The sequence below is a fragment of the Mustela nigripes genome, chromosome 1 (assembly GCF_022355385.1).
Source record: "Mustela nigripes isolate SB6536 chromosome 1, MUSNIG.SB6536, whole genome shotgun sequence".
Lineage (NCBI taxonomy): Eukaryota > Metazoa > Chordata > Mammalia > Carnivora > Mustelidae > Mustela > Mustela nigripes.
The window spans coordinates 36178444-36322127 of record NC_081557.1 but is presented as its reverse complement, the minus strand read 5'-3'; the positions used below and the strand labels follow the sequence as shown (position 1 = coordinate 36322127).

General features: G+C 46.2%; 1 protein-coding gene, 1 non-coding gene and 1 pseudogene across 2 annotated transcripts; 2 read left to right on the top strand and 1 right to left on the bottom strand.

The window, feature by feature from the left end:
- Positions 1–25888: 25888 nt before the first annotated feature.
- LOC132010860 (CGG triplet repeat-binding protein 1-like) lies at positions 25889–26389 on the bottom strand (annotated as a pseudogene).
- A 16937-nt stretch (positions 26390–43326) lies between these two features.
- Positions 43327–131319, top strand: INSC (INSC spindle orientation adaptor protein). Its single transcript, XM_059388811.1, has 12 exons — positions 43327–43410; positions 65827–66172; positions 67172–67224; positions 68357–68480; positions 82134–82247; positions 88360–88485; positions 107105–107276; positions 111218–111396; positions 118883–118949; positions 123002–123157; positions 124652–124728; positions 130757–131319. The coding sequence occupies exons 1-12, from the start codon at positions 43355–43357 to the stop codon at positions 130883–130885; spliced, it is 1599 nt and encodes a 532-aa protein (XP_059244794.1). The 5' UTR covers positions 43327–43354; the 3' UTR covers positions 130886–131319.
- On the top strand, positions 57782–57888 carry LOC132009239 (U6 spliceosomal RNA). The gene has a single exon (XR_009401834.1). It is a non-coding gene; the product is annotated as a U6 spliceosomal RNA (small nuclear RNA).
- Positions 131320–143684: the final 12365 nt, after the last annotated feature.

Here is a 143684-nt window from a genome sequence, read left to right as displayed (position 1 = left end):
CTTGTGTACATAATGTATATTGTATATTTTTACTTTTAGAGAGATTTCTATTATTGTAAAAAATGCTGTAATAGGGGCACCTAGGTAGCTCAGTGGGTTAAAGCCTCTGCCTTCGGCTCAGGTCGTGGTCCCGGGGTTCTGGGATCGAGCCCCACATCGGGCTCTCTGCTCAGCAAGAAGCCTGCTTCCTCCTCTCTCTGCCTGCCTCTCTGCCTACTTGTAATCTGTCTCTCAAATAAATAAAAATCTTTTTAAAAATGCTGTAATAATCAGCTTTAGAGCTAAATTTTGTAAAATATGGCTATTTCCTTAGAGGGAGTGTACATGGACACAACCTGGGATCATCTTAATCCAATTTTAATCTAATTGATATAATTATTTTTTATCTTTTCTGAAGTGAGATTGTAGAGTCAAAGAGTAAATGCATATCTAACTTTGCTAGATACAGGCACTGTACCATATTGCATTCCACCAGCCATGTGTGAGCATCCTTGTGTTTCCCAGTCTCGCCTCCTGGATATGTTGTCAAATTTCTGGATGACTTAACACAGGGAGAGATGGAGTGACATAAAACACAGACACAGAAGTTAAAATATAGGAGGAACAAACAGGAAGAGATAAGGATACACTTCTAACAATCGGAGCTAACAATAGCATAGGCTTCTCTGGAAGTGGTAGGCTCCCTGTCACTGGAGGTATTCAAGGAGAGGCCAGATGACCATTCAATAGAATTTGGTGCAGAAGATGTCTGCTACTTGGCATCAGGACTGAGGACCTTCAATGCCTGGAGAAAAACACACAGCTGTATTCATTGATTGCCTCATTTTAGATCCCTGAATCCATGAGCCTGAGCCTTAATTGGTTTTATTTTGTTTTGTTTTGTTTTGTTTTACTGCCAGGAAATCATATGTCTTTAGTCCATTCACTCTCCCATATACTTCTAGATCATTATTTCACACCTTCTCCTCAAAAATCCCAATACCTCCTCCAGCACCTGACCTTGCTTCCTACTTCATTGAGAAAACAACATCAATCAGAAGAAACCCTTCAAAGACTCCACCAAAAGTGCTATACACTGGTATCTGATTCCTGGTCCGCTTCTCCCACTAGTTGCTGTAGATGAACTTTAACTGCTCCTAGCTAAAGCCATTTCTTCCATTTGTGCAATAGATCCCATTCTCTTCCCATGACTCAAGGGCATTCCTCCAGTTACTCTCCATCTCGCTCTCATTCTTTCCTATACCCCTCCCTCCCACCCTTGCTTACTTTGCTCCAGTTCCCTAGTCTTTTGCTCTTGCTTAAACATTAGATTCATACTTGTCTTAGAGTCTTTGCTTGGACTGTTTCCTTTTCTTGGAAAGCTCTTCTCCCAGATAACCAGCTGAGTAGTAACACATAAACCCCTTACTTCTATATACATTGATTGGATTTAAAAAAGAGTCTAACTGCAGGTTCTTCACAAAAAATATCAAAATGTAGGAATATAAAATGGGCAAAGGAAAGAATGCAATTTGCCATAAAAAGAGTAATCAAAATAATGGTAATCTAGCTTTATTAATTTTGAATAAATTTGACTTTAAATCAAAAACATCACAGAGATAATGAGGCCCTTATAATAATAAAACCCAACATTTTCTGACAGGTTGTAAGAATTCTAAACGTATATGCTCCTAATAACATAACCTCAGAATGTATAAAGTAGAAATCCACAATTATGGTGAGACATTTTGATACACCTCTCTTATTAATTAACTCTTAGTATGGGAGCGCTTTATTTATGTTTCTTTCCCCACTCTTATACTGTGAAACATCCCAAGGTCAGAGACTGCCTTGATCACTTGCATCCCAAGTGATGTGCATAGTGCCAGGTGCAGGGCTAGTCTTCATTCATTGTTTGCTGGACTAAATATCTAGCAATAGTGAGATGATTATGTTCTGAAATGGCACATTCTTTCTTTTGGAATGTTCTTTGTCTTAGAAGGGTCTTAGTCTTCTGGACTAAAACCTGTCCTCTCCCCTCTTTCCAGCTTTTCTAATGGGACTTGGGCATGGATGGGTTCTGGAGAATTTCCCTCCAGGAAGAATGGGTGTGTCTGAGGTCAGACTTTTTATTTCTTAAATTAAATTCATTTTTTAAATAATGTAACAGACACATACTTCCCATTTTACTTTAAATCCTAATAAAGCTTATCATTTGAGGGGCACCTGGCTGGCTCAGTGGGTTAAAGCCTCTGCCTTTGGCTTGGGTCATGGTCCCAGGGTCCTGGGATTGAGCCCCGCATTAGGCTCTCTGCTCAGCGGGGAGCCTGCTTCCTCCCCTCTCTCTCTCTGCCTGCCTCTCTGCCTACTTGTGATCTCTGTCTGTCAAATAAATAAATAAAATATTTAAAAAATAATAAAAAATTTAAAAAAGTTTATCATTTGAAATATGTATTTGGGGGGGGGAGTATGGAGTTGCATATTTAAAATATTTTCTTGTAGAAATAGACAGAATGACCTGGGTTTATAACCAAACCCAAGTTCATCTCCCTAATGCACAAAAAGATAATCACTGAGGCACCAAGGACTCAGCAAAGAAAGGGTTTATTTGATTGGCAGCCAAATGAGGAGATGGGAGTGCAAACCTAAAATTTGCTTCTCCCTGGGAGAGTCAGGGAAATTTAAAGGCAAATGAAAAGGTCTATGTAAAAAGTTGCAGCTGAGCTTGCTAGTCTAAAACTGTGAACAGTTAGTCCCATTAACCCTTTGGTTGCTGGTTTCAGTCTCCACTGTCCTTTGATCATTCCTCATTCTTGAGGGAATTGGGACAATGACCATTCTAGTTACTTCTTGTTGAGATGGGGCGAAGAATGGAGTCAGAGGAATGGAAAACGTCTGTATGACTTTAGAAATATTCTTAGCTCCAGGATGAAACCCAGCATTCTGCATGACCAAGATTTTTGTACTTTGGTCATTAGTTTTTCTACTATTTTTTATCTAGGGCCTTAGTGGAGGATTTGTTGTAACCAAATAAGGTGTGTTTGAGGCCAGACCTTTTAAACCAAAGGTGGGCATTAATTGCAGGAAATTTAAAGTAGATCTATTGGGGGATTTTTTTCCCCTACAAAGTCCTAGGCAGGGTATGGTTTCTATCAGAAGGGTTCTTTCTAGCTAATTATCCATTCATTCTCAATAATGTATCTGGAGGTTGGCATTAAGGCTTTCCAATTATTCAAATTGTCCAAGTTTTCATTTACTGGTGAAATTTTTCTGGAAGGTCTTGTGGCAGCTGTTGCTTGTGCTTGATCCATAGCTAAAGTTCTTGCCTCTGTCTTTGGCAAGCTCTTAGCCAAAAGCTGTAAATCTGGGTCTATCAAGACCATTATGGCAATTTAGTGGCTTCTTGGACAGTTTAGTGCTTCTATAGAGAGATTTAAATGAGAGGGAAGATGTGGAGATTGAGAGCATTTGTAGATCATGGTTATTTTCTGGGTCTGGTTGTTTTCCATTTACATTGTACACCATCCCCAACAGCTTCCCCAACTTTTCTTGCCCTGTATTCTGAGGAGCTGGTCCTCAGATCATACCACCAGGCCTCTCTGGTTGGATTCTGTCAATGGAGGCAGTGGCTGGGGATTAGAAAAACGAGAAGAGGGAGGTTAGGGAATTCCTTCCTTGCTTGTTGCTATGGTTTTGAGATGATCTCTTTCATGGATGCATAGCCCCTTCCATGGTTCCACTGGAACACCTGTGAGCTATTTCCCCTCTGTTTCTCTAGGCTTAGAGGTGATAACAGCTTCCCCACTTGTCAGTACCTGGGTGCCTCACAGCAGGTGTTCTACTCTTAACCCTGACATAAATAGCCTTTCATTAAATTGTCTTCCATATCCCAACTGAGTAGATTTCTTTTCCTGCTGGGACCTGCCTGGGCTATGAAAATAAATAGAATATACATTCTGCCGAATGATAACTTTTTTCCTTAGTTCATGACCTCAGAGTCCTTGTCAGATATACCTGAGAGGACTCTTAGACCAGATATCAAATGGTATAGAGTTGGCAACCTAGTGAAAGGAAGACATTGAGTTATGGTCACAGCGAGAAAAGATAAACCTAGGAACCTTATCTCCTGTGCTGTGCTCTTCCCACCAACTGCTGGATCTTCTCTTGATGCCATATTCACCAAAGAGACATGGGGAGAATGTATAAATTAGTACTTTTTGACTTGTAAGCAAAAGAAAAAAAACTCAAGCCAGCTTAGGAAAATTTTTTTTAAAAGTGTCATCTCATGGAACTTCCAGGACGGGGAAGCTTTTGGGTCCCATAAACCATGGATGCAAATGCTCTTCTCAGGGAAAATTTTTGGAAACCCAAGTGTTCTTCCTTTTAGGGGCTGGGTGTCTATCTGGATCCCTTTATATTTTCAGCATCTGGTTCCTGGGTGATCTCTGCCACTTCTCTGCTCTGTTACATGGGGTTCCACCATGCTTGAACCATTCCACAGAAGTTTCTGGTACTTCTAATATGTGACAGGCACTGCACTAGAAGATAAGGCCTCTGTTCTTGTGGAGCAGAAGGTGAGAGAGGCAATAATCAAGCAAGTAAATAAACAAGAAAATTTCAGAGAGTGATAAGTGATATTAACAGGAGAATGGCAGGGGAAGGTTCTTTTTTTTTTGGGTGGTCAGGGAAGACCTATGACATGATCTGAGACCCTAATGGAGAGAAGAATCATGTAGAGTTTTATGAGCCAGAGTAAAGGGTCTAGAACTTTTATTCTAAGTGCAAAAATAAGAAGCCGTTGAAGACTTAGGTTGGAGGAGAATGTGATCTCATTTATATTGTTAGAGGATGACTCTGACTGCTTTGTGATTAATGGAGTCTAGGAGGTTATGGATTCAATATGGAATTAGAACAGATAGGATGGACTGACTAGCTGGATGTTAGGAGAGGGCAATGATGAGTTAAGAGGAACTAAAAAATGACTTTTATTTTGTTTTTTATTTTATTTATTTGTTTTTGATTAGCTGGGTAGAGGTGGTGCCTTTAATGACTTGCCTTAATTCCAAGTCACAACCATTTCCAGAGCCTTCCACTCTCTGGGAGGGGAAAGTTCTTTCCACCTTGACCACCTCTATTGACAGACCCTATTCCATCTGAGAATCTGGGCCGTGTTCTTCCAGGGCTGGGGACAAAGTTCTTCAGAACAGCTTGGGCCACACAATGCCCTACTTGGGACATCTCCCAACCATAGTGAGGCAGGGTCCCAGCCATTTCCCCTTCTGCCTTTAGACGGTAAGCTCCTTCCAATCCCCATTTAGGACACCTCTCAGCTCTTAACTCCAAACTCAGATCTAGAGTTACTGAGTTCTGGCTTGTGTAATTGCTCTCCCTAGCTTCATTTCAAATGTCTCTTTTTTAACTCTAACCTGGCCATGATTGTCATTCCTAATTTGCTTCTTCCCCTGCTTCCTAGGCGAGCTGGCTGTTCCTTCCTCGACTCTTCAGGGCTCTGTCCCTATTTTGGCCTCGCACTATAGAAAAGGTCCCTCCCACCTCTCCTTTCCATCCCATCTGAGCTAGCTCTTGCTATCGGTCTCAGCAGCAGGTGTCCTTCTTCCTGCCCTGGGTGAACCTTTGCACTGTATTCTTGTGTTGTACCTTGTGAAGTCTGTAGGGTCTAGAGTCTGTCAGACCTGGGTTTGAGTCTTTGATCCTCCACTCCCTGGCTATGTGATCTTGGGAAAGCTACTTCATCTTTCTTAGTCCATGTTTCCTTACCTCTACAGTGGGGATAGTTATAATGATATCATTAGATCATGATGAGACATAAACTAGGTAAACCATGATACACAGAAAGAAGTCAATTCCTGTCCAAACAGTAGTAACTCTTTTTATTATTATTTTGTCCCTCTTCCAAAGACCTAACTTTTTGTTTTTTTTTTTTTTTTTGCATGTAGCCCAATGTGGGGCTTGAACTCACCACCCTGAGATCAAGACTTGAGCTAAGTCGTACATTCAAAAGACTGAGCCATCCAGATGCTCCAAGACCTCACTTTTTAAATTACCCTCAAATCTCATCTTCTTCCTGAACCTGGGAGCAGAGAAGCAGAGAAAATAGTGGACTCACACTGAAGAGGCTGAAGCAGCTTCTAAGGCCAGGCTCTTGGCAGGCCTCTTTCTAGAAGGATTCCTGAAGCTGTCCCCAGGCCAGCCAGAGAAAGCTTCTGAGAATTCAGAGGGTCAGGCAATGTCCACTGAGTCACTCCCTCAACCAGACACCAAGACAGTGACGGGAAATTCTCTACTGTATCTCTGATGAGCTTGTCCTGCTCTTTTTGGAAATATGTTGACCCCTTAGACTTTGAAAAGAGGGTCGCTGTCTTAGCTCAAGAAGCATGGCTACAGCTCTGATACCCCACACTCCCAGGAGCATGGGGTTAAGGAGGCTGGCCAGGAGGGAGTGTGAGTGGTCACATAGCTGGCTCTGGTCTTGGCACCAGGATGACCTTTCCTCTGGAGCCAAACAGCCTTTGATTCATTGTCAGGGAGACAGAAACTACAGCCCCTCCTTTAGAATGGCAGTCTTTGAAATTTAGGGGGGCATCAGTTTCACCTGGAAGGTTTGTAAAGCCATAGCTTTTTGGACCCTAGCCTCAGAGTTTCTCATTCAGAAATTCTGAGGGAAGACCTGAGAATTTGCATTTCCTATACAAGCCCAGGGTCACTGATGCTGTTGGTTGGGATCATCTTGCAAAAACCACTGCCCTGGGGAATTGCTTATTTTCATGTTCACTCATTCCTTTGCAGCTTGGACATAGGGGCAAGACAAAGGGGTGGGGATCCTGGATTCTTACTTCTATTAACTTGCTCTGTGGCTGTATTTCTGGAGGTTTTGGTTAGGAATAATGGCAAATAGCTTTTTACTTTAAGGCGGGGAATTTGTGGGGAGGATCTCTAAATTTAATGAAGAGATGAACAATTCAGGCTTGGGAAAGGCAGGGCAGCCCTGCAGCCCTCCATGCCTGGAATTCATGGATCTGCTCTCCAGGGCACTCCAGTTGAATGATCTGGCCATGAAGAACCTCTAGTCCAGCCTATTCAAATTCCAGATGCTGATAAGAGCATATGATTGATCCACAAAGGGACCCTTCCTGCATTGTCTCTCTTAACCAACAAACCACCACAGGTGTGTGGTGAAAAGGCCACAGGAAAAGGTCTAGAAAACAGGCAGGACTGCCCCAAGCTCCCACTGCTCTGAACTGAGAAGCCATGACCCCACAAGGGACCTACCACAGTGACGGTGACTGAGATTCTTCCCTTCTTTGAGTCTCAGTTTCTCTATCTGTAAAATGATGGGTTTGGGTTAGAACCTCATTCCTGGATCAGTGTTTCTTTCTCAAAATGGGTCTGCATCACAATTCCTTGGGATCCTTGAAAATAGAGACCCACATGCTTCATGGTGTACTAGTAAATGGTCCACAACAGAATTTCCAAAACAAAGCAAAACAGTGTGTAACAAAACAGAACACCCCAATTTGTAATGTTTGCCCAGTTTCTGTGATGTAAACAAACATCCCACCATGGCCAGTTTCAAGCTAGCAAGGTGAAAGTCACTGAGCAGGGAGTTGGGAAGAGAGGTGCCCTTGTGGCCCCAACTCATCACTGGCTAACAAAATCAGGATCTCTGAAGGAACCCTGGGCATCTGCATTTCCCCCCACCCAGGTGATTCTGGTGACTAATACAATTTCAGCACCCCTGCGCTTAGAGATCTCTGAGGATCTTTCTGGCCCTAACACTGCCTCATTCTGATTATATCACAAATTCTCACACTGGCTCTGGAAGTTGGGGCAAGTTTTCCCTTTTGAGAACATCGCAGAAGACATCCTGGAAAGATTGGTGGGCCTAGTGTGTCCCGGTCTGGGACTCTGGGGCCAGATTGAGCTCTTCCTATTCTCCCAGAGTGCCCTGTCATGCAATCACACCCAGAGGCAGGGCACTGCCTCGGCGTGCATGCCTCAGGGATGGAGACAGGGGTTACAGGACATGAGGGAACAGCCGTGGTTCCTGGGACCCTTTCCCAGCTCTCATCTCTCTGGGTGCCCTGGCCTTCCTGCTGTCAGCATGACCTTGTGATCTGATATCTCCAGCCACCTTGGTTGGCAGTGATTTCTGTGCAAGTCCCTCAACCTGATAACCTTCTCTGAGCAGTTGGAGTACAGAGTGGAGGATACTGTCTCTCACTTGGGAAGTGCCAAGGCAGAGGGGCCATCATGGAGCCCACAGGAGACACAGTAGTATTGTAGTAATGGATAGCAGGGCTTGCACAGAGGCTGGGAAGATGGAGCTCGGGGAGGGGGGAGTGGAAACGACCCCTGGGATGTCAATTATTTTTTTAGGGACCTTGCAGAAGGATCCATTTTCACCTAACTTCAGTTAGGTTGCACATTTACTTTTGAGCTGGAGCGACCTCTGACTTTCTCTTATTCTATAAAGCAGGAGTTCTCATAGCCTGACGCCCAAATGGGGAGCATCTGAGAACCTTTTAGAAAGGCAAATTTGCACACTCAGAATGTCTCCACCTCTTGAGCCCTTGCCTGACAATGTGATGGCCGGTTCCTTTGTGGAGGTTTAGCATTTGTCTCCCCTAAAACCCTTTTCCAATCCAGATGCTCCATGGGGCTGCCCTGCTGAGCTGTCCTCAGACCACAGAGGGGATGGGCTTGTGACAGCACACCGGGGATTCTGGACGGCGATGGGGAGGCAGTGAGAAACCACAAGAGCCAATGGATATAAGCCTATGACAGACCTTCCTGGGTGGTCTCTGGTGGAGCTGCTTGGGAGGAGGCCCAGGGCCAGGGCAGCCTCTGTTTTGGGGGTGTCTAGCTTAGCGTGGAAGCTTCAAACAGTAGACAAGTTCTTGGATGCTAAACTCTTCTGTCCTTCTGCAGGCCTGTTCTCTTAACTCCCTGGGCTCTGGACTTGGCTACTTGTCCTACATCATGGCCCTGCCTTGTCTTCTGCTCCATTCCCCCTCCCACCAAAGTCTTGCCATGTCTGTACTGTGGCTCCAGTTCCCTTGGGCAACATGTGCTCTTTTCTGCCTGACACTCTGGTGCTGTACCTGGTCTCTGGGGCTCGTCCATCCTCCTCTGGCCCTGGCAGCCAGAAGCCCTCCTAGGCTAGATCCTCCACAGTGCCCAGAGTCTCTAAGATGCTCCCGACGATCTCTTCAGGAAAGGACACATGGGTCTTCTTCCACTGACCTTGGAGTGGGTGCTGGGCAAACCAGATTCAGCACCAGGTTGGGGGGCTGACTGCTGACCTGGCTGGGTAAACTATAAACCTGAAATCTTCCCTCCATTTAGCTCTGAACTTGTCCTTCCTAAAGCAATTTGTGAAGCTGGTGGAGCTGGAAAGGAAGAAGAGCGTAGAGTTAGGCTACAGGGGACTTTTGCCTAAGGCAGCGCTGGACAATTCCTCAGGCTTCTTTTGGTAGAAGAAACTATGGTTGTGCCTCTATGTGTGTGTGCACGTGTGTGCATGCACGCATCTCCTTACCTGTGTGTCTCCATGCTCCTCTGTGCGGGTTCCTGTGCATATCTCTGTAAAGTCTCCTTGCAGCTTGCAAGCTGTGAGGCCACAGGCAGGTGACTTAAACCATTTGACCTCCATTTTACCTGTCTGTATAATGGGATAAGAGTAACTTCCGTGAAAAATGACCGCAGTGGCAAAATGAAATACACATAAGCCCCTTCCATAGTTCTTAGCACCCACTTGTCAGACTATTGCAACTAGATGCCTTATGCAAATGACTTAGCCTCCCTGTGCCTCAGTTTCCTCATGTGTACATTGCTGATAATAACAGAACCCAGTGTTGTTGTGGGGATCAGAGAAGTTGCTATCTGCAAAGTCTTTAGCACCATGCCCTAACTATTAGTGATTAGGGTGCCTATTATCTTTCTGTATACGGTTGTATCTGGGTGAGAATTTCTGAATTTGTGAATGTCTCTGGGTAAGTCCTCTGCTCATGTGTGTATACACATATGTGCTTATGATGTATCTATGTTTATATGGTCAGGCAGGCTGCATGTCTCTGGGTGGAGCTTGCTGTTGGCCCAAACCTGGACGCCATAAGCCAGCCAGGCCGGCGCTAGGGATGGAATTTCCATTAAGAATTAAACAGGACAGCACTGGGAAGCCAGGCAGACAGAGGGGAGGGGGTCGAGGGGGATGATGTTCCAGCTCTGCGCTCCCTTGGACAGCCTCAATTCTGAACTGCCTTGGAGAAGGTCTCTGCCACCTTTGCCTTGAGTTGCAGGCCTTGCTGGAGCCATGGCCCAGAAGGAGGGGCAAGGAGAGAGGAGTTGCCCACAGGGGCCTCCGTAGGGAGATTTGGAGTTGTTGCAGCCAGGACCGGAGCCATGAGACGTCCTCCTGGGAATGGAGAGGCGGCCAGCGAGGGTAGAGGCAGCTGGGGCCTATGGGGCCGACAGGAGGCCAGGAGGCTGAACTGTGCCGTATGTATCTGGGAAAGTGTGTGTGTTTGTGTGTGTGTGTGTCAGTGTGTGTGTGTGTGTGTCAGGGAATGCAGGGTGGGAGACATTCATACAAGTGCACTAAAGGAACCTCTAGCAAACCACGTCTGTTCCTCTCTTGCTTTGAAACCCAGGCACAAAATTTGGTCCTGGAAATAAAAGATTTCTGAGGCTTTTGCCAGTAGTTATCCTCTTTATGATCTAACCTCATCCCATTACTTGCATACTAAAAAATATCTTGGCTTTCCAGGTAGTTTTACATTCCTGATCTCATCTCATACTTTTAACACCCTCTGAGCTAGGAGAATTATTATGATTCCCATTGTAAATACAGGAAAATAGAGTCATAGAGAGGTTAAGTGACTTGTCTAAGGACACACATCTAGAAAGCAGTAGATGCAGGATGCAAAGTCAGATCTCTTTGAGGAGCAAGTCCAGACTACTTTTATAATACAACCCATTTACCAGAAACGGACTCAGAGAAGATTCTGCAAACCATGCCCATTGGAGGAAGGCTGTGGCCTCAGAGTCAATGCCCAGCTGGGTGGCTGGGGCCCCAGTTCTGTTCCCAGGCCCTGAGACAGACATGACTGAGATAGGAACTGAAGCCTTCAGGGGACTGGGAGTGGAATCAGGCTCTCCTGGAGAGATGGATGCTGCCGGTGAAGCTGGCTCGTCAGAATGACTCCAGCACCCAGAGCTGGGGTTCCCAGAGAGCTGATGCAGTTGAGTTAATGACAGGGTAAGGGTGTCCAGGGTAAGGGTGCATTTGTCCTAGTTAGCCCAAGGCTGGAAAAGGGAACAAGGGTACTTGCATCAAGGAAGAGGAGGCTGAGTTGGGACCTGAGAGCAGTCCTTCTGGCGTGGAGATGGAGCTGGCCTTCTTCCCTCTGAATGCCTAGTGTGAGCCTATTGATACAGTTTACACATGTGGGATTTAGGTTAGATGCCAAGGAGAACTTCCTGCCAACTAGAGGGTGTGAGCTTAGGAACGGGGTCCCCAGGGAGGCTAGGGGCTGACTTACCTTGGTGATCTCCCAGAGTGGGTAGAGGCCCTTCAGACCCCACTGGATTCCGGGCAGGGTGGAGGGACTTGGACGGAATGACCTTGCAGCTTCCTTCGAATTCAGGAATGCAACATTCCTGAGCTTTTGGGTAGGAATCAGCCTTCTTTTCTAGACTTAGCCATCTGACACAAAGACATCCAGAGGGGAAGACTGATGTGCTCCAAGTTAGAAGGACGCTCAACAAACAGGTCTGTGGGTTTTGGCAGGTCGGTGGTCTGGAGGTCGGTGATCTTTTATGGGTGACTTAGCTTCCAAAGGGAAGCACCTGTGGTCAATAAACCCAGGCGCATTCCAGGCTTTTGGGGACTGCTCAAAGTTTGGCGGCTCTGTCCACAGAGCCTGTGAACCGCACCCAAACCCCTCCTTGTTTTGTTTCAGCTCCAAGGGAAGCGCTCGCCTCTCCTTCCCTTCCCCTCTCCAGATGTTGGCCTACGGGGCACGGGGCACACGTGGGCACCCCTGCCTCATGGGCTCCCGGGTGCTTCCCAGCCCCGACTCCTGCCGGTCCCGGGGTGAGCCGGGCTCTAATTCAGCCTGACCGCGTCCCCATTCCAGCGCTCCCCGCAGACCAGAGAGCGACAGTCTCCACCGCGGGGGCACCAAAATAGCTTCGAGGCCGAGGCCGGGTGGAGACTCCGGCGGCGGTGGCTGACACGGGACCGGGACCGAGGCTTGGCAGGGGGCGCGCTGTCGTGGAAGGTCCTGCGGCCGCCGGGGAGTGGGCGGGCTGGGGCTAAGCGGGGCGGGGGCGCAGGGCGGCGGGCGGCCCCTGGGCTGGCCCGGCCTCTGGAGCCCCAGCTGCGTCCTGCCACCGCCGGCCGCCGCACGCACCCGGCTCCCCGCTCCCCGCCCGCTCCCTCGAGGTGAGTAACCCCCCTGGGCCAGCTGATTGGGGCCCTACCAGGTGGGCCAGCCTAGTAGGGGGTGCAGCATGCTTGCGACTCTTTGGACAGTAGGTGTAGGAGTGGCAGTGGGCAGTGGGAGGGAGTGCCTGGGTGGATGTGTTAAGCCTGTGGAACTTTCTAGCATGCGTCCCAGGGTAGGAGTATGAGTTCTGAGAGAGTATGTACCTGTGTGTGTGTGGGGGGGGGGGGGGGGGGGGGGGGCGGAGAGGAAAGTATCCACAGGTGGCATGGGTGTCCTTTTCCTGTACTTACATTCGTGTGGGGTAGGAAGCCTGCAGGTGGGCTGAGAGAGGGCACCCGTGGGGACGGTTGACTCTGTGTGTGAGTGAGCCCATGAAGACAGAATAAGGATAAAGAGTGTTATCTGAACTCCGACTTTCTAGGGTGACCAAACTTGTCCCCAGCTGGGGTGCCTTCTCTGTGGGTCACTTTGGCGGCTTTGGTTTCTCAGGGCTGTGAGCAGGGAGCGAGCTCAGTGTCTTCCCCTGACACTGGAGTAGATGGGGCTCTGAGGGACCCCAGCGGGCTGGCCAGGGTGAGGAGACAACTTGGGGTACCCACTGTCACGACAGAAGGAGCAGGAGGACAGAGAGAGTGGATGGGCAGACCACATAGTTGTGCATACTCACAAACACTGAGAGGGCACTCACACCCACACACTCACAGCTGCCCATGTATATACATTCCTACACACACACACTAGCCTTGCACGCGCTTCCAGTCAGGACATCCCATTGCAGATACTCACGCACTTCCAATACATACACTTGTGGACAGTGACATGTATGCAACACATGTAGAATGTGCATATGCATAGATATGCCCCCCTGGCTTAATGTACTCTCAGCCTCCAGATCCCCTTTTTGGGTCCCCTTTAACCTACCCGTAGGACCATGGACAATGAGTCCAAGAAGCTGGCCACAGTAGGGATGATCTTAAGTTAGGGACTTTGGCTGCAGGTTCTTCAGGGAAGATGGTAACACAGTGTCTTTGGGGTTTCCCATTTGGTCTAGAACTGAGGCTGCCCACATAGCCTGGGGCTTAAGGGTCTGGCCTTAGAAACAGCTTTTACCCTCTTATAAATGAAAAGGCCAGGCTTGCAGGCTGAGGCAGAGCACGGCACCTGTAATTTGTACTGGGCTCTAGTTTGCACTCTGGATTCTCCCTGCTGTAGAAAAACCATGAGTCTTCTATGGGCTGGGGCCACGCAGTCATTTGACAGAGAGGGACAGTGAGTTGAGCTGGGCTGATTCTTTGTCTTTGGTCTTATTCGGTCCTGTGTTGAGTCTCTCATCTCCGCTAGGCTGGAAGGGCTGCCTTTGGCTTTGCTCCTCCCCCTTCCCCCAGTGGTTATCCCTTCCCTGGACAGAATCTTTTTCTCCCTGATCTCCTTCCTCTGGGGACCACTGGGGACACACTAAACTGTGCTTGGAGGGGTAGGTGACCCAAAATCAGGTTGTTGTTGTTGTTGTTATTGTTATTATGGCTTCTAGACCTTTTCCATTCAGGTCATTCTCCTCTGGACAGGCTTCAGTGGGGTGCCCAGACTTATGTGCTCCTTCAACTGGGAAGTTAGAAAGATGACATTGATTTACCCTTACTTAGGGTTTATGGTTTAGTCCAAGGAGTGCCTGAGCTCTCACCCCACCAAGTCTCCTTGTATGCGGGGAGAGATGATCTTCAGCCATTTGTTGAATGGGGTGCAGGGATCTATTCTCCCCTGCCCTGGTCCTCAGCCTGAACCCTGGGGATGGTTCAATGAGGCAGGCTGAGGTCAGCCTGGCAGCCTTCTTGCACAGTGAAGAAGTCTGCCTACTTTCTCCGGCCTTACCCTTTGTAGGGCCCCAGCCACCTTAGGACTCAAGACAAGACTGGAAAACTGGAGGACTCATAGGGACTCAGTCCTGATCTATCCCCCCCCCCCCAATCAAATACATATACCTGCCAGTCAGAACTTCAGAACAACAATGTGAAGCATCAGGGCAACCCCACTAAGTTCACATAGTTCCAGTTTAAAAAGGAGAAATCAGACAACAAAGTAATGGTAATAATCACATGTGTCATAATGGTAATAGAAACATACGGACTGAATCTTTAAATCTGCTTTATTTAAAAAAATCTGCTTTATTTCATTTACTTTTCACAACAACTTTCTTAGGTTAATAGTCCCATTTTTTTTTTCCTGATAAGGAAACTGAGGCAGAGAGCACTCAAGGGATTTCTATAGGTCTCCGTGACTTGAGCGCATGACCGAACCTGTGGGTTTCTCTTCCTACTCTAGCTGCCAGGAGGCTCTTAGTCTGTCATATTGCTCCAGCCTAGTAATTGTGTTCATTGGAAATCTGGCTTGACTTCTAATTTCTGCTTTAACAACTACATAGTACACACATCTTTAAATGTAAACTCCCACATCCTTTGTAGAAAGAGATCAGAATAAATAAATGAACAACTAGCAATTAAGCCTTTTATTTGCCTGTGAGGATGGGAAGTGTGCTGCCTGGATTTGTGGGGGGACAGCTCCAATTTCAAATATTTCGCATGGTTTCCAAGCCATGTTTCAATTTTGGCTTCTGTATCTTTGGCCTTGGATTCATGACTGTGTCTTGGGGCTATTCTTTCTAGTTGCTCTGAGTGATAATGCCTATCTCTGTACTGGCTCAGACAATGGGGATTGTTGAGAATGAATTGGGCCATTGATAAATGCCCCTTGCTCTGAGGACTTCAGCTGCCAGTGCTTCCCTGTCTCAAAAGAGTGAGTGTCTGGATGCCCAAAGGAGTTTGACCCCTGCCCTAAGCCTGGCCCTGACCCCATGGCCACCCCTTCTTCATATGACCCTGTCTAGGCCCAGGGCTCTGCTGGGAGGTCTGTGTCTTTTGGACTTGAGCTCTGCCTCCCCCACTGTGGACGACATGGTCTCCGATCATGATGGCTCTTCTATAACCAGAGCTCAGGTTGAGGAGTCTGGGCTCTGAAATGTGGAGGCTTTTCTGCCCCCTTTCCTGGACCTGTGCAGGCATAGATAAATGCTCACTTTTTTCTCCTTCCCAATGAAGGGGTTTCAAGTCTATCAGGTGGTGAGGGCATCATTTGTCACCTCTTACCCATAAGAGATGTTGGTCACTAGGGGCCTCTGTATGCAGGGCAGGGCTCGGGCTGCTTTGAAAGTTGATGAGACTTCTACTAACTAACTGACTCCAAGACTGACTACTTTTCCCTGCCCTATTAATGTCTGACAGGGGGACCACTTGTGGGGGGGCGTGTTTAGTACTAAAGAATGATTAGAAGGACTCTAATGGCAGGCTTTCAGATACTGTATTGGGATTCTGCTTCTCTGTGTATTAAGTCACCACCCTGCCCCACCCCCCACATGCTGGTGGCTGTTGTTAACCACATTTAAGACTGAGCCTCCCCAAAACGTTTGGTTTCAAAGTGGGAAAGAGGAGTCATTGGCCTGAGGCATTGGGAAATAAATACCTGGTGCTGGGAGATATGCTGTGGGGGCAGGGGCGGGCAGGGGGCAGGGTGAGGCGAGTGGTTTCCTCCTTCACTGGTAAATGTCATCTCAAAAAGGTAAGACCGATTTGATTGTGTCTCTGGTAAGGATTTGGGGTGTTCTCAGGACTTTTAGCTCAACCAAATGAGAACAGGCTTAAAATCCAGCAAGAGCATGTGGCCGGCCCAGCAGTCAGAGTGGCTGGGGGAGGACTTACGCAGGGTTGCTCCCATTTGTTTACTACCTGCTAAAGGCCAGCCCCTTGCGGGTTCTTTGCATCTTTTGTTTCATGAAACCTCTGGAACCACCTTGTGAGAGAGGCGCTCCTGTTTTAAAGATAGGACAACGGAAGCCCAGCGAGGTTAAGTAAGAGCTGGCCACAAGTCCATTCCAGGTCTGTCTGCCATCAGGGTCTGTAGGGAATGTCTGCTAACCACTCCCCCAGTTCTAAAGCTCTGAAAACAGGAAAATCCACCCCTTAGGACAACTGGGGAAGGGCTAAGGGCTTGACGTCTCTGACTCCGGGACTTGAACATGAGCATCTTCAGCCTTACCAGTCACAAATGGAGACTGCCATGCTGTGGGAAGCAGGGGTGGGGTGGGGACGTCTCTTGGATTTGGCAGGGATCACCCCCACTCTCTTGGGGTGGGCAGTGCTGGGCCTCTGTGTTTCCACTTCTCCCCTGGATCAGTCTCTGCCCAAGGAATGGAGGCTCCCCCAGGACTCTGTGATCCAGCCAGCTCAGTCTCCCTCCCCCAGTTCCAGGGTCCCCTTAATGCCAAGCTCTGGGGGAGTCTAGGATCCGCCGAGGACGTCTCTGGGCAGACCAGACCCTTTTCGGCATGATGCAGTGTCTGTAGACATCAGCAGTTTGGCTGGGTAATTATGTGTAGTGTTCACTTTCTGCTGGAGAAATGGAGGTTTTGTCTTACAACCCAAATATCCTGGGTTTGGAAACCATGTAAAATACAGCCTGTGGTCTGGGAGTGTGGGCTGCACTATGAGCCTGTGTGTGGTGCTGGTTTAAAGGACATGGTTGAGAGACAGAATGATGGACTCAGGCTGTCTCCCTGCCTCTGATGGAGGGTCAGAGGAGGGATGTACATTCCAGCCATGTGCAGAGAAAAACAGACAGATCTGACCTGGAGTCTCAGTTTCCCTGTCTGTAAAATGGGGTTCCTTATAATGTTAGGGTGTTGCTAGCACTAGAAAGTTTACTGAAGTATAGTATCTTTCATAGAATAGGGGAACCATGAATGGCATATCTTTCCTCTGTATCCCCCTCCCTTTCTGGGGGAAGAACACCAGACTGATTGGCAACAGCCCTGGACTCCTGCTCTAACTCAGACTCTGTGTTATCTTACTTTCTCGGGGCCTCACTTTCCATGTGTGTAAAATAAGGCAAGAACAAATTTCTCTCATACTGTGGTTTTTGAGAATAATGAAGTCAGGGGGATCTCTCAGAAGATACAGAACTCTCAGTTACTATTATTCATTTATTCATACCACACAGATTAATTGAGACCCTGGGGTGTGCCAGGATCTGTGCAAGGCACAGGGAAATGTGAGCAGGGCATATTCTGGTCTTCCAGCTGCAGTCAGATCACGTGGCTTGTGAACAGTAAGCAACAGGCCTATCTGTGGGACATGATTCCAGCGGCTACAGGACTCCTTGCCATATCAGAAGAGGACCTACCTATCTTCTCTTACTAGGGCAAATCAGAGAGGCCTTCCCAGAGGTGAAAACTCTTGGTCTGGATCTTGAGAGATAATAGGAGGTTTCTAGCCCTGGAACTAGCCATTTCTCCAAGAAGCTCTGGATCCTTTTAGTGGAGAATGGTGTTTAGAAACCAAATTCTGGGGCAACGTGTGCTCCTTGCTTTGGGTGTGTCATTGCTTTTATGCCCTCTTAGCAAACAGAGCTAAGACATAGACCTGTATGTCCATATTTATTTCTATGATTAAAAATACAAGAAATTATTCTCTATTTTTAGAAAGGAAAAAACCCCACATGTGACTGAAATAGAGAGTAGTAGCTTAAGGGTACTTTTAATTCAGTGGTCAAAGAGGGCCTCGTTGAGGAGGTGATATTTCATGAAAGCCTGGAGTTTGTTTTAATGACAAGGACCTTAATTAAGACAAGGCGGAGAGGAGGTAGAATCAGATGACCAGTCAAATGCAGAAAGGCAGGGAGACAAAAAAGTCAAATGGACTCTCAAACTCAGCATGTCTGAAACGGGATTTCTGGGCTCTTTCCCGGTACTATCCCATTCCTGTGGGGTCCTCTTCAGATATGTCAGATCTCCTTGACCAGCTCCTTCTTCTATGCAGCTGCTGGCAATCCTCCTCAGCACCTCTCTTCCCTCAGAGCCCACGTCCCATCCCTCACCGAGTCTGGTTGATGTTCTCTTGTAAATATCTCTGAAATTCATCACTTCTGTCTGTCCATCTCCACTAGGATCACTCTGGTTCAAGGCACCATTTTCATCTTTCTGGAAAACCACCGGAGCCTCCTAACCGGTCCAGCTGTATCCATGCTAGCTCTCTCCAATTTGTTGATTGCAGAACAGCTAGAGTGCCTTTCAAAACACAACTTGTTAATGTCATTTCCGTCCTTGAAAATTTTTAAGTTGATTCCTGTTGACCTTAAGATAGAGACCAAACACTTTAGTAAGTCCTACAAGGTTTCCTTTGTCCAATGCTACCACCATCTCCTGTGTCTTCCTATCCAGCAATCTCCTTCTGCCATGCTAGTGTAGTCTCAGTCTCTTGGGCTTGTCAGACTCCCTCCTACCATTGGGCATTGCATTTGCTGTTCCCCTGCTTAGCACACTCTTCCTTCATATCTTCACATCCTGAATTTGTACTTATCTCTCAGTCTGTAGCTCAGCTGTCATTTCCATGACCTCCACGACTATGTCAAATCCCATTTTGTAAGGCTTTAAAATACCATTTACCTCCTTCAAGTGTTTATCACAGTTGTAACTTCACCTTTATTTATAATTATCACATGATAATGTCTTTTTTTCCTATTAGATCATGAGTTCCATGAGGGCTGCTCATTGCTTGATCCTAGCAGTTAATATGTTACTGAGACATGCTGAAAATATTTGTTGGGTGGATGAATGAGTGAAGTTTTATCAGCTGAGCACCCAGGTAGATGGTGGTGCCATTCAGTAGAATAAAAATTTTAAGGAAGAAGTAGATTGTGGGGGGAGGGAGATAATAATTCGTTTTAAGACATATGGCATTTGAGGTGCCTATCAGCCCCTCCCTCTCAAAGATCTTACCATCTTTTGGGCAACACAAATTAGACTTGTCATTCAGCAGCTTCTGCAGGGGGGACTGGTGATAGATGACATCTAATTCTTAGAGGATTTTAAGGAGCTCCCTGGAGAAGGGAGCTAAGTCACAAGGCATTCCTGAGCTGTGGCTCACCCATCTACCCTGGTTTGTAGAGGATACAGGAGATCTGAGAGGCCTCCAGGTGGTCCTGACTTGGCTCCATGGCTGCTTTTATGAAGGATCTTAACAAACTTATGAAGCCTGCTTGGAGCTTGAGAGTTATTTGCATGATACGTGGAACAGGAGCTGCCAGTCTTCTTCCCACCCCTGAGGTTGTACTAGACTTAGGTCTACAAGAGCATTTGGAGAGTCTTACTAAGCCCAGGGAGCCATCCTTGCAATGAGGCCATTAGCACTGGGACAGATAGCCTATTCAGTCACTGTGGCTCACTGACTCTTCCTTTCCTCACTCACCCATTCAATGATCTTTTTGGTGTTCACTTAAGTCACTTACTCCCTTCACCCTCCTTCAACACTCACCTGTTCAGCCACAGACAAGAATTTGTATTGGGTTTGTAGAGGGACTCAAGAATGGTGAATCGCAGTCCCTCTTCTTCATCCTTCTTTCACATGGTTCTCACACCCCAAAAGCTCAGACAAAGAGACCATTGGGGTGGAGAGATGTCAACTGTGCTGTTTGAGGGCCATGTGTGATTGTAGGTAGTTAACAGGAAGAAAGGGAGACCAGAAGCTGTCACGACGATTGTCCTTCTTATCCCACTTTCTATTCTTCTAGTGTCCTGTCCCCCTTTTCAGTGTGATATGAGCTTAGGAATTAGGCTCCTTGATCAGATAAATGGAAGATGGTAGCTGGGCTCTGCAGAGGTGGTTGGGCCTGGGGTCCAAAGGGCCAAGAGAAACACAGCCCCCTCAGAGTTCCACCATGGGAAAGAGGACGCTTTTGTTTTCTTCTTCATCTTCTACCAGAACTGTGCTTTTAGCCTTGTGGAATTTGCAAAGAGGCTGGCAGGAAGAGGGAAAGCAGGATTTTACAATGTGGCCTTAGGAAGCAGGCAGTAGACTAATTCTGGCCATATCCCCTCCAGAAGATGTCGTTCAGTTCTCTTAAGTTTTCCATTTACAAAGAACCCCTAAGAATGTGTGCTGTCCATCTGTTGTAATATTAGACAGGGCTAGAACTGAGCAGACACAAGACAATGTCAACCACATCAGACAAAAACATCTTAGAAAAATGCCCGAAGGTGTCAGGGATCTCAGTTACAGACCCATTCACTGAATTCCTCACTGATCCAGCCAGCAGCTATCCACCTAGTATCTCCTCTGGGCCATGCATTGTTCTAGACACTGGAGATACAGCAGTGAGCAAAACACATGCTCTTGTAGAATCTGCTTCCTGGTGTGGGAAGATGGACAGTAAGCAGGTTGATATACAGCATGTAAATGGTCCTGAGCATTGTGGAGAAATACAACAAAGGCAAGGGAATCCCAAGTGTGGGGGAAGGTTTATGTATCTATATAGGCTCAGGAGGGTTTTTTCTGATGAGCAAATATTTAACCAGAGGCCAGGAGGAAGTGAAAGGGCAAGCTGTGTGAATATTTGGGGGAAGAGAAAGGTGGAAGTCCTGATGAATGCTTGAGGAACGTGAAGGTCCATATACCTGGAATGAAATGAAAGTCAAAGAGTTGAAGTCAGTGCAATCATTTGGTGAGGTCATGAAGGCTATTGGAGAACTTTGGCTCTTAATCTGTGTGATACATGTGGACATTGGAAGATTTTGAGTAGAGAAATGACATGCTCTGGCTGCAGGGATGGCAATTTGATGAGAGTAGGCAGGAAGGCAAGTTAGGAGCCTGTTGTAGTAATGCAGCTGAGATATTATGGTGGCCAGGACCGAGGTCTTACTTATTTATTTCTCCATCCATTTCAGTCTTTCTTTTACCACTGTGACATGGCCTCTGTCTGAGGCTTTTCATCACTGTTCATCCATTCCCCTGTCCCTCCATTCTCTGTCCAGCTATCTTCAAGGCAATTCTTTACAAGTCTTTACCGGTCTTTAGTAAGTCTTTACCTGCCGCACATAGAGCATTATGCTAAAGGCTGGTTGCTTGGAACGTATTCTTCAAGGACTTGGACCCCAGAAGGGGGTGCTAGATACATCCATGGGAGATAACCAGTCAGTTAGAAAACCAAGTGGGCCCTGGCAAGACCAGAATAAATCATATCAATGCTTCAGTATTTTGGATGCCTTGTGGTTTGGGGAGTGTGAATATACTTCCAGGAGGAGGCCACATTTATGCTGAATCTTAATGGGCGGGGGCAGCAAATCAGTTCTAAAGAATAGCAGGAAACTTGCTTTGTGGCTTGAACATAAAGGATGGGGGGAATAAAGGGTGGTAATGCCAGTTGAGGTGGGGTGACCTGGACGCAGGGTCTGGGGAGTCATGAGAGCCAGGCTAAGGAGTTCAGACTTGAGTTAAGAGATAATGGGGAGGGGCGCCTAGGTGGTTCAGTGGGTTAAAGCCTCTGCCTTTGGTTCAGGTCATGATCCCAGGGTCCTGGGATCGAGCCCCACATCGGGCTCTCTGCTCAGCAGGGAGCCTGCTTCCTCCTCTCTCTGCCTGCTTCTCTGCCTACTTGTGATCTCTGTCAAATGAATAAATAAAATGTTTTTAAAAAGAGAGATAATGGGGAGACGTAAGGGGTTTTCAAGGAGATGTTATGAAAGCTATATTTTAAGGGGCTGAAACTAACACCAGAATGCCTGGGGTAGGCTTGAGGCCAATAAGAAAACAATTGCCTTGTGCCAGCTTTCTTAGCTATATGACCCATAGGTTCTGAGAGTGGAGAGACTGTTGAGGTGGCCCCCAGGTGCCCAGTGAGCAGGAATGCAATGCTGTGGGGGCTCTAATGGCCAATGATAGCAGCAGGTGATGTGAACAGCTATCACTGGGACAAATTCCAAATGTCTTCTGTAACTCACCTTTGAGCAAAGAACATAGAACAAGCTGAGTTGTGGGCGGAACAATCTGGAGAAGAGTTTGGGTCTGGCCTCTGGCCATGATGACTTTTGTAGAAGCTTCTGGGGAGGGAGTCATGGGATTGTGGGAACATAAATTTCAGAGTAGAAGTTCATTTGATCCACTCCCCTCCTCTTCTAGATAGGACAATTGGCAATTGGTCCCCAGAAGGGACATAAGATGTTTAAGGCCATAGAGAGAGCACATGTGGCAAGAGAAAGGTCAAGCATCTTATTTGAACTCCTGTTGGGGGAATTACTAGATTGAATTATACATTTATATATTTCTTTCAGTGGAAGAGGAAATTCTAAGAAAAAGAAAATTGTTTGATTCATTTACTTCTCTGTCATTTAGCTGGGGCCTGATACAGAGCAGATGCTCTGTCCACACCCCTGCCCCAACCATGACCATGCCGCCTTCCCTCTTGATCCAGACCAAGAAGGTGTTAGACAGGTCTCAGGCTGGGCCAGAGGTGGGCTGCCTGCCGATGTGGATAGAGCCTGGTTCTGGATCCCTCATGCACTCGTGTGGCCTGGCCTGTGACCATTTCTACTGCAGTTATACTCAGAGCTCTTAGCAAAGCCTCACTGGGGACCATGGGTGTGAGTGAGTAAAGGGGGAGGCTACCCATGAAAGTGACTGCCAAGACGGTAAGGAGATGGATGTGTAATAGTCCAGGGTGTCCCGTGCCTGAGGTCATTGCAAGAGACAAAGTCCCTGCCCAGCAGGAGATAGGGAGCCTCCCCTGTGGGAGGCAGCCCCCACATAGATACCTGGGATGCATATTTGGGACACAAGTCCAGAGTTGGTCTTGTCTGTGAGGCTCAGCCCCCAGAGACTTCACTAGACCCACTTAGTTGCTTTTCTGTTGTCCCAGCCAGCTAGAAGCCCCTTCCTTAAGAACATGTCCTCTCACCACAGCATGCAGAAGCCTGCAACTTGAAGACAGGATTACAGATGGAATTGTCCTTTGACACATCCAGGATCCTAGTGGGGAGGGCTGAACAGGAGACAGTTTTATGAAGAGTCTCAGGGATTTGGGCCGTAGCTCCTGCCAGCCCAGGCCCTGTGGTCTGGGTCAGTACTGGGTTTGGAATTGGTTCTTAAGCTCTTGGTCAACACTTTCTGTTTGTCTTGTACTGTGGATTTGGCAGAGGGATTTCCACATGGAGGAGAGTGACTTATCCTCATGAACAAGCTGAACTTGCAGATGCAGGAAAATAAGTGCCCCCAAGTTCAGCATCCCTCAGTGAGGAGGCAGTGGCATTTTTTTCAGGTGACAGGTCATTACACTCTCTCTCCAAGGGGGCATTGTGGGCCAGAGTAGACCAGCATAGCATCATGGGCCAGTATCAGGACAGAACTGAGAGGGAGGGAAGAAAGTACTTGAGTCCTAGTCTGGGTTCAGCCACGAATTCACTCTGTGATTTGGATAAGTCATTCACCTTCTCCCGGGCTTGGTTTCCCTTTGCACAAGTTGCAGGATTGGAAAAGCCAATTCTTGAGTACCTGTCCTCTTATAACCTTCTGGGTTTCTTGCTTACATTATGTTAATAGAGATTTTTGGTTAGGCCCCAACTTCTAGATTTCTATCTTGGTCCTGGGTTCATTTTTCGCTTTGCCTGAAATCCCACTGTTTTAGATTTATTCCTTCGGGTCTTTTAAGAGACTCTTATTCCACAGACCATATTGCCTAACAAAATCCCTCTAACTTTCATGACCTCGTGTAGCGATACAAAGCAGTGTCCACTCCATTATTATATTTCAGTCTTTACAACAACTGTGCCAGATTAATCAAAAGTGTATTATTATCTCCAGTTTGAGAAAAGAGGTCTGGAGAGGTTAGTAACTTGACCAGGTTCACAAGGTTAGTTATTGGCAGAGCTGAGGGGAGACTGTTGGTTTCTTAACTGCTAGTCTGTTTTCTTTTTGTGCCACATTTTGGGTTTGTCAAGGAGTCATAAGGACTGTATGAGATGCGGGCTGTGGGGTTTTTTTTTTTTTTTTAATCAGGTGGCAGAAGTATCAGGATAAAAGCATGAGCCCCCACACATGGGTGCTCCGTAAGGTTAAAGTATCCTAAGCTGGGGCAGCCCTAGGTGCAGTGCTGAGGGGCTGTCCCTGGATATGCACAGGCTGCCCAGGCAGAAAGCAGGCCCTCTGCTCTCTGTCACAGACTGTTAGCGTGGTGGTAGGTATCTGATCAAGCCTGGGCCTTCTTGTTTTTTCTTCTCCCCGAGCTTTATGAAGATATAATTGACATGTAATAATGTGTAAGTTTCAGGTATATAGCGTGATGATTTGATATATGTATTGGCTGTGAAATGCTTAGCACAGTAAGGTGAGTTAACACACCCATCAACTCACAGTTAACTTTTTTTTTTTTTTTTTGTAACTGTGGTGAGAATATTGAGGATCTACTCTCAGCAGCTTTCAAAGATGCAATACAGTTTTGCTAATTATAGTCATCCCCTGGGCCATATGCTAGATCCCTAGAACACATTCATCTGCAAATTTGTACCTTTTAACCAATATCTCCTCATTTCCCCCAACCCCCAGCCCCTGGCAACCCCCATTCTACTTTCTGTTTCTATGAATTCAGCTTTTTTAGATTCTACATATAAGTGAGGTCATATAATAGTTCTCTTTCTCTGCCTTATTTAGTTCACTTAGCATAATGCTGTTAGGATCCATCCATATTGTTGCAAAAGGCAGGATTTCCTTTTTTATGGTTGAATAATATTCCACTGCACGCATATATATATATATATATATATATATATATATATACATATATATGTGTGTATATATATGTATGTGTATATGTATATATTATATATATGTGTATATATCGTGTTCCATATATATAGAAAATGTGATATTTCCATGCCTCGGCTCTTCTGAATTATGCTGCAAGGAATGTGGGGATATGAGTAGCTCTTTGAGATTCTGGTTTCATTTCCTTCGGATATATATCTAGATGTAAGATCGCTGGATCGTATGCTAGTTCTACTTTTAATTTCCTGAGGAACTGCCATACTGTTTCCATGGTGGTTTTAGCAATTTATATTTCCACCAACATTGCACAAGGCTTCTCTTTTCTCCATATCCTCACCAACATTTGTTTTGTCTTTTTTGATGCTAACCATTCTGACGGGGGTGAGGTGATATCTCCTTGTGGTTTGATTTACATTTCCCTGATGATGAGTGATGCTGAGCAACTTCCATGTATGTGTTGGTTATTTGTATGTCTTCTTTGAAGAAACGTCTATTTGAGCCTTTTTACATTTTAAACTGATTTTTAAATTAAGGGTTTTTGTTTGTTTGTTTGTTTGTTTTTTGCTGTTGAGTTGTAGGAGCTCCTTATATATTTTGGATATTAACCCCTTATCAGATGTGTGGTTTGCAAATATTTTTCCCATTCTACAGGTTGTCTTTTCATTTTTTTGCTTGTTATAGTCCCATTTGGTTTTGTTTTTTATTTTTGTTTTTGTTTGCTTCTGTTGCTTGTATTTTCTTTTGCTGTTGTCAACTCAAATACTCCACATTTATCTTGATAACATGGTTAACACAACCTCCTTGTCAACAGTCTTGTGAGTTGAGGAATTTATTCTCATTCTCATGTCCATGAGGCATATATGCTCTCCTCAGCAGGTCTGATTTAGGTATGGAGGCTCCGTTCTTCGCATGGCGAGATAGGAAAGCATGGACTTCTGGGTGATCAGCCTTCTCAAGTGGGATGTTGGCTTCCAGGCACATTTTCACACAGTCCTGGATAGCAGTGACTTTCTGTTTGTGCAGTACTTTAGAATTGAAGGGATGCAGTTAGAAGCCTCTGCTTCATTCTCACATTTTGCTCTTCATATGCTGCCTCGCTCTTGGTGTGAGTCTTGGACTTGAGGTGGTCGCTAACGGCAGCCTTGCGAGCATGATTCGAAACCGCATTGCAAGAAGGGCAGATGGGTTTTCCTCCCTCTCTGTGCAGCTCACCTCCAAACTCAGTGACTGGATTCAGGGGAATTACAGCAAAGCAATCTCAGAACAGTTTCAGCCAGGTAGTGCTGTCACCGTAAATCTTTCCATTCCAACTCTGAATAAGGTTTTGATCAGTTTCCAGTTTTTTTCATCTTCATACTTAGCAGGGAAGGGTCTCCAGTGCAAAAACAGAGACACTTGAAATCCTGGCACTGCCTTTGTTCAAACCCAGATAGGCGTTCAAATCAGTTTTTGCACAAGTGATGATGGGGAAATAGTTTGTGGGCTTGCACCCTATTTTCCTGCGGTGCTGGGAAGTCTTGCCTTTATGTAGCATTAGAGTGCCCTTAGGGGAAATGGATGAGACTTGGCCGGAAAGGAGAGGAGGAGGAAGAAAGAAAGGCACAAGGGGGTGAGGGAGGAGGAAGACCCTTCCTCTCCGTCACAGTCTTTTTATTGCCTCATGAGCCTAGGGCGGCCACCATGTCATTGTCGAGACCAATTTCAGAGAGTTTTTCTCCCATGCTCTCTTCTAGTTTTATAGTTTTAGGTTTGACAACAAAGACTTTAATCTATTTTGAATTAATTTTTGCGGACACTATAAGAGAGGGATCCAATTTCATTCTTTTGCATGTGAATATTTAGTTTTCCCAGCACTGCTTATTGAAGAGCTTTTCTTTTCCCCATTGAGTATTCTTGGCTCCCTGTAAAATGTTAGTTAGTCATATTTGTGGGGGATTATTTCTGGGCTCTCAATTTTCCCCACTGGTCTAGGTATCTGTTTTTATCATTTTCCCACACAGTTTTGATTAGTATAGCTTTGTAATATAGTTTGAAAGGAGAAAACCTCTAGTTTGGTTCTTTCTTAAGATTGCTTTGAAGGCTTTTGTGGTGCCATATGAATTTTAGGATAGTTTTCTCTTTTTTTGAAAAAATGTCATTAGAGAGGTACCTGGGTGGCTCAGTTGTTAAGCATCTGCCTTCAGCTCAGGTCATGATCCCAGGGTCCTGGGATGGAGCCCCGCATTGGCTCCCTGCTCATGGGAAGCCTGCTTCTCCTGCTCCCACTCACCCTGCTTGTGTTCTTGCTCTCGTTATGTCTCTGTGTCAAATAAATAAATTAAATCTTTTTAAAAATGTCATTAGAATTCTAGTAAGAATTATATTGGGTCTGTAAATTGCTTTGTGTAGTATAGACACTTTAACAATATTAATTATTCTCATCTATGAACATAGTATGTCTTTCTATTTATTTTTGTCTTCTTCACTTTCTTTCATCAGTGTTTTATAGTTGTTAGTGTACATATTTTTCACATCCCTAGTTAAATTTATTCCCAAGTATTTTATTATTTTTGATGTTACTGTAAATGAGATTATTTTCTTTATTTCTTCTTTAGTTTGTTATTAATGTTTAGAAATGCAACTTTTTTTTAACATGTGGCTTTTTAATCCTGAAATATACTGAATTCATCTATTAGTTCTAACAGTTTTTTGGGTATTTTTTAGGGTTCTTATATATAATTTTTTATATATATTTATTTTTAGGGGTTTTTTATACATAATATTGTGTCATCTGCAAACAGAGGCAGTTTTACTTCCTCCTTTCTGCCTTGGATTCCTTTTATTTCCTTTTCTTGCCTAATTGCTCTAGCTAGGGCTCTGGTACTGTGTTGAATGGGAGTGTTGAAAGTGGGCACCCTTGTCTTGTTTTTGACCTTAGATATTATTTTTCTTTTTCAGGAATAATCTTGGTTATACATTTCAGATTTAACTCATGAAGTTCTAGGACAAAATCCTATGGGGATTTGATTGGGATTACATTGTATCTATACATCAGTTTACAGTAAATTGACATTTTCCTATCTATATATGTGAATTATCTCTTCATTTATTTTGGCCTTCTTTAATATATTTTAATAATATTTGTTCTCATTTAGGAACTTGCACATTTTAAGATTAACATGTATATACCTTACATATTTTTGTTGCTCTTATTAATGCTTTTTGTTCTACATTTCACTTTACATTTGTGTCAATGTCTAGGACTACACTTGATTTTTGTATATTCATTTAACGCCAACTTCTTAAGCCATTTTATGAATTAAAATAGTTTATATTATAGATATTTTTGAGTTTTCTATATTCACAATGAGAGTGACTCGCTAGTTCATGCTACATTTTAATAAGAATTAGGGAACGACATCTGGAGAGATGTGAATCCCTGGAGACTGGGCATGCCCAGGGGACACAGGTTTGTGTCTGTGTAAGGAGTGTGACTGGGTGGTCACAGCAGAATGCCAAATGCAAGCTCCTCTCACTCCCTTGGCTGTGTGCTGTTGTGCATAGGCAGATGTGGCAACCCTGTGGAAAATCATATTAATTGCAAATAATGACAGTTTTGTTTCTTTCCATTCTTATAAGTTTTCTTTCTTTCTACACTAGCTAAGATCTGTAGTACAATAATGAATAGAAGTTAGTGGGAACTGGGGATTTTTATTTTGCTTTTGGTCTCATAGGAAATGCTTTCAACATGTCATCAATAAGTATGTCATTCCTGGTATTTTTTCTCTTGGTAGATGCCCTTTAATCAGTTTAGAGAAGATCTGTTGTATTTCTAGTTTACTAAAAGGTTTTATTATAAGTGGCTGTCAAATTTTATAAAGTTGTTTTTCTTCATCTATTAAGATGATCATAAAGTTTTCCTTTTTTAGCGCATTAATGCAGTGAGTTTCATTAATCTGTTTTCTAAGGTTAGAACAGCTGAAACATTAGGCTAAAACCAACTTGGCCATGGTGTTAACCTTTTCATATGCAGCTGGGTTGTTTGATGGTATTTTGTTTAGTGTATTTTCATCTATGTTTGTATATCATATTGGCCTATAAATGTCCTTTCTTGTGTTTTTGCTTAGTTCCAGTATCAAAATTATGTCAGCCTCATAAAATGAATTGAGGTGTGTTTTCTGGAAAAGTTTCGGTGAGTTTATTTATTTATTTTTTTTAAGTGATAGAAACTCATCTGTGAACTTCTCTGTACTTGGTTTTCCTTATGGGAAAATTAGTTTATTTCATGGTTGTAGATATATTTCCTACTGACTCAATTTTGGCTAACACATTTCTCTAGAAATTTGTCCAACTTATGTATGAATAATAATATTGTAGAATATTCCTGTCCATATAATATTATCCATAATATTCTTTTATCTCTGCTGCACTGTAGTTATAAATTCCTTTTTATTGTTAATATTGTCTGTGTTCTTTTTTTTCTGATCTTTCTTCCCTCTGATCATCTCAGAGTTTTGTCTATTTTTTTGTGTGTGCTTTCAAAAACTAACTTTGACTCTACTGATCCTTTCATTTGTGTTTACATTTTGTTTTGTGTCTTCATTGTGTTTTGCTTAATGTTTTTTCTCCTATCTTAACTATTTTTCTTCTGCTAATTTCCTTAGAATTATTCTCTTCTCTGAATTGTTTTATGTTGGTATGCCTGGATGGCTCAGTCAGTTAAGTGTCCAACTCTTGGTTTTGGCTCAGGTTATGATCTCATGGGCCATGAGATCAGCCCTGCATGGAGCTCCAGACTCAGCAGGGAATCTGCTTGAGATTCTCTCCCTCTTTCCCTTCCCCCCTGCTTGCATGTGCTCCTTCTCTTTCACATAAATAAATATTAAAAAAAAATAAAGTGTCTTCATGAAAAAATGTTCATTACTAGCCATCAGGGATATTCAAATTAAAACCACATTGAGATACCACCTTACACCAGTTAGAATGGCCAAAATTAGCAAGACAGGAGACAACATGTGTTGGAGAGGATGTGGAGAAAGGGGAACCCTCTTACACTGGTGGTGGGAATGCTAGTTGGTGCAGCCACTTTAGAAAACAGTGTGGAGATTCCTCAAGAAATTAAAAATAGAGCTTCCCTATGACCCTGCAATTGCACTACTGGGTATTTACCCCCAAAGATATAGATGTAGTGAAAAGAAGGGCCATCTGTACCCCAATGTTTATAGCAGCAATGGCCACAGTTGCCAAACTGTGGAAAGAATCAACATGCCCTTCAATGGACGAATGGATAAGGAATATGTGGTCCATATACACTATAGAGTATTAAGCCTCCATCAGAAAGGATGAATACCCAATTTTTGTAGCAACATGGATGGGACTAGAAGAGATTATGCTGAGTGAAATAAGTCGAGCAGAGAGAGTCAATTATCATGGTTTCACTTATTTGTGGAGCATAACAAATAACATGGAGGACATGGGGAGATGGAGAGGAGAAGGGAGTTGAGGGAAATTGGAAGGGGAGGTGAATCATGAGAGACTATAGACTCTGAAAAACAGCCTGAGGGTCTTGAAGGAGCAGGGGTTGGGAGGTTGGGGGAACAAGGTGGTGGGTATTAGAGAGGGCATGTATTGCATGGAGCTCTGGGTGTAGTACAAAAACAATGAATACTGCTACGCTGAGAAGAAACAAACAAAAAAATAAAGTGTCTTATTTTAGAAGTTAAAAATCTACTTTTTATATTTTCTTATTTAATGCTGTAATTTTTGCTTTTAATTTTATCTCTTTACATGATTTTTGTATATGTATTTTTATAATAATTTGGATTTGTTTTTTAATTTCTGTTCTGATTTCTTCTTTGACTTCTGATTTATATGTTTAAAATATCCAAATTATGGGGGTATTTATATTGGGGTAGAGATTGCAGTCTATAGGATACCAATCATTTGAAATTTGTGGAGGCTTGCTTATGCTCTAGTATCTAGTTGTTAAAAAAAAAAAAAGAACAATTCATGAATCCTTGAAAAGAATGTGTATTTCTGTTAAGTTAAATGCAGTGTTCTGTTTATAAATACTAAATCTAACTTGTGTCATTCAAATGTCCTATATCTTCACTGATAATTTTTCTGCTTGAGCTATCAATTAATGGCAAAATTGTGTTGGCCTCTCCATCTGTGATTCTGGACTAGTTCATTTTTCCTTGAAATTTTATCATTTTTGCTTTGTATATTTTAAGATTATTGTTGTTATTATGTACATCCTCACTATTATATTTTCTTGGCGGGTCTGTCTTTTTATTTTTATGTAACAAATTTCTTCATTTCCATAATGGTTATTGTCTTGAAGATGTCTTTAAGTAAATATTTCTCTGGTTTATCTTTTGGAGCATTTAACTTTAAGTTGTTTTGGGTCTTTTTATTTTCAGGATATTGTTGCCAGAACATGGCACACTTTCTCACTTTTTTCTCTACTTTTCTTTCTCTCTTTTCCTGTGTGTGTGTGTGTGTGTGTGTGTGTGTGTGAGTAAATGTGGTAAGTGGAATGCACACTTTATAATCTTTGCTTACAATTAGCTCGTTTAATTTGTCCTCCCCTTACTGTGATTACTATTATTCACCAATAATAGCCTCCCAAACTTCTTTTTTCTTCTTTTTTGTTGCTTTTTTTATTACTCATTTATTTTTTTCCCCTTTTAACTTATTTGAGTGGTAATATTTATTTTTATTTTTATGTAAATTATTTTAGTTATGCATACATATTATAGCATTTATCATAACCTAATGAGGTAACCCTAGATATTAAAGCATTAATCATTACCTAATAAGGCTAAAGTTACATCTCTATTTTCCTTCTCCTCAAATAAAAGAAATTTAGAACACTTTCGTCATCTTTGGAATTTGCATACAGTATTTTGAATTTATCTTTTTTCCCCTTACCTCATAGGTGAGGTGTAATTGTTTCTTATAATTAAGGTTTGTTTAGATTTACTCAAATGTTACAAGTAAGTTTGCTCATCATTCTTACTTGTATCTCAAATCTTCCATTCTGGCATTATATTCTTTCCGCCTGAAATCCTTTAGAATTTCCTTTGTGGGGTTTTACCTGTTTGAAAATTTCTTTATCCTTACTCTTGAAAAGAGTTTCTACAGATATAGAATTTTAGGACAATTATTTTTTGTAATCAGATATTTTCTCATTGCCTGCTAACTTTCATTGTTGCTCTTAAGTGGTCACCTGTTGGTCTAATTCTCTCTGTCTCTCTGTCTCTCTGAGTCTCTGTCTCTCTCTCCTCTTTTGCCCCCTTTGGTTGCTTTAAAATCTTTATCTTTGGTGTTCTTTAGTCTTAGGAGTTTTCTAGGGTGTGTATATATTTTGTATTTTTCCTGCTTGAAATTCATCGGCATTCCTGGATTTGAAAGTTGCTTTGTCTTTCAAAATTTCTGGGAAAAAATTCAGCCACTGTTTCTTTGAATATCACTTTTTCCTCTGTTCTTTATATTTTATCTGTCTTTGGAAATCTGATTAAATACTTGGTAGACTACTTAACTCTTTATTCCTTAGCTTTATTTCACTCACGTTTTCTCTCCCTTTGTCTTTCTGAGCTATATTTTGGATCATTTCTTTTGTCCTTTTAGTACACTAATTCATTCCTTAGCTGTGATTAATCTGTCCAGTGAGTTTTTCATTTTAATTATACATTTTTTAATTTATAAAAGTTCCATCTCAAATTTGGTTCTTTCTCAAATCTGCTTGGTCATATTTTATAGCCTTTGTTCCTTGAAAATATTTCCAAGACTCTCTTTTATTTCTTGAAACTTAATTCTCTAATTGAGTCCCTCCCTTCCAGATAGTGTGAATTCAGGCCACAAACCTATATGACGGCCATATTGTGGTCATTAATTCTTGGGAGAGATTTTACTTCCCTTTACTCAATGCAAAATTTGGGACACTTTTCTTGCCTCTTCTGTATGGAAGATTATTTCTCATTTACTCTCAACATTGAGCTTCCGATCTTTTGGACCCCTATTTGATTCCTTCCCTAACCCCTAGGCTTTATGCCTAGTTTTCCCTGCCCCATACACATGTGAAACAGAAGCTTAAGGAGTACAGTAGCAGATGTTCTTAGGGCAAAAACTCCCTTCAGTTCTTGCTCCTTCAGTTCTTGCTTATTACCTCTGGTTCCTGCTTTTGCTTTCTTCCTGGCCTCTCCAGATTGCTTATCTTTTTGTGATGCATTTTAAAAACATTGAGAACACTTTTATCAGTCCTTCCAAATTCTTCTTATGGAGAAGTATTTTAGATATGTGATCCACCATATTGCCAAACATAAAATTCATGTGTGATCTTTCTCTATAAGAAGGGGACTCTATTTAGTCACCTCAAAACCAGGAGCTAAAAAACAGTGGCATGGTATGAAATTCCTTAAAGAGAGGGTGTCATCTTTATTGCCACTCAGCTTACTAGCTGTGTGCCTTGGCAAATTATTGAATCCCTCTGGGTCTTCATTTCCGCATCTTTAAAATGGGGATAATAGTGGTACTGATTATTTTGGATTTTTTGAGAAATAAATGAATTTATTTCTGGGAAGCACTTAGAATAGTGCTTGGCATATACTTAAGTGCCCAGTACTATATGTCATTGAATTTAAGATGCTACAGATTATAAGATGACCTGTTACTTCTTCAAAGAGAAAATACGCTTTCAATTAAACTGTGACACAGTGCCAAGAGACCATTGACTGAAACATGCATCCTTATTTCAGTTGCTAAAATATGAAAAAAAAATGCATCTGAGAACCGCCTGAGTATAATAAAATTTAGCTATTATTGTGAATGGATGCATATGAGCAGAGAAGGCAGTGGCTGAGAAACAATCTTAGTCTTGGAACTGATGGGACTTCGAACGTTTGTAGGTATTTATTCCATCCTACTCTCACTCATCAACTTCTGGACTCTGGCTGTGTGGTACATGAACTAGGGTCAGGGTCCAGAGGGTTCACTGTCAATAGACACAGTATTCCAGCATCTCCAAGGCTGAAGAAGAAGAGAAAAGGAGCTTATATTTACTGAGAGACTTCTGTGTCTAGCACACTTACAGATGCCGTAAGTATAACATCTATTTTAGTTTTTGTAATTAGGTTAATTCAGATTAGTTGCTATAACAAACAACCCCCCAATATTAGTGGTCTAGCACATTGTGTGTGTTTCTTACTTACCGCCCCCCCTGGACTGATGTGAGTTGGGTGGCTCTACCCCAAAAAGTGTTCAGGACTCATCTTCCTCCATCTTTTTTGGCCTTGCTGTATTGTGACTTTCCAGTTACTGTGGCATTACTTAACAGGTCAACTGGGGAAGAGAGAGGGACATGGAGAAAATATACTTTCTATTACAATATAATTTAAAACTGTTCAAGACCTCCCACTTTCATTGATTCCTAGGAAACTTTTTGGAGGGAGAAATTACTATCAGTTAGAGTGGTTGGAGAAGGCCTCTCAGATGAGGTGGGATTAGAACTGAGTCCTGAAACATTGGTATTACCTGGAGATAGAAGAAGAGAATTGATGCCCTTTTGGTCTGGACATGTGGCAGTGCCATGACCAATGCATAGCATTATGGAAGGGCACGATGTTTTTGGAGAACCGTGGGATCCCCTATTGGGTAATGACTAATATTTATTGAGTTCCTACTCAGTACTAGACACCTTGCATTGCACTGTTTGGATGCTACTAGGACATGTGACATATCAGACTTAAAAGAGTCTTAATAAGACAACATTCTGTGAATGGGCTGTTCATGTTTGACTCCTTCTATGCTCCAGATTGCATGGTTCTCTCCCCTATGTCTTCTTTCCCAAGGGTGTATAGAACCCCTCAAACTGGGGCCTCATCGTGACTCAGAGAGGGAAATAGCTTGCCCAGTGTAACCTCTGAGTGTGATTTATGAAACAAGATGTATCCAAATTTTCACCACGCTGGAGCTATTCAATTTTCTCTAATGGCTTTTATCTGAAAATTATGTCTCTTTGTGGCAGTCACGACCAGTAAGTCATTAGCTTAAAGTATACTGGTTGTTAATTTTAGCACCCTGGGATCTGGGCCCAGGGAGAGAGAGCTCTCACTTTTGCAAATCAGAGCTAAGGAACGTTTGAGCAGTTGGCTAACATTCACATCAGGAAAAGTTAGAAAGTAAGAAGGGATAATTAAAAAGTTAAAGAGTAAAAAGCAGTTGACTAGTTGGATATAGTTCAGGAGGCTGTAGCATGGCCTCCATCTGGCTGTTCCCCGACTGCGAGGTACTTGTCCTCACCAGGAGAGAAATAGAACCAGTCTTATATCAAGCACCCCATGTGCTGGGTGCACACGGGATCTCAATGATCCACACCATAGCACCCTGAGGAAGGAACCATTGCTTCCATTGTCCTTCTTATAAACCCAGCATTACAGATAAGGACACTTAATGCCCGTGATCATACAGCTAGTAACTGACTCCGAATCTATAATCTTAAGCAACAGAGGTCTGGACTGGGGTGGCCAAAAGGTCCAGCCGAGTATCTCCCAGGGGCTACGCTCTGTCAAAGGTCCTGGAGGTCTGGGGCTCCACTTGCTCACTTCTGACCCTTAGAAAGTCAGCAGCTCAAGTCCAGCTCCCAAATGCCTGCAACCACAGTTTCCTTTTGTGGTTCAGGGCTGGGCGCTCATCTGATGGGCAGCTGGGGTGTTGGAGTCCTGGAGCCAGGAAGGACCCATCCTGGGGTATAGGATGGGGGTCAGCATGTCTTTCCAGTCTCCAGGAATTTGGGCTTCCTCCAGGACTGTTATACATGCTCCTTCAGGAAAGGCTGCCTAGGGCTTATCTTTGACAATTTGGAACCATTTAGAGGATGGGCTGTCATATTGATTAGGGACTGGGGCACATAGAACTTTGTAGGGAGATCTTGACTCTGGTTCCTTCTCTCAGACCCCTGGGGAGTCTGCATCAAGCTGCCTGGCTCATTCCAAAACTGGGCCTAATTAGACTAGGAATCCCTATAATTTCTCTCTCCACTTTTCATTTCCCTGTGTTGATAGCAGCAGCAAAAGAGAAAGAGCATGAGTAAGTATCCCACTTTGTAGATGGAGAACTGCCAGAACCATTGATTTCCCAGGGTAAGTCACTCCGAGCCTGGGTGGGTCTCTCAGTGCTCTAATCACACAAAAGCCTTCCTTGGATTTCCCATGGGGAAGTTGATGGCAGTGAGGAGACCAGGGTTCATGTCCCAGATATAGCTCAGCTGCTATGTGACCTCAAGCAGATCTCTTCCCCTCTCTGAATGGGTCTCTCCATCTGCCCAGGCTCATCTCTGTGCCTCAGTTTCCTCATCTGAAAAATGGGGATAACAAGAGTATTTTGAAGATGAAATTTAAAGCACTTACCATAATGTCTAACATAATGTTTGTACCCTAAATCTTTCTCCCTCTTCTCCTTCTCATTATTATCATTATAGTTATTATTACAAAGCAGAAATCCCTAAGGCCTCCTACTAATTCTAATACTCTAGCTTTATGATGTGAGCTCCTCCGGGAAGGCTACCTAGATTGTGGCTGGAGGCTGGAGGCTATAGTCTTACCCTTGACATATTTGTGCAGTTGGGATTCTTGTTACTTTTCAGGTAAAGCCTAGAAGATAGATGTATCCAGTTAATCAGGGGGAAACTCGGAGCCTTGCCTGTGCTTTGTTGAAACTGTTCTAAATCTGGAATGGAGGAACAGAGCTCAGGTGTAGGTGGCCCCTACCTGACACATAGTCATTCTGGGCTGCCTAGCTCTGGGAGCCCGGAGGTCTATTCTGTCCACTTACTGGACCCTGTTGCCTGACAGCTGTAAAATGTCACTCGGGCTTCCTCTAGAGAGTTGCTCTGTCTGTATTTCATAAGGCTCAGTCCATTCAGTAGGTTCCAGTAGTCCATTCAAGCTAGGTGACCGCCTCCTTAGTTTCTTGTGCCTCCCCTGCAAATGAGAGTCAGAGAGTCAGATATCTGACTGCTGCAGGATGCTGACCACCCTAGCTTGCAATACTGAAATGTCTCGATGACTATTGCCACCCTCCTGCAGATCAACAGGGCCTTGAGAGGGAGCAAGGAGGGAAGCTCATTGTCATTACCTCCTAAAGCTCATTGTAACTGCCCTCCTTTCTCCTGCAAGTCCCCATGGCTCTAACCCCAGGACTTTTGTGGTCCCCCGTGGGAGTAGCATCTTTCTCAAATGGACCCCTGCTGCTGGCCTCACTCCCTGGAGTCCCTCCACTTACTGGTCACCATGGAAGCTGAAATTCCACTCTGATCATTTCAGTCCCCTACTCAAACAACCTTCAGTGACTCCCTATTACCCACAGGATAGAGCCCAAGGAATCTGGCATCCAAAGAAGGTGCCACAGAGGCACCTTCCCTTCAGCCCCATGAAGGAATCTGGGTCCCTGAATACTTGCTTCATTTTCTGGTCTTTTTGCCACTTCTCACACTGCTCTCTTGGCACTGGATGTCCTTGTCTTATCTTCACTTGGCAAAATCCCACCCTGCACATAAGACCCAGTTCCGCTGAAAGTGGTCACTCCTTCTTCTGCATTCCCATGCCACTAGGAGAGTTGCCCCTAAACCCCTCCCCCAGCCTGAAGTGCTCACTACAGCCTTCTAGAGACACTTGCAGTTCCTTGAAATTCCCATGCTCTTCCCTCTGCCCCTGCACTCTTCCCTTAGCACCTTCCCCTTTCCTCTGTCTTCAAATGCCTCTTGCAAGGGTCACTTTTAGGGTCATGCCTTGAGAAACTTGCCGTGACCCCTTCTCCCCACCTTCCATTCCTGCCTAACACAGCTGGAAAGCCTTCTGGACATCCCTTAGCAATCCCTCTTTTGTCCCTCAGTTTTTGCAGCTGTCATGCAACTGTCTCTTGTCTGTCTGTCTGTCTGTCTGTCTGTTTGGGAGAACCTGCCTAGCAGAGCAAAGAGCTCATGGTGGGGAAGGAGCCTGCTCAGCCAGGTATGATTGAACAGTGAGGACCACAGAAACTCAGGAGGGGCAAGTGGCTTTGTCTCAGTGGGTGTTAGGATGCCAAGCCCTCTCCCTGCAGCATGTATGGTTGGAAAAGGCCCTCCCACAACCCTCTCAACCAGTACTGATCACAGCGTGACAGCATATAGGCACCTGTCTCTTACCAGTGAGGAAACTGGGGTTCCGGTAAGAACCCACCCAGTCAGTCAATAAGAGTTCATCGATCTGATCACTGTGCACCAGGCACCTGTCAGAGGGGGTGTGGGGGATACAGCAGTGGGCAGGACAGACCTCCAGTCCCTGCTCCCAGGATCCTCAAGGGAGAAAACTTAAAGCCACTAATTTCAGTTGTTTAATCACAATTGTGATAAATTCTAAGAGAAATATTGAGGGGGTGGGGGATCACATAATGAGGGACTTGATTGAATCCCCACCTCTCATTCCTCCCCCACCCACTGCCCCAGCTGCCTCCTCTCTATACCTAGCACAGAGCGGAACTTAACCTCTTTCCACAATATTTACTGTCCTGCCTTGTTGACAGCCCTAATGGATTCTGCAGATTAAATATTCCCAGCCCAGCCTTGAACCATACCAGGATTGGTCCATCAAACAATGGCAGAAGCCGCTCCCATCCTGGTTCTAACTGAATAATTTACTGTAAATCGCCCACCATTTCCTTCTGAGTCCAAGCTGGCTTGTTTGCCAAATGGAGGTGAGCAAGGTCTGCCTCTAAGAAGAGGCAGGAACAGAAATGAGCTGTCCAAATGAGCAGTTGTCACAGCAGGCATTGAATTAAATTAGAGGCACTTAAGACTTCAGGTTTGTCTTGTAAACTACCCTTTTCTGGTGGGGGAGGCATTGCTGAGAGCCCCCAGAGAACCAAGGCTGCAGCCTTGAGGGTGAGATTGCCGATGATTTAGGAAGCGCCTTGGGCAGGGTTGTGGGGTGGGGACGGAAGTGATGGAGTCTCCTCTTTCTCACTCACTCCTGCCTGTGTCCTTTCCACTGTTCCCAGGGACAAGACAGCATCTCTGCCCTGAGACACATTTCTCAACTCCTCCTTCCACGAAGAACACTTCCTCTTTGAGGCTGCCATGTGCCAAGCACATGATTCGTTCCGTTCTGTTCCCCTCCCTTCCCTTCCCTTCTCTTCTCTTCTCTTTCCCTTTATCACCCCCTTTCCTTTCCTCTCCTTTCCTTTTTCCTTCTCTTCTTTTTTTCTTTTCTTTTCCCTTCCCTCTTCCCGTCCTTTCCCAACTTTTAAGGGGCTTTTGCAAGTGATCACATTTAACCCCTATGAAGCTCCTAGGAGGCAGGTATAATTGAGGTAACCTCATTCATGGGGTTTCATGATTTTCTCAAGGTCATGCACTAATCTGGTATAGAGTCAGGATTTGAATCCAGGTCTGTCAGATCCCCCAATCCAACTTCTTTTTGCAACACCATTGAGGACAGACAGTGGGGAGCAAAGGGATTACCTTGATCCATTTTCTGACATGCTGTCAGGAGGCATCGTACTTGGGATTTCTGCTCACTAGAATGAACCCAGCATAGGGCTTAGGGAGGGGGCTGCCAAGGCAGCAGGCTGTGGGAACTTCCATGAGCGCTGCATGCTTGAAACAGGTCTCTCTGTAAAGCTAGTGACACTTAAGGCCTTAGCTGGGATTGTGGTTTCCTCATCCCCGATTCCTTTAGGGCCCACAGCCGTTCACATGACTCTCACAAAAGGAACCAAGAAATGAGGGACAGAAGAGGTGTGCCCCTCTTCCTTCCTCCGTTTGAGTGGAGTGTTGGCGATCTGCTTCATTTTTCTAAGGACTGTTCTTCTGTCCTCTGGCTGTGTCATAGAGGGCCAGCACCAGACGAAGCTGGAGGACTCCCAGTCAGGGAGGTGGGAGCAGAAGGAGGCACTTGGTGTGAAGGAAGAGAGTTGGAGGGCTAGGTGTGGTTGTGACCTTGGAAGGGAGTCGGGCTTCCGGTTAGCAAATGCAGACACCTGTCATTTGTTTGTTGTCTGTTGTCGTCATCCCTCCATCTGCTCCAGGACCTCCCCTCGAAGTCCTAAAGCCTGGACCCTAGTCCTCTGTGTGACCCTGAGCAATGCACACACCACCACTGAATTTCAGAGTCTCATCCATAATGGGCATGATGATCGTATAAAATGAGTTAATACTATATGAGGCATTTAGAACAGTGCTTGGTTCATGGCACGCACTCAATAAATGCTAGCCATTATTATTATTAGAGATATTTTAAAAATATCAGCTGGGTTAAACTCTTGGTACTTCCTATCTTACCTTCCAGATGTTCTCTCTTACCTGTGCCCCATCGCCAGCGCCTAAGAGCGGTGGCTCCTCTGTGAGCTGGTCTGATTCACAATCCTGGTTTCTACCACGCAGGTCATCATGTAGGATCTTGTGTCCAGGCTCACACTGAGCAAGATGTGCTTTCAGGGATCAAGGAGCCTTGTCCCACTGGGGGAAAGAGGCAGGCATAAATAATACAGTCAGTAGATAGGGCAGGAATGGAAATGCAACCCACACGTCCTCACGAGGCTTCCCCAGCCCCTGGGAAAACCTGCAATCCCAGGAACCAAGGTTTTGTTTGCTGGGTGTCTCCACTGGCACAACTGCTGGGAGGCCAGGGGTGAAGTGGATGAACAAGGTCATCTCACCGGGGCATTTTAACGAAATCAAGATATACCAGGTTTACTGTCGTAGTTCCCCTCTGCTAGGAGCCCACGGTCCCTAATGAAAAGGAAGCCGATTGTCTGGGCCTGATTTGTTCCTCCTGGGCTCTGGCTGGCTTCTGCCTGCGGGGCTTACGGATCAGCAATTAGGAATCTGTTCTAGGATTTCAGGGTCACTGAGCTGTGTTTCTAGAATCTACCTCTTAGAAATTCAGGTCATCCTCTTGCATCCAGGTTTCTGTTCATGACAGCTGTCCCTTTGTCTGGGGGCATCAGATACAACTTGATCGGATCCAAAGCTCCCCCAATACCAAGGACATGCTTCATCTCCTCACAGAACCCTGACTAGATCACCCTTTGAAGGGCCTTGGAGCCCATAAGTTTGAATCCTCCCTTCCCTGTTTGTACGCTGTATCCCTTTCTGCTTGATGATGGAGTGGAGGTAAAATAAGATTTGCTTGCGCACTGCTGTCTGATGACGTCGTAGCATTCACTCTGCGAAGCTCCTATTTCCTGTTGGGTTTCTTTGGTCCCGCGCGTCAGAAGGGGAACAGTTACCTCCTTTTGTTGTTTCTGGCTTTTTCTTATGTGCCATCCTTTTCAGACTGCTGACTCACTGGCTCCCCAAAATACACTTTTTCAATCATGATCATGACACTAGAGATAACAATGGCGATACTGCCGGTGTTGATGGGCTCTCGTCAAACACGATCAAAGCATTCTGGGCTTTGTCTCATTTTCTGCATCGCCTTCAGCGGACCACAGGGCTGAGCGTACAGCAGACTCTCAGGCATAAGAATAACAAAGGGCTACTGTTTATCACACTGTCACCCTGGCCTGACACTTGCACAGTCCTTAAATCAGGTCACTGTTATCATAGATAGCATTGACAATAGATACAATAGATAGTATTATTCTCAGTTACAGAAAAAGAACTCGGGCTCAGCATAAAGGTATTAAAAATGTATTCCACTCATCTTTTCAACAGATACATAGAATGCTGGCTGCATGGCTGGCCCTTGGGTTATGGGGCTTATAGGGTGGTGGGACCCGCAGACCAGGAAATAGGCAGTGGGAGTGAGTCTCTGCAATTACATAATGCCCTAGTTTATTCTGAGCTCCTGGCTCCCATACTTTCCAGATCGACTGTTTTCTTCTTTATTCCACGCATCATAAAGGGTACATTATGTCCAACGATGCCACTGTTAATTAAAGTCCTCCTCCGTTCTTTTCTCATAAGGGTCATTTGTAATCATGGAGTAAGAGTTTACTTTTTCTGGACTCATCTTACCCTTCCTAGCTATTCTCTTCCCACAAGTTTATACTTGTGTTTTCTCAGAAAGTCTTGAAATCTGCTCTTCTTCAGCTCAGGGCACGCCAGATGATGGCCAGTCCTCTCCTGGGTTGCTCTACCCAGGCAAAAGCGACAGAATCTCCTTTTTCCTCGGGGAGGGCTTCCTCCCTGGCTTGGAGAAGGAGGTGGCAGAGAGGGAGGAACAAGGAAGGGATAGGTGACAGGAGGAGTCCAACAGGTGGAAGGACGCTCTTGTCTTGGTCCAATCTGTGAGACACAGGCACACCAGGTAGGTCCTCAGTGCTGGGATTGGAGGCCCCTAGAACCTGGTTTACCGTTATCAGTTAGGCTGCTTTTGGCTATCTACCAACACAATCTTCACTTAAACAACAAGAACTTTATTATCTTACATAATAGGCCTAGGGGTGGGCCAGACTCCAGGGATCACTGATTGATTCAGTGGCTCAGGGATCAAGGACCCAGATTTATTATTCTCTGTGTGGCAACTTTATTCTCCCAGCTGGGTCCTCTCTTGATTGCAAGATGGTCTCCAGCAGCAATGAAGTGACGTGCTTCCTTGCTCAGGTCCAGCGGGACAGATACTGTCTCCTTGTGGTTTGCAGTTAGGAGAAAGAAAACTTTTTCTGGAAGCAATTCTGTCATGGCTCATTGGTCTGAATTGAGTCCCATGCCTATTCCTGAACCAGTTAGTAGCAGTTTGGGTGAAATTATATCATCTGAAGTGGAATGGGTTTGGGGATGCAACCACCATGCTCATTACAGAGTCACATTTCCCGGGCATAATCGAAGTGAATAACCCAGTGCTCTGATGGTTATGGAGAATTAGCATGTGGAGTTTCCAGATTTAGCAAATAATACACAATGCCCATAAATATGAATTCCAGATAAACCATAGATACTTTTTAAGTATAATTACGTATTATGTAATATTTGCTGGTCTATGTGTCCCGATGTTTGGAACAAAGCAAGATGGGTCAGGCAAATATTTAGTAATGGGAAATAAAAGATTGTAGGGATTCCCAGCAAGCTTGGGACATAGTACTAAGTCCTACACTACTTGTGTGAGGACAGTGGAGTCTAAGCTGGTTCAAAAAGAAGAGGGTGAGGGGGCCTTTCCTCCACACCTGCCTTGACTCCTTTGTAGCTAGGAACTGGGAGAGAAAATCATTGCACCTCCTCTCTCAGGGCATCCCTTGACCTTGGCCTGCTCTCCCTTTTTCCAGGGTCACGACCGCTGTGGGAAGGCTTTGCTGCAAATTGGGATCAACATGATGGCATTGCCTGGAGGCCGGCATCTGGACTCCATCCCTCTGCCTGGTCAGCGGTAAGTCCCGTCTCTTAGGGTCAGGCCTCTGCCTGAGGCCCAGCTCCAGGATCTTGAAGTTGCAGGTAGTCCCGCCTCTCTGTGCACTGTCCTGGACAGGAAGCTTAAGGCAAGGTATTGGGGATGCCATGTTGACTCAGCAGAGCCTGATAGAACTGGACCCTGAGACATGGAGGAATCAGGCATGTCCAGTCCCCCAAGGAGCTGGAATGGAGTCTGTGATGCAGGCAGACAGTGAAACAAATGATTGAATGGGATGTTCTCCTAAGAGAGGGGATCCCAGAGGAGGCTCCCGATCCCACCTGAGCCAGGAGGCTGGAGTCCTTGGGGACCCTCGGGGTTATGGAAGCCTCTCTCAGAGTCTCTTGAAAGGGACAGCCTACCCTTAAGTATCCTCTCCTTCTCCCAGGGCACCAGACAGGGAACAGAGCACAGAGCTGATCCTTGGGAATATTTATTGTCCTGAGATGGGTTGGGGGTGAGAGATGGGGAGGAGGAGGGGGAATCCACTGAACAGAAATTGAAGCCCAGATGATGAGGTGGAAACGAGAGACGGGGGCACCAGAGGTGACTTCACACGCTGAAAGACCTGGGGACCTGGCTGGTCCTGAAGGTCAGAATGAGAACCAAAGGGGAATGTACCAGAACAATGAATCTGTGGTGACCAGCTGTCCCGGTTGCCCCAGGACTGTCCTGATTTTGGCCCTGAAAGGTTTGTGACTTTGGAAATGCTTCAGTCGTGGGAAGACCAGGCTCTTTCCTCTCTCATGCAGGTTTGATCACGGAGGACCTGTGCAAATGAGTGTTCGAGGCTTCCGTCTTGCTTTTCTTTTCTTTTTTTTCTTTTCTTTTTGTTTCTGAGACATTTTGATGGGGCCATTTTGAGGTAACAGAATCCAAGTAGCCCTCGTAAGACTGTTAAGTCACTGTTGTGTTGTTTGGTTTTTGTTTTGTAGGTTTTGTTTTGCATATCAAAGGCATCATGGACAACTGAACTTTATTTTGTCCTTAACCACATCCACCTGAGTTATTTCTACATAGCTTGGGTTTTGAGTATATTTATAAGTGTGTGTTGCTTCTAAAATCAGGAAAAAAATATTGACTATTTGCTGAAAGTCTACTAGTACTGGGTTAACCTTTATGAGGTCATCTGTCTGCTCCCCCAAAGTGATCATGGCAGCAAGGCTTACGGGTATGACATATAGCTTGTGTGTGCCATTTAGAATAGAAAACCCTGTTAGAGATATAGGTGGGAATTTTCTGTGCAGCCTGACGCTGAGAATAAGAGATCCTATGGGGGCCCAAATATCTTTCCACACAGTATGCCTTAGGCCGAGCTCAGAGATTGTGAGAGGTAGACCCGTTGGGATCCATGTGTGTTGGAAGAGCTAATGGCCTTTCACAGGGTGGGCAGTGGCCATTCGTCTTTGAATTCATGGCAGCCTGGTTTCAAAGGCAGGGTCTACCTCTAAGACTGTATGGTCTTGTGCAACTTCTCACACTCCATCCACCCCTCGGTTCCAGTTCTCTCATGTATGAAATGGAGATGAAAAGAGTATCCACTTCATAGGGTTCATGTGTGAATGGAAGGAATTAGTGGGTACAAAGTGTCTGTAGTGCAGGGTACGCTATATAGGGGGTGCTCTTGTTTATCGAGTGCCTGCTGACTTTGGAGGTCCACCTTGGCTCTCAGGGCAGTCTTCTAGAAATTCCTTCCTGGACCCCTCTTGGCCAGTGACCTCAATGAGAAAGTAAGAAATCACCCACAGACACTCCCAGTATTTTAAACCAGGAGGAAGTGGAACTGTTTTAGATGAAGTGGAATCACAGTCTTCCTGGCTCCTGTCCAGACCAGGCAATAGGTTGGTACCTACGTACCAGATGGGCGGTGTGTTGATTCAGAAGCATCTGGGGACTTCCCAGGTGCAATCTGAAACCAGCCTCTGTAAGGAGATAGCAGGAAGAGACCAAAGACAGAGGCGGACCACTCCAGACTGGTGGGCAGCAGGTTTAGCTGGCAAGGGAACTTACATATGGAGCTTGTCTTCAGCGGTAGCAAGACACATGGATTCTGCACCTGCCACCAGATCTTAAAAGTTTATACGGAGGCCTTAAGTGGGTTCAGTTGCGTATATTATCCAGATGGTCTCAGCATCTCATCACTATCTCAAGGTTGTATCCCTGGGGCAGCCTCTGGGAGTGGGGAAGGCAAATGGAGTGCACATCCCAAGGATGGGGTGGGTGGGGGGAGCCTCTGATGGCCGGGGTCATGTGCACGGGTCATCTGGCGCCATGTCCTTTTGATGACTTCACCCAACACAACAGGGCTTTAGGACCCTTCCTCTGAGCCTCGTGGGTCCTGGGATGGTCCACCAGTCCCTGTGCTTGGGTAGGAGAAGCTGCTCTCATAGGGCAGGTTAGGACTGTGGTTAAGGACCAGGATAGTCTCAACTTAGTTCTTGGTTCTGTTGCATGTTAGATGTGACCTGGGGCTTCAGTTTCTTCATCTATAAAAAGGAGATATTTACACTTACATCACTGAGTTGTAAAGAGAATTTAAGATAATATGTATAAAGCACCTGCCTAAACATGGGAACAGCCCCATCAGTGTTAAGCTGTCCAGATGAGGACTGGGTCCCTGGGGTAGCAAATTGGGGCAAAGATAGATGAGACCCTCGCACCTTTTCTGCCTTGGGGAACCTCTCCCCCAGCCCCCCTCACTTCCAATTTTCTCAGAAATTTTAAGAATACAGAAATTTAAATTACATGACAATGATTTAGAAATTGGATTTCTCTTCTTTCGGAGGCAGGCTAGGGTTTCTGGTTGATATTGCACACACACGCGCCTTGGGAGGAAGGTCCTGGTCTAACGTGACCATGAGAGTTCTGGCTGACCACAAAGCTGCAACCTGAGAAGAGGTTTGCTTAGACAGTCTTCAGCCGTAAAGTTCTGATGGGGCAGGGTGGGGGAGGGACAGAGAGAAGGTGCTAGCTCCTTTAGTATATTCAGAGCCTGGCCTGGCCAGAATATTGGGGAAATGCGATCTCTGGGCCTAGCAGCCTATTAATTTCATGTGTTCTGGGGGCAGGTGCATGGACCATGTTCCCAAAGAAGGCTTATGTGTATTCACAGGATGTCAGGAGGGTTAATTTACCCAACCCAGTCTGCACTGTGGACAGATAATAGCAGCTACCTCTTCTTTCCTCTTGTTCCGAGCTCTAGAGGCCTCGAGAGTGAGGAATATCACCACAGTTATTGTCCCCACATACATAATTAATGCTGGATAATTGACTTCTCTCTGCTGTGTTCTGCTGAAACTGAATTTCACTCTAAAGTGCCATTGTTCACTTCAATATGCAAAATAAATCAATATTGTCGAATTGCGTGGGATTAGCCAGCACTTGGGTGACTCCTATGTGGTAGGCCTTTGGTATTGGAGACCCTTAGGAATAAATAGCACCAAAAAGGACCTATCTAGGCGTGGACTCCGGGGAGATGAGAGAGGGCAGGGCACCCCAGCGTGTCACATCAGGGGCTGGGATCTCATGCTGAATTGGTGTGGGCAATCAGAGAGGGAGGGTCAGGGTTCTCAACTCCAACTTCATCTGAAGCTGTTGGAAAGCTTTCAGATTTAAAAAATAATGAACAAGCCAAAGAACAAAACCCTACTGTTGGAAGCATTAATGTGGGCCTAAGGGGTTGAAAGCATACAGGCCTTGGAATTAGACTTGGACTTAAGTCCCAATGCTCCTCCCTACCCGCCGGGTGACCTTGGCTCCCCCACAAACCTGCCTTTCAGATAGCGCATCTGTGGGCTGGTTATTATCTCTATTTTGTGAATGCTGGGTCACAGGTTGGGTTCTCTGGGAAGCAGCCTTTGGGATGGAGTTGAGAATTCAGGGTGGTTAATAGGGAGTGCCTTTGGGTCCAAGCCCCTGGGGAAAGAAGAGGACAGAAGCAGGACCGGGGGAGGGAGAAGGTGAGCTGAGTGATTTCAGCTATCCTCACAGGGAGCTTTGGAATCACAGTTTTGTGCATTGGCCAGGGTGACCACAGCCTTTGGGAAGCAGCCTTTGGGATGCCCCACTTGATATGTGATTCACGTGGGCAGCAGTGGACAAGGCATGACCTTAGGTGAGGTGGCTTTGAGACAGTCTGAGGGCCTGATGGCTGGAGGCAGTTAGTTAATGATACCCCCAGCAGCTGGAGGCAACAAGTCCTTCCTTAAAGGGGAATCCAAACAGCACATACATGTGCCCCATGAGGAAACAGAGGCTTGCCCAAGGTCAGAGCTTATAAAGAGCAGAGCTTAGACAGATGTTTCCAGATGACGCTTGAGCCTAAGTGCTAGCCAGTACCCTAACCAGTCTCTTTCCCATAGTCTCTTTCTTCTTGGGGGCATCACACAAACAAACCACTCATACATTATTTCAGATGGTCATACTCGTTAGCCTTCTACAAATTTTACTACCTGCTCATCTCAAATGCAGATCATGGGCTTTGTATGATGCTTGTGTGCTTAAGGACATGATGGTGACAGAATTGGACATGGTCCCTTCCCTCGTGGAACTCACTGATTTAGCTCTTGACCTGATCAGGACTGCATGTGTACAAGGATACAGCCGGGGTCTTTGGTTTGGGATCACTCACTGTCAGTGACTCACTTTCTCCCCTGCTTTCTGTTCAGCCTGGAGTCTGAGACGGTGGGATGGGGGCTGCTGCCCCTAATGGCACGCAGCCTCCCGGATGGCCTGGCCTGTTGGCAAGGAGCCGTCCAGCTTCTGAGCCACTGGGGGCCACCGCAGGCCTGCCTGTCTCCGAATAGATAATGGCTTGCATGTGTGCACCCCTGGGCTGTGGCTGGTTTTCTGCTGCTGGCCTGTTTTCTATGCCTGCGGTGAAATGTGCAGACTGTAATTGTCAATGGGATAATTGGATATTTTCTTCTCTTGTTTAAACAGAGAGGAAGGCCAATCAAAGTTAGAATCGAATTCCCTCACTTCCTTCTCTCATCTCCCAGGAGAAATCCACAGAAACGCAGGCATGACCTTGAGAAGGCAGAGGGACAATGATTCAATAGTTATTTTTAGGAAGAGAGATTGGGTTTAAACTCCCATAAAGTACCGGGAACTGGGCTCAGAAAATAATCAAATGTTAGTGCTGGAAATTTCCTCAGATCCCATCATGATGGTGGGGAAACTGAGGCTCAGAGAAGTGAATGGAGCTCTCAAAATACTCTTCAGACGCCCACCTGCCCATTTGTGAAGTCCTGCCTTTTCTGAACTGTTTCTTAAGCTGTTTCTCGAAGTGCTGTGTCCTAGTCCCGGTGGAATTCTCATGGGGGCAGTGATCTGTAGTAAACCCTGATTTCATTCATTCACTCATTCATTCAAACGAGATTTACTTTGGGCTAAGAATTTACTTTGGGCCAGGCCCTGGGTTGTAGGGTGATGATTTATGTAAACGTCATCACCCTACTCAATGACAAATGTCCATGTCTTGAGGGCCAAATTACGTTCTGATTCATAGCTATGCTCCTGTAATTAGAATGCACACAGAAGGAGCTCAATAAGTGGTTGTTGAATGAATAAATACTTAATAGATGTTTGATGAATGAAGGACAAATGGCTGAGGAGTCTCAGGTGAGTGTGAGAAGTTAAATTAAATGGCTTGGATTTTGTTTTTTTCCCCAACACACTCCTGTCTCCAGCAAACTACTCTCATTCTTCTTGGTAGAAAGTTGCTGCTTGGAGGGAAAGAGTCAGCTAGTTTTATCTTGATTAATTTAAATCCTCTTTCTGAGTGGAAGCCAAAGATTTAATTGGCTGATGGAGTCAGAGAGCTGGAGAGACATTTTTTTTTCTTCTAAAGAAAAGTAATTCAGAAATATTTTTAGTCTTTGGTTTTATGTTTACTGGAAAAAAAGTCTGCAATTTCATCATTAAATCTCTTGCAGGAAAACACAGTGCAGTGGGGAGTATGGACTAGAAACTAGAGGCTTCCCTTCCTCCTCTCCTTCCTTCCTCCCCGCCCTCCTCTCTTCCCAACCCTGGCCTGCACTCACCTGCTGTGTGTCACTGGACAGTCCTTCTTCCTCTCTGAGCTTGAGTTTCTTCTTCTGAAGACGAGGAAGTAGGCTAAAGTTTCCCCAGGGACCTTTCTAGTTCTGGCACGCTAGGAGTTTGTGAATGAGTTTTGGATAGTCAGTCCCCTTTTCTGGATAAAAATATCACACTTTCATGCCTAGGGCTGGGAAAGCAATCCCACTGACCAAAACAAGGTCTTCTCGTTCCTTCCTGTGACATGCACAAAGAGGTCTAGTGTTTGCCTTGAAGCTGGGATGGAAACTGCAAGACCTACTGGCATGGGAGCCCCTTCCAGCATCCGAGGGGATGCCTTGTTCAGTTTTTATGGAAGTCCCTTGGTGTAACCAGGAGAAATGTTCTGTAGGGGAAGAGGGTGCCCTGCTTTGATGGGATAGAAGACGGATAAATCCATGACCCCTAGCACTTGAACGTGCTTTGTAATTTAACATTCTTGCTTTTGACTCCACCTCTACACCTCTGGTTGTTCTTAGGACTTGCCATGTTCCCAGTATGTGGTCCCATGCCTTCATTCCTTCGTACAGGCTGTTTCTCCCATCAGACTCCCCATCATCTTCCAACTCTGGTTCCTCTCCTGAGGAACTCAACAGCCCCCTTCCGGTGTTGGCCTGGTAGCTTTCTCAGATATCATAGCTTGGACTAAACATCCCTTCTTCCACTTGTCAATGCCTGAGGTGTGCCAGGTGCCACTCTGGGTGGAGGGAATGTGTCACTGTGCAAGGTCCTGCACTCCCGGAGATCCTCCTCCCACTGCCTCCCTCTTAAATTGCAGCACTCTAGCCTAGTGCTGGCACAGTGGGGGTGCTTGGTAAAGTTTGGAGGCCATTACCAAGTGTTCTTGGCATAGTGGAGTGGTTTTTGTTTGTTGTTTTGTTTTGTTTTGTTTTTACAGAAAACACTCCACACAACGGGTAGAGTAGGGTAGGGCAGAGGAATCCAAATTTCGGACTTTGAAGGAATAAAGTTCCATTCTAAGTGAATAGAGATTAAAATGAATCAATGAGGGTGTCAGCATAGATTTCCACAAACTGTTGACCCCCAGTGTTTTGGGGGAGCGCTGGATGCCAGGCCAGTTGATGTAGCTGGGGATGAAAAACTGGTACGAGCAGCTGGGTGTCAGGGCGTGGGTCTGCTGAGCTGGGAGTAATTGTTCCCTTTGGCATCTAAAGGGTCAGGAACAGTGACCTTTCCCCAGTGATGGGCTTTGATTACTGAAGGGGACAATCCAAGAGATAGAAGCAGAGGCAGGACAAGGAGGGATAGGAGAGGACCCCTTTGCAGCCGAAGTCCCGAGCAGGTCACTTCCCCCTCTGTTTGCATGGTCTCCCTGGCTTCCCTCCTCTGATAGTTTTTCTGGTGCAAACAGAGGTATGTGATGATGGGGCCATTAGGCCACAGCTCAGTCCTGAATTCAAACAACACACATCCGATTCTCTCCCAGAAAGAAATGGGGTAAGGGTTTGAAAAATGACTGGACACGCCATAGTCTTTGATGATTCTAAGTTTTAAAAAGGTATTGCTATGTCATGGAAGGGCATTCTACCATAGTAGAAAGGGTGCTGGCTGTGCATCTGAGGGTGTGAATTGAGCGTCAGCTCAATTGCTGAAGAATTCCAAGAGCTGCAAAATCATAGAAAGGCTCTGGTCTCAGAGTGCCTGGATTCTTATTTCCACATATTTCTACTTATCCACTGTGTAACCTTGGCCAAGTCACTTAACCTACCAAATCTCGGTTAGGTGTACCTCATGGGATTATTTTGAAGGTTAAGTGAACAATTAAGATTGAATCAAGCCCTTAGCACAGAGCCCAGAATGTGATAAACCCTTGATCCATTCAGCTTTATTACACTATTAGCAGTGAGGTCTTAGCCAAGTCATGGCATGCTTCTGAGTCCCTTTCTACACCCATAAAATGGGGGTGGTGATCTCCAACGGCAGTGGTGCTATTAGGGGCTGAAGGAAAGAGCACTTGGTATACAGAAGGCGCTCTATTGTTGATAAGCCTCCCTGCTTGCTGGATGGGTGCTTAATTCCCCCTGACTTTAGAAACAGGTTAGGGGCCCCATTGTTTCATACTGTAGTTTCTTGGTATGAGAATACACTTTTCTCTTCCCCTATTCCAACTCCACCCTGGATAATTCCAGCTTAAAAAAAAATCATCCTACCAGTACCCTGGTATATTGAGATGATTGTGGTTACGTCTGGCTTTGTGTTTGAAATCTGTCAGACTACAGAAAACCCAGATTTTAGGCTTTGGTCCCATTCTTCCAGATGTCCAGGAAAGCTGCCATCAGAGAACAAGGAGGTTACTCAGGGAGCAAGCATCTGCTTGTCTCCAGGGCTCTCTGCTGAGAACTGGGCGGGCTCCTGGGAGTCCCATTCACTGTCTGTCGATGGCTTCCCTGCTCTCCAGGGGTGGGGATAATCTTGACAGTGTCAGACTCAGATTCTAATTCGTGCCGGAGACTGAGAAAATCCAACCCCAGTCCTGGGCCCTGACCCCTGGCTCCTCAGGCTCCTTGGCCAGAGACCCTACCCTGTCCTGACTGTGGTGGTTTTCCACCATGAAGGGAATGTGACTTGCTGCCAGCCCATCTGCTTTGACCTCAATTTTCAATTCCCTTCTTCTGTGAGTAATCAGATCAGTCGTTTGGACGTGCAAAGGAAAGAGGTCATGTGTAGGGAAATGGTAGCTCAAAATTTATGGCTGAGGATGGTCAAAGCACCGGGAGCTGCGAGGTTCAGGGCCAGCAGGCAGTCCTCACTGCACGGTGAGAGCTGCCCCGTGTAGCCAGACTTTCTGTGTTGGGGTCAGTCAGCAAATCCAATAGGAGAGGTGGAGCCCAGAGAGCGGAGAGCTAATGACAGAGAGTCAGGCGAGCTATGCAATTATGGGATGCTGAGCACTAATGCAGTCCAAACCTTAATGAGTCGCGGTCCCTAGACTACAAAATTGAGAAGAGCAGCTTATTATGTGGCGGCACGGTGGCCGTGGCTGGGGGGAGGGGGGGGACCGACTTGTGGCAGGGCCATGCCGGGTTCACTGGGCCTAGTCTCTTCCCTGAAAAAGTTTGGGGTGTCCTTGATAGACCTCTGTCTAGGTCTGGGCCCCCCATCTGCTGTGGCCTTGTGTACCCCACTTGTTATCATGCCTCGCCCTAGAACAAGCAAAATGAGAACTAGCTCTTCCCTGTGTGGGTTTTCTGTGTCACCCAGGCTAGACACCCAGGAGCCAGGCCTGTCCCTTTCCCTTCTTCACCCTCACATCCTCTCCTCTCCCTCCCAGACCAGTCACTTCCTCTCCCGTGTCACTCACTGCCAAGTTCAGGCTTCCATCCTCTCTCTGCTTTATGCCCACCAGCTCCTGGTAGGTCAGCCTCTTGTACTTAACCTTGCTTTGATCCAGTTTCTACTAACTCTCTGCACAATGATAGCATTGCTCTGCTCTACAGCGTTTTTGTGGCTCCAAATTATCTTTAAGATTAAACCCAAATTACTAATTAAGTCAGGGTCTTTGATCACCTGGCCTCTATCTCTCCCTTTAGGTCCTTCCTCAGCCACTCACGCAGAGCCCCCCAACCCCCATGCTGGAGTCCGGTGAGAATCCTTGGTGTATTTCTATTTTTAGGCCTCTTAGGCTTTTCCACATTTGTTCAGAGGTCTTTTTGCCCTTGTCATCCTGGCCAGCTCCTCTTCTCTAAGAACCGGGGCAAATGTCACTTCCTTTGTATACATATTCCCAGGCCAAGTCAGGCCCTCTGTCTCCTGTGGCCCTCAGCCATCCTGCTCACAGCTTCTTGATGGCTTCATGATAGCAGTCTGGTGTTTAGTTGACAGGAGCAGAGACTCAGACTGGGTCTGAGTAATGGCTCTACCACTTAACTCACCATGTGGCCTCTTCTGACAGAAGTCTCCTCATCTATAAATGGGGGCAATAATAGTTTTCTCTTTCAGATTGCAGGGGTGGGGAGAGGGTGGATTAAAAGAGATAATACATAGAGAGGGCTTACAACACTGCCGTGCTCATTGCATGTTAGCTGCTGTTGGAATTACCACTGGAGTGGATTCCTGGTACTTTCTTGCCTGTTTGGGGTCTTAGCTGAGCGCTGTGCTTTCTGGAATTTTCTTCTGGTTGGTTTTGTCCTCAGCTCCTAGCACAGGCTGATGAGCAGGTACACAGAAAGCTCTGGAACATCAGGGCCTCAGGCCTGGCCCCAGCACACACACTGGCTATGGGACCTGATGGGACAGTTAACTTCTGGCTGCTGCTCGTAGGGGCTCTTTTGGAGGGCAGCATCGCATGTGGAGCCCCAAGGTGAAGGATCTTTCATCCTCGGAGTCTGCCCACAACTGAGGGATAGAGAATCTTGACCAGAGCCTGAGGCTTGGGTGTGGTAGAGGAAAGGGTTCCTAGGGGTTGGGGATGGGAGGCTTTTACCTCTATGGAGTCTTGGCCACAGTGTATACCAGGTCTTGAGAACCCACTAGTGGTGATTTATCTACTGACAACTGCATTTTCCAGAACTATCCAGAGATACCAGGATGACAACAGACACATTCAGTATGTGAATTCTCCTAAATGTTCCACTTCGGCAAATGAAAAGACTCTCCTTAAAGGAAGGAGAACAGAATGGGAAAGACAAAGCCTTTTTAGTCTATCCATCAGGCCCTGTGGGAGCACCCTGAAGGTGGAGGGCAGCCTGATGCTGACCCTGTGTGTGTGAGAAGGCATTTGTACTTTTTACCTGACAGTGCTAAACGTGCCATTTGGACAGGGCAGGGCCGGAAGCAGCACTTAAGCATGTGGGGTCTGGAGTGTGATGGGCTGAGTTCAGAGTCAGACTCTGCCCCTTACGAGCTGGGGGATGTCAGATAGTTCACTTTCCCTCTCCAAGCTTCAGTTTCTTTAACTGTAAGCTCGAGGCAGTGGGATGGCCCTCCTTGTAGGGTCATTCTGAGACACAGATAAGGTAATATCCATGAGCCATCTGTGTGAGGGCTGGCATGAAGCCCAGCCTCTCTGAAAGTCAGCAGTGATGCTTTGGGGTTTCATCTTGCCCCTCACCCTTAGCCACCGAGGCTGCGTCACGGTGCTGGTTAATATTATTCCCATTTGATTCCTAGCTCAGCCCCCTAGACACCGAGCCTCCTCAGCACACCAGGACCAGGGCTGGGTGCCATGTTGGGAGCTCGTGACAGACGTGAGCCCTGCCCTTGGGTCCGGTGGACGAAGCAGATGTCAATCCAGTAGTGAAACAGTCAAGGCTGGTGTCCCGGGTGGGGGAAAGACGGGGTGTTACAGACACATGGGACACCTGGGACATAAGCTCCCCTCGGAGTTGGAGCACCCTATTTCAGCAGAGATGTTCAGACAAGATTTCAGGGGTGTATGGGCCTCGGCAGGGTGGAGAGGAGATGGGAGAGGGGAGCCAGCCTGTGCAAAGGCTAGAAGGGCCGGAAGTGACGGCCGAGGGGCTGAAAGAGCTCCACGTGGCTGGGACAGAAGTTGGGAGTGAGGGGGAAGGCAGGTCAGGGATGTGACTCTGGGGAGGCGAGAGTCGTGCGCACGAGCCTGCAGCTATGGAGAGGCAGAGGCGGGAAGGGGCCCCGGGGGATGGTGTGTCATCAGGTGTTTTTGCTGTTATTACCGTCATCCCTCCCGGCTCTCCTACGTAGGCTGCTAGTGCCGAGAGACACGCATGGAGCCTTTTAAGAGGTTAAGAATGAGTCATTCCTTAGTTAATGAAAGGCCAGGGAATGTTAATCAGCATCCCCCTCTCCCCGGGGCACATCTAAAATGCCCGAGTTTGACAGAGCTAACAAGATGGGCTCTGAGTCATCCGAGAGTGGGCAGCTGTCAAATGAACATATTGGTTTATTGGATTGGAAAAAGTTACCTGGAGCCAAACTCTTGTTCCTTGGCTTTCTGAAACAACAACACACTCCACTGGGGTCCTGGACAGACCGGGGGGTGGTGAGGATGTGGGCTTTGGAGTTAGCAGAACTGGAGGGATGCCTAGGTTCTGTCATTGACCTCTCTGAGCCTCGGTTTCCCCTCCTCTGTAAAATGGGGATACTAGATAGCATTTCTGTGAATCCAAACGGGGATCGTATGTGCAAGCACTTGATATGTGCTTGGCTTATGCAAGGTACTCAACGTTTTCTTTATAGCATGCTTGGAACGAAGCTAGGTTCTTTTAAATTGATTTTTTAGAGTGGTCCGGCATAGGACTAACTCTCTCCCACCACGTTATACTGGACATTTTAATGAACAGAGAATGCTATATATCCAAGTGGGTAGGGTAAATTATGAAAGTGGGGGTTTCTGGAAAACAACCTGAAAACTCTTTCCAGTGCAACAGCATGGAGCAAAGGTTGTGCCCCAGAGATGGCAGAGGACATAGAGATCACACAGGGAAAGAGACCAACCCCAGCATAATAGGTGGGTGCAAGAGCCATTTTGCACAGTCTGCTATAGGAGAGAAAACCTCCTTCCTGGTTCTGGGATTGCCCACATGGGTCAGTTACAAGTTAGCAACAGAACTTCTGTGAGCTGCCCAACACCACGTGTCATGAAGGCTCAACACTGGCCATGTGAATTTGGAGCAGTCCAGGCTGGAGTGTTGCAAAGTCCCAGGGCACGGAAAGGCCAGGGCCAGTGCAGCTCATCATGGGCTTCTGGGTGGATCAGAAGCAGGGTGATGTAAACACGGGAAGATTCAAACAAGATCAGAGAAGCAACATTTCCTCTAGCCCCAAGTGGCTGAGGCCTCACCAGGGCCTTAGTGAGGAGGGGTTAGAAGTTAATATCGTAACCACACTGTAAATTATTTATAGCTTGTTGCATAAATAATTGTACTTAAATTAACTGTTTAGTAAACAGTTTACAATTCACTGCATAGCGAGGTTAAGTCACTGTGTATGAATCTGTGTGTTGTTTTTACAAAGCCCTTAGTGAGAGAGAGCCTTCCAGGTTGGGCCATAGAGAGGTACAGGGGCTAGGCAGATCCAGCTGACATCTGGTGACAAGATTCCTTCCATGCTTCTCTTTACGCAGTGGCTCCCAAGGCCCTGCATGATCTAGCCCAGAGCTGAGCTCTTGTCCTACTCAATTCCCTTGTTCCAGCCACGCTGATCTCCTACCCTTTCTCACACAAATCAGGCATACTCCCAAGGTGGGCCTTTGCACGCTCGGGTCCCTCTGCCTGCATGGCTCTGTACCCATATGCCAACATGGTTGACTCCCCCCCCCCCCCCCCCCCCCCCCCCCCCCCAAGCTTCTGTCGAGGCCTTACTTCTTCCGAGAGCCGACCATTCATTCATTTTCAAATGGCAGTTCCCTCCCTGCCTCCCGCAGGAGCAATCTCATCCATACTTATTCTAACTCAGAGAGAAATGATCCGCTTTTAACATATTCTATCCTTTTTCATTCATGGTATTTTCCCATATATTATTCCTATATTCCTATATTGTTAACAATATGAATATTCCTATATTCCTATATTGTTAACAATATGAATATGTAACACTATGAAACAATATATTTTTTTTCCCAAGAACATTTTCCCATATATTATTCCTATATTTATTGCCCCCTGCTCTGGGAGAGAGGCAGAGATATGTTTGTTTTGCTCACCAGTGTGTCCCAAGCAGCTAGACCCATTCCCGCACATAGGGGGCACCCGGGAAATGTGCACTGAGCGTTCAGGGTGGAATTTGTGGGAGTGTGTGGGCCGCACACCCCACATGGATGCTAAGAGCCCTGGGTGGTTCTGAAATTAGGTGCTACGTGAGCACAGTCCAGAGAGAGGGACTGGACCCCAAGGAAGAAATGGGCCCACTGCGCTCAACATGCCTCAGACTAAGCCGTCTTCTGAGCAGGTTTCTCCCGTTGGTCTTGTGCTCAAGTGAAAAATCGGGGGTTCTCTTTGTCCCTTTTATTCATCATCTGTGTGCATCAGCGTCCAGGATCCAAGATCAAGGACCATCTCCAACGACTGTCCTCCAACACCGCGGCGCTGGTGTCGCTTCCTTCTTACCTCACACTCAAAAGACATTTTGGCTGAATATAAGGTTTTTGGCTCACATTTTATTTCTTGAATATATTAAATAGGTTATTCTACTTTTTTTCTAGTATGAAATGTTGCTATCACAAAACAAACTGATCATGGTATCATTTTTTTTTTTATCCCTTGCAAGTAACATGCACTTATTTCTAAATGCACAAAGGATTTCCTTTCTTTCTTTTTAAAAATCTAATAATCTTGTGCTCGCTTTGGCAGCACATATACTAAAATTGGAATGATACAGAGAAGATTAGCATGGCCCCTGCACAAGGATGACATGCAAATTTGCGAAGCCTTCCATATTTAAAAAAATAAAGAAATAGAAGTCTAGTAATCTTACTAGAATATGTCTTGTACGTTTGTTTTCATGTACAGAGTATGCCTTTTCGATATGTAACAATATGAATATGTAACACTATGAAACAATATATTTTTTTTCCCAAGAACATTTTCGCAGCTCATAGCTTTTCATATGCATTTTGTCGTGTGTTTTGGGTTCTTCCCTAGGGAACTCTCTTTCTCCTTTTTTTTCAAGTAGGCTCCACACCCAGCATGGAGCCCAAGGCAGGGCTTGAACTCATGACCCTGAGATCAAGACCTGAGCTGAAATCAGGAGTTGGATGCCCACCCGACTGAGCCGCCCAGGCACCTCTCTTGGGAACTCTTACTGTATGTATGTTCGATCTTTTTTGCCCATCCTCAAACTTCATCACTTTCTTGCAAACCTGTTTTTATCTTTCTTCATTTTTTAAAAAATTTAAAACCGTTTTATTTTTGCATTTGATTTTCTTAAGGCATTATCCCACACTTTTCTTCTTGTTTAATCTGTTTCAAAGATGACATTTCCTGTTTATGTCTAATTCTTTTCCTAAGATATCTCTTTTCTGAGGTTTTGTGCTTCTCTTTCACAACTTACATCATTTTTAAAAATTTTAAGTTCATTTTGAACTAGTATATTACATTCCCTTCTGTTTTGTGAGACCATTTTCCTGGTATTTTCTCATTGTAGGGATACTATTTTGTTATTTATTCTCTTTTTTAAGTGATTATGCGTGGAATGAGACTTCAGTATTTTTGTGTTGCTTATTTTTACGTGAAATTCGTTTTCATGAACGTTTAGAGGGAGGCAGGGATCAGGAAGGTGGTTCTAAATTCATACAGCTCCTTCCTCGTTTTTGTGTAAGGGTCAACATCAGGTGATCTGCTTTCTGAGAGTTCCAGCTCTGCTTCCACCCCTCCCATGGACCTCTCACCTTTGTCTCTGAGGTCCCAGTCCTGCTCAATTCTGATTGTGCTTCCAGAAGTTTCTTCTCCATGTGGCAGTTTGTTAGAGAAGGGACTCCTGCTGGGTTAGTTTTTAGAACTCTTGGTAGGTGCCTTGCATGCACCTGATAATGGAGAGGCATGTTCCCTCCTAGTTTCAGCAACAATTGAATGGTCATACTGTGATTTCCAATAAATACCAGTGGCTATGGGGCTGGGGGTGCTCCTCCCTCGTATTCCTCAGACACCACCCTATTGCTTTGTCCTTCTTCCTCTTGGACAGATGATGTCCAGCAGGTCTTGTAGCTTTAAGTGGTCAATCCCATCTGCTTGTATTTTGAGTTTTGTGGGGATATTTTATCATCTAGTTTTGTTGTAAATTTTATCCATAAGGTTTCAGTTTTGTTATCTTTGTTGTTCTGCCGGTTTTTCACCTGGGAATTTAAAGCAATTTAAAAACTGCTGTCACGGAGGCCGTCTTCCCAGAGTTTTCCTTATTTCTCTCCTTCGAAGTAATTAAATTTCTTCTGATACAGCTGATTTAGTTGAAACCTCTCTAATAACAACTGACATGTATAATACTTCCTGTCAGGCATTATTCTAAGCAAGTAGATATACATATTTGCATAGATGCATATGTATGTATGTGTATATACTCTCTTCACTTAATCATCTCAAAAAACCTGGGGGCTGGGTAGTATTTTCATTTCTTTTCTACCAACGAGGAAATTGAAGCACAGAGAGATTCAATAACTTGCCCACAGTTATGCAGGTGGCAAGTGGCAGATGTGGGATTTAATCCAGACAATCCAGCTCCCGAGTTCACGCTCTGATGGGAACAGTGATACCCCACAAAAGCCACATGATGCCTAGGAGACCCAGTGGTGTGCCTGGCTCTGATGGTGGCACCATGGTGCCTAGAAGACACAGCAGCAAGAGAAGTGGTGACTGTGATCAGCGTGAGATATTTAGTGGAGGTGGACAGCAGGAGAGCCCCCAGAAGGAAGGGTCGGCGTGCCAGGGGGCCTGGCAGGACCTGACAGTCAGGGTAATCCCAGTGTAAGGGTGCTCTAGGGATTAAAGGTGACAGATTTGGGGGAGGATCTACACTTGACCTTTGAACGACGCAGGGGTTAGGGGCACCCACCCCCCAACACAGTGGAAAATCCACATGTCGCCCTTGACTCCAAAACTTAACTACAAATAGCTTACAACTGATTGGAAGCCTGACTGATACCATAAAGTCAACTAACACATCATTTCTGTGTTACGTATGTCCTATACTGTATTCTTACCAAGTAAACTGGAGAAAAGAAAATGTTACTGAGAAAATCATAAAGAAGAGAAAATGTGTCTACAGTACTGCACTATCCACCTCTAAGTGGACCTGTGCAGTCCAAGCCTGCATTGTTCAAGGGTCAGCTGTATATGAGATGAACTCTGGGGACTCCTGGAAATGCTTGAGGTGTATGGCGCATGGTGTTGGGTTACATTTACTTATGTCTGTCTCTCCCCTAAATGGGGTGAGTGTCCTGAGGGTAGGGACCAGCACAGAGTGTGTGTGCTCAACATCGATAGTGCGTCAGTGAATCAGGTCAAGTAGGGGTTGTCTGACAGGAATGGCTTCAAATTTTAAGCCTTATTGAACTGAGTGAAGATATTTTGTGTTTGTTACAGGTGTCCTTTGGGGACAGCACTTCCCATAGGAGCTAAGATCTCCCTTTAGCCACTTCCTATCCACCCCCCCCCACCCAACCCCAGGCTTGAGTATCCATATCCATACTTTACCATTTGCTTGGAAATTCTGAGAATTGGGACAGTGGTTGCGAAGGGCCCAAGCTTTATGGCTTAGTGGAATCGAGGAATGTTTGTGACTTGTACAAAAGGTTTCTCTGATTCTACTGACCCCTGGTCACGTGTTTCTATTTAACACAGAAGTTTTTATTATGATGTCTTTTGTGGAATGGAGTTACTTACCCAGCTCTTAAACTTGAACCACGTTGCAGGGAACTCACCTAGACTTTGTCTGACACGCCAGCCAGAGATCGAAACCACATTTCCTGAAATGTAATTCAGAACAGAGGATTGCGTGAGTTCAAGGGTTTCCCATGTGTCAGGCCGGAGCACTCATGCTTATCTTGTAACACCCCTACAAGTCCAGAAAATATTTCTAGCTGGCGTGGCAGGGCTTACAATTCATGCTTCCCAGGCAATTTCTGATTTACTTGATCGCTTAAATATTTACTGATCCTGACCATGTGTCAGGCCTTGTGCTGAGTGCTGGAGATGCTGAGGGAGGTCAATGCCTGCCTTTGAGGATATCTTGAAGTTGGTAGGAGAGAGAGACAGGTGGAGAAACTGTAGAGTATGGTCAGTAGGTAAACAGTCTTTGGAATTGGGTTGCCTGCAGGGAGTCTTGGCTCTCTTAAGTCATATAAGTCTTCCATACCTGTGTATTTTCATCTGTGAAATGGAGACTCGGAAAGTGTGTACTTAATCAGGATATTCCGAGAATAAAATGATGTGTGATAATTATACAATCCTTGGGGTACTATAAGGGTCCAATATATATTAATTATTATCCCTGATAAGTTTTGTCTATTTTCCCTTTTCCTCTGCTTTCAGAACTGCTTTTCACCCAATTCGCTATTTTTTTTTTTTTTTTAATGCCAAACACAGTGCTTGCTTCAGTAGCACGTATACTAAATGCCAAACACAATTATATTGTAATCTCAATGGTTTCGTTGTAATTTGGGCAGCATGGATGCAGAGCATCCTGGGTAAAATCAGGCTGAGTGGGAGATAGATACATGCCTTGAGCAGCCGACTCATTTTCCCCCTCCAGCCTCAATAGGTCAGAACCTCTTGAAGTCCTCCCAGCCCTCCTGGAGTTGGCCCTGGACCTAAGGAGACTGTGCCTACTTGATGGGGCCTGAGGCCTAGTCACTGAGCGAGGTTAAGAGGAGGTGGGGGTCTCTGTGCTTCCTAACCTACCCAGTTTATTCTTCTCCGTATGCTTGTTTGCTCCTTAGTGGGGAAAGAGGAGGTCTCTCTTCAAACAATCTCTAGAAATGGAAGTTATTTTAAGCTCATTCTTAAAGAAAACCAGATTCTGCTTTCCCGAAGGCGCCTCTGTCTGTCCTTGCCTCAGCGGCTGTCACCCTGGCAGGCACTCCGGCGGTTGGACAGCCGGGAGTGGGTTTGGCCTGGAAGCAGCAGCTGCATCTCTGGAGCTGGGTTCCCAGTCCGCCCTGTACCCCAGAGCTTTAGGCAGAGCCAGGGGCTCCCAGCTTCCCTTCTTCGTCCTGTTGCTTATAAGCAGCCCCAGAACTCTTTGCTTGGGAAAATTGTCCTTCCTGTCTCCCTGTGTCAGGCTGTCTTATCTTGCTCTCTGCTCCTTGATGGGGTTTTTTTTTTTTTCTTTTTTTTAAGGTTGTTAGAGTGGGAAGCAGTAAAGCAAAGAGGTTAAGGGTTAAGAGTGAAAGAGACCGGGCGCCTGGGTGGCTCAGTGGGTTGAGCCGCTGCCTTCGGCTCGGGTCATGATCTCAGGGTCCTGGGATCGAGTCCCGCATTGGGCTCTCTGCTCAGCGGGGAGCCTGCTTCCTCCTCTCTCTCTGCCTGCCTCTCTGCCTACTTGTGATCTCTCTCTGTCAAATAAATGAATAAAATCTTTAAAAAAAAAAAAAAAAAGAGTGAAAGAGACCAAAGTCTTAATGTCAATGCTACTACCTTCTACCTGGGGGATTTACCTCTCTCATCCTGGCTTCCTCATCTGTAAAATGGGGATAATAATACTACTAAGGCAGACACTTGTCTTGAGGGGTAAATTAAATGATTCGTGTAAAGCACTTAGCACAGGGCTCAACATGTGGCATGTGCTCAGAAACTTCTAGCCATTGTGATGGTAATTATTGTAGGTGCTGAAGCATTCCATGGGGGACACACAGCAAAGAGAACTAACATTTTTGAGCATTTCTTTAGACTATGCAATGTCCTAAGTCCTTCTTGTTCACTGTTTAATGTAATTCTTCCATCTCTCTGAAATTACTACCTTTATTTTCAGATAAAGAAATTGAGGCTCAGAGAGGTTAAGAAACTTACTACAGAGACTAATGTATGTTGTTAAAAAGTCAGGATACTGGATATCCTCGTCGGGGAGTGACCAAAAGGGGGCGCCAGGGAGACCACCGGGATGCAGGCAATGTTTCAAAACTGGTTCCTGGATACATGAGCATGTCGACCTTATGAAAATTCATCAGACTGCAGCTTGATATTATAATTTGTTCACATTCATGTACATATGTTATTTCAATACAAATTTCAGAAAAGGGGGAAAAAAGCAACAATAGCTTTCCTTCAGCCACACAGATTGTAAGTAGCAGAGCCAACCCTTCACGCCCCCGCATGCTAAGGTACAAGCCTTCTTGGCCTGGGCCTGTAGTAGCTTTTCATAAGCTCAAGGACCTTCCTTACAGTAGCCTTCCTTACACAGTAGGCTGTTTCATCCCCGGGAAGCTTGGGTTCAAAGCCTGTTCAGGCAACTAAGGAGGGAGCAGGATCATCAGAGAGGTGTCTGAGGGCCTGACTCTGCCCGAGGGGGCCTCCCTGGGCAGGTCCAGGAGGCCTGCCTGGAATCAGCCATTGGTGGGCTCCAGGGCAGATCATAGGACCAACTGGAAGATGAAGCCAACTAGGCTTGCCACATTCCTTTCCTCTGAGAGAACAACTTTCGTCCTCTGGTCCAACCAGGTATACCCTCTTTCCTTCCACTTCCAGGTTCTTTGAGGAAGCTTCCACTCCTGGCTCCTTAGCTAGGTTCCTCCTACCTGTCCGCTGGGGTTTGGATTGCTCCAGTGGAGGATGATACATTCTCTAGGTTTTCCTCCCTTGAGGCTCATGACACAAGGCCGGACAGACAGTCAGTTCCAGCCTGGGCTTCTATTTGGGGAAGAGGCAATGGAAATGCAATTCTTCCTGTGGATAATGGAGTAAGGAACCCTCAGCTCTGTCAGCTGGATTCTACCTCTCTCCCCGGAACCCCATTTCTTTAAAGAAACATTCAAACTTTAAAATAGTTTTAGATTTACAGAAAGTTGCAAAGATAGTACAGACGGCCCCTGTACGCTAACCACATACCTAATTACCTTGATCGTTAGCATCCCCTGAGAGCATGGTGCATTTGTTACAACCGAGGAACCATCATTAGTCTGTTGTATTAACTAAACTCCAGACTTTATTTGGCTTTTACTAGTTTTCCATGAGGGTTCTTTTCTGTTTCAGGATTCCATCCAGGAGATCCTGCTGTAGTCAGTCATCATGTCTCCCTTGTCTCCCTTGGCCTCTGACAGTTTCTCAGCGTGACCTTGTTGGTGAGGACACTGGCACTTGTGAGGAGTATTGATTAGGTATTCTGTAGAATGTCCCTTAGCCGATCCCTGGGGCCTTTCGTTTGATTAGACTAAAGTTTGGTGTTTGGGAGAAGAAAGTCCTGCTCATCATGTCCCATCCAAAGCCCACGCTGTCAACAGAGGCTGATGAGCAATGAGGTTCCTTTGGATCACTTGAGTAGGATGGGGTTATGTCAGGTTTCTCCACTGCAAAGTTACTTGTTCTCCGTCCCCTTTCTGTACTCTTTACTTTGGGACTGAGTCATTTAATGCAGCCCACGCTCACGGCCCACCCCAGCTGTTCTTAGTCATCGAGTTTATCTGATGCAAGGCTTGTAAGCACCCGCAATCATCGGATGATTCGTGCAGGTAGAGACACAGCAGCTCCGAGCCAGACATCCCAGACACGAGCACACAGATAATATAGACAGACACCTAAATGAGTTCATATCCACAAACACAGACTCTCACAGGCCCCAATAACGCAGATACTCGAGAAATCAATAGCTTTGTCATTCCATGTCTCTTACCCGCCAAGTGATAAATCAACTAGGATTTTAATTAACACAGCTTCTGAAATCCCACTTTCTTTCTAGTTCTAAAAGATTTTAAAGGACAAGAATGGAGTATGGCTCGGTGCGAATGGGGGCTAGTGGGGGTGACAGAATGGTGAGTCTGGGCCTCCCGGGAAGGGCCCAGGACAGGGGCAGTTTGGTGGCACTGATTCCCTTTTGCTCCCTTTGTGACTTTTCCATGGCCCTTTCCATTCCAGGCCTGAGGTAGGGGGTGGGAGTGGGTCCCGCTCAAGGGTCCAGAGCTCTTCCCTGCATAGTACAACAGGCTTCCTCTGTGCCAAATGCTGGTTCCCAGGTACCATGATTTAGCTGCCTTGCAAGCCCTATGTTTGGAAGGAGGGAACAGCAGTAGCTCACGGCAAGAAGCCACACCAAGGGGCAACGGTATCACTTGCCTCTGCTATTGACAGAAGGAGGAGGAAGGATGCTAGAAGGACAAAATGACAGCTGTCCTCTGCAGTGTTCATGGAGTAAATGAGTCTGTGAGTGAGGGTCTAGTTCCTTTCCTCCCTCTTGGATGCTCTTAGATCAGTCTGCTTCAGCTCTCTATCTCTAGAACATGATGATCAGAGGCTCTTGTATTCTCTTTATCCCCTTTCTAACCATGTTAGTCTTGGGCCACTCTTTGTGAAAGCATGTTTAAAAATGCTTTCATTAATAAAATAAATTTTAAAAAGGTTCACACTCGGTAACCACACAGCCGACCGTAGCTCCTAATCACATAACCAGGATTCAATATTTAGGCGCCTTCTGTTTTCTTCTTCTTGTAAATACAGTCTGCTAATGTGCCTGACTTCATGGCCTGGTGCTTGTCTGGTCATCTGCTTCCAAAGCTTCTGTGCCTCCCTCTTATTATCTGTGAGTTGGAGATAACAGAAGAAAAGAGGGTTAACGTAAGCGAGTGCAAGAAACAGTGATGAGCCTAGAGCAGGTGCTTCATAAAAGTCAGATGGCCCAAATGGGAACCTCTGGAAGTTGCGGGGCGCTGACCATCACTGTGGTGCTGCTCCCCGGATGCAGGCTGCACCTGATGCAGGCGGACTCAGTCCAGCGCTGGATGGAGGACCTGAAGCTCATGACGGAGTGTGAGTGCATGTGCGTCCTGCAGGCAAAGCCCATCAGCCTGGAGGAAGATGCTCAGAGTGACCTCATCCTGGCTGGCGGCCCTGGCCCCGGAGACCCCCTGCAGCTGCTTCTCAAGAGGGGCTGGGTCATCAGCACCGAGCTGCGCAGGATCGGGCAGAAGCTGGCCCAGGACCGCTGGGCACGTGTGCACAGCATGAGTGTGCGTCTGGCCTGCCATGCCCGCTCCATGGTCAGCGAGTACAGCACTCTCAGCAGGAGCTCCTCCCAGGAGATGGGCCAGGTCAGCTGCCCCAGGGTGGGTGCGGGTGGGCATTTGCAAGGGGGATGCCTTCTAGAAGCATGGGTCTGAAGTGCTTGGAGGTTGAACTTTTCCTGCTCCAGCACTTCCCTTCTCTTCCAAAGAGCAGAGAAGATAATAAGGGCCTTTACTGAGTATGTACCATGTCCTGGGCATTGAGCTAGGTGTTTTCACTCACCCATCTCATTTAACCCGCACTAGATACAAAGCAGACAGAACCACTGTGAGAAGCTGTCCAGGGGAGCAGTGCACTCACTTTAATGCCAGACTGTCTGGGTTCAAAGATCAGCTCTACTTTGTGACGTTGGCAAGTTACTTACCTTTTCTGCACCCCAGTTCCATCCCATTAATGAAATGAGTAATAGTATTTTTTTCATGTTATTTACATGTTATTTACATGTAATGAAACATTAAAAATGGTTATTGAAAAAGTATTAGCTAGTGTGAAGTCCTCACTGTACTGATGAGGAAATAGAAACTCAGAGAGCCTAAGTAACTTGCCCAAAGTTATGCAGTGAATGGTATAAGCAGGATTCAGCTTAAGTTTTTCTGATTCTGAAGCCCATGATTTCCAATCTTCTTTTCCAAACCCATAGCGGAGCACTGAAAATCCCCTTCTCATTGTTTTTCTTTCTTCTGGCATTCACTTCCCAGCTTACAGCTTTACCATTTTCCTTGCTCCACTTCACAAACAGCAAACTTCTATTCATCCTCTGCAGCCCAGCCCAAATGCCCCTTCCTCTCAGAAGCTTCTCAGATCCTCCAGCACAACTAAGGGCTTGGTTTTCTTTTTGGAGCTCTCAAAGAAGCTGACGATGGTGTCTTGCCATCCATACAACACTGTGTTATAGTTGATGGGCCTGATTCCAAAATCAGATGATTTGATTCTTCATCTTTATACCCCAGAGAGCCCCACGCAGTAGTCGGTCCTCAACCAGTGCTTGTTGAATTGAATAAACTTTCTTCTGTTTTTTTCCACAGATTGAGAAACTGTTAATGGAGAAATGCTCAGAGCTCTCGGCAATCACAGAGAGGTAAACCTGGCTGCTGGATGAGACTGGACAGCCTGTCCTCAGTCAGGGGAAGGGGCTGGTATCTTCTTCCAGGGGGAAAGAGGGAGTGGGGTGGGAGACTGGTGGTAGTCTGGAGCTTCCTTTTGCTGACTTTCATCAGCATCCTTGGAAGACTCCTTTGGGCTTTTCTGCCCCATTTTCAGGTCCTAGAGAGAATGTAAAAGAGGAGAGGCCCATGCAGAGGAAAAAAGAGGATTATTGAGCGTTAGTAAAAAGGAAAAGGTTTCGTGCAGCTTTGGGAAACCCCCTAACCTGATCCCCAAAGTCAAGACAAAATGAAAGCAGACCCTCACAGCCTATTCTCACAGACGCATAGACAAGGATCTCACAGACACACTTGCCTGTACGTAGATATATAAACATACACTCATATATTCACAGAAATACATTCACACCCTCCTCTCTGTATCTCGCACACGTCAATATGTACATGTTCACACTCAGACACATACAGAGGCTCAGCCTCACATGTATACACACCCTCTGTCCTTACTCTTTCCAGCCCCCAGGCCCTGTAAGAGAAACACAAGACTTGGTTTCCCTTAGGACCCTGTGGCGTCTTTGGCCTTCTAGGAGAACATTCTCAGGCCCCTGGGGTATATTTTAAACCTGATCCACGCCCCTGTTCTTTCCACCTGGGGAGAAAATTTTCAAGGCTCCCTTCTGTAGACCACCACTGTAGATGGCCCTTTCCTCCAGGGTTGTGAGTATTACCGTGCACCGGCCGGCCTGGCAACAGCAGCAGCATCCCCTTGCAGCTCCCCACCCCACCCCAGACCCTGGTGCAGCGATGGCGGGTCCTCTCAGGGCGGAGCCCAGAGGAATGGGTCTGACCACTGGCTGCCGGCCTGTCTTCCTAGTGACGTGGACTGTTCGCTCCCATTTTGACCAGCCCTTCTCTGAACACTAGAAGGCCAGAGGATGAGCCGGTTGTGAAATATTCCATCTCTGACTCCCCTGGAGCTGATGACGTCCTCCTAGGCCCCTCGCGCCACCCACAAGCCTGCGGCAGGCCCAGATCTGGCCCCTGGAATGGCTCTGGGCTGAATACCTGCCCATCCCAGGGGCCCACACCATGATTTCTTTTCCCCAGGTGCCTCCAGGTTGAGAATGAGCATGTCCTGAAGTCGATGAAGGCCTGCGTGAGTGAGACCTTGAGCACGCTGGGCCAGCACTTCGGCCAGCTGCTGGAGCTGGCGCTGACCCGGGAGGTGCAGGTCGGTGCAGGCTGGGCTATGGACAGGGGCGCTTGCGTGGACTCCTGGGGTGGGAGTGGGGGTGGGACCGAGGCACTGGGCCAGGCTGGGGGAAGCTCTCACATGCTTTTCTTGGGGCACATCCTCAGGCTACCAAAATGAACCCCAACACTTAGCAAACAGGACTGTTAGAGCTCGATGCTTCCCAAGTTAGCCCAAATCTGCATTTTCTAGATGTGAGAACTGGAGCCTAAAGAGGAAAGAGACTTACCTAAGGTCACACGAGGCCATGGCAGAAGCATTTCCCAGCTGCTGTCTCAGTACTGTCCCTACTACCTTAAATCTCTGTTGCTATTGTCTACAGTACGCACAACAGATCTGTATTATCTGGAAAGACTTGAGGCATCTGTGGGGGAACAAGCCAAGTCCCCAAATCTGGCAATAGAAAAGAATCTAGAAAGGTCATATAGTCTAGCCCCTGCCTCTAAGCAGGCTCGTGTCTGATTCTAGAAAGAATGAGGGCTTTGGAACCAGATCTACTTTCAAACTATGGCTCACCGTGAGACCGAGATCAAGTTCCGTAACATCTCAAAGGCCTCATTTTCTTCACCTACAAAGTGAAAACCTTCCCCAGAAGAAAAAGTGAGAGGATTAAGCAAACAACACAGTGTGGGTTAAATATATGTGATTTCCCTCCGTTGCCTTTTCCTATTTTAAAAGCCTCCCAGAAAAGCAGATTCCATAAGGTTTTCATTATGAAAGGTATTTACGTGTTATTTATAGTTACAGAAATATTGTGTTACATATTTGCCATTCTTTTCCCACCACCAAATAAAAGCCTTCCACAAATAGCGAGTCTCTTCCCCTATCAGCTTCTCTCCAGACTCAGCCTTTCCATAGAGCCCGGAGCTTTCCTTTTTCTCCTTTTTATTTGTCCAGCTCATTTTCCACAGGGTACAGGGTCTTCTGGTCTGGTTCACCTGCTTCGTCAGCGTGTCTGGCCCCAGGCTTTCTCACCCTTCCCACCCCAGAGATCTGCAGAGGCCGCTCTGTCCCAGGAGCTTGGGAGGAAGGGAAGGAAGGGCCAAGGGCGGGGTGGGGGGTGCGGGTTGCTGCTGGGGCTGGCCTTGGAGTTGACACGCAAATGCTGAGCTGTGCATGTCTGGGCGAGTAATGGCTTAAGCTGGGGCCAGTGTCCCACACTGAGCTCTCAAGTCCCAGAGGGACCCTGTGGGACATGGAGCCGAAGTGGGTGAAAAAGCCAAGGGAGTGAAGAGTGAGAACATTGAAGGTCGCCGTGGGGACGAGGGGAGCCTGGAGGTATTTTGGAGAAGGACTGCTGGTGCAGACGATGCTTTTTATGTGAATTTTGTGCCCTCTCTCCTGGAACTATCAGGTTCAACAAAAGGGCTAACCTTGAAGAGTAATGTTGAATTATAAACAGAAGTCAGCTGGGTTTGGAAGTAGTCTACCAGGAGTCAAAGGGGTAGAGAGCATGGTCTAGGTCAGAATCCTGGGGAGAGCTCCCTGGGCTACAAAGGAGTCTGCCTGGACCTTGTGGGCTAGGTAGCTGTTTTCCTGGGGTTTCTGGGTCTATTCTGGTTTTTCCCTCATCCTGATCTTGTTTGCAGTAGAATTCCTGCTCTGGGTCCTTTTGCTTCCCCAGCTAAATCCTGCCCATCCCCAGGTCTGGCCACCTGGGTCACTGATGCTTGGCCTGGGAGCTGAGCTGGATCAGCGGCTCCTCTCTTGGAATTTGCACCCCCCACCCTCCACTAGCCTGAGTGGCTCAGTCAGTTAAGACTCTGCCTTCAGCTCAGGTCAGAATCTGGGGTCCTGGGATCAAGTCCCACATCGGGCTCCTTGTCCAGTGGGGAGCCTGCTTCTTCCTGTGCCTGCTGCTCTCCCTGCTTGTGCTCTTTCTCTCTGACAAATAAATACATAAAATCTTAAAAAAAAAAAAAAAAATTGGTGCACTGGCCTCCCTCCCCTTGTCTGCCCTGCATTCCTTAGCTTTCCAATAAGCCCCCCCTTTCCTCCCAGTGAGCACCGTGGTGTCTGCTACACCCTCCTATTGTTTGGGATCGCTGTGCTCTTAATACATTTTGGCTGATCTTTAGTTGTGTGTGTGTGTATGTTTCCATACAGATGGCAGTGACATGAGGAGATACATTGGCTGAAGGCAAGGTGATCTGTGTTCAGTGTTGTAAGCATGTGTTTCTTAAACTGGTGAACAGTACATTCCCTAGGATGTTAATAATTATATGAGGATCCTATATTTGAGGTCTCTTGACATACAGGGACTTAAGCCTGTGTCCTTGCATCGGTACTTCCCCTGTGATGTGTTCTTCTGCACTGAGAATCTTCTAAAAGATCTTCACACATTCGTAGTGTTTCTTGTCCAATCTGTAGCTCCCATAGACAAGGATTTGGGTTTGTTTTGTTTATGGGTATATATCTGGTGACCAGGGTAGTACCTCTGCTACAGTAGGCACTCAATAAAGACTGAATACTAAGCTGTATGTTCCAAAATTACATAGTCACAACAAATCTGTTTTCTTCTTAAAGCACCTGATCACTTATTCCGGGATGCTGGTGTTTCAAGAAATGCAATTTGGTCAAAACATTTTTTGTCCTTGGGAAGTTCTCAAGCAGAGCCTTGCCACCTCCCCTATCCCCACCTTGCACAAAAATAATCTATGGTAGAACAATGCTTATGATAGGGCAGCAGCAATCTAGCACTACTTTGCACTGGTTGGCTCCATCCTGGAATGTCATGTCCAGTTCCAGACCCCAGAAGCATCACTGGCAGTGGCAGTACTCTGAGGAGGCTCCTGAAAGGGTGGGAGAGAGGCTGAAGATCAAGGTCTGTGGGAGTGGGTAGAGGAGCAGAGAATGTTTTGTCCAGAGATGGACACTCTGTCATCTCCAGCGTTCTGTGTTTGGGGACCCCAAAGGAAAGAAGGTGCTCAGGTCAGCCATCAAACCTAGAGGATGTTCTGTGTAGAGAAGCGTTTGTGAAATGACAGGGCTGTCCTGCAGGGGACTGTGTTTTGAAGTCCCGTCCCTTAACAGGCCAAGCTAGGCTTGGAGGACACTGGCAGGGGATGAATGAGTTCCAAGGTCTCTTCTAATCTTGGTAGGATGGCATTCTGTGATATGGGGATGGTGAGGTAGGGGCCTGAGCATGGAGTCTGGAGGCATATCAGGGTTCACATCCCGCTAGTGCTGCTCACTGGATATGCAGACCTGGGTCAGTTACTTCCTGTCCTCACATCTGCAGTGGGTTGTCATTAGGATTAAATGAAATGACCCATGAGGAACCAGTGGCCTTTTCTGACTCAGTGAGCTGCTTTCTTCAATCAAGTCTTGCTCTACCTTAAGAGAAGCTCGCAGCACGCTTTGCTAAAAGAGCCCCCGGCCACCTAATGAATTGTTTTAAGATAATTTAACTATTTGGCGAGTATGGAAGAATTTCAAGTTAAAATGTCAGGAGCCACCGATAGGAAATTAAAGAACCTTGATGATTAATCTATTTGGGAATAAAGGATTAGCTGTGTGGGAGGTAAGAGAAGACTTAACTTGTAAAAATTGATTTACTCTAAAATAAAGGGGACTCTATTGAATAAGTTGACTCTTAGCTGGACCTTTGATTCCTTGACTCAGCTTCATGTGGGTAGATGTTATATTAATTTATCCTTCCATTCCCTCTATTACTTTTTATTTTAGTTTCAAATAACATCTTTATTCTAATAAAACTGATTAGGAATATATCTTTGGCTCTGTGGCTAAACGAACTAGTTCAAACTATCTCACAACTAAATTTCCCCTCCCTGTCTTAGGCAAAGCTGGTCAGCTTCAGGCCTCACCTGAGGGAAAAGCACCTAGCTTGTGACAGAACTCAGACCTGAGGGACACTTCCTAAGAGAGAGACAGGTGCCATGTCCTCAGTTCCTTCTTCCCAAACTCACAAACTCATCCCTACCTTCTCAGTAGGGTGACCTAAAAAGGTAGGGAGTGACGCTAGCAGGGGTGTGCTGCTGAAATCCCTACCTAGGGAACAGGAGTAGTGGGGACCAAGTACTGCCCCTTAGTAGTGATAGTTTCTGTCCTACTGTCTCAGTGGCCTTATCCATTGGGCTGTGGTCAGGCGGGAGTGCAGCTGAGCGCCTTGGGGGAGGAGGTCAGCTGCCAGTGGGAAAGATACTTCCCACCTTCATGAAGCCATTCTTCCAAATAACAACCCCTCTTTCTCTGTAGATCCTTCTGGAATCATAGTGGGAAATTTACATTCTGCTCCCAGAAGGCTTGAAAATGACTCATGATATTAGATCCATTAAGTTAGCTCTAGGAGGTTTTGTAACTAAAGCTCAAAATTTGCTTTCCTGTCCTATTTCCCACTGTCAGATTTTGCTCAGCTATGTTGTCCTCTATAGGTAATCAGAGGCTGCAATGCAACTAAATTGTAGCATAAAGATAATCTTTACTTGTCAGATGAGAAATATAAAGATGTCCAAAATTTAGAAATACTGTGTCTCATTATAAAGTTCCCAGAGAGAAAATAAAGTTAAAGAAAAAGGTTTAAAAAAAAACCAACCACCACCACCGCAACCAAAAACAGCATGAAAAACAAAAACAAAACATAACAAACAAACAAAAATCCCCGCATCCCTTTACCTGTGGGAATAATTCAAAGTCCCAAGTACTTAGGTTAATAAAATTCTCTCCCATTTACTTACTGTGCTCATCTTAGCCAGAAGGGTCTCATTCCAGTGTGTGTGTGGTCATGTTTTCTTGGGAAGCTACAGTCTGGGCTGTCTCTCCAGCAATGGGACGGGGTTCTTTCCAGGATTCTCAGTTTGTACTGGACTTTCCCAGTCATACTTGGAAGAGTTCATACCTTGGATAGGCAATAGAATAATAGCACTACCCCTGCACTCACAGAAAGTCAAAACAGACCAATCCTTGGTCCCTAAGGCAGGAATTCCATGCGACATTTCATGCTGGGACTCTGTCTTAGGGTTGCTGAAGGTCTTCACAGGTACTTACCTGCTGCTGAACAAAAGAGAGTTGGCAATGGGCAGCATCTTGATAGGGTCTGTGGTGGGACATCAATTTATCTCAGGTGTCCATCGTCCACAAGGTTTTGTGGAAATTCACTCACTGGGGGAAAGCATCCACCCTAGGTTAACTGTGGCATGATGTTTACTATATATAGGGAAAAATGTCTTCTTCTTTATAGAAGGACATTTGATATGTTTACTTCTTCCTGCAAAGTCAGGCACTTAGAATCTCTTCCCAGTAACTTGCCTGGTTTGCATACTTTCCCATCCAGCATTTTCAACATTTCTTAATTTCTAGCTCTCCTCTAAACACTGTCTTTCTGTCACCCCGGGCTGCATTGGTGTGGGCTGCTCGAAGTGACTTAGACTAGAAGTTTCCAAACCACTTCAAAGACATAGCATTCTCCAGGTTCTCAAAGATTTACCAGAAGAAATGCAAGCATATATACTTTTAAGGAAATCAATGCCCAGATCTTCAATTTTTGTTTCTTTCTCAAAACGATCCTCCCAATAATATGCAGTTTCTAACATCCCTTCTATTACTTTCCAAAAGAAGGACATATGCCCACCCATCCCAAATGTTATGGTACATTGCCCTGCTGTGTAAAACCTTGGAGTAGCAGTAAGACTGGGGAGATCAAAGAAGAAGCCTTCATTCCTGAACCATAAACCCATAGGCCTCCATGAATTATTTCTGTGCTTTTTCTTACATATTTCTGTTGAGAAAGGCATTAGAAATTACGTGTTTTGCCCAGTATGGAGATATATGGTAGAATGGTTGTGTGCGTGTGTGTGTGTGTTGGAGGAGTGGATTTGAAAGTTTTCAATTTATCATATCCCTTCTATCTGTATTTACTCCCAGATTGTGAATAGCTCTTAAGGGACATTCTCCTTAGACAACGCGAAGAGTGAGCTGGTCAGACACAGCAAGCACTCAAAATGGCTTTTGGGGGCACAAATTTAAATGCAAGCAATTCCTTTTAACTATATCTCATACTCAAACCTAGGATATGTCATTCACTGGAAAGAAAAACATCTTTGAAGAGCCAAAGATTCTAAAAGTTAATGATACTGATTCTTTTAAATGCTGGAATACTTTTGAGAATGACTAAATTTTTCAAGGTATATTGGATAAAATCCACAGATGCAAATTTTACATGATTTTTTTTTTTTTGGTCAGATTTGGTACACATTATTTAAGGAAGCAGTTAAAGCTTATTTTGTCAACATATTTTTGAGATATTTATACTAATTTCTGCTTCTTGTTAGCAAAAGATAAAATTAATTGCTAGCAGCTGGACTAATTAGATTTAAGCAGTAAATACCTTTTTCCTTTTTTAAATATGAGGGAAGTCTGATCATCAGAGTCCTAAAAATAATCAAATGATTTCTAATACATGTATATATATATATATATATATATATATTTATTTATTTATTTGTTTGTTTGTTTGAGAGAGAGCACACACACACAAGTAGGAAGAGGGTCAAAGGGAGAGGGAAAGAGAATCTTTCCATGTTCAGCATGGAACCTGACATGGCGCTCAGTCCCACGACCCTGAGATCATGATCTGAGCTGAAGTCAATAGTCAGACACCTAACCCACTGAGCCACGCAGGTACCCCGATTTCTAATATTTTTATTCTCAAATTTTAATTATTCCTTATACTGAACACCAGATTTCAATATATATACCCACCCACCTATTTGCTGAAAAAATATAGCTACATATTACCTTGCATTATTAAAAGTTTAGTAAATTGCTTTATCTTGGCTTTATAACATACACAAATAAAACCAAATTTTATTTTAGCTTTTAATATTTACAGTTTTTAGCATTTTCCCTTGGAGAATGATTTCTATAATTATTTGTCAGTGTTGTTTTAGTGTTTCTTGAAACATATCAAAACACTTTGCAATTAAAAACAAAGTCAGTTCTATATTGAGAAAAATTTGTCTTGGCTGATTGGCTTGGCTGAAAGAACAGTCTGCCGATTAGTTTATAGGGTGGGCGTTTTCCATAAATTAAGGAAGCAAAAGCTGTAGCTTCAAGGTTTTGATAAAACATATTTGAAACAAGCACAAATATTTTACTAAAAATTATATTGGCAATGAATGTAATAATATTTTGATTTTCCTAATCCTTTCTGAATAATTTGGATAACCCAAGGTACTCCAAGTGAAAGAGCAGTGGGTATAATTAAAAAGTATTTGATAAGTCTTGGTAAAGTACTTTTGGACTTCTTCCCAGAAACTGAGATAGTGAATGAACAACTTTAATGATTGGGTGACAAACGCTTTTACAAGTCAAGTGGTTTCCAATTCTTTGCTTTTACCAATTTAAAGGAGTTATCAACTGGCAGATCATTAAAAATGGTGTTTGATGATGGATCGCCATTGTGATTGCGTAACTCAGAATGTGCAGGATTGAGCAACTTGGCTATGTAAACTCTTTCTATTCCTCTCTATGGATTTATGGGAATGAGATTTTTCAGGGTTTACATCTAAAAATATAGCATTAGGTCAATATTCAATCATGTATAGATCAATTAATGAGAAACCCTGAAAAGGATACAGAGCCTCATTTATCTCATTAAGATGTATATTTATAATAACATTTTAATTTTTATAATTTATGGTTATTAAGCAGAATTTACAATTTACATTTGGACCAGTTGTACTGATAAAAATTATAACAATAACTCAACCAAGAAGAGAGTATTTTTTTGAGATTTTAATTATTTATTTGTTTATTTATTTATTTTGAGAGCAAGCAGTGGGAGGGCAGAAAGAGAGGGAGAGAGAGAATCTCAAGCAGACTCTGCTGTGAGTGCCTAGTCCATGTGGGGCTTGATGTGGTTCTCGATCTCATGACCCTGAGATCATGACCTGAGCTGAAACCAAGAGCTGGACTGAGCCAACCATATGCCCCAAGGAGAGAGTGTTTTTAAGCACTTAGAGCCTGATAGTCACAGGAAATAAAATGACATTTCAAATGTCAGTGATAAATATGACAAGGATGATCCCTAAAACACTTTGAAACTTAAATATATTACATTAAGATAAAATTCGCAGGAGGGATTAGATTGGGAACATAAAGGATGAAAAGAAAAGATGCAAAATGCTCACAATGTTAAAAAAAGAGATTATTCATACATTTTTAAGGGGATGATGAGGGCATCAAGTTGTTTTGGTATTTAAATTCCACTGAACACATCCAAAAGAGTGATGTAATGGTCTTATTTTATGTCGAAATCTACAACCTACTGGAAATTACATCCTTTCCAACTTTGTTCTTGAAACTTATGATGAAAAATTTTACTTTTCGAATGAAAAATGTGTAAGGGGTCATGTGTTTTTCAAAATTCATTTAGAGCTAAATAAGAAAATAAAAACTGCATTAGAACACACAGGTGTTCTAGTTCTATATCATGAAGGCTATCTTCCCTGCCTCTTCCTGGAGAATTGCTTCAGCCCTAAAATCCCTGTCTATAAGGAGGGTTTTCTGTGATGCTCCTGAAGTCTGGACTTTTATAGCCTTGTGAAGACCAGTCCGTCTGCCATGTGCTTCTCAGAACACAGTCTTTCCATATCTTTTTTTTTTTTTTAATATTTTATTTATTTATTTGAGAGAGACAGTGAGAGAGAGCATGAGCGAGGAGAAGGTCAGAGGGAGAAGCAGACTCCCCATGGAGCCGGGAGCCTGATGCGGGACTCGATCCCGAGACTCCGGGATCATGACCTGAGCTGAAGGCAGTCGTCCAACCAACTGAGCCACCCAGGCGTCCCTTTCCATATCTTTTGAGTATGTTAACTTTGAGTACCATTTCCTTCTGCTACATCTCCTTTTTTTTTTTTTTTTTGGCATTAATGAACTACGCTTCCAGGATTCTCTCTCCTTCTGTTAATCCTCACCTCCTTTCAGGGAGACTCTGCTGAATTTTTCTGAAGTTTACCCTGGGTCTCATGTTGGTCTCTTTCTTTATCTAACTCATAGAATGAGCACGAGTTGCTGGATTTGAGTAGCTTTACCACATTGACTTCTCTTTCCTTTCTGGAACATTCTTTTGTTTTGTTTTGTTTTGTTTTGTTTTCAAAACAAAACAAAACAAAACAAACAACTTCTAGATGTTGGAATTTGCCTTACTGAGAAAAATGAAATCAATTAAGGTCTGTGCTTGCCCCCAAACCTCCAATTCTAAGAGACCTTATCCCCATTTGCCTTCCTAAATTGGATATTCCAACCCAGGAGATATTTTCCCATCAGAACAATAACTAATCCAAGCCTGGATTCGGTTACCATCTCCTCTTTAGTATGTGCAGTCTTTCTGTGCCTTTCCTGTGACGCTTGATTCACGCATTTCTCCAATATATTCTCTGAGGACACCAACAATACTGTATGCTCCTTTTCAAAACCTTTCTCCTAGAAATTTATCTAGCAATCCTTTAGATATCTCATGCTGTTCACTGTAGTCTTCTGTTTTCCAGAGCTCTGTTGGAGCGTAACAACCATTTTTATTATATCTTATCCTCTGAAGGATCAAGAATGTGGGCAGAGCCTGGCTGAGTGATTCTTCTGTTCTGTGTGGCATCAACAGAGGTCACTTGGTGTTACTAAGTTAGCAGATGGTTCGGGAAGTCGTTAGAAAGCTTCTTCGTATGTGTAGTGCCTTGGAGGGGATTGGGGGAAAGCTGGTGTCTGCTGAGAGCACTGATACTCTCAGCAGACAGATCCTACATATGACAGCCTCAGAGTTCCCAAATGTCTTACATGGTAACTTGGGACACTGAAAAGAATGTTCCACGAAGCCTGGGGGCAGCTTCAAGGTGTCTGGTGAGCTAGCCTTGGAGGTTCTGGAACATTCCTTCTATCAACTGCTGGCTTTTATTGTTCGAGCAGGTCACTGAGGCCAGTCCAGATTTAAATAGTGGTGGTGGGGGTGGGTACCAGAGCCTATCTGTCTACGGGAGAAGTAGCAAAGAACGTGTGGCCATGTTTAATCTATCACACCTGTCACATCTGCCCACATTTATGTAATCTCTTGGCATGACTGGGCTGCCCTAAATGTGCCCAGCTATGGATTCTCTATCTGAATCTTTAGCTAGAGCATGGCTCCCTCTGAGGAACTCATTCCAGGCTGATGTATGAGACTTTACCTCTCCTGATCAGTTTCCCTGGGCTGCAACTGCTCTTTCTAATTGGGAGACAATTAAATTTTTTCTTTTTTTCCTTTTTGGATTCCTTATTTAGAGAGGCTAGGTGGTGTGCATCTCCCTAATTCTGTTTATCCCTTTCTCCTGGTCTTCAAGATTCTGTTTTGTTTTTTTTTTTTTTTTTTTTTTTTTTTTGTTTTTTTCTTTCTATTGTTTCCTCTCTGCCTACTCTGTCTTTAAAACAATATTTCTGTCACTCCGCTTCATCAATCTTTGTTCCTTTATTTTGTCTCTTTTCTACCACTTTTCTCACAATACAGGGTAAAGCATATTTTTGACACTTCTTCAGTTCCTTCTTGATTGCCTAACAAATCTTGATTTTAGAGACTGTGGTAGTTTGAAGCTGACACCAAGATAGGATGGGATAAATGCCTGTCTAGGATAAAGTGGGGGAGCTGCCTGTCCAGGATACAGGGTTGGGCGGGGGGCGGAGAAGCAGGGTCAGGCATGAAAAACCATGTTGCAGGTCTGAAAACAGAAATAAAAGGGTGAAGGAGGACATGAATTGGAAGAGATGTGAATTTTCAAGCCGAAGTCTATTAAAGGAGTCCCCCCAACACCCCTGGGTGGCAGTAGTGTCCCTAGTCACAGCTGGAGTGGGTGGCAGTAGTGTCCCTGCTGTGAGCAGTCACAGCTGGAGCGGTTCAGGGGCTATGGCCTCAACAAAGACATGGGATGGATCCAGAGGGGAAGTTGCTGGGGGCTGTCTATGAATGCTGCCCCCCCGCAGGAAGAGCTCTGGCTACGCCAGGGCAGAGGGCTGTAGATGCTAATGGGAGCCAGGAAGGAGAGCTCCTCTCCAGTTTGGTGAGAGCTGCTAATGAGGCTGGATATTCTCGTTGTCTTGAGACCTCTATCTTGGCTGGTCCAGGTGAGGTGCTGCCGACTTTGAGGGAGAGGAACTCACTGACTTTGGAAAACAGAAAGTTGGATTCACAGGAGTTAGGGTCCAACTAACTCCACCACATACCACATATGTCAGGTTTCTGCATCTCAGTTTCCTGAAGTGTGAAGTGAGGGTTGGACGAGACTGCTAAGGGCCCTTCTGGCTCTCACATACTGTGATGCTTAGGGCCTTGATGATTTCAGTGGAGCCTTTGATCTCATATTCTTCCAAATTTATCTTTGTGAAAAGGATGATTACAACTTTTCATTGTCAGAGAGCTGATTCACCAAGATGATTTGAGGTATAATTACGGTGTATGTGTGTATAGGCATTAGCAAGAAATTCTTCTCAGGCATAAATGGTCTAATGTGAGCAGATGATTGCAAAAGACATTGGATTGAATTGTTTAACATCATGCTAATTTGCTTCAAGTGCAAACACTAATCAAGAACACTGAGTAATTATGATTTAGGTACAGGACCCCAATATATGAAATCGGCATTTTCATGTGAACATCATTATCACTTATGTAGCTGCTTACAGCATGCGGGGGGAGGATTCTAAGAAATGCATTCATTACACAGCTCTGCAGTGACAAATCTTGGTTATTAATTTTACCTTTTGTTGAATCCCTTACATGAGACATCTATCAAATCTTAGAGAATAATTTTTACATTTAATGTAGCTTGATTAAATACCCACTTAATCCTAGACTGCTTTATGTAGGGGATTAGCGTATTGCGTGTGTGAAAAATTGTAGGAGTTTGGATAAAGAAAAGGAGAGTCCAGTTTACCTGGAGCCCTAAACCCACTTAATTTTAATCATTTTACAGATGGGGAAACTGAGGCCTAGGGTGTGTATTGCCCAAGATCACAAAATAATAACAGCTAACAATTTTATTTTGCTTCCATGTGCCGAGTACCTTTAAAAGTCATATATATATATATATATATATATATATATATATATATATATATATTTTCTATATAAAAAGTTCTCTCTCTCGGGCGCCTGGGTGGCTCAGTGGGTTAAGCCGCTGCCTTCGGCTCAGGTCATGATCTCAGCGTCCTGGGATCGAGTCCCGCATCCGGCTCTCTGCTCAGCAGGGAGCCTGCTTCCCTCTCTCTCTCTCTGCCTGCCTCTCTGACTACTTGTGATTTCTCTCTGTCAAATAAATAAATAAAATCTTAAAAAAAAAAAAAGTTCTCTCTCTCTGTATATATGTATGTGGGCTCTGTATTGGCTACCTTGTATTGGCTACCTTAAGAAATGGGTACAGCCACCTAAGAGACAGGCAGTTATTTCTCCCCCACTTCACACATAAGGAAACTGCAGGTTAGGAAGGCTGAGTGGCTTGCTCTGGGGCACATGGAGAAAAAGGGCAGAGGGGGCAAAGCCAGGATTTGCACCCGGGCATTTTGGCTCCAGAGTCCCTGCTTTCAACCTCAGACACACTTCCTCATCAACACACTGTGTAGAAAAGGCGAGCTGGCATCAGAATTCCAATCTCCTCATTTCCTTCTAAGTGTTTTTTTTCCCATAACGTTAGGTTTAATAAAAACAAATCCATTTTGATATTTTGAAATAACATAGCAACGGAAACCTCCCGAGTAGCTGCCCAGAGCTGCTGCTCGGGAGGTGTTACTTTCTCGCATGAAGCCCCCCAAGGCGATCTTTCTGAATCACTATCTCCACATCTCCCAGGAGAAGCGCAAGCAGCTAGAATTAATTAGCAGGTAGGAATCTTTTATAATCAATGAATCATATGCTTCAAAGCAAATGGCTGATTAGGAGGTAGTTTCAAGATATGTGAAAAAGCTTTTTCCCAGAAATAAGCTAAACTAATCTTTATGTCTCATTTGTTGATGAATTTTCCATTTGCTTTTCTTCCTGGTTCTCCCTGGGTCCTACGTTCAGTCATTTCCAGGCTTCTTGCCTCAAGCCTTAGCTCCCAGAGCCTAGAGCAGTCCGATGTTCCTGAGTTACCCACTCTTTGATAGAGAGGGTTCCTGGGGTTGCTGCATTTGGCCTGGCTATACCCATGATGGAGATGTGCCCTGAGCACTAAGCCACTGGGGACTACTTCTCCTGACTCAACCCCGGAACCCATTACCCAGCTGGAGTTTGCCGTAGGCAAATGAACCAAGTCTTTGGTCATAGCCGTAGCAACTCATTGGTTTTCAACTTGATGGCTTATTTAACTGATCATTTCTCTTCTCATTTGAAACCAGTAGAACAACAAAGCATACTTGCTGAGACCATCAAGATTGAGAGCTGGTTTTCTGATCCACTGGAAAAGAGCACATTTGCTGTCCATGTCCCAGGGGGTTGAAATTATCCCATATTCCTGAAACGTAGTTTGGACCTCATGCAGACTCGTGTCTTTCCCGATGGGGTGGGATTATCGATTCCCGGGGGCTTCTAAGAGCATGTACCCACTGGTATTCCGTTAAAGAAGATTAGGTGGGGTGCGTGACCATCAACCATCAGACTCTGCTCTCCTTTCTTAGGCGCTGGTGAGAAAAATCAATGCCTCAGACAACATCTACACCACGGAATCTACCACAGGAAACCTGTTCAGCCTGACCCAGGAGGGGGCTCCCTTGTGCCGCATCATAGCAAAGGTGAGCTGATAGTTGGTGGCCAAACTGAGGGACCTGGGGAGAGGGGGAGGAACCTACTTTGGTGGGACTAGCTTGCTCAAGAAGTCTGTCTTGCCTCTAGCATTTATTTGCCGTGCGATCTTGGAAGAGTCAGTTCCCCTCTTTGGGCCTTGATGTCTCCATTTTTAATAGTGGCTAGGCCCTCTGCTTTCAGTTTCCACTTTAGAGAAAAGCTTAGGTCCCCAGAGTCTCTATAATTCTCTTCATGTGGTATCTGTTAGAAATGTCAGCCACCTCTCCCACCAAACCCAAACAAAACACATCCCCTAACTCAGGTTCTTGATGGTTCCCCAAAATACTTGCAGCAACTACAATACTATATGAGGGAAAGACAAAATTGAGAATGACAGTGGTTTTCATCAATTACAATGGAAGGTTCTCTTTAAAGATTTATTTATTTATTTGTTTTATTGAGAGAGAGAGCATGGTGGGGAGGGGCAGAGGGGAAGAGAGATTCCTGAGCAGACTCCTCACTGAGTGGGGAGCCCAGTGTGGGGCTTGACTCCAGGACCCTAAGATCATGGCCAGAGCCAAAATCAATAATCTGATGTTTAACCAACTGAGCTACCCAGGCACCCCATGGTGGAAGTTTTATTTTGCTAGCTTCGTGGTTAATTTTCCCCTAAACTTGGAGTCCAAACACTTTGGGCAAATACAGACAATTGATAACCCTAGGACTCTATTTCATTTTTACTATTTTTTTTAAACTTGAGAAATGACATTGCCATGGAGATAGAAGCACTGATCTAATTGGAAGCAAGTTATGTCTTTCAGTCGACTTCACGTGGCAGCCCCAGGAAGACACTGTAGCTCAGTGGTTCCCTGTCTTGGCTCTGTCACCATCCCTCAGGGGGTTTTTGGAAACCACAGATAATTTTTTGCCCCACCTAAATTTACTGAGGTCCTGGGGTAAGACCTGAGACTCTGCATTTTAACAGTCCCTACAGGTAATTCCAAGGTAAATTCCAATTTACCCTACAGGTAATTCCATTCTCAGAATCACCCATCTAAGTCCTTAAAGAAATCTGGAAGAGGAGAGTAAATGCTTGTCGACTCTGCATAGGGGAGAAGTAAATTGTACAGAACAGCAGTAGCTGACATTTGAGTGTCGCTGTCCAGCATGCTTAATGCCTTACAGACATTATTTCCTTTAAATCCTAAAACCATCCTAGGAAGTAGGTATCATGTTTTACTCATCTATGATTGAGGACATAGTTTAAGGGTCTTACTCAACTGATAAAGAGTGGAGTCAGAATTGGAACCCAAGTCTCTTTAAATCAGAGCTCATGATCCTCAAGCCCACAGTGGTGACTTCTTGTTCTATCCTGACCCTTTAGACTCTTGGGCCAAAGAGTGACTCAGAAGTTCTCAACCCTGATGAGTATTGGAATCACTAGGGAGCTTTAGGTGTCACACAGCTAGTAAGTGGGTGAGCTGGAATTTGATACTGCCTGCTTGGCAACAAAGGCTATGATCTTACTTACTATTCTGAGCTGCCTCTTAGCAGTCCTTTCTCCTCTTTCTCCTTCTTCTCCTCCTCTTCCTCCTTCTGCCCTTCTCCCCCCTTCTACAACCTTCATCATTTGCTGCCTCCTTTATTTTCACCAAGCACCGCACTAAGCTTTTCATTTACGACTTCACTGATCCTCCCAATGGCCTTCTGACGTGTTATAATTCCCATTTTTAAGATGAGGGAATAGAGGCTCAGAGAAAAGGTAAACAACATGTCCGAGGTCATGTGCTTTCAGGGCAAAGCTGGTATTTTAACCAGACCTACTGACTCCAGAATCTTAATCTCTGCTTCTTATGTCTCCAACCCTTGGGAGAGAGCAGACAGAAGGCTGAAGGGAAGAGAAGATTCAGTGACGACTCCTGTCTTTCTGGCCTGGAAGATGGTGACACTGGTTCATCCAGTGGAGTCACTGTTCTTGGGTTCTCAATCCTGACAGTGACGCAGGAGCTGGGAGTCCCTCGTACCGCTTACAGCGCCTCTGCATGGAAGCCTCACTATCAATGCTCATTGAGTGTGCCCAACGCTGTGACAAATGTGGGATGGCTGCTCTCAGTGACCTTCCTCACCCACCTTCTTGGGGCCCAGCATGGTCTGCCTTTTGGACACTTCACCCATCTGAGCTGCCTCCAGAAGATGATTGGAGCAGCCTATCTGAGGTCTGTCCTCTCAGCCCCTTGAGTTCCGTTGAAGGCCAAGAACAAACCTAGTCTTCCCTGTGACGGTCATGGTCAGCCCCACCCCTTCCTGAGGGCAGAGCTGAGCAAACTCCCGTGTGCTTTGTCAAAATCACCCCCTCTCCTGCTCCTCTATTACTACCCCCCCGCCCCCGACTAGCCTACACCCCACAAGTGGCCTCCTTAGCTTTCTGACAGTTGATCCTAAGCCTGTCTGAATAATACCTACCATGATACACTTTGGCTTTGAGCCCAGCGCTTTCTACAAAATTAAACAAGCTCCAGCCAACAGTGCCATTCCACCGGCACAGGCGATTCCCGGCTCTGCTCTAAGCTGAGTGCTGCTCTTGGGTCGGGGAGGGGTCTCCAGGGGTGTCCACACAACTAGTCCATCTCACTTTCTCGGCAGCCTCCCTCCTTCTCTCCCTTCCACATACCCCAACTCTTGGGATGCCTTTCATGAGGAATTGAGACCCTCTTCCAACCAGGAAGCTTTCCACAGGCTGACCCTCCCCTGGCTATCCAGACCTGGGAGCTGGGCCCTTTCACATACAGTAACTCAGTTGTTCCCCCGACAGCTTGGCTGTGTAGCTACCATGACCCCATTTTTAGTCAAAGTTAACCAGCAGCAAAGCCAAGGTTTGAACCAGAATCCCTGCAATTCGGGTTTAGGATTTCTTCCCTTTAGCTTTTGCAGTAGCTAAAAATGCAAAGAGAGCTATTTTTCACAGGCTTGGGAAACAATGTATTGAGAATCCAATGCAGATGGATACAGAGGCTTAAATATATAAATATGCTGGCTTCACTGTCTCCTGAGCCAAAGGAAGCCTGCCATATTGATCCCGGCATTCAGTCTGGCATTCTTTGGTATCATTTCTTTGTTGTATGCTCCAGACGTAAATACCTACCCACTTATTGATCTACCTGGCATATCCATGTACTTATGTATCTATGCATCTATCATTATCCATCATTTCTATCATTGTACGTAGGAATAATATTTATGCTACATATGCTTAAAAATGAGCATACACATATAAAAATATATATACATATAAAAAATATATATATAAAAATATATATAAACACATATAGATGTACCTACATATATAAGCATCTATAGGTATATAAATACTTGTATGTGGAGGGAGGTCCTTAATAACCAGCCAGGCTGGCTCGGGAGACCATAGAGCTCCTGTTCCTTTTCTTCTCCCTTTAAAAAGCAATTTGATTTTCCTTCAGTGACTCTCTGAATAAGACCTTTATGTGCAGCCCTCTTCAGCTGTCTCAGAGACCATGAGAAAGCAGGAAGACAGGGATAAAGGATTGTGGAGTGACAAGTCAGAGAGGGAGCGCCTTGTCACGCACTAGTCTATCTTTATCAGAGTCGTGCCGTGCATTTACAATCAGAGTACTTCTGTTTGACCTTTCCACAGTCCTCTCTCAGATGACGTTAGGAGCTCCTTCTCTGTGTTCCTCTAACCCCGCACACCCTCATTTCATCGCACTCCTACCTGGATTTCTTCCCGCTTTAAAGATTAGCTGTCATCCCATGACTCACAGGTTGTCGGACCAAGAGTTCAATATGGACCGGGTCTGAGACAGTGTTGCTCAGTGCTCAGCACAGCGTCTGGCTTATAATACACCATTAATAGTTTCTGGCTGCATGAATGCATTCATCAGGTCTATATAATAAGCTGTTTCCCCATCAGATGAACTACCCCAAAAGGGAGTGGGAAGATGAAATTTAAGGACCGCTCTCAGCTGATGATAAAATGTTGGAAATGACGAACTCATCTGGGTTCCTGCAGTGACAGGCAGCAGAACTCTGAGAATGAAAGGGCTGCTAGGCTGAGTTTTGTGGGATGCTGGGTTGGGAAGATTCGGGACTTGTTGCAACAATTCTGTGCCGGGTTGTCATGGTCTTGGCTGCTTCTCCTTCCAGTTCCTCGCTCATTATCTGTGCCGTCAGTCACAGCTGCATCCCCAGAACACGAAACGGTGCCTGTTGCTAGGTATATTGTTTCTTGAAAGAGTTCACAAAGATCTGACAGGGAATGGTATTTTTGCCGAGCTCAACCTTCTTCTTCCTGCAGCATTTTTTTGTTGTTGTTGTTTTGTCTTGTTTTCCAGTTTGGGGAGCAGAGTGCAACAGGTTTAGTTAGAGCCAGGAGGAGTAAGGTTAAAGTCAGGTGCCCTGCCAGACCGAGTTCCTGTCAGTCTTCACGCATTCCTGATTGCCGCCATTCCCACGCACCCTTGTAGCCATCAGGGGAGGGCAGAGGGAGGAAAGAGGGCAGAGCCAGTTGGGGGTGTCCAGAGTCTCCTGCTCTGGACATTCATGGTGGTGTTACCACTGGTTTGCTGGGCACTCTGGTGGATCTGCTTTGTGATCTGTTGGCTCCCTCACTTTGGTCGGAGAGCCTGGGCTGAGGGGAAGCTCCAGTGATTTTTTAATAGGGTAACTATGACCACCTAGGACGTGTGCCTCACCCGAGGCTTATTCTCAGAAGTCCTCCCAGACTGCTGTGAAGTCTCCACAAGTAAAACGTGTTTCCATGACCAGCTATCACAAAAGAAGTCTACGTCCACTCTCAGCTAGGGTGATTGCTCCTGAAGGTTTCTTTTTCTTTTCTTTTCTTTCTTTCTTTTTTTTTTTCCTTTTACAAACCAGGGTGAAGAAGGGAAAACAAGGATGTGTAGATTTGGGTGAATTATTTCACCCATCTGGACTTGGCATTTTTTCCCTCCCAAAATGAGAATAAATTCCAGTATTGATATAAATAAGACTCCTTTTTTGTATGCCTGCCATGGTTGGGAGGATTTGAGGAATGATGGTGGTTGCTGGAGGAGGGGGAACCCGCACTGGCCTCCTAGGCTTCAGTTTCCTCCACCTGCCTCAGATTTGCTTCTTCTAGAATCTCTTTCTGAGGGCTCCAGGCTTGTTCTGAGGCAGGCACTGAGTGGAAGCGGTGTTGAATGGCGTTGAATCTGGCCCTCTCAAATATGTCTGGCCTAGACCCTACGACCCTAGCCCCAGAAGCATCTGGGGAGTCCCTCCTCCAGTTTGGACTATTAGAGCGATGTTCCTTGTGGAAGGAGCATTTCTTTGCAGCATGTGTGTGAGCATGGAAGAGAGAGAGAGAGAGAGTGTGTGTGTGTGTGTGTGTGTGTGTTTAGGAACCATAGGAGAGGAAACGCTCTTTTCTTTCTACCACCTTCTTAGTTCTCTGGCTGGTGTCCTGAAAATTGAGCTGACAAAAGATAGATTAACAAGAGAATAACAAACCAAACTTTCTTAGTACGTACATCAGTACATCAGGATGACACAGGGAGCTCTCAGAGACGAGTGAGTCAGAGGGTTGGTTAGAACTTGTACTTATATAGCAAAGAACAATTTTAGAGAAATAACAAAACAAGGAACAGGAAGCCTGAGAAGAACTTTGAATCTCTAGGGCTGGCAGATCGTGATAAGGCAAAGCTACAGAAAACTAATAATGGATGAAGGATGGTTAGTCAGATTTGTTGTGAAGATTCCCCTGGGGCCATCTCCGTGCTAGAAGGTTCTGACGTTTTCTCTGATGATTAACTTTTTTCCTTCGCAGTAGAAAGGGGAAGGGGATAGCTCTGTACATGTGCATCCTCCTTTTAGGCAAACAGGAGGAGGGCAGAGATCTCTGGTATCTCTTTCTTTCCAATTACCTTTAGTTCAAAATAATCTTTATGCCCCAGTAATGTATTTGGGGGGGACATATTCAGCTGCTTTCCAAACCTGAAAAAAAAAAAAAAAACATCACAGCTGGGTGAGGGATGCCAGTTATTCTCACATTAGCCCCAGGACGGGGGACCCAGGGAGGTCATGTGACATTTTCTCTTTTCTTGGCAGGAGGGTGGGGTTGTAGCCCTCTTCAAGGTCTGCCGCCAGGACAGCTTCCGGTGCTTATACCCCCAGGCGTTGCGCACGCTGGCCTCCATTTGCTGCGTGGAAGAGGGTGTCCACCAGCTGGAGAAGGTGAGAGAGCAGCTACCTGGCTGGGGTGGGGGGTGAGGTCCCTGAATCAGGGGGGCAGCGGGTGGGGCCCGATCGACCTGGTGGCCCCCCCGGGCCTCTTCCCTGAGAACCTCTTTCCCCAGGCATCCCTCTGAAGGGGTTGCTGGGATCTTGACTGTGGGGGATAATGAAGAGGACAGGGATTGAGGAGTCTGGCCAGGTAGGGCAGGGCTCATAGGGGCACTCAGCACGTTCTGGGTGGAGTGGCCAACAGTCCAGTGGGCAGAACAGAGCAGGAGGTAGACAGATAGGGTGCAGAGTGGTGTCCAAGGTTAGGGCTTTTGATTCTTCCCACATGGCAGGACCCAAGTGGAAGGTGGAGGACCCCACTCCCTGGGGAACTGAGTGGGCAAAAGAAGGATGTGCCTTGGCCGGGGCAAAGCAGGCGGGGCTCCGCCAAGACAGAGGGATTGGGTCAGGGAAATGGAGCCGAAGTCCAAGCGTATGTTGGGTCCATATGGCATGGGCTGGGCGGGGCCAGAGGGAAGTGAGTGATATGGTAGACCCAGGTGCCTCAGGCCCAGACACCCCAAGGCAGTGTCACTAATTCCATCGATCATACCCCCCCCCCCCCCCCAGGTTGTAAGGGTAAGTTTGCTCTTCAGCTACCCAGACCTGAGTGGCCGTCAGGGACTTTAACCAGGAGGGTTAGGGAGGCTGGGGCTGACATTTGGAAATGTCTCAACCAAGTTTCAAGGAAAGATGTTGAACACTTTTATGGAAGAGAGGCACAAAGGCTAGGAATAGCCTGGCGACAGTTGTGGTACTCTCAGGATGAGGGGGTAGGTGCCTTGAGTCTGGTCTGTATGGGGATGGGGCAAACTAAATGTTCCCCTCCCTCTGTACCCATGTCCCCCAGTCTGGTGCTGGCTCCAGAAAACCCACACCCTACCAGCTTCTTCACTTTGGTCTGGACTCCTAGTCAGATGGTTATCTCATGTCCTGCCTACCTCTTTCCACGGGACAGGGATCATGGGCTGAGAGACACTTTTGGCCAGGGTTGGAGAATGGTAAGGGATTCTGCTCATTTTACAGAGGAGAAGGCTGTGGGTCGACATGGGGAAGTAATTTGTGTGAGGTCACAAAGCAAGATGGTGGAAGAGCTAGTACCAGTCCTCTGGGCAGAGCCTCCCCTTCCTGCGGGGGTGGAGGCCTTTGTATGTGTGTGCTTACACGGAGAGCAGAATGGGGGAGGGGGAGGGACAAACTTGATGGACAGATGGACTCCCTGAGGCAAATGCATTGGACGTCTCCAGCTCTATGCGCTGAATAATCTTCTCCCTTCTCCCATAAAATCCTCTTCCTGGGACAGTGGAAACACAGCCAAACTGGTTTTGTTTTTCATTTTCTTTCATGCTGGTTAGTGGGAAGAACATGAAAAAATAGAAGGGACTGGAATCACCAGTTCTCCAAAAGCAGTGGATTTCTTGGCTTCGGAGATTTGCAAAGCAGCAGGAAATTTCTAATCCAGGGAAGAAAAACAGCAGAGCTTTTTTGTTTAGAGCTGAAAACCTGTGTAGCTAGGGAGTCTGGAGGCGATTTTTACTTCCACCTTCCTGCTGCTGCTCCAAAGCCAGAAGACATGAAGGCACCTTTACCAGGCCAGATGGTCCGCCCAGGGCCTGTGTTGACCTAGCCCTAACACACATCCCTTTTTAACTCACTAGAACCCTGTGAGGTGAACCCTCTTTTTTTTTTTTTTTTTTGAAGATTTTATTTATTTGACAGAAAGAGAAAGAGAGAGATCACAAGCAGGCAGAGAGGCAGGCAGAGAGAGAGGGGGAAGCAGGCTCCCTGCTGAGCAGAGAGTCCGATGTGGAGCTCGATCCCAGAACCCCAAGACCATGACCCAAGCCCAAGGCAGAGGCTTAAACACTGAACCACCGAGGTGCCCCGAGGTGAACACCCTTTACGTCTCCATCTTAAAGACAGGAAACTGAGTCTCAGGCAGTCTCGGCGACTTGCCTAAAATCACAAAGAACATTCTAGAGCCAGAATTTGGACCCCATCAGCCTGAGTCTGACGTCTAGGCTTCCTGACCGCCTTGCTGGTTTTACAGATTCTCTCAGAGTGCCAAAAGAGTCCCTGCAGCTAAACCCACGGTCTCCTTGCTGCTCCTGGCCAATATGCCAACCTTCCCTGGCCCCAGATGGCCCAGGAGAAGGTAGTCCTAACTGGGCATTCCCCTCATCCAGGGCAGATTACTTTCCATACACAAAGAGTCCAGAAACACCTCTATGCCCGGCGCTGAGCAGGAGGGAAAACAGCCAGAGAAGAGCCCCCTGGTGGTCAGAATAGCAACTACATGCTACAGCCGTGGTGCTTTGCCTAGCGGTTCCCAGGGATTTCTACTTAGATCTGATGCTTGCCTGAGTGTGCAAACATCCCCATTACACAGATGAAGAAACCAAGGCTTAGAGAGATTAAATGACTTGTCACCCAGAATTACACAGCATGTATTATTTCATTCATTCAGCAAATATTTTTTGACTGCTCTTTGCCAGGTACTGTTTCAGGTACCGGGAGCTTAGTAAACAAAACAGCCAAATCCCTCATCCTCATGGAGATTCCATTCAAGTGCAGGGGGTGGCAAGCCAAGACCTGTCAAATTCAGCCTGCTGCCTCTTTTGGTATAGCCCGTGAGTGGAGAAATTACCCCCCACCCCCTTTTTAAATAGTTAAAAAAAAAAAATAGGAAGAATAACATTTTGTAGCCTGTGAAAATTCTGCGAAATTCTAATTCAAATTTTTGACCCAGAAAGTTGTCGTGGAACTGGCATGCCTCTTCATTTAGGTGTTGACAGTCTACCTTTATGCTCCAGCAGTGAGTTGAGTAATTGTATGAGACCATAAGGCCCACAGAGCCAAAAATATTTCCTATCTGGCCCTCGGCAGAAAATATGTTCTGACCCCAGTTCTAACAGGTAATCAGATCATTGTGACAATGATGAACAGGACAGTTAACAGCGAATACTTGCTTTGGGCAAGCATTTTGCTAAGCCCTTCCTTTCACTGTGTCTTGTATAATCGTTACCACCCCGATGATACTGTGATTATCCTCTTTGTTTACAGGAGGATGGAAGGCTCAGGGAAGTGAAGCACCTTGCTCAAGGGCACACAGCTAACGGGTGGTCCAGGAGACATGTAGTCAAGCTCTACCAAGCCAGAGCCAGCCTGAGCTGTGAACCCTCATGTGGACCCAGGACTCATATCTGACATTGTGAGGCCTCACAGTGCGCTGCTTCCAAAATCGAGAAAAATTCTAGACCCAGGAAGAGCTCGGGGTCTCTCCCACCCCTGCCATGCCCTCTTCCTCAGGTCGTGCCCACACCTGTCCCAACTGTGTGGTCTGGGCTGCTGAGAGCTGGCCTCAGAGGCTCTAGTGAGGTTGGCCATTGTTAGTGTTTAGAGCGCAAGGTGGAGAAGCCCAGAGACAGGCTGGATTATAGAAACCGCAGCAGGACTGGGGAGGTGAAGACAGGATAGGGAATGTGATGTCCAGGGGGTCTTGCCCGCCGCACAGTCACAAGGCCCAATTCATGCACTAGTCACAGAATGTCAAAGTCCCAGCCTCGGCTGATTTGCTGGCCTGGGCTTCTCACTGAGGAGCCCTTGACTAATTGGCAGTGAGAAATATGCTGGATTTGGTGAAATTCATCTTTGTCATGCTGCTCCCCCACGTTCCTCCAACCCCAGAAAGGTCTGTTAAATCACTCAAAGACCCTAGTGACAGCGGCGCGGGTCTAGCCAGGACACCAGACAGACTGCCGTGGGATGCCTGGGCTCTGTCGGGTGGGGGGCACTCACGTGGTCCTCGATTCAGGCGTGGATCCGCTCATCCACTCTGGGAAGTCACTTCAGCACCGGCGTCCTCCTTGCTTTTCTGTCATCCAGCCGTCCGCTCACTCATCCATTCACCTGCTCAGTCCATCACGCAGCAACCGTGGTCTGCACCCTTCCCTCCTGGTAATCTGCTGAGAAGCCGCCCAGCACAGTGGGGAAGCCATGGCCTCTGATGGTCAGACTTTCCTGGTTGGGGAGCACAGGGTTCTCCACGACAAGTTTGGGCACCTTTCCCTGAGGACTTGGCTTACCTTCCCAGAGGGGCCGCGTCCTCAGTTAAATAGGCATGAGGAGATCTAGCCCCGAGGACCGTCAGAGGAGACTAGATGCACAGGAACGTGGTGCTGTTCGCATGAGGGTACCCAAGAAAGGGTAGCTGTTATGATGGCATTTAGCGAGACAGTCACCAGGATTTGACCATCAGTGGCCTGGGGAAGATTACCGTCGGGTGGACCGGGGGAGTGCTGACCTGGCGGGAGGAGGAGGCTGACAGGGTGCCCATGCTGCTCAGGGCTCAGTATGGAGAAGCTGGGTGGGGCTGGGGCACGAGTCCTCGAATCCTTTCCATTTTACAGATGAGGAAACTGCTTGGAACTGGAGAGCTTTAGAACCAAGGCTGGCTCTGAGGTGGGGATTGCAGAGGAACGGCTTCCTGGGAGCCAGGCTGCGCATGTTAGCTTGGGCAGCGGGAAGACTTGGACACTCCCTGAAGAGGGTTGGTGGGGCAACACGTCAAAGCACAGTGCAGGCCTCTCCAAAGGTGTCTGGAAGGTCTTTTAAGAATCTATTCTTTCTTTTCGGAGGCCTGGTTCATCCTGGCCACAGCCTCTCCTACATTGTGTTTCCCCTAAACCAGTGAGTTTCAGGAAGTCTGTCCTACGTCTCTTGTGTCTTGGCAGACAGTCGCCCCTCGCTCCCCAGACTCTGTGCTGGGCTCTGGAGAGGAGGGACAAACAGCTATGTTCTCTGTCTCCCCCTGGGGTTGGCTGGGGCAAAGCCAAGAAATTCAGACAGTGGAAAGCGGCTGTCCCATGGCCATCAGAGGCCACAGGCCAGTGGCACCACCTCTGCTTTCGGTGCTGGTGCAGGCGGGAGTAGGGAGGCAGTGGAGCTTGGCTCAGAGGGTCAAGGAGGAGCTCCCAGGCAGGCCAAGGGCAAGAGGCCTCGGCAAAGGCAGAGGTTCTCCACAGCTGGCTAGTGGGTGGTGGAGCTCTAATTCTTTCAGGAGCTCTATGTTCAATGAACTGGGGGAGCCTAAAAAAAAAGACAGTGTTCTCTGGATCCTACCTTGGAGAAGACTGGAGGAAGAAAACAAGCAGGAGGGAGTGAGGGCCCCAGAGCCACACGGTCCAATGAGAGCAGACAGACCCAACTCCGTCTGGATGGCCAGATGACCCAGCCTGCCTGGCCTGGTCATGGCAGCCTTCCTGGGGAGAGCTGTAGGGTTTAGATAGGCTGACAGAAGGCTAGGGGACAAGTCATTCCTCTCTGAACCATGGTTTCCTCTTTATAACACGGGGACAACTCTTCCTTGGTGGAGGGGCCACGATGAGGTGGTGGGATAGTGGGCGGGGCTCGCCAAGTGGTGCCTGCGAGGAGGGAGCACTCCGCCTGGGTTGGCTTCCACTCCCTCCTTCTTGCCCATTTGTCTCCACTATTTCAGGTGGATCTGGGGAAGCCCTGCATAACCCTAAAGAGGCTGAGTCCTGGGATTTTTACAACAGTCCTGGCAGAGTCCCAGATGTTCTGCGTGGTGAGAGGCACAGTCAGGGCACTGCTGGTGCAGGAGCCCGGTTTGGACAGGGCCAGGGGCCAGGATGGAGTTGCGGGGGGGGGGGGGGGGTGGGGGGGGACGGGGGGGGGGGTCCGGGCGGGGGGGGGGGGATCTGACGGGCACGAACCGATGGGTCTAGGGCCATAAGTGGGGACATGGGGGGCACCCAAAGCCCAATGCTAAGACAGCCTCAGACAACCTCAGAGACAGTTCTACAAAGTACCTCTTCCAGCCTTGCGACCAGACACCATCTTGCTTTCAAAAGAGCTTCCTTTTATTCCCACCCCCTCCCTCTTGTTTTATTTTTTCAAATAAGGAGTTCACCCTGTGCTGGAGCCAAAGGGAGAGTTTAATGAAAATCGATGGAGAAATTAAAGATGGAAGGAAATTAAAGATGAGCAGGGGGCAGGGAATGAGGGTTCAATGTCAAGTCCAAGAAGAAAATTGACAGTGGCAAGGGTTGGGAAACCTGCTGCCTCCCTCCACACAGTTCTGCCACCTCTCCCCTGTCTCCTGGGCCCACTTCTTGGGATTGAGATGCCCTGACATCTGAAGGGCTAGGCTGGAGGCGGGGGGGCGGGGGCGGCTGAATCCAGCTATTTAAATCCCAGAGACACTTGGCAGGAGGGGGCAGGGTGTAAGGGCGCCACTAGGGCACGATCTGCCACTTCAGCTGCCATTTCACAGGACTTTCTCTCCCTGCTTCTTCCCTGCAGAGTTGCAGATGATCATCAATAGATAATATTCACACACAGAAAAATCCGGTTTTTACTTTCTTTTTCTCATTTGATTCTCACAATCACATTGTAAGGAAGGCAGAGAGAGATGGTCCCACCCATTTTACAGAGGGCAGAGTTGAGGCTGGAAGGCATCCGACACAGTGAGGGAGGCAGAGCCTGGGTTGGGGACCCCATTGTTTTCGCCCCCAGCTGTAGATTCTATTTGCTACAGTCTTCTTTGCATACGTCGCTAGCTAAAAAGGATGTGGTGTGCAGACCCCAGGGCAAGGAAGCTATTCTATCTTGATATAGTCAGTTCTAGTTTGTCAGTGAGGTTTGATGGGGAGAGTGGGGCAGGAAATCTGCTTAATTTAACTTGCAGCCCCTTCTTTAGCCAGGAGTAGCTGTTAGAGGGAGAGGGAGAGAGAGAGAGAGATAATGTCTCTGGGTGGAGATCCCAGATACCTCTCCATCCCAGGGCTCAACCCTCCGAGGCTTATGAGCTTCCCCCTCCCCTCCAGCCCCCAGGTGCAGGCCTTCTCCTGCCTTGGAAATGGGCTGGAACAGTGCAGAGAACCCCAGGGTTCGAGGTCAGCTGTCTGTGCTGACTGGCAGGTGGACAGGGGTGGGGACTGTAAGGGGGCTGCCTAGAGGGAGTGTGGTTCATTTCCTTTCCTGAGTTCCAAGTCTCCCAAGCTTCTCCCTCTGCCTTGAGAGTAGGGGGTAAGGGGGCTTGAAGGAGGGCAGGATGTGAAGAGGCAAGAACAAAATTAGGCACTGTCCCACCCCCCTGCAAGCCCTCCCTCCCCCCAATCCACCTCCCCCACCCCCGCCAAGAGTTCGCGCTGAGATGACAGGCCAGTATTGTTCAGACTGAAGGAAGGCCCTGCTGGCTTGGGGGGCTGCAGCCCACGCACAAGGCACAGCCTGAGTTTGGACAAGGCAGGGAGCCCCCTGGCAGCGGGAACAAGTGCAGCAGCGGAGCTCAGTCGGGGCTGCCGTAGGTTCCCGTGCGTTGTGCGGCAGCGCCCCCTGGTGGATAAGAGCGGCAGCGGCAGGCCTGTCTCAGCGCCTGAGGCTGTCCTCTGGAGCTGTCTGGGCCAGTGGGCTCAGGGTTGGAACCACCCATCCAGAAGAGTGTGTCCTGTGTATGTCACGTGTGTGGGAAGGAAGGAGGGAGATTTGAAAATTCAAGGCAACAGGAGCTTCTTCCTACCAATCCAGCTTCCTCCAGAAGAAGGATGCGGATACAATTTGTAATCTAACATGTGTCCGACTCCCAGAAACCTTCCTGAGCCCCCCAGTTCTCACTGGACCCCACACCGCTTGGCCTGACACAGAGGTGCCTGTGAGCAGACTGCTTCTGGCACATTCCCCCTTTGGGGCGCAAGTCTGGGTTCCATGCCCGGTTTCAGCACGTAAGAAGTGTTGACCTGGTAGTCGTCTAAGTCCTGGTCCCTTCATATTCTTGTAAAGAGGAGTGACAGTCCCTACCTTGCAGGCTGTGAGGATGAAATGAGTGCATGTGCCATACATGTGAGGTTTTTTCCCCCTTTCCTGCCAGAGTCCTCCACTGAACGTCTTCAGGCCTTCCTTGCTTTGGTGCACCTGCCTCGGCTGGGGAGGCCTGGGAAGGCGTCTCACATGCCCTTGCTGAAAGGGCTCTGGTGTCCTTCTCTGGTCAGCCTTCCTGACTGCTCTCTTCCCTCCTGGCACTCACACTGTACTCGCGGCTGCTCCTGGAGCGTGTCCCACGCTGCCTGGCCTCGGAGCTCTGCCTCGGCTTCCTACCAATAGACACCATATCGTCTACCGCGTAGCCCATCAGGGAAGTGGCTTGCACACCCAGGTGAGCAATGCTTGCCACATGGCTGGATAAATATTGTTGGAAGAGTTCTAGTGCATTCTTCCCCATTGCAGAGGAGAGGGTAGAGGCCCAGAGAAGGGAGGCGATGTGCACACCCCCCACACCCCCACTCCTACTGTGAGCAGCAGGCCTGAGGCCAGAAGGCAGGTCATGGGAGCTCACTGGGCTGCAGCCTGGCCTCTGTGAACTGTTTCAGGCCCAGGGGTGGGGTGGGCGTGGGGAGTGCAGATAATGAAGCATCCCTTCAGTAAGCACAGAATGCCCCAAAATCTGCCTGTGGGATTTTCCCTGAGCCCCCTTTTATACCATCCATCCCTAGTAATTTGTTCCAGCTTGCCCTCCCCTTGCTTTCACTCCTCTGGTCCCGAGCCCACATTCTCGGGTCCCCAAACAAACCTTGTCCCCAGCTTAGGGGTTCATGGGGAGAACCCGGGCCAGACTGTCCTTTGTCGCAGGTTTGCTGAAGACCCACAAGCAAGTTTTCTAGTCCCCACGAAACTCCGTTTTCTCATTTGGCGGAGGGAGGCGTGTGTTCCCTGGGGACCGTGTGACATATGAAATAATTTTGGAAGACAAATGTGATGAACAAATGTCCGAAGCGGTGAGCAGGCCGGGCTGGGAATTCTCGGGCCTCTTCTCCAGGGTTGGGTATGTGGTGAGGGGGCGACATCCCTCGTTCCTTGAGGAGTTGCCTGGGCGCCTGTCCCCCCTGGGAGTTCACAGATGGAGGCCTGCGCTTCTGTGCAGGTGGGTGGTGGGCTGAGGAGGTGCAGACTCGGAGAAGTGCATTTCCCGCCTGTCCCCCAAGCAATCTGGTGAGAGCAGAAAATAAATAAGTCCGATGTAAACACAATGCCAGTGCTGGGGAGGCAGGAAGCTGAGCCACGGGGACGCAGGGGTGCCTGGAGGTCCTGGACAAGGTGTAGAGGAGCCTGCACCTCCCACGCTGCGTTCCCCTTTGGCTTCTGAAGTCTGGAGGTGAGCTGGGGAAAGGCAGTTGCTGGGGCAGGAAGGGGAGAAGCTAAAGAGGCTGAGGGGGTGGTAGAAGGTGTCGGTGTGGGGCAAACCTGACTAGGGAGGACCCACTCGGGGAGAGTAAGTTCTGGCTCTGTGCTGTGAGAGCGGGAGAGTAAGCCCCCTCTCACAGCACAGAGCCAGAACCACTGTCCAGAGCCAGAACCACCGTCCCGCCCTGGCCAGCAGGTGACCAGCCTGTGGGAGAGGGAGGGGGGATGAGAAAGAGGAAGAGGCAGGGAAGATGGTTGGACATGCCCATGGACAAGGAACAACATGCAGGGGAGTTTCATTCTCCTCTGGGCTGCTTCAGAGGTAGGAAGCACTTTGCCACTTAGCCATAGCTGGATAGGCAGTGCCCCCAGTGTCATCTGCTCAAGGTGCAGAGTGGCCTCGTAGGGTGGGTTTCATTGTCATTCTCCTGATGAGCAATGATTTTGAGCATTTTCCCACATCCTTATTGAAATGTCTTATACTTTGGTCCGTTTTTTTTTTTTTTTTTAAAAGACTTCTTTGTCTTTTTGTTACTGAATTATAAACTTGGAAAAACATATTCTACGTATGAAACTTTTGTCAGGTATATATCTTGAGAATATACATTCTCAGCCCGTGGTCTGCTCTTCCATTCTCTTAATGGTGTCTTCTGATGAATAGAAAGGCTTAACTTAGAGAAAGTCCAGTTTATTGATCTATTCTTTCATAGTTGGTGTTTTTTGTGTCCATTGAAGAAGTGCTTATTTAAATCATAAGAGACTCTTAATCTCAGGAAACAAACTGAGGGTTGCTGGAGTGGAGGGGTGTGGGAGGGCTGGGGTGGCTGGGTGATGGACATTGGGGAGGGTACATGCTACGGTGAGTGCTGTGTATTGTGTAAGACTGATGAACCACAGACCTATATCCCTGAAACAAAAAATACATTATATGTTCATTTTTAAAAAGTATAAAAACCCCTAAAAAAAAAAGTGTTTGTTTACCCCCTAATCATGAAGGTATCCTATATTTTCTTCTAGAAGCTTTATTGTGCTACACTCTACATTTAGGTCTCTGATCTATTTCAAATTAATTTTTTTAGTGGTGTTTGAAGTTCAGTGTTTTCCAAGTGATATCCAGTTGTTCTAGCACCATTTGCCAAAAAGACTATCTTTCACCATTTAATTAAAGAGGTGGTTTTGTTGTTAGTAAAGTGAGTCTGTTTCTGGAGTTTTTTTCTTTTTCCTGTTCCATTAGTCTTTCGTTTATCCTTGTGCCAAGATGACACTGTCTGAGTCCCTGTAGTCTATAACAAATTTTAGCATTTAGTAGTATAAATCCTCTAACTTTGTTCTTTAAGATTATCTTGGTAATTCTAAGTTATTTGCCTTTTTCTGTACATTTTAGAATCCACTTGTTAATTCCCACAGAAATACCTGCAAGAATTTTGATTGGGATTTCTTTAAATTTATAAATAAATTTTGGGATTATTGACATCTTAGATAATATAGGTTTTTCTAATCAATAAGTGTAGTATAATCTCTTTATAGAGACTGCCTTAACTTCTCTTATATATGTTTTGAGTTTTCAACATCTTGCATGAGTGTCAACGTCTTGCATATCTCTTTAAGACTTATTTCTGGGGGTGTTTTATACTTATTAAGTCCTATCTTAAAATTCTTACTTTCTAGTTGTTGCTGATACATAGAAAATACAATTTTGAATATAATGGTATATAGACTCTTTTGGATTTTATACAGATTTGGATTGTGTTCAGATTGTGTACACAGTCATGGGATCTTTAAATTATGAAAGTTCTTCTTTTCTGGTGATTTTATCTTTGTATTTCTTTTTCTTATCTTATTTCATTGGCTAGGGCCACTGTAAAATGTGAAATAAGAGTGGTGATAATGGATATCTGTCTTTTTCCTGGTTTGGGGGGAATTCCTTCAAAATTTTATTTACTATTTCATTATTAACTGTGATATCTTTATCACTTTAAGGATTAGATAACAGGTTCAGAGAAGGTAAGTAACCTGCTCATTTCACCAAGTCAGCAAGTAGCACAGGTGAATTGTGAAGCCACACTTTTCTCTCTCCTAAGGTTGGGCAGCTTCTATGATACCACAGGTACATCTGGGACAGGGGTGCTCAACCTAAGATCCCCGTTGGAATTAGTTGAGGAGTCTTTAAAAATATTGATACCAAGACTCTATCCCAGATCAATTAAATCAGATTTTCTGGTGGTGAATCCCAGGCATTAGTAATTTAAAAACTTTCCCAGATGATTCTAATCATCTGAAAACCCAGGCTAAGAATCTCTGGTCTAGAAGCAGTTTTGGTACAATTCCCACCCAAGCTGTGCCCAGGAGTGCTTTGCTGAAAACTTGGTGTTTTTACATCAGCACAGTCCTGCTAACCCTAACTCAAAGGGAAGTGAACTTTTTCTTGCTGGTCTTTTGATATCTTCTCCCAAACTCCTCTCCTTCTACCTCCAAATGCCTTCAGAGCATCTGTTTGACAGTCTACTTTAAGGAAAATCATCTGCCTGACAGGGAAATTATTTTTTATTTGTCAGTAAAGTAAAGTGATTCTATCTCTGGTTTTCTTCTACTGCAATAAGTCATCTCTCTGTACCTCAATGACTTCCTTAGCAAAGTGGTTATAATCCCCTTCATCCATTGTCCCCTTCTCTATTACATATTAATGTTTGTTTTATCCATTTTGACACTGAGCTTTTAATAAAAAAAATTCTTGTTTGAATTTGGTAGCAAAGGAAGTTGAGTGGTGACTGGGACATGTTAGCCTGGAAGAGGATAATATGACCCTCCCGGAGGCCTGTTTTACTTTCTGTAGCTTTCTACAGAGCTGTCGGCTCTACCAGCACTCCTTAAAACAAATATCCCATTTTATAAAGTGAGCCTTTAACCCCTTACATTGTGCACAGATTCTGTGTTGGAACTTGCCCCGATCTGGTTTATGCCCTGCATTCAGATCTTGCTTCTGATGGATGGATTCATTTATTCCACCCAATGCTTCTCCCTGTCCCTTGGCCCACACTTGTCTTTGCTTCCTTGGGCATGACATTTGCTTCCCTCGCTATGATTGACTTTTCCCTCTGGCTATATCCTGGACAAGCAGATCTGTCCTGCCTGGTCCCATGAACAGAATTCCCACTGCTTTGTCGTCCCCACTTGTCTTCCCCCACCCCCTGCAGACTTCAAGTGTCTGAGTGGACAGACAGATGAAAGAGGAAATCCGGGGGTCTTTAGGTGTTCTTCCTCCCCTGTGGCTGAGTTGCCACCACATTCGTGTGATTCTGTTTAACTGTTACAACCCAGCAACCTTCTGCCTTTCCCTAACATGCAGAATGGAACTGGAAGATAGCAACCCAGCACCGTATATATTGTGGGTCTTTACGTACTAGCCAGTATCCTTTAGATATGTGTGTTAATGCCACCAGTGATGCTTTTCTAATAATTAGTAGTAGGAGAAGTTTGCTCATAAATCTGATGTAATGTTTACTGTGCATTTTGGGTTCCACCAGCTCCCTCTCTGTCCAGACTCCAGGTGCATCAGCCCTGCTGCTCAGGTGATGACCAGGCCATACCATCCTCATCACCATTTGCATGCCCTCCCATGAGGAAAGCTTGGCCTTGGGCCCAGGCCCATCCCATTCCATGTAAAAGCTAATTACATATAAGTGCTTCCAGCAGCAATTTCTTTAGAGATGTGAAAGTGCTTTGATTAGATTGTTCTCCTGGCATCATTAAGTTTATGTCCAGGGATGGGAAGTGGTGATGTGAGGATGGAGACTTTCCAGAAATGGGACCAGTGTTTGAGGAAGCTGGCCTCACGCTGGGCCACTCCTGGGGCCAGTGTAGGAAATAAGCTAAGCAGCCCCCATTGACCTGACCCTTTCACTCGCTTCTCCCTTCATTGCCTTTCCCAAAGGCTGTCCAGAGGGGCACAGGGCAAAGAGTGAGGAGACCAGGATGGGAATTTCGGCCCTGGCACTAATGTGTTTCATGGCCTCGATGAACTCTTTGCTTCCACAGTGCTCCATCTCCCCCACCACTCAGCCTGCTGTGTTAACTGCCATGGGTCAGGCTTCAGCGGGGTGCTGAGGACCAGAGATGATTCAGTACAGGAGCTGCCCAGAGCAGCTCTCCTCTAGTGCAGGGTGGACATATAAACTTATGCGGACAGCCTGACACAATAAGTGTGCTAGTTGTGATCAGACCAGAGTGGTATGGCAGCTGGAAGGACAGAGACACACTGTGGGAGGCAGGCATGTATTCACAGAGGAGGTGACATCTCACCTGAATCTAAGAAGGGAGTTGGGGCAGGGACTGGGAAGATGACCACTCAAGCTTTAGGCGAACTGGGTTTGAGGTGCCTATGGAATATCCAGGCAAATTAATTTGGGAGCTAAACATAAAGTGATTGAGTGGCAGGTTGGAAATGTAGATGTGGATCTCAGGGAAGAAGGTCAGGGCTGGAGAGCTGGGTTTGGGAATCATCAGAGTGAGTCACTGAGGCCAACTGGCTTGGGCACTCTTGACTGAGATGGTACAAAGGGGGCTAATGGGGGAACCTGGGGTAAGCTACCTTAGGTGCATGCAAAGGAGGGCAGACTAAAGGAGCAAACGATAGTGGTAGTTAGCTAGGGAAGAGATGAGCCCCCCAAATGGGGTATCATGGAGTCCCAGGCAGGAGAGAGCACCAAGGTGGAGAGGCCAAGTCAAAGAGGGACTGGGAGGCTGCCAGACAAGTCCCCAAATCCTTTTTAAGCATGTGATTTTTTTTCTCTCTCTTTTGTCTTTTATTTCTCTGTGCATCTCTCTGTCTTTGTTTCTCCATCTCTTGTTTCGTCCTGATTCATCTTTGTACCAGTGCCTAGTTCAGGGCCTGTCATAAGGTAGGTGCACAACTAATGTTTGATGAGCTATGAAGAGATGCAGAGACTATCCTACTTTTCTCTTTATTCTCCTCTGAGGGATTGTAGTTATTCATCTTATTGGTGCTGGTCAGGAATTGAAATAAGAGTCACTCCTCTTTTAAAAGTTCTAGTTCTGGGCTGCATGAGTTGGTGCTCAAACAAGTAGGAAAACCTGTGGGCCCCAACCCAGAGGGCTGAGGTTCCCAGTGGGGTCTCAGTCTTGGGGGGGGCCCTACAGAAAGGTGAGTAGGACTCAGGGCCCCAGATCTGGAGATGTCTACAATCATCAAGTGTGGAAGAGATGGGATGATGGAACCACCATGTGGCAGATATTTTACCTGCATTATCTTTGTTAACTTCCAATATCCTCTGAGGTGGGTATTTTTACCCCCACTTAGAGATAAAGCCTCAAAGTAAGTACAAAGATTGTGCGGCTAGTAAGATGCAAAAGCAGAATGCAGTCCCAGGTAGGTGTGACTCCAGAGCCTGTGCATGTTCTGATGCTACAGGAATGGGTTCAGGCACTGGGAAGCCTAGAGCCCAGTGATATAGTCCCACCAGGCCTCTCACTGATGAGCTGGCTTGGTTGGAGTTGCTGAGAGGGTGATGCACACAGAGATCAACTTGGGCTAGTGGCATCTTGCTAACAGCAGGCAGAGTGGCACATCATTATTGTCAGAGCCAAAGGCCGAGGAAATTGGCCCAATGTGACAATCTCCCAAATAGAAAAATGGGCAAAACACATGAACAGGCAATTCATAGAAAAAGTCCAAATGGCAAAAACCAAAATCAAAAGCCAAACCTAATCAAAGTAAAATGGAAGCATGAAAAGGCTCTGAGCTTCTATGTAGAAAGTGAAGACATGCATATTAAAATACAAATTCTGCATATCCACCAAACTGGCAAAAATGTAGAATCTGACATTACCAAATGTTGGCAAGAATATGGAGTTAAGTGAGTTTATACATTACTGATGGGAATATAGATTGCTACAGCTGTTCTGCAGAACAAATTGACAACACTAATAAAATTAAAGATGCGCAAACCCTGTGAGTTAGTAATTCCACTCCTCGATGGAGACCCCTAGAGAATCTGGCATCTGTGCACCAGAAGACACTTAGAAGAATATTTACTGTATATTATACAGCATATACAGAATATTATTATATATTATAGCAAAAACTGAGAAATGACTCAAATGACCATCGATAGGATAATACATAAATGAATCACAATCAGTTTATACAATGAAATACCACCCAGCAGTGAAAATAAATGGACTTTAGCCACAGGCACCAACAGGTAGGAGTTTCCCAAACATAATGCTGATTGGGGGATAAAGCAAAATGCTATATACAGTATGATACCATTTATGTCAAGTTCAAAATTTTGTAAAGCAATATACATGCAATCAATCTCTAAAGAAAACAGGGAATAATAAGCACAAAATTCAGGGTAGTGGCCCATCCACCAGGGAACAACAGAGGTATGAGATCAAGAACTGCATACTGGGGGCTTTCTGATGTTATTTTATTCCTAATAGTAGAATTTCTGGATATTAGGCATATACATACACACAGAGAGGTGTTTGTTTTGATATTTTTTTGTATGTCATACATTTGCAACACACACACATGTATTCTCTTTGGAAGGGATGGTATATTTTGTAATTAACAAGGTACCAGAAGAGATCTGAAACATAAGGGAAGCAGGACAGCGGGCAGTTGCAAGGACAGGACACCACAGACATTCTTCTCTGGGAAATCTAAGGGCAGAAGAGGAATCAGGCTCAGTCAGAGTCACTCTCTTGAGGTCAGGAATCTGTGGACTCCAGGAGCTGCTCTTTCTTTCTGGAGCTGCTCTTTCCTGTGGTGGCCTTTGCTCCCAATATCTCCTCTGTCTGTGATGCCGTTCCTCTCCCTTTACTCATCTAAAGTGTGTGTTCAAGTCTTTGGCTAACTGTCACTCGCTTGCATTTACTCCTCCTGTGCCCAAAGCCTGCTACTACATGTGAGGCCTGAATGAGCTGTCGTCCCCAGGCATGCAGAGTGTCCAGGGCGACAGAGGACTCAGACAGGGGAGAGAGAATCACATCACAGTGGTGCTGCTCCCAATTGCTGGGGCATAAAGTCATCTGTAAACCTTGTTAAAAGGAAAATTCCAGGCCTCCCCAGAGTCTGAGTAGGTCTGGGTGGGGCCCAGAAATGTGCTTTAGAGAAATCCTGAGTGAATTTGGTGCAGCTGGTCCTCAGACACCTCTTGGAGAAACAGTGTGATGAATGTGGTGTTGCTAGTAGAGCTCTGAGGGCCCCCACCCCAAGCTGGGATGTGGGCATTAAGTCAGGGTGCTTCCAGGGGCCTCCCCAGAGGGTACCCTCATGGGAAACCACACTGTAAAATGGTTATTTGTGGATGAGCCTCCTGCTTCACTGCAGGGGCTACCCTGCCCTGGCTTACCTCTGTTTCAGGGAAATCACACTCGGCGGGTTGGCTGAGGAGCATTTTGGGTTGGGAAGCAAGCCTGCCGTCCAGCCGTTGATGGCCCAAGCCCTTGGAGACCATTGGCCCCTGGCCTCTCTAGTGTGTTTAGAGTGGCCCATCTCCAAGCAGGTACTGGGGACTAGGTTTAGGTCTGGTTTGGGCCTGACCAACACTCTCAGATGGGTTTGGGAATGCAGTTCCATTTGCCTCCAAGATCAGACTAGGAGATCAGATAACTGAGACCCTTAGCTGTCGCAGTGGATAGTGCTGGAAGGGGGAAAGGGATAAGGGCCAGGCAGGTCTAAGAGGTTTCTTACATTGGCAAGCTGCAAGTAGGGCTGCTTCCTGTTTCGAGGCCCAGAGCAGCCCCCTTTGCTTACCTGGGCCCCAGTGAGGGCCCCTCTGAAGGCCCCCTAGTCAGATGTCTGGCATGAGTCCAGTCCTGCCAGTGGCCGCCTGGCTGCTATTTGTTCTTTTTTATTAGGCACTTCCAGGTGAGTTTTATTGTGGACAGCTCCCCCAGCTCCTGTTCCCACGTTCGTCTCTTTCTGAGTCTGAGATTGCCAAAGGCTTTTACAGCTAATGGGCCTTACAGCTCCCAAGAGCCATTTAAGGGAGGCCCAGAAGTCAATGGTGGTAATTAGTCAAGAGAAACACTGACCTCTGGAGAGCTGCTTGAGCTGAGTGGCAGGAAGTGAAGGTGTAGGGACAGGAGCCCCGGACCTGCAGCAGGCACGGAGAGCATTGGCATGGGGGTCCCCTCACTTCACCTCTCCCTGGTTCTTCCCGGCATCATCCCTGCCCGCCCCCCACTCCTAGCAGGGGAAGGACTTCTGGGTTCTTGATGACACGGTCTTCAAGCAGGCTGGTGTCCTGGGGCATCTCAGGGGCAGCAGGCACCCTGCTGAGCTAACTCTGATATGTTACTACCCACCACCCATCCCCTGCCTTTCTCCAGAAAGACTCATCTAGTGATGCTTGATGAGGCGGGGGTCTGAGCTCAGCTGTGACTTCTCAGGAGGCAGTATGATGTCCTGATAGAAACCGTGGGCTTTGAAGCTAGACAATTCGGGTTCAAATTCCAAACCAACTTGTTTTAAGGTTTGTAATCTGCAGCAAGTCAGTGAACCTTTTTGTGTCTCGGTTTCTTCATCTGTAAAGTGGGGAGACTAATCACACTGGCCTCCCAGGCTTCTGACAAGGAGGAAATGGTATGCATACTGCACTTGGAGGGATGAGCCCTTGATAAGTAGAAGCTATTATTGTGCCATGAGTAAGTAAGTCTGATGGAGGCAGAACTGGGAAGCTGAAGCCTTTATCTGGCATTCCTATCCCACCACACCCAGGTTCATTCCTCTCTGGTTAGGCAGAGGGAGCAAGCCTCTAGGGGAGCAGCCGTCTTTCTAGAGGGCAAGGATGGTGGAGGATGGGATAGGGAGGGAAGGAGGTTGAGCTCAGCCTAGAGCTAACCCAAGGAAGGGAGGAGAGAGCCAACACTTGTCAAGCGTCCTGTCTGGATTTGCATCACCTACTTCATCACCTTAACCCCCAACACCCTGTTGGTGGATGAGGATACCGAGTCTCGGAGAAGCTGTGACTACGGCCAGGTCATACGGTGCAAGTAAGAGGGGGCCAGGGCTGGAGCTCGGGGTATGGGAGTTCTAAGTGACTGTTCTTTTGTACTGTATTTTGCTGTGGTGCATGGTCAGGGGCTAGCCCCTGGGCACTTGGCTTGATGCCTGCTATCTAAGAAGCTCGTGGGAGGTCACCAGTCTCTGCTGAAGCCAAGGGTAAGGCTTCAGATGCCAGACTTGGGGTCCTTCTGGGGGCCTTGTCACCAGGTTTTCCTGGCTCTACACAGAGTCCTGGACTGGCTGGACCCTGTGGGGGGCTTGTGTCTATCTCCACACTGTCGTGAGCAGTGACGCTCTTCTGGGATGTACAGGGCCGTGCCCTCTCTCCCCCTGCAGGTGGACGGCGTTCTATGCTTGGCCGACATCCTGACCGATGACAGCCACTCAGAGGCCACGCGGGCTGAGGCTGCGGCTGTGGTCGCCCAGGTCACATCCCCACACCTGCCCTTTACTCAGCACCTCAGCAGCTTTCTGGAAAGCATGGAAGAAATCGTGACAGCTCTTGTCAGTGAGTCCCCCTGGGCGGGAGGGGACTGCTGCGTGAGTGGGACTTGTCATAGTTGTCTTCAGCGGGGGCCAAGGAGGCCTTCCTGCTCTGCTCCATCACACGCCCACACTCACTGCACCCCATGTAGCTTGCACTGATGTCACACTAGCTGAAATCCCACTGTTCATGCAGCAGAGATGGGAAAGAACTTTCTTTTTCAAATCTCCTATTAAAATGTATGCAGCCTTCTGAGAAGCTCTTTGAGTTAAGGTCACATTGGGATTAATGGACCTTTCAGAACAGAGACCAGGACAGGCCCCGTGGAGATGTGGAGGACCTTGAATTTTGAGGTTCAGATCCTTGACCAGAAAGACTCTGACGGGTTTTGTTCCTGAAGTCTCAGACTATTATAGACAATGAGTGGGACAACAATGAAGGGGCACGAAGCTTCTCGGAAGGCACTGGTATATGCCAGCCTACCACCTGCAACCCCACCACTGGGCCCACAGCCCAGGGCCTTGAAGGCTTTGACTCTTCTGGATTCCCCCATTCAGACTTGTGTACTCCTGGCTGGAGAATCATAGTCTGAGATCTAGAATACTCTCTTCCTCTAGCTGCCCTTTCCAAAACTGCTGAAGCTGAGACTTCTCTAGATAAAATCCTCAGGAAACTGGTTTTGCAAACCACACCCTTCTTTTATAAGTGCTGGCAAGGGTGTGTGTTTCTACTTCTGCCCCTATCCCTGTCACTGTCTCCATGTCCACTGCCTCCATGTCCATTGAAACTGAATGAAAATTAGTCTCATCAGAAAATCCAGCCTTCACTCTTGGGATCATCAAACCAGGCCTGGGAAGATTTGGAGTAGCATGAATATAGGAGCAGCACAGAAACTGGGTTAGGAGTCAGAACATTCAAGCGTGACTTTTGTCTTTTCATTCATCTATTCAGCAAACAGCTGTTGACCAGCAGTCCTGGGGCAGGCCCTTCACAATTTTCCTGATATAGCAAACATGAGGTTGGAGCCATTTCTCTTGAGTACTTCTAGCTCTAGAATTTTCAGATTTGCAAGGACTTTGAACAGAAGAGTCATCAGTTACCCTGACTTTATGGCTGATTCTAGGTATGGGGGCAGTGGCACCCACAGGCCAGGCTGGGATACCTCAATTTGCCAGGATCTACATTTCTTCAAAGTTGAGAAAACCTAGAAGCCAACTCTTGAAAGTCTTGGCTGGAGAGAACTCAAGAGAGCAGAAAGTTCAATGCTCACTCAATTGGAGAAAAAACCTAGGTCTAGAGAGGTTGAGGAACCTTCTTAAGGGAACATAACATTGTGAGGATTCACTTATGCCTTGAGTCTCATCCTCAATCTTCCACCAGAGCCAGGCAGGAAACACAAATGGTTGAAGAGGGCCATATGGAAGAAGAAAATAAGAAAATTTGAATCCTGCCTGAAACTGAAAATCACTTGTATTGATGAAGGGTGGGTGGTGGTCACTGTTAAACTCCCCATTGATCAGTTGCCATGTAGGAAAGGCCAATTTTTAAAGACAAGACAAAAATCCTAAATTTTATTGAAAATCTCCCAATGTATAAGCAAGGAACAACTAAACATCCCCAAATCTATATAGTCTAAATAAGCTTTCCAACTATTGCTGTATCTCCATCCTTACTTTTTGGTCCAGGCTGGATTTCTCCCTGAAGAAGAGGAACTTCTCTATTTCTTTCCCTGATGAAGATGCATTGTAGAGTCTACTCCAAGAGTCAGCAGATGGGATGAATTTCCTGGGCAGGACGCCAGGGCTCTGTTCTTTGGTGGGAAATAGCCCTCCAATTTCTTGCTATTCCCTGGAAACATTTATAAATGAGTCATTGGAATCCTCAATTTAATCTTCCTAACGCATCCCAGGTGACTCAGACTGTAGTTTAAATAAATGTGCACCCAAATTAAAAGGCACTTAGGTGGTTGTGTTAATAATTGCTGTGTTGGCGGCATCCGTGACTGCATGAGAATTAGTGTGGGTGTTTGGATCTAGAAGAAATCTTTACAGCAAAGTGGGCCAGTGACTCATGTGGTCTCACTTCAAACTTTGGGTAAAAGGAGGTGGCCTGGAAAAGGTTGGCTTGTCCCTAGGGGTTCCTCCAAATTAGAGGAGAGGGCAGTCATTGGAAATCAGCAATCACAGAGTTCTGAATTTCTGGGCAAATCCGCTGCTTTGCCCTGGAGGATTAGATCAAGGTGCCAAGTTGCTTAGTTGGTCCCACCTAGGCTGAGGGCCACAGCACTGCCCAAGGGCAGAAATTGCCTCCCTGGTAGGACTGCAAGCTAAGCTAAATATGGAGGAAAACCATTGGGGCAAAGTCAAAGAGGCCTAGTGACAAGAGGCAGCCTGGGATGCCGAAAGAATGGAGACTGAGATCGGGCCAACCTGCCTTTGAGTCTAGATGGTAACAATGACCCCGTATTCCTCAATTCCCCAATTTTGGGAAAATTGCTTCATATTTGAATCCTCAGTTCTCCTACTATAAAACTGTGATAGAAAGTTGGATCATGGTGAACGTGGAGTGGCTTCAGGAGATCAACGGTACACAGCAGTGCCTGCACCAAGTAAACACTCAACAAATGGGAACATCACTGCTGCTACGAGCTTCTCTGAGCCTCGGCTTCTACACCTGCAAAGAGAGACCAGTCTTTGCTGTGTTAAGGGTGCTCAGAATTTAATGGTGCAGGGCAAGGCACATAGCAGGTGGCCCAATGAATATTACATTCTGTTCCTGTTTAAGAAGGGACCAGTTAACTGTATTCACTCAAAGGGACAAGAGGTGCCAGCTTCAATGTCAGAAACTGGAAGCACATTTTCCTGAAGAGTGGCTTCTCTCCCCATGTTTTCATAGAGGTGTGATCAGTAGGAGAGTAACCTAGACGCAGCAGCACCTTGAATGGTGCTCCAGTGGGAGCTGAGGGTCCGAAGTTGAGTCCACTGGAGTGGGTGGCTGGCACACCTTCTCCTGGGGCAGGAGGCCATTTGGGGTCAAGTGGAGCCCATGGGGAAATGTGTTAAATGGTGGAGAATTACAGGGTGTGGGGGATGTTCCCTCCTCTGCAAAGACCCATCAGATTCATCACTTGCAGATTATACTGGGGAGCTCTGGTTAGGTTTGGGTCATGGCCACTAGGATCCAAAAGAAAGAGCCTGACATCCCAAGGCTTGGTGTAGGAATTTTCCACAGCCATGTGACCCTTTTCTTGGGACCAGAGGAAATCCTGAAACTCTGCTAATGGCAGCTGGAAAGGCAGAGCCCTTATGTTTTAACTTCAGCTTCTTTCTTAAGGCAAATTCAGGAGCAGTCCTGAGTACATTGCTGGAGACACAGATGGACTGGGAGCTCTTTCCTGCTTCAGGGCCTTTGTACATGCTGCTGGTTCCTTGGGCCTAGAACATGTTCTTCCCCAAATACTCTCATGATTGCCTCATTTTCTCCTTAAAGTCTCTGCTGTCACTTTCCTAGGGGAACCTTCCTTATGCACCCCACTGGGCCTTTAGTTAATCTCTTAGCTCTTGTTCTTTTTCTTTCTCGCATTAGAATTTGCCATAATCTTATTCATTTTTTTTAAAAGCTTATTTTCTCCCACCTACTACTAGGATGTAAACTTAACAGGAGCAAAGCCCTGATCTGTGTTATTCACCATGCCATCCCAAGACACCAGCAGGGCCTGATGCACTGTGTTCTCCCGGTTAAGGATTAAATGGACACGGGAGTAAATAGAAGGCGTACACCAGGATTCAAATCCTAGCTCTGCCACTTATGTAGACACATAAATTTCCCTCTCTGGCAACTGCTTTCCTATCTCTAAAATGGGTATCCTGCGCAGACTTTCCCCCAGAGCTATTGCGGGACCCGAAGGAGATAACGGATTCAGGGACCCTAGCAAGGAGGCTGATATCTTCCTCTCTACCATCCAGAACTGTGCCAAGAGGCCTCCTCTGGGGAAGTGTTCCTGCTGGCTTCTGCAGCCCTTGCCAACATCACCTTTTTTGACACGATGGCCTGCGAGATGCTTCTGCAGCTGAATGCCATCCGCGTCCTCCTGGAGGCTTGCAGCGACAAGCAGCGAGTGGATACGCCTTACACTCGGGATCAGGTGAGCAGGCCCAGACGGGAGCAGGCCAAGAGCCTGCAGCCATGAAGACAGAGGTCGGGAGGCCAGGGCAAAGGTTCTGGGGGAGACAATGTGGGCGGGCAGCACAAAGCCCATCCTGCTAGTCACATTCTAGGTCAAGGAAAATGCTCTAGACAAGCCTTGTTGCCCTTGAAGCATCTTTGTGAACCCACTCCCCACCTCACTTTTCCCTCCTGACCACTGTGAGGCCCTCTATATGCCCACCCATGCCGGCATAGCCCAGGAAGCAGAGATGCCAGCGGGAGATCCCTGGGCTTCCTCTAGAATTCTGTGTCCCAGTCTGACATTGTTCCCTGCAGAGAGTTTCTTCCCTTCTCTGCCTCCAGAAAGGCAGGGGCTGGAGCAGAGCCTTGATTCGGGGCCTCAACCCCTCTCTCAGAGTTTTTGTATATCTGAGCTCCACATAAAGTTTTGTTTGGGGAAAAAGGGTTTATGGCTAAACGTGTTGGAAAACATTGACTGAGGGGATTTTTGGAGCCCTGAGCTCTAAGGTGATAGAATTCTACCCTGTCCCACCCCTGTCATGCTCAGAATCCTATTTCCCTACCAGCAGGTGGGGGTGGTGGATCAGGTGGGTGTTAGGCCCCTGTAACTTCCACCAGGTGCCTGAGCCGATGGTCCCCCCAGCCTCCAACCCCACTCACCCCTATCTGCCTCTTAGCTCCAGTCTGTTTCTCCCATCCCCAACACCTCGTCAAAGCTGCCACAGCTTCCTGTTGGACCCCTGCCCCCAGAAACTTCTGGAAAGCCTTCCCGGATGGCTTCAGCTCTCTGGAGGCCAAAAGCTTTTCCCTATAGGCCAAAAGCTTCTCTACTATTCTATTCACGGACCTTGGGGACGATTCACTCTGAGCCTCATCTGCCCATGGGGTCGAAAACGACATACTTCACCAAGTTGAAATAAGAATGAACTAAACACATGAATACAAATGTGAGGCATGCAGCCCCGAATGGGGAACCTCCAGACTAGAATTTCCTTATCTGTAAAATGGTCATAGTCTCTTCCAGCTCAGACATCCTGCAGCTCTAGGGGCCAAGGTCCCTTTTGTATCATGAGGAGCGACCGGCCCCCTCCTGAAACCTCATGGATTCCTCGGAACGAGGGGGTTCAGGGCCAGGAGAGAAGGTGGTCAGACTCTATGCAGGTGGCAGTTCCTTCTGAATCTGGAGTCTTCCTGCCACACTCTCTCTGCTCCCCCCACATCACCCCCCTCTTTCCCCCCAAGTCTGGGCCTGGCACGTCCCCAACCCTCTCCATCCTCAGGACAGCTTCACCTTCTGCCCACCTACTTGGTGACTCAGAGCAGCCACTTAGCTAGGGAAAGCGCACCCATTAAAGAAACAAATGGCTCTTTCCTGTGGCAGGGGGAGGATTAAAGTGATCAGAGAGCTCTCTGTAATGAAGACAACGAAGATGAATTAGGCACTGAAGTGCTCACCGCCCCCTGAAACACTTAGGAAATTAAATGCCTCGAGGCTTCCGGTAATGCATCTGCCAGTGACGCCAGGACTGTGCAGAGCTCCCGGGTCTTGGATCTCTATTTTGTCCACCTCCGCATGGCCATTTCCGTGAGAACCCCTGTCACCCCAGCAAGCTGAATTCCCTTCAAGAGCCTGACAAAAGCCTTGATTGCCATGTCATCTTGTACCCAGCATTGGGTTGTGGACAGGGCTGAGGGCTACCTTGGGTGTGCACTCTTCACCCCCGCCCCACCCCCACCCCTGCTGCTAATGTGGGGGAGCTGGACATGGTCATGCATCCAGAACCCCCTGCCTCACCAGACAGCTGCATGGCCTGTTTTCATTCCCGGGAACTATGTTCTAGGGGCCACGCTGCCCAGGGAATCCAGCCACAGCCACGACCTGGGGCTGCTTCATCTCTGCTCTGCCCCAAGGCAGTGGCAACCTAAGATGACAGGGACCCAGTTATCTGATCTAGGCCACCACAGAAGCTTTCCCTGAGCATGACTTTCTGTGACCTTTCAGAAATAATTGCTTTCATAGAGGTGGAAGGTACCGGTTTCTGCTTCCCATGAAAACGCACATTGCATTGGTTTGTATTTTAGAATGTTCAGATTTTGTGGCATTTCTGAAAACTCATTGTGAATACTATCATCGGGAACCCATTATCAGAAATGCCAGTTAGTAGGGATTATAATCGACTCACGTTCCAAAGGCCCCTCTCTACTGTATAAAACCCTTCTATATACCTATGTGACACACGGAACATAGTAGTAATGGTAGAGGCTTTGGGTTCAGACAGACCCAAATTCAAATCCTGGCTCTGCCACTTGCTAGCTGTGTGACCTTAGACAAATCACTTAACTTCTCTGAGCCATAGGTTTCCTCATTTGTGTAATGGGGATAATCTCTTTCTTCCCCCTTCCTGTCATTATGATGATTAGATGACAGAAGGCTCATCAAGTAGTCGGAAGCAAAGCAGATACTCAGTGATGAATGGAGCTGGGGTCTGTGATAGAACCAGGAACTGGGATGGGTCTGAGATGGAATGTCAGCTTTGGGGAAGGAGGGTGAGGCCAAACATGGAGGTGATGTGGGGGTGGTGCGTGTAGTGTGGAGTCAGGCAATGCATGTGTTGCTCCAGTCTGTGTGGGTAAATGCAAGTTGTGTGTGTGGATCGGGGAGTGGGGTTTCGGGGGTTTTTGATAAAGACTAAACCAGCATCACAACACCCAGTCCTGACCTGCCCCTCTTACAGAGCCAAGGGAACACTAAACACAGAACCTGTAATCTGGCATTTACCCGTTCTCGATCCTATGAGGCGCACACCCCAACCTCGATGCAATCCCCGATCACTGTCCTATGGCTTAGTTCACCAACAGCCTGGGACCTACATCCAAGACAGTGTTATGGCCTTTGTGGTTCTCTTTCCTGAGTCCAAATCCCAGCCCTCTTGTCTTGTCTCTCTGGTGGTGAGGAGGGAAGGCTGGGTCTGGAAGATCCAAGTTCCTGAGAGTGGGATCTGTGTTTTTCTCGGGCCTAGGCAGGTGCTCCTGGTGTCCAGGCCTGCCCAGTTCCCAGCTCCCTGGCCCCTGACCATGCCTAGCAGATAGAGTGAGAGGCTCAGGAGAGAGAAGCAGAGGCTGCGCCTTCCCTTGCACTGCCTTGTCTCCCTGGCATTGGGGAAGAAAGTGCGTTCAAAGAGACCACATCCTTCCGCTCTTGGAAGCAGAATTCTTCAGACCAGTGTCCGGTGTCCTGTGTCCTTGTCTTGACTGGTTTTTTTTCCTTTATTTTAAAGATTTCATTTATTTATTTGACAGGGAGACCCAATGAGAGAGGGAACACAAGCAGGGGGAGTGGGAGAGGGAGAGGCAGGCTCCCCACTGAGCAGGGAGCCTGATGCGGGGCTCGATGCCAGTACTCTGGGACCACGACCCAAGCCGAAGGCAGACACTTAATGACTGAGCCACCCAGGCGCCCCTTGACTGTTTTTGTTTTGTTTTGTTTTGTTTTTATTTGTTTGTTTGTTTTTGGTTTTTTTGGGGGGGGGGGGTAGAGAAAATGGTAAGGAGGGACGAAAGCAGGACAGAGAGAAGCACTGGGTTCCCCCTAGAGGCTGAAAGAGATTTTGCTGGCTGCTGTTGACACTGTTGCTCTAGCTTTTAGAGAGTTAACACAGTGATGGTAGAAATCTAAATATTCCATCTAGCAATTAAAGAGTAATTCTAATTACAGTCATGTGAAATGTTGGCCTTTTTGTCCTAATTACTGCACAGCATAAAAGCAATCATAACTTTTCATTAAATGCATCTCAGATTTTCTGTGTTGTGAATTCTCTCATATGAGCACACCTGTTCCTTTTATTCGGGATCATCCTCACTTGATTTTTATAGGATATGGTCTCCCTAGTTTACAATGTAAAAAATGTTAGTTTACAAGATAGAAAATGAAAGGGACAGAGATAGAGTCAGAGTGTGATCACAGGCAGGCTTTGTTGAGAATGTAAGACCAGCCTGGTTCATGCCTTGGGATCAGTTGCAGACAAGTGTTCCAGGGGCATCTGCCCTAGGCCAGCATGAAGTAAACCTTTTTCTCTCTGTGTGTGCTGACATCAAAAGGCTTTAACAACTTCCTTCTTACCACATGGGGCATTTCTTCTTGAATCAGTGACATGGGAGGTCCCCTGCTAATTGGCTGGGCCAATTTGCTATTCCCCCCAGTTTTTCTAAGGTAGGCAGTCTTTGGGAGGCCAAAGGAAAAATGCCACAGAGGTAATGAGCACAGAGTTTTTTTGTGGTGGGGTGTGGGGGTTCTCCACTGGGAAGGGCTCCTTCTGTTCTGGGATCTCGCCTCCCTTCAGGAATGATTTCCCATTAACAGCACATTTGGAAACAGGGGGTGCTGCATTGGTTAGGACTCCTTTACATAATCCTTGAAGCTCTGGATACTTTCAGGCTCTGTTTCCCAGAAGGAAGTTATGCTCATTTTGTTTAACAGAAGTTCTGGGTGTTTGACAAAATATTAGCTCATTGAATGCTTGTAACTATCTTACGAATCATGTTATTCATTTATCCTGTTGTAGACCAAATAATGACACACACATCCCCAAAGAGGTCCACATTCTCATCCCCCAAGCCTGTGTTCTATGTCATGTGGTCAAAAGGATTTTGCGAGTGTGATAAAGGATATTAGTAAAGGAATATTACCCTGGATTATCGATGCGGGTCTAACCTTACCACAAGGGTTCTTATACAATGAGGCAGGAGGGGCAGGGTCAGAAAGTGAGCTCCGAGTGAGGAAGCAGAGGTCAGAGAGCTGAGAGCCAAGTAATGCGAGTAGCCTCTAGAAACCAGGAACGGCTAGGACGTGGATTTTGCCCTAGAGCCTCCCGAAGGAATGCATCACTGCTGATAGTCGGGTGTTAGCTCCTCGAGACCTGTGGAAGGCTTCTTACCTTCAGAACTACAAGGGAAGATTGTGTTGTTTTAAGCCTGAGCCTGTGGTAATTTGTTATAGCAGCAGTAGAAAACTAATACACCTTCATCAACCAAGGAAAGGCTAAATACCATGGCCGAGATCCTATGGAAAAGAAATGATAAAGCCAGGATTTGGAACTAGGCCGATCCCTGTGTTTAGCCATTACGCTGCACTGCCTCTCACCTGGGGCGTCTCTTGAGACTGATATCCTCTGTATTCACCAATTAACTGCAGAGGGAATAGTGCCCTTTCACTCAGGAGGATTAGAACTTAATTGAAAATCATCAGACAGGATTAAATCAGCCAGGGCCAAGGGGAAAACTTCCCAGCTCTTGCACTATCCCCTGACGGCATTGTTATCATGTCTCCAACAAGGTAAACCATTTGTTCCTAAAATCCCATTCCTGCACTTGACTTCAAGAAGTATTGATTCGCTTTCCCCACTACTTCACAGGGCACATGCAAGGATGTGTCAGAAGGGGGACTCAAAGCAGGGCATAATTGGCATTTATTCAAATTGTGCTTAATTGAATACTTCATCTGAACCTCAGAAAACCACATGGGGTACAGGCTTTGCAAAGAGGAAGTAATTTTCATTAACAGGATCTAAATTAGTCTGGCACAAAGACCTACCTGGGCCCGTGACACAGCTAGTAATTGCCGCGTAATGAACCTGGTGCTGCAGACAAAGGTTTCCTTTTCCTTTTTTTATTTTGTCCTTCCTTCCTTGCTTCCGACCTTCCCACTGGGATCTGTGTGTCCAGGAAGTGTCTTTATTTGGAATGGCTGGCTGGTGACGGTTGGGGCATGGTGGGTCTGGGTGGTGGGAAGAGAGGTTGAGCACCCTGCTACTGTTAACGGCCCATAGAAGGCCATTGAACCACAGTCTGACCCAGACTTGGCCTCTCGTTTCCTTGCTCATAAGACTGTGCACTTTAAGCCTCTTGGGGAACCTTCCATGTTTTAACTGTATCTGTGACCTATATTTTTCCTTTAACTCCTTCCCCTCAGCCCATACACACTCACTGTCTGAGAAGAGGAAGAAAAAGAGCTTCTAGGGACGAAGCCTTCATAGAACATCTGGGGGGAGGGGCAGAGTTGTCTATGGGATAGAGCTTTGGGGGTATTCTCTCGTTCCTCCCCTGGCAGCCCATCCCAGCATGCTTAGCCAGGCCCCTGACCAGGGCTGAGCCTCAGGGATGACACACAGCAGCCTAAGCATACATATCCTTTTTCAGCATGTTTAGTGGGGATGGGGGTAGATACTCTATTAATATGGCAAACTTTTTCTTTTCTGTGCAGAAGAAGAGCTTTGTTATATGCATTTTTTATGCAGAATAATATGCCAGTATTGAACCAATTAAAATCTAGATAATACTCTTTCTTGGTAAACAGCACATTACTATGCATTATCCAGTTCTAGAACTGTCCTCCATAGACTGTCAGCTGCTGCCTCAGAGGTGGGGACATGGCCTCCAGTTATAATGTTTCACAAGCTTTGAAGAACCCTTTGGAGAGAGATAGGACTGCACCAGTGAGAAGTGTTTTCTGTTTTGTTTTATCATTTATTTAAATTACCACTCAAGAGTGCTGTCTGCTTCTATGGCAGTGGGTGGGTTTCATTTTGCCATTTATGTCTGGAGCAGTGTCTTGGGTGGTATCTGAGTTAATAGGCACCAAGTTTCCAACATTTTCCAGTGGTGTTTTGGCACCTTACAATTTGGGGGTCTATAAGCAGTCCCTTGATGGCCCATTCCTTAATCCAGTTTTGGGCCGTGAGTTGTCTCTGCAATCTTGACTATGCCAAGGGGTCGGGGTGGGGTGGGCTATTGGCTACCCAGCCCACATGGTTGTAACCAGGCTCGTTATCCACCTGACTTCATCATATCTTCACTACAGACAGAGCCCTTCGGGGATGACCAACAGGCAAGGATCGTAGACTGCAGACTCGTAAAGTCAGCTGAGCAAGAACTTTCTCACCAGATTCCATACAATACATGACACTTGTGGTGTAATGCTGCCCTGTAATCTTACTCATGTCCTATAACTTGACGTTGATACCCATTAATTTCAGGCTGAAAGTAGGTGGGGTTCACTATCAGGGGAAGAAGCTAGGATGAGTGAAACCCAAGCCAGGGGAGGGGCCAAGAAGGAGTCAGCCGGTTCTGTCTGCATTTCAGGATCTGGAGCTAGGTATACCCAGTAGAAAGGTGATGGGCCCCCCATCTTCACTCAAGCCACACTGCTTTCTCCAGTGGAGTCTTGGGGTCCCCAGGGGCCACCCCAGTGCCACATGCTGCTGAGTGGGAACCAGTGACTGGGGGAGGCACATGTGGGAGGCAGGAGCCCATGGGGACGGAAGGCCATACCATGGGAAGATGGGTCATGCAGATGGAAAGACCCACAAGCTAAAGGAAAGCTTCGTAGCTCCGGGCTCCCCTGTCTATAGAGAGCACCGTCCGGCCCCAGGGTGCCCGTTTTTCAGATTCCCAATTCTCTTTTCCAGATTGTGACCATCTTGGCAAACATGTCTGTCCTCGAGCAGTGTGCCTCTGACATCATTCAGGAGAATGGTATGTCTTTTCAGCACTGTGTACCTTGCATGGATTACATGGCTCTCCAGGACCGTGTGCCTTTGTGTTTGTGTGAAGGCCTGTGTGTCGGTATGAGAATTGGGGGTGTGTGTCTCCACACTTAAGTGATCGTGTGTGTGTTTGTGTGTATGCATATGTGTAGAGCCAGGCCAATGTGTAAGTGCTTGTTTGCTTTCAATGGACTTTAGTCCTCGTGGGACACAGGCACTGACTGAGAAGACAGAGCCCGTCAGATGACGCCGGTGGCATGCTGGAAATAAAGCAGGGCGGGGGTAAAGTACACCCAAGCTGAGGGGTTAGCAGGTGCTATTTTAACTAGGGTGGTGAAGAGTAGACACATATTTCATTATGATCCAAAAAAGGAAAAATCTCTCCCTGCCAGAGGATATGTTTGAACTTTCGATCGTTCGTATCATATCGGCCTCCCTCAGAAAACCGGAGCTCCTGAGGAAGGTGAGGGTGGGGGAGCAGACCTGACCCCCGGACCCCTCCCCCGAGAGCATGGCCATCCCCCTGGCTCCCTGGTCCCGCTTGCATCCAGGGTGTCCGCAGAGTCCAGGTGAGGTGGACCGGGTTTCGCTGTGGGGGGAGGAGAGGACAGGTCTGCCGCCCTGCAGCTGGGGTAGCAAGGGCTTCCTGTGACTGGGAAATAAGGGAGCAATTAGCAGCTGGTTGGAAACCCGAGACGCTAATGAGGACGAGTGAGCTGAGAGCCCGGGGCCAGCTGCTTCTGCTCTTGTTAAACCCCCTTCTCTCAGGTCGTCCTGCTGTTTTAACAAACACACACATTCCCCATCCCCCATTGCCCTATCATTAATTGAAAGACATCATTTTGAGTTAATTTTATGTGATTGAGCTAATAATGAAAAACTTTACTGAGCCAGCTGAGGCTAAGAGACTGAGGGGTGTCATTCGAGGCCCGTTCCTTCCGCACTCAGAGCCTTAAGTTCAAGTGGTCAGCAGCGGCAGGTCTCCAGAGGCCTATGGATTTGGGGTCAGAACATCTGGCCTCTGTAGGGGGTTTGATGGCTTACAGAGGGCTATTGACAAGCTTGTTCAGTCAGCAGTTAGAGACCTACTCCAGGCCCGGCATTGTGCTGAACAAATGCACACAGAGGTAAAGAAATCCTTGGCTTTGTCCTGGCAGGAGAGCCCAACTGGGTCAGAGTGATAATGTGAGATAGGGTGAAATTGACAATAAAACATTGCAGCCGAGGGAGGGGCGTCACGGGGGGGAAAACTGGAAACAGGCTGGGCTTGAATGCTGGCCCTGTAATTTACTAGCTGTGTGACTTCTGATTTTCTGTCTGCAAAATGGGAATGTACCTAGCTCCCTGACCGATGTGAGGATGAATAGGCAGCTTGTTAGAAGACTATCTGGCAAAGAATGGACGCGGGGCCAAGGGTGCCTGCTCTTTCAGGAAACAGTGGCCGTCTCACAGGGCTCAGCTAAAGAGTGTTTGATGGGGCAGAACTGGAGGGATGGGCTGTGGTGGTGAGGCAGCCAGCCCCAGCGGGAGCTCAGTGGGACCCTGGACGGAACAAGACAAGGCTATTGTGGGGACTGGGCTTTGAAAGGCAGTCCTCTTACTAGGAGTGCCTGAGACTCTGACGTGGCAGAGTCTCTGTCCTGCCTGAATTGTGTGTGAGTGTTGGTGGTGTGGGCTGGAGGATGGGTGCCAGACGGGGGGTCAGAGACTGTGTTGCTGTCACCCCTATAAGGGGAGGCAGGCCAGGGCAGCCCAAGTTCTTACCTGTCAATCCACTGACATCAGTATCCCTCTTGAGTCTTCTCCCGTAGGGGCTGGGCTGAGATGGAGAGAGTGTTGGGGAGGGAACAGGGCCTTGGGGTCTGGTCTCCGAAGATGTAACTCCCAACCTTCAGGCAATTTTTTTGGCATTGAGCCTGTGCAGGACTTGGAAACAGTCTGGATTTTCCTAGGCAGCCCCAATTTCATGGCATCTTATCTTTTTCTAGATAAGACTTACAAAGTATATATTTAAAGGAAACTTGGATTTTATACATTTGTAGGACTTTTCACGTGAAGGCATTCATATTCATTCATTTGATATTTATTCAACAAATATTTGAGTGAAACACTATTCTAGATACTTCAGCTATTTCCATGAAGGAAATGGACACAAGTCTTACCCCTTGGGGTTTACCTGCTAGTAGATGAGAAACTATTTGATTCTTTATCAGATCCCAGGTACTAAGTGGGGGTAGGGAAAATGGCTTCTTTGTTAGGAACCTTAACCAGGAGTTAGTAAAATTTTCTGAGCCTGTGGCACTTCTCAAAGTTGTCATTGTGGTGTCCCTTGTTCATGTGCCCACAGGCTATAACATACACACCTCAGGACATTCATGGTTTTGACCTTGTCTTAGGGACATTGTGGACATAGGGAGCCTGAGGACTATGTTTCATTCAGTGGTCCGTGGGAGGCTTGGGAAGAGAAGCACCTTGCCCTAAGGTTAGCAGGTGTGGTGCCAGAGGTAAGAGGGACTGGGTCCCTTGAGCCTGTAGGAAGGAGGAAGGGGCATTTATTTACGAAGCTCATCAGAAAGATAAAAGGCTCATCCCTAGGACTGAATAGTCCCAGGGCCATAACTAAGTGACCTATAGCCCCTGTGCATTGGCGGGATCTAGGAGAGTTAGAAATCACATTTGGCTCAAGTATGATTCAGAGAGGCATGTGGCTAAGGTCTTGGACTGGAACAGACTCCTGTGTGAACTTGGGAAATCATTTTCTCTCTCCAGACCTTGGGTGCTCTTCTGTGAAATGGGGGTTAGGGGGGTTGGGCTAGATCTCTAAAAACCCTTCTGGTTCCATGGTCAGAGGTTCCAAACTTAGATGCCTGTAGACCCAGACAAGTAATATGAATGGATGACGTAGACTCAGCAGGGACCAAGCCAGCCTCACTTAAAAGAGGGAGCTTATAATAAGCTTCAGCAAATTGTCATGAAGAAATGTGGGCCCAGTGTGAAGTCAGGAGGCATTTTTTTTTTTTTTTGGAAGCTGGATTTTGATGGAAATCTGAATTTTAATGGAAGTCTTCCAATTTTCATAATAGAAAAAAATTTTAAAAATGTTTAGACAGTGTGTGGAGCAACAAAGCAACGTAAAATATATCCGTAGGCCATGTCTGGTTCAAGTTCCAATCTGGCAGGTGCCACTGGGAGTAGGGAAGGGGATGTGGGCTGGGGTAGGTAGGAAACACCTCTCCTAGGAGAAGGACTTTTACTACAACCTGCAAGATGGGAATTACTTAAATAGAGTATGAGAGGGAAAAGGACATCCATGCAGAAAAATTAGGTGGCAGAGGCACAGAGGTGGGAATCAATGTGGAGATGGGCTTATGGGGCAATTAGAAGACAGATCTGGATTCAGGGGAGGGCGGTAAGACCTTTCAGCTGACCCAGTTCAGGTGTACAGCTCTTAATCCAGTTACCTTCCCTCCTCCTGGGCTTGAATTCCCTCTAAAACATTTGCTCTGTTGGTTATCCAGCCCAGGTTTGGGTCACCTCCCCTGGTGCCCCATCCCCTCTGGATCGATCTCAGGTGCAGCTGAATCAGAGATGGAGGAGGCTTGGAGAATAACCAGATTACCTGAGTTCTGATCCAGCTCCCCAGCTACTCCAGGTGTGACCCTGGAGAAGAGACTTCCCTTCTCTCTGGGCCTCACAGTAAACTATACTAGTATCTAGTTCATGGGGCTACTGGGAGGTTTTAGGGGATCATGCATTTATTGTGTATTCAATATAGTGTCATGCATATAATAGAAGCTCAGGAATCACATTTTAAAAATGAAAAGGGATATCTTCCCTTGTCCCTTCTAAGTATAGTGACTTAGTACGTGGAGTCAGAGATATCCTCAGGGCAGAAGGAGGAGAAGCGATGGCCTCATCCAGCTTCCTTCCTGGGGTGGAGACCCCCTAAGTCTCCAGCTCTTGCAGCCTTCTACCCAGCTGGCTCCCGGGGGAAGGCTCCCTGCTGGGGCAGGTGCCACCTGTTCTTTGCCTCCTACCCAGGGGTCCAGCTAATCATGGGCATGCTGTCCGAGAAGCCAAGGTCTGGAACGCCTGCCGAGGTGGCGGCTTGCGAGCGAGTCCAGCAGAAGGCTGCGGTGACCCTGGCCCGTCTCAGCCGAGACCCAGAAGTGGCCCGGGAGGCTGTGCGTCTGAGCTGTAAGTGGTGTTGTCTGCGGCAGGAGTGGGGGGAGGGCGGGTGTGGGGAGAGGAGTAGCCCCGGTTTCATGGCAGCCGCAGATGACTCGGAGTCAAGCCTGGCAGAGGTGAGCCGTACTCTCCCAGGGCCAGAAACACTGGAAAGGGGGGCCAGGTACAGTCCCTCGTCTAGCTTGTAAGCTGGGGCCAAAGCTAGAGAGGAGAAGGCCCAGAGAGGCTAAAGTCGGATGGAACCGTGACTCCCCTGCAGACTTCCCATTTAGAACCCCGTTCCTTCATTCACTTGTTCCATTCCATCCTTTACTCCCACACTCGATTATCCGCTTCCTCTCGTGTCTCCTTACCTGCTCATTTGTTGATTCACTCATGACCTCATCCTTTTGTTCATTCATTAACTCATTCGTTGCTTCTTTTACTCACTTTTCGCTCATTTATTAATTAATTCACCCGTTAAATCACTCATGCATTCAGTTCATCACATTTACTCAGTGGAGGGGTTCAGAGCACCCACTGCCTGCTCGACTCCGTCCTGGCCCCTGCAACTGTCACCCTGATGGTAACATTGTCCTGACCACTGGGGCTTACAGCCTCACGGGGTGGCAGATGTGGGAAGGAAAACGTGCGCTTGAAGACCACAGAGCGATGTTCAGAGCATGCCCAAGTCTCGGCGCAGAGGGGAGGTAGCTCACATTTATCCAGGTGGGTCAAGGAATGTTCTAGCAAGGAGGTGAGGCCTCAGCCACGGTTTGAGGCCTTATTGCAGTGTGGTGGTTGAGAAAGGATGCCCCAGGTAGGGGCACGGGGACAGGCATGGCCTTGCTGCCCATCATGCAGGTCCCTGGCAAAGGACATGAGGTGGCCCATGCTTCCAGCTCCAGAAAGGCTTTCTGGAAGGTAAACATACAAAATGTGTCTCTATACCTTTTTAATTAATATCTCATGAGTTGACTTTTTGTTTTGTTTTTGCTTTTTGAAGTTTGTAGAAAGTCCCCTTATATTGAAAAGCACAGGCCTTTATTTACATTTCTTCTGTAAGGGCCAAGGAAACATTAGCCTCCTCACTCTAAAGTTTTCTGTCATCTTAGCAGTAACGTATTTTCTGACTGAGGTAGACATTTGGGGGAAAGCAGTATTGGGCAGTCCTGCTGATAATGACGTAAACATCTGATAGAGTTCCGGCAAAATCAGAAATACCCACACAGGAAGTTCTCTCCCCGAGGTCCCCCATACACCCTGGTGCAGTCTTCCTGAGCTCAGTGTGGGCCCTGACCCGGGTCTCCTCCTACCCGAGGGAGCAGGAGGTTTCCACCACAAGCTCCTCCAGGGCGGTTCAGCTCCCATTCCCCAGCTGGTTGGTGAGCTGGTGGGGCCCAGGAGTCACCTCCCTCTACAGCGCCCCACGTAGAAGGCGTGAGGGAGAGGGAGCATCTCTGGGTCAGACCTGGCCGGGTCCGTCCCCTTCCTGGGCTTGACGTTCATGTGTGTCTCACGCAGGTATGTCCCGCCTCATCGAGCTCTGCAGGTCGCCCTCCGAGAGGAACAGCAGTGATGCTGTGCTCGTGGCCTGTCTGGTGAGTTCTCCAAGGTCCCCTGGCTTCCTCCCCAGGCTTTCGGAACTGCAGGCCAGGGCCAGGAGAGCAGCTGAGGCCTCAGTTGCCCTGCATAAGCCATAGACTACTCTGCAGTCAATTTTTCTCTTCAAAATGGTGATAAGGGTGTTTCACTCATTCACGAAACTGTGAACAGAAAAGGGGCACCTGGGTGGCTCTGTCAGTAGGGCATCTGACTCTTGGTTTCAGCTCAGGTCGTGATCTTAGGGTCTTGGGATCCAGCTTGCATCAGGCTCCCTGCTCAGTGGGGAGTCCACTTGTCTTCCTTTCCCTCTGCCCCTCCCCCCAGCTCATGCACACACACTCTCTCTCTCAAATAAATAAATCTTAAAAACAACTGTGAAGAAAATGATATGGGGTAATACATATGGGAACCCTCCCTCCGACCTGTGCTTTTAGGAACCATGAACCTTTGAGGTTTTGAGGAGTCTTAAGAGCACACAGAGAGCAGGGTGTCTGGCGGGTGGAATGCTGGGAGCTGGCAGTGACACCATGATGCTTGCAGCAACAGGAGCTAGGGTGTGGAGGTCTCCTGCCTGTTCTAAAGGGGACACTGGGAGAAAAGCCTTCCATCCCCTTGGACAGAGCCCGTTTACTGGAGCCCTTTCAGTTCTGTAGCTCCCCCCTCCTTTGTGGAATAGGACTGGAGGCAGTAGGACAAGACAAAGAGTGTTATTCACCGGGATCTTCAACCTGAACCAGACAAGTGCATCTCACAAGGTCCCCACCCAACTTCTCCTTGCTGCTTGAGGCCACCATGAACGAATCCCCTGTACCAGCTGGGGGTGCATGTTTTGTCTCTCTTCATTCCTCCATGCAGGAGCTATCCTAAATCCCAAAATAGAACAGCCTCCAGTTGGAAGCATGAGGGGGCAGGGAAGCCAATGTATAAACAGGTCATTTGGCTTTCAGAAGGGAGTGCCAGATTCTTGGTTGGTCCTCAAAGAACATGGGGGTAAGTGATAGATCTGGAGGGCCTTTGAGCTGGGTCACAGTAAAGCCCGCTCTGCATCCCATTATTTTCTAGACTAAGCTCATCTCATTTTTAGGAGCTCCTGATAGACATTGTATGTTGTGAAGACAGGAGGGCATTGCAGTAAGACACACCTGTCTTGGTTTTGCCATTAATGAGCTGTGTGACATTGAGTAGGACACTAAACGCTTATAAATCTTATTCAGTACATATTTACTGAGTGATTCTGTGTGCCAGGCACACTTCTAAGCTATGGGGATACAGCTTTGGAGGGAAGAAAAGACAAACATCTCTGTTCTCATAAGGTTTTGATTCTGGTTCATGGAGAACCTTAACTGTTTTGTGCCTTTGGTGATCTGGTAGAGCTTCTAGATCCCTTCTAAGAATAATTTTTAAATGCATAAACCAAAATATATAGGATTAAGGAGACTAATTCTATTAAAATAATCATTAGAGTATTTATACATGATGTATTAATATATGTACTTTTAATGAACACATTCAATAAGAGAAAGCATGGGTCTAATGAGGATTATAATCTTGACTAGCAGTAAGCATAAATGGTATCTGACAGTACCTTCGACAAGAGTTACTCTGTGACTTTTATTGGCTCATGAGTTGCAGGAATTGTTGAGACTTCGCAGTCTAGCAGCACTGGCAACTGAAGGAGATGCTAATTTTCTGTTGGAGGTTAGTAGGTGGAGCGATGTAATTTTTCCCTCTAAGTTCACAGAACTTCTTAATTCTGTCTGGCTTAGGGAGTCAAGTGGAGAGAGTTAATGGGGGGCAAACACAATCATTGACCCCAACTGCCATTATCTCCACAACTCAGCGGGCCCACAGTGCCCAGCACTATGAGGCCCCGAGGCAATAGTGGGGAGCCATAAGTCTCCAAGCAGTATGTGGGCCTGTCACAGTTCCTTGTCCATCGCCATACTTAGTTTGAAGTAAAACATGCAGAAGGGCTTGGCCACCATCTTTAATCACTCGAAGGTCTTCCTGGTGGAAAGGGGATTACATTTTTCCTGGAGGGTGGGTCATGGGATGCTGAAGAGAGCTCCTCCCTTCCTAATCCACCCTCCATGTGGCTTCTGGGGTAACCCTAATTTTACAGTTACGACACTTCTGTCACGGAAGTGGGCCCTTCCATGATTCCCCTTATTGATGGCCTACCATCTCCAGCCCTACACAGGCTGGCTGGAGCACACCGCCGGAGTCAGAAAGCCTCCCACTGCCTCCTGGCCCTGTCCCGCTTGGCCAGGCCAGAGTGCTGAGAGCCACCCTGACGTTGCCCTGGCCCCTGTCCTCAGCAGATGCCCTTTCTCTCCCTCTGCCAGCAGCCCCTTCAAGGTTTAGACGAGACTTCCTCTAGTCTGTGAAGTGTCCCAGGAACCATCTGTGGCTCAGAGGCAGGGAACACACAGTGTGCACCCGGGCCTACAGGCTGGGATTTTGTTTTCTTTAGTAGGAGGCAGGTTATGTGATCCAGGATACCAGGTGTTAGAAAGGGAGGTTCTTGGAATCCAAACCTAGGCCTGCCTGATGCCGAAGGGCTTGACATTATGGCCAGACCTTGTTTTCAGCCATGTTTTCTCCCCCATGTCTTATGGCCCTGGTCTTGCTACCTCAGCGCCTGGTGGGTTTTTGTGTTTCTCCCCAACTAGTCAGGAACCTCCTTAGGGCTGGGGCCCTCTTCTGGCTCTTGGTGTCTCCATAGAACCTTGGGTTTGAGGACTGTTTTTTGCCTGGCCAAGGGCTGTTTAGACTTGTCTTCCCATCCCAGGCCCCAGAATGGGCAGGTGTTGCTGATTGGGCTCCTAGAAGGGGCTCCACATTTGAGTGTAGGCCCCTGGCTGCTGCGATGGGGGCAACTGGGTGGCTGGGCTGGCAGATGGAGTTGGAGGCTACCTCTCCTGCCTTCCCCATGGCCTTCTCCCAGGCTTCAACTGCTCTCTTCAGGTGGAAGGAGGACATTTCAATTATTGTCTCCCACATCTAGGAAAGTGGTAGTGCAGATTGCCTCTCGCAAACAGAATTGATTTTTCCTTAATGAGGCGGCTGCCAGTGGGCTGCTGGGCTTGGGTGTTTTCAGACTGTCTGGGAAGGAGATCCTGGGATGACTGGCTGTTAACCCTCCGAGGGAAGCAGGGGCCCAGAGACAGTCTTCAGAAGGGGGATGGGTCCTTTGAGCTCTGGGATGCTGAGGAGGGGGTGCTTTGAGTTGGTTTGGGTTCCCGTAGCACAGGCTTCCTGGGGACCCTGGGGAGATGAGGGTGTCTGTTTGCCTTTGCGCTTTTCAAGGTCTGTTTCTAGTTCATTCCCTTTCCCTCCCCCTCTTCTCCCTTTTTTTAAATCACCTCTTCTCTCTCTTTCTTTCTCTCTCTCTACCCCCATCTCTTGCTCTCTCACCCTAAAAAAAGAGAACTACAAGCCAGGGAGTGCCTGGGTGGCTCAGTCGGTTCAACGTTCAACTCTTGATTTCAGCTCAGGTCATGATCTCAGGGTTATGAGATCAAGCCCTGCTCTGGGCTCCAGGCTCAGCCAGGAGGCTACTGGAACTTCTTTCTCTCTGCCCCTTCCCCCACTCTCTCTCCTTCTCTCCTTCCCTCCCCCCGTTTTTCTCTCTCTCCCTCTCCCTCTCTCTCCTTCTCTCTCTATCTCCCTCTCACCTGCCCCCTTTCTCTCTCATTTTATTTTTTCTTTTTCTCTCCTCTAGAGCTTGCCTCTCTCAGAGGTTTTCCTCTCTCCTTCTTTCCCTTTACTCCTTCTTGGATCCCCTCCACCCTCTCCCTGCTTCCCACTCCCTCCCTTTCCTCCCATTCTGGCTCCTCACCTGCTCCTACCTCGATCCTGGTCCTGTCCCATTAGCTCCCCATCCCCAGGACACTTTCTTTATTTTTGTCACCATTTCTCTCTCTCTTTCCATCTCCCTCTCATGCCTGATCTCTTTTCTTTCACCAGTTCATCTCTGCCTCTTTGTTTTGACTTTTCTTCCGTGTTCCATTTCTCTGTTGTCTCTTTTTCTCTGTCTATTTTCTTCTTCTAATTCATTCTCTTTCCTTATGAGTCTATTTTCTCCCCATTTCTTTTTTCTTGGTCCCTCCCTTTTGTTTTATTTTCCTCCTGATGATGTAAAATACCTCAGTGGCCTCAGAGCCTCCTCTACTGAAGATCTCAGGTTCCATTTTTTTTTTTTCTGTGACAAGCCAAGGGTTATAGAGTTATTTCTCCTGGTTGGAGCCAAGAGGAATCAGGAAGTGCCATGGAGTTCAGCCTCCATAGCTCTTAGGGGAACTCCTACCCCAGGAGAGGCAGGACACACTAGAAAGGGATAGTCTCCTGGAGTCCACTTCTTGCCACTGGTGTTTCAGACCCTGCTTACGTGCGTAGAGACATAGGTCCCCTCTCCTTGATCTACCTTGGACATGGTGGCATCTGTTTGTCTGAAAACCAACTTAAGCCTTCTTTTCTTTTTACCAACTTGGTAATTTCTCAGCAATAGGTGTAGGTAATGGGCCTCTGCCTGCCTTGTGCTCAATATAACCCCTTGTCCTGGGCTCGTACTAGTCTTCCTGTGTGGATGAGTATGAGGGCCTTGGAGTGGGACTGCTGTGGGATCTCAGGAAGGCCGTTTTCCCTTACAGAGCCTTTATCTCCTCATTTCCAAACCGAAGATCATGATACTTACCTTGTAGTAACCTATAGGGATTAAATGAAATACTACATGTAGATACTGAGTAGTGTTGGTATTCTTCTTCTTCTTCTTCTTTTTTTTTTTTTTTTGCTGCTTCTGCCATTCCAGATATTCCCCTCTCTTTGTTTCCCAGGTTGTGTGGGGCCAAGGGGGAGGGCGGTGAGGAGGGGGGTGCTTAATCTCCCGCCTTGCTCCCTGCTGTGTACAGGTCCAAGAAGAGGAAAGGAGTGAAAATTCACTGAGCACTTAGCAGGCACTGTCTCAGGTGACTGATAGGCACACAACCCACATGGAGTTTCAGGCTGCTCTAGCAATAGAACTCTGTTTAAAGCATTTCTTTTTTTTTTCCCCCCTAACAGACATTTATTGTGCCCTATGCCAACCCCTGTCTTACCTGCTATAGATGCAGAGAAAAATAGAACAGAGTCTCTCTCTCTGAGGAGCTCAGAGTCTAGTGTGGCAGACAAACCCTTCAAAACCAGTTGCAGTCGAGGGTGAGAAGTTTGAGATCCACCCAGGGACCCAGGCTGCAGAGAGGAAGGAGGGACTGTCTCTGCTTCAAGGAATCGGGGAAGGCTTCCCAGAGGAGATGATGGTGGACCAGGCCCACAGGATAAATGTATCCACTGGCTCAGAAAAAGTGGGGAGGAATTTTGTGTCATGGAGAAGAGCTGAGCAGGGGTGCGGGGACCTAAAACAGGATAGAGCTCTCAAGGAAGAGTGAAATGCCCAGCGCAGGGGGACCTGGCCAGTGACATCATCCATCCGTACCTCTCTTCCCAGCTCAGAACCTCCGTCTCCTTCAGTTTTATGACCTTCCTTCCTCTTTCTTTTCCCTCTTTCCCATCCCTTAATGCTTTGTCAGAACCTTGCTGAATGTATGGATCAATAAATAGCCCTTGCTATACTCTAGGGATCCAGAAACAAGGATATCATTCCACTCATGCTCCTGTTAGTAACGGTCCTGGCATGAACAAATCATGAACCTAAATATGTCAGCAAGTGGACCCGATTTTTTTTTAATGACAGATGTTTAGAACGACCAAGTTCCTAAGCTGATTGAAAAACCAAAATGGCAGAACCATTATTAAGACCACGAAAGCGGTCGGATGACACCCACCATAATGATCAAGGTACACATGACACCAGATGGCCAAAAGGACCACATCACAACGGTGTCAGCTGACCGAAGTGATGATTGACTCAAAATGACTGCTACAGGAGCCACTTCCTGGAATGCACTTCCTGGGGCAGTGGAGGAGGATGCATGCACCTGAGCAGAGCCTGGTCTGACCTGTGTCACCTCTTCTGTTTCCCGCTAGGCTGCGCTGCGGAGACTGGCCGGGATCTGCCCTGAAGGCCTGCAGGACTCTGACTTCCAGCAGCTGGTCCAGCCCCGGCTTGTGGACTCCTTCTTACTCTGTAGCAACATGGAGGAGAGTTTTGTGTAGTGAGTGCGGGAGAGGAAAGGCATTGGGCCCCATTCTCATGCCCTCTCTGAGTATGTACCCATGAACACACCTGAGTACACACCAGCTCCCTCACCTCCTTATTTATACTTAATTTATTTTTTACAGGAAATGGACAGAGGGCTAAATAGTCTAGCAACAGCATCAGGCAGTCTGTGGGCCTGGGAGTCTTTTGTATTTTTATCTTTGACTTCTGTGACTTTTCAGTTACCGATGTTGAAAGGCACAGTGCCTAACATCACCTATTATCATGGACGATATCCCTTCATCTTGCTTTTTCTACTCTCACTATATAATCTTGCTTCATTTTTTCCCCTTTTGGAACCAAAGTATGTTTACTGCCCAGTAGCCTCTGACTTTTTTTTTAAACATGTCTTGTTCTTTTCTAAAAGATTTTAAATAAATTTCATAGTTGGACAGAATATACTGGAAGGAAGGTTCTATTCTTTACCAAATGAAATCATACAGAATGTGTCTTTTATTTTCAGGTTATATTACATCTTAGACCAAATTCTTCAATCATAAGGTTTCGTGCCCCCAAATCCTTTCCAACTATTAAAACCCTGTAGGGAGTTGTATTGCTTTCATAAGTGCACAAATGGGTCAAGTTCTGAAGGATTTAGTGAGAAATCGAAGAGATTTCCGAAGTCTCCAGAACCTCAGTTTCCCTAGACTTTTCTGCTCTTGTGTAACTTCCTGGAAGCTGGGATCCTCAGTAAATGATATCTTTTCAAAAGTGTACTTGAAAGTAGTAGTGTGTCAGAGCTGGTTCTTGCCAGCTTGCAAGGGACAACCGTGAGAATTTCTCTCCAATTCTGCATTCAGTGATCTCATTTTGGTAGCTTGAAATTGGCAATGGTGGGAGTATTTACATCTCAGAAATTAGATGATGTTATAACTCAGAGCTTTTTTTTTTTTTTCCAGAGAGCTGGTTTGCCAACATCATTGCTTGAAAATATAAAAAAAAAAACAAACAAACTATAAATCCTTCTGAAAGGCTTCTTATCATCAGATTGTTATATGATTTTACACGATTCAAGAAACATGTCTCAAACTCCTATTACTAGTCTAAATGAGTTAACGTCATGTATCCTGTCCTGAGCTGTGCATTTCATATGCATGATCTCATTTATTTCTGATAATAATTACATAAGATGTCACTGTATTATTAAATCCTTTTGCCCAAGATCACTAACTAGTAAGTGGTGCTAGGATCTGAACCAGCAATATCTATTCCTGGAACCTTTGCTCTGAAGTCCTGCTATAGAGAAAGGTGATATCAGGGTCCTTCCACCTAAAATGATGACAAAGATAACAGTGATAATCACTACAATAACAAACTTCTTGTACAATATTTGCCATGTGCCAAGCCTTTGTTTTATATATTTATATATTGCCTATATAATATATGTTTATATATTCTTATGAGTATACATTAATATTTATTACTATATATTATTTATTCAGTCTTTATGCAACTCTGCGAGGTAGCTACGATGCCCACTTTACAGATGAGGAAACAGAGGAAACTCATTATTTTCACATGAGGCAATGGAGCTGAAGTAGCAAGGAAATGGCAGTCCCTGGATTTAAGTCAAGGTCTTCTGAGTGCTTGTACCAAGCTTCTACTTTTAGGAATAAGATTTTTGATATATCTCACTGAGTTATGCAAATTATCTAAATATTGACACCATTCCCTGTATGGCAGCAAATTCTATTAAGATCACTTCTGAGCTCATCAACGGCTTGAGAGCTCAAATTTTAGCATTGGCTGCAAACACCATCAGCTGTTTTATTTGGGGCGACAAGCTCGCTTTGTTTTTGTGACAATGACTGCCAAATACTTCTTCAGTCTCAGCAACCATAGTTTTTCTGTCACTTATTCTCTCAAGTAAAAACAGTATTCCATGGGAAGCAAGGAATTCTCTTTGCGATCCAGACAATCACACAAGAGCTTTTCTCTTGAAACTGACACCCATCCTAGTCTGGCACACCACAGAGGTGCCTGAAGTGTAATTCTCCTGTTAGCACCCTGAAGATAGAAAAAAGGTGTCTACTAAAGGGTCAGTACTTAATGGTGTTCATAATTTGTCCTGTTTCATCCAGATCTTTCTAAGTGAATTTGGTAGTTGACAAAAGTACTTTAAGCGCGGCAGTAAAGCAAGCACACAATGAGGGTAAGAACAGTGTGGTACTGCTACCTCAATCAGACCATGTATGATTTTACTTACCATTGGTTTTGCACGACTAGTACAAATATCAACAAGTGACAGAAGGTAAATAATGCACAATACTGAAGACCAAAGTTGGAAGACTGACACCACCTACCTTCAAGCTTCCTATAAAGCTACAGTGATCAAGACCTTATAGTACTGCTGAAAGACTAGACAGATAGATTACACAAACAGAATAGACAATATGGAAATAGGTTTCCATAAATATAGTCAGCTGATCTTTGACAAAGGAGCCAAGACAGGAAAGAGAACCAAAGGTAGTCTTTTCCACAAATGGTCCTGGGACAATTGGATGAAAAATTGAAACAAAAAGAAAAAAATGAAAGAAGATGTTGAATGTAGACACAGACTTTATATCTTTCATGAAAACTCAAAGTGGATCACACACTGAAATGTAAAACACAAAACTATAAAACTCTCAGAAGGTAACATAGGAGAAAATAGATATGACTTGAGTGTGTTGATGACTTTTTAGATATTACATCAAAGTCATGACCCATGAGAGAAATAATTCATGAGCCAGGTTTTATTGAAATCAACAATTTCCGCTCTATGAAAGACAATGCCAAGGGAATGAGAAGACAAGCCGAGACAGGGAGACGATTCTGTGAAAGACATGTTTGGTAAAGGTCTCATCTCCAAAATATACAAAAAATTCCTCGAATTTGACAATAAGAAAATAAATAGCTTTATTAGAAATTAGGCCAGGGGTGCCTGGGTGGCTCAGTGGGTTAAAGCCTCTGCCTTCGGCTCCGGTCATGATCTCAGGGTCCTGGGATCGAGCCCCACATCGGGCTCTCTGCTCAGCGGGGAGCCTGCTTCCCTTCTCTCTCTCTCTGCCTGCCTCCCTGCCTACTTGTGATCTCTGTCAAATAAATAAATAAAATATTAAAAAAAAAAGAAATTAGGCCAAAGACCTTAACAGACACCTCACCAAGAAGATATATAGATGGCGAATAAGCAAATGAAAGGATGCTCTGTATCATGTCATAAGGGAAATTTAATTAAAGCAACAATGAGATACTACTACACACCCATTGGAATGGCCCAGATCTGAAACACTGACAATGCCAGTTCTGGCAAGGCTCCTGAGCAATGGGAACTTTCCTTCATTGCCGATGGGCATGCAAGCAGGACCAGTGACTTCATGGGACAGTTTTGGTCTTTCCGGTAAAACTAAACATACAAGTATATGTCTTAGCACATGTCTTACCATACAATCCAGTAATCATACACCTCGGTATTTACCCAAAGGAGTTAAAACCACATCCACACAAAAGCTCGCACGTGGATGATCGAGGCAGCTTTATCCACTATTGCTAGAACTCGGAAGTACTGTGACCTTCCACAGGTGCGTTGATAGATAAACTGGTACATCCAGGCAATGGTTCTCTTCAGCACTAAAAAGAAATGAGCGGTTAGCCCAAGAAAAGACAAGGATGAAAGCATATTACTAAGTGAAAGAGGCCAATCTGACTAGGCTCTTTACTGTATGATCCCAGTATATGATGCTCTGGTAAAAACAAAACTATAGAGTCAGTGAAAAGATTTTCAGGAGTTGGGGTGGAGGTGACGAATGGGCAGAGCACAGAGGATTTTTACGGGAGTGACGATACTCTCTATAGGATCCCGTATGGTGGATCATGTGGTCATAGCTTTACTCAGACACCAAGAGTGAACCCCAGTGTGAACTGTGGACCTCAGGCGATGATGATGATGTGTCATGTGGGTTTATCCGTTGTAACAAATGTGCCGCTCTGGTGGGGGACGGTGATAGTGGGAAGGGATAAGGTGTATGTGGGAAATCTCTGTACCTCCCCCTCAATTTTGCTATGAACCTTAAGCTAAAGAGATTAAGTCTTAACAATAAAAATAATAGGAAGAGAAGATCAAAGACGGAGGGAGCCAAGAACCTAGTCAAAGGTGCTGGGATGCGCTTCTACCGTAAGATGCTGGGGGACAGCACTCTGCCCCTGGGATACCTGCAGCTTCGTCACGTCGTTCTCTGGCTTTACTCAACTTCAGAATAATTACTGTACCCCTAACATCTTTTGTAACACCCACAGATGTATGATATGACACAGAAGGGACACGTTATCTAAAACGAAAAGAGAAGGAAGAAAAAGCAGCTGGACACAAAATGGAAAACTCGGGCCAAAACATTTCTTTTTAATAATGTTATTCGGAAAGAAAAAGACAGTTTGAAAGTAGAATGAAAGGGTGACATCAGGCCTTGATGGAATTTACAGTCACAACCTGTTGGTAGCAGGTGAACGCCTTGTCCCTGCTCTCTAGGCTGTAAGGGGTGGGAGGCAAGATGGCAGGACATGGTCTCAGCTGAGGAAACCCTCAAAGTCCCTCCAATCTATAGCAGCCTGCAGTGTGAACTGAAGGCTTGGCTGTATCTGGGACAGCTTGTGGGCTCCCGTGGCCAGAAATCCCACTCTGAGACTCAGAACAAGGTGGGCAGGAAGGAGCCTTTCCTTATGGCTCAGTGGCTCCACCTGCTGTTTGCCCCAAGGTGGGAACGAATGCTGATTCGAATTTAGTGACCTGCTCCTGCCTGTAGTCATTGGGCCATGCATGTACTACCTCTCAGAATTCTCACATTTGTGAATTATTATTGTCAATATCCCTTTTTATACCTTCCACGGCAGATGGGAAAAGGAGGCGTGGGGAGGTTAAGCAATGTTGCCAACATCGAATAGTTATTACCGAGGTGGAGAGTGCAGCCACATCTGTCTGACTTAGATGTTTACTGGGAAGAGAGCCGGCACTTAGCACGAGGCACCTACTAGAAGGTAGACATAGCTCTGGACTTTTGTAGAACCACAATCCTCCAGCCAACATACTGTGAGGGTCTGCCCCGGGGCCAGGAAAGAAAAGTAAAAATGAGAAAGTCCTGGGATTACTTGGGGTTTTAGTTGTCAATAAGCCAGTGCCCTTAGAAAAGCTGTAAAAACATAATGGTTAAAAATATATGGGCTCTGCATCCTATCTTATTTTGAATCCTGGCTCTACCCCTTACTCATTCTGTGACTTTGGGCAAGGCACATAATCTCTCTGTGCCTCAGTTTCCTCCTCTGTAAGATGGGATAAGGATAGTGCCTTAATCATAGAGTCATTGTGAGAATTAAATGTGTTAAGACATGGAAAAAGCTTAGAATAATGCCTAATGTCCAATGTGCAATAAGTGTGGCAGCAGTTACTGTCCCCCAAATCCCACCTTTGCATCTATACAGTTGCCTGGTCACTCTTGATGATGCTTCAAATACAAACCCGTAGTGTATTAGGACAGACTTTAATCCTGCAAATGATGTAGAGACTATCTAGTCCCATTTTTACGTTCTACACATAGGAGCAAGAAGACTTGCCTAGAATTGCATAGCAAATTAATGGAAGAGCTGGCACTTGGAACCAAGAAATAACAACTACAATCACCATAGCCGCCATTTTGGGGAGCATAGGTTCCATGCCAGGCACTGTAACAAACAGGACTTCATGAAATTTCTAAAATGACCACATTAAGTAGTCATTATTATTCCCTTCTTATGGATAAGGAAACCAAGGTTTAGAGAGATTTTACATTTTGCCCAACGCCACATCAATGGTAACAGAAAACAGGATTTCAGCAAAGACTACCCAGCACCAAAGCCATGATCATTTCGCTTTGGTGCGCATACCTCTTACTGCATCCATGTGCACGTAAACCCAAATGTAAGATGCTTGACCTGAAAAAAAGGAGGACAATGTTTTGGCAAAGTCTGAACATTCTCTTTATTTGAAAAAAAAAATAGTTTTCATTTTTAACTAATTTTTAAGCATTGATACATGAGCTAGGATATTCACTTGTTAAGATTTCAGTAATAGATATGAAGATTAATTTCAGGGAGAAAGAGAATAGGAATGAAACAATGAAATATGACTTAATCAAAATAGAAATCCCGAGTAGTTCCTGATCAATACCAGTAAAATGTCTAAAACAGATACTCCTTCATCTAGTTTCAGAATAAAGCATCAAAGACAAATCAAAGTAGATGTTCCGTGTTATCAATTCCATTTTTAAAGCCATGACAGCCTTTGAAAACAATTGTTTTAAAATTCCTTCTTGTTGGAGATTTCTGATGGCCCCTTTGTAGAGATATTATTTAGGTCTGTACCTTTATAGTCTCCTTCCCCATGATGTTTATCTGTGGTTTCTCTGCAGCGTTTGGGGCTATACGTGACTAACCAAAGCAGAAATTAAAGATGTGGCCAGGGGCGGGGAGGGGAGGGGAGAATCAAAGGGAGAGAGAGATAGTCTTTGACTTGAGACCGTCAAAGTAATAGAAATCCACAGAAAAATCCATAAAGGGCTATTTGCCTATTTTCAAATTTTCGATTATATAAAAACAAGACTCTCATCAGTTTACCTACATCATTTACATGACATTTTCCTTAAAGTCTGTGGCTTTTCTCTTCTTCACTCTGAATCAGTCCCATTGAGCCATGCCCCACCACTAGCCTTTAAAATATTCCTGTCTCCCTTGGGGCACCTGGGTGGCTCTCAATTGGTTAAAGCCTCTGCCTTCAGCTCGGGTTATGGTCTCAGGGTCCTGGGATCGAGTCCCGAGTTGGGCTTTTTGCTCAGCAGGGAGCCCACTTCCCCCACTTCTCTCTCTCTGCCTGCCTTTTTGCCTACTTGTGATCTCGCTCTGTCAAATAAATAAATAAAATCTTTAAATAAAATAAAATACTGATGTTTCCCTTTACTGCTGGCCACAGTGACCACTTTGACAGCAAGGGATGTTGGAGTGACTACTTGTGAGTGAGGCTTCTCCAGGTTTCATTCTCAGGGAAGGTCAGTTGAAGGAGAAGCTTTTAGGGTGATTTTCAGCTCCATCTTGCAGGCTTGGCTGCCCCCCGCAGCCCCCAGCTGTGTTGTGCTCTCTGCTAAATCCAGTCTTGCCTTGGGTACACAGTGGGGGGGGGGGGGAGCATGCCATTTTCAATGGTCTTTGAAAAATATATTCTTTAGACTTCAGACATGTTAAAATGTAATAATGAACTTACCTATACTTTTAGAGAACTTCTAAAGTTAGAAGTTCATCTGGGGAGTTCCATTTAGATGGTCTGTTTTGAGAAATGCTTCATATGACCCACCTGAGGTAATTCATTGCCTTGTACCTGCTTAGCACTCCCCTTAGGGAGGTCTTTAGAGAGAATTTCCAATTGCGAACAAGACATTTATAAGGCATATAGCAGGCAAGGAAAGTGGAGTTCTTTCCTTAAAATGCACATCCAACCTTTTTTCTCACCTCCAGAAGACAAATCCCATCTGATTTCCCAGCATTTTCCTCAAGGGGCCTAGTATTTGGGAATGATGTGTAGTTCTCTCATGGGGCCCTTCAGACAATTATATAGATGTAGGTACATGAAAGCAGAAGGCGTTCATGGAGGTCAGATGTCACACCATCAAACAGGAAGAAAGTGGGCCTGGATGAAGATATCAACCTCTTCCTCTGAAGTCACTCCTCATGAAGGTTCCTATCACTCCATCTATGCTAGCACCTCTGAGTCAAATGACCAGCGGACATTTTCACTTTCTTTAAGAGCTTGACCAGGACAGCCATGTCTTTGTCTATCTCCGGGCACCTGAGTTTGACTGCCATGTTGGGTACTCACAGATGCTGGTGGGCCTTTCTCTCCTCCCCACAGGGATGCATGTGTGTCCCTCAGCTGCCTTTAAGATCAAGGCTTTCTTCACTTCGATGAACCTCAGGTGAGTCATGGCTTGGACAAGGGAGACCCCAGAGAAGTAGGTAAGGATCAGAGATGCTTCCTCTCAAGAGACTTTGGGAGCCATTCCATAGCATCCATGTTACCATTTAACCTCCTTTTGAAGGGCTGGCTCCTCACCATGATTATTGATCAAATGACAGTAGGTTCAATCTCCTTCCCCAAAGACCAGTTCAGGAGAGTCAGGAAGTGGGATACAGAGCTCATTAGCAGCATCTGCCTTCATCCTACTGGCACATCCCACAGGCTGGGGACCCCCAGCTGTCACCCCAAGGCTCCCTCAAACCAAACTTAAAGTTTTAATACTTATTCATCAATTAAAATATCTTCCTTTTCTCCTTTGTTGCTTAGTGATATTCCCCAACAGTTACGTGGCTCTCTTCTTCAATATGACTGGAGACCTTACCAAAAGTGGAAATTTTGGACACAGAGACAAACACTAGGAAGTGAATACCTTATGAGGATGGAGTTATGTGGCTCTAAGTGAAGGAACTACCAGAAGCGAGGAGCGAGGCCTGGAACAAATCCTTGCCTTATCCCTTCAGAGGGAGCATGGTGCTGTCGACACGTTGGTCTCTAATGTCTAGACTCCAGAACTGTGAGACAATACATTTCTGTTGTTGAAGCTGAACAATCTGTGGTTCTTCATAGTGGCAGCCCCAGGCCACACACAGGTGGGAAGGATACACGTGAACTCCAAGATAATTCTTATCCTGGGAAGGAAGAGAAAGGGATGGCATTAAGGAACCATATAAAAGACCTTTATTTCATTAATAATAAAATAAAAGATCTGTCGTATTTATGGTAAAATCTTACTGTTGCTCAATCTGGGGAGTGAACATACGGGTGCTTGTATATTATTCTCTGTACTTTTCTTAATATGTGAAATGTCCCAAAATGAATTAAAAAGGTTATTTAGAGGGGTGCCAGCGTGGCTCAGTCAGTTAGGTGTCTGCCTTCAGCTCAGCTGATGATCCTAGGGTCCTGGGATCAAGTCCCGAATCAGGCTCCCTGCTTCTCCCTTTGCCTGCCGCTGCTCTCCCTGCTTGTGCGCTCATGCTCTCCCTCTAACAAACAAATAAATAAAATCTTTAAAGAAAAAGCTATTTAGAGGAGTGTGTGAGCACACCTACCACAAGCAGAGTCTGCTGTCTTTGTCTATCTCCGGGCACCTGAGTTTGGTTGCTGATTCTAAAGCTGCAATAAGCGGATGGCTCTGCGTTGTCTTTAGTGCTGAAGGGAAAGCCTGCAGGGTAGGAGGTTGAAGATGCCGGGGAGCAATCCAGGCGGGCTGCATGGGAACTGGAGAGCTGGCCCACACTCGATTTATATTTAGAAACACCACCTATTCACTTGTTTGTCCCTTGAACATTCTTTATAATTGATACTGCCCCATTCATCTTGCCTTGGGGTTGAGATGTAAGGTCAGAGATTTACCAATTAGAGGAGTAGATCCTTATGGAAAATACAGTCTCTGAAGCTAATGTTCGCACAATACCCCATCTAGAGACAGTTCTTCAGGCCAGTGCATGATGTTATTTGATGTGTTAATCCTCGACTTGGAAACAGTCAAGAATTCATACTGACATCTGCTAGACCTTTTGAATACTCCCTGGCCTGAGTTAGAACCAGGAATTCTGGAACACAGCTCCTGACTGGCTGCTTGCAGAGCTCTCTGCCCTGGGGCGGGTCCAACATCATGCTGGATATGCAACTTGAAATCAAATTTAAGATCTTTTGCTCACTGTACACATTTAGCATAATGCATCCATGACAGAACGAGGCAGGACATCTAGGGTATAATTAACAATCACTATTCTATGACAATCTCAGCAACACAAATGCCAATTTGCTTGTCAAATTCCAGCGAGAGAGGAAGGGGCCATGCGGTAACCATACAAAACAGAGTCCTTTTTGTTTTGAGGCCCCAACTCAGCAATCGCTCTTCCTCTTGTGTAGGAGGAAAGGATATCTTGTCTGATTCTGGGCCCCTGGGCTCTGACCATCTCTCCAGAATCAAATTCCAATCCTACTGGGTCCTATGGGTCCTTGTAGGAGTCAGGAAAGATATGAATGGAGGTCCAAGAACCAAGAAGAGGCAATTCAGAGAATGAACACCCAGCTCCTTTGCTTGTGGCATACAGGCTACGGGGGAATTAAAAGTTCTAATCGTCATTGGATTTTGTTGTTGCTTAATGAAGACATGAAAGTGAATTACTACTCGAGAACTGTGGTTTGACAGGGAGATGTCTATCTAAAAGTGGGATCATCTTTGAAAATTAATGAAAAGAATTCCCTTGTGGTATAAATGTTAAAAGCTTATTCTAGAGATAATAATGAAATTACTTTTATTTTCCTCCTGAAAAGGAACTATGGATCATGACTCCAATAACTATATTTTTATCCCTTCCACCCCATAGTCTCCCAGTAGAAGAAAGAGTTGTAGGATCTGAGTTAAAATTAAATTGAAAGGCAAATTTCACCCCTATTTTTCTATTATTGGGTGAAAGTCAGTTCTCAGATTCTTTCTATTTAAGAGACAAGATGGAAGAAAAGGGATAAGATTTATCAAGGTGCTTAACACCTTACATGTATCCTTTGATTTTATTTTTAGCAGATATTATTATATCCATTTTACAGATGAGACACTTTGTATCAAAGAGGTTCAGTATTTTGCCCTCAATTTCACGATGAGCAACTAGCAAATGCAGGATAGAAACCCAGTTTTGTGGGACTCAAAAGCCCATGCTCTTTCCCTTCTAGAATATTGTCTGGATGCAACGAACGCTGGATGCAAACATTTACTAAATTCTACTGAGGTCTCTTTTGAGTACTTAAGCAATGGAAATATGCATATTCTCAGTGTTCAGACTCAAATCCTTTCTCTGTACTCTAATGTGGGAGAGAAGCAGAAGGTGAAAACAGCAGAGTGAGCAGTAGGCAAAAAGTGATGACAACAGACATGGAAGTTTGGTTTTATGGTCAAGGCAGGCACAGATCCAACAGGCAAGGGGCAGAGGAGAGGACCCTTCCCAACCCAGCCAGGCTGGGGGAGGCCTGGCCCACACTCCCAAAGCCCCGAGTCCTGCTCCATCTCTAAGCTGAGATGCCAGAGGCCAGTTTCTAACCCAGTATTCCGTCCCAGGACACAAGGCAGACATCGCCTGGGTCACCACCTACTGTGCTCTTGACTGGGTTGTTTAAAGGACGACCATGGCAGAACGCACCCGAGAAGCACACTGATCACAAAGTGTGCGATCAAGTTTGTTCATTTCATAAATGTTCATCTAGCACCTGTTCTTGATGTCCTAGGACAGAAGGCAGGTGTACGGGCCATCTAGATTGGATATAAATCCCTGCCAAGTCACTTACTATCTAATCTAGGACTATCATTTTCTATCAAGGCAGCACATTCATAAAATGAGACTAACATCAGCTCACGGGGTTGTTGTTAAGAATTTGACGTAATAGATGGGATGTATCTAGTTCGGGGCCCCGCCCATTGAAGGTATTGAAGGACAAAATGCTAGTTATTATTGCTTTTTATAATTATGTATTTGAAATGACTGTCCTGTTCTATTGATGCAATAGAGCCTGGGATAGACCCAGGGACCCCCCCCCCCAAAAAAAAAAGAAAGAAAGAATAGGGAACTTTGCCCGTGAGCCTTTGAGAAGTGCACACCTAAGATTAGAGCCAGACATGGAAACTCGAATGGATGATGGGATGAGGTATGTCCTCTGACTGAGGGAAGGGCAAAGTTCTCTGGGAGCACATTTTACAGTTTACTCTTTGATAATGTAAATATAATTTTATATTTTTTAAAAAGCTACATATCCTATAGGGTCTAAAGACGTCGGGGGCCTCTTGCCTTCATCATCGTACTCCACTGGAGTAAGGTTCTAAGCCAGGACTCTCTGGGCCAAAGATGGAAATTAGACGTTATTTCACATACCCACTCTGACCATTGAGGGTGGCTTCCTGCACAGCTATTTTGGTGGGAATCTGGAGTAGAGCAGCATAGCACACTCTCCTTCTAGCAACAGGATATCAATGTGGCTAAGGGCTTGGATTCCGGAGCCGTGCTCTCTGTTCCCTGCTTACTCTCGGGTAAGCTTCTTGACTTCTTCCTGCTTTCAAGCCTTCATCTGTAAGATGCTGATAGGAGCCTTACCTGGATTGCAGAATTCTTGTTAGGAATAAATTGGTTAATTTAGTAAAGAGCTTAGAACAGCAACATGTTTAGCTGCTATTATTATTATTATTATTATTATTATTATTATTGTCACCAGCAGCAGCAGCATGAATTAGTAATCCCCACCAGGGCTGAGGGAGGGAGGAGTGCCGTAAGAGACGTCAGCATTTGCCATCTGTTTCTGGGGCATTGTTTACTAGCCCTGATCTAAGTTCTCTCCTTCTGCCATATGCTGAGTTTTGAGTTTAGTTTTGTAGTTATCATTCCTTCCTACACCCTGCTAGTCCACGTTCCCTTTCAGCCTTAGCTAGTCCGCTCCACGTTCCTCTGTCAGAGCCAACACCCAACAGCGGACTGCTCCTTCTCTGTGCACCAGCTCCAAGTCTGGTCTTCAAAGTATAGAGGAACACAGTCCCCACCACAGACATCTCTGTGTTCTTCCAGCCATTTGGTGTCTAATGAATCACGTATTTTGTATTCGATTTTCTTCACACATCATCTCTGGTACTTCAAATAATCTGACATAGTTGTAGTTACCAAGGAGGAAATGAAGTCTTGAGAGAATTTGAGTGACAA

Bases quoted from the DNA above. Each gene is read 5' to 3' on its own strand.
- INSC (XM_059388811.1), top strand. From the start codon at position 43,355: ATGATGGCATTGCCTGGAGGCCGGCATCTGGACTCCATCCCTCTGCCT. The intron at 68,481-82,133 runs GTCGGTGCAGGC...CTCCTTTCTTAG, and splicing joins CGCTGACCCGGGAGGTGCAG to GCGCTGGTGAGAAAAATCAA. The intron at 107,277-111,217 runs GTGAGTCCCCCT...TCTACCATCCAG, and splicing joins AATCGTGACAGCTCTTGTCA to AACTGTGCCAAGAGGCCTCC.